The 144,179-nt window shown below is 48.0% G+C and overlaps 1 protein-coding gene across 1 annotated transcript; it reads left to right on the top strand.

The window, feature by feature from the left end:
• The first annotated feature begins 11,732 nt into the window (after positions 1 to 11,732).
• Positions 11,733 to 104,309, top strand: MB21D2 (Mab-21 domain containing 2). The gene is made up of 2 exons (XM_077827302.1): positions 11,733 to 11,937; positions 103,045 to 104,309. The coding sequence occupies exons 1-2, from the start codon at positions 11,733 to 11,735 to the stop codon at positions 104,307 to 104,309; spliced, it is 1,470 nt and encodes a 489-aa protein (XP_077683428.1).
• The last annotated feature ends 39,870 nt before the right edge of the window (positions 104,310 to 144,179 follow it).

Raw genomic sequence — 144,179 nt, forward strand, 5'->3', positions numbered from 1 at the left:
TCTGTGCCAGGGCCAAGCACTGCAGAATGATACCTGGAGACTAGGGGCCATTAACAAGCCTGGGACAGAGCCTGCCCTATGGATGTCTCCCTGATTCCATACAGAGCCCATGAGCGCCCATTTGTAGGCTCTGGCTCTTGGATAGACATTTATCATAGCCTGGGACTTGAGAGAGGATCTTGGTGGCATTTGGCCTTTGTTCCTAGATTCGCTAATATAAATTAGAAATGCTAATGACAGGTCTTCATTATGTGTCTGTACAACACCTAGCACAGCAGGGTCCCAATCCTGGACTGAGTCCTCTGTGTTACCACTATACAAATGAATAATAATATTAATAAAACTCTCCAGCTATGCATAACATGCACTGCTGTAAGAGAGCTCATACTGCTGATTGTAGACCCTCCCGTATGCTACTAGAGTTGTTTTATTATTCCGTAACATGGGTGCATACGTAAACACTGGGTCCAAAGCTCTTCTGATCTGCGGGAAGTTAGGAGATGGATCTAGGTCAGGATTCGAATTTCACGCAGACCCAGCTCTGAACCAGAAGATCAGCTCCAAAGTGCCTTCAAACCCTGGCAGAGTTCAGGTCTGGATTCAGACTTTGCAGCTTGAGTCATCACAACAGTCAAATAAACATAAAAAGGTACTCAAGTCACAGAAAAGAAACTGAGCAGCAGAAATACTTCCTGACATCATTCACTGAGGCCCTGCCCCAGCTCCCGTTGAAGTGCACAAGATTCCGGCTCACGCTGACCGCAATAAGAGTTGGATCAGGCCCTAACTACTCCTTGCAACACCCCAAAGAGGTAGGCAAGGGAGTAGTATAATTTGCACTTCCCAGATACGGAAACTGAGGCAGAGAGATTAAGTGCCTTGTCTGGGGTCATGTAGTGAGTCATGGTCAGAACTGGTCTATTGGGAAGACACCAAGCACATTTTTAAATGTGTCTGAATACCGAGGTGTGAGCGGAGGTGAATGGCTCCAGCTCGAGCCTTTGTGAGCACCAAAGGAATGGGTAACAATGGTCTAAAGGTGCATGTGCGCAGGCTAATGGAGAAGAAGAATGTTCTGGTGGCTAAGGCACTAGAGTGGGCAGTAGGCTGTGGGGAAGTCTACTCCTGACTCTGCCATGGACTTGGGCAAATCTCTTTGGCTCTTTCCCTGCGTTTCCCCTTGGATCAGGCCTTAGTCTCTCTGGCCCTGATTCTCCAAGGTCTTTAGGAGTCTAACTCCCATGGAAACCAATGAGAGTTAGGTGCCTAAAGGCCTTTGAGGATCTGGGCCTCAGTTTCCCAGGTGTAAAATGAGGATGATGGTATGTCCCTGCCTCACACACGTGCTGTGAGACTAAGCTAGCTGCTGGCTGAGGAGTGCTCAGAGAAGATGCAAACTGATGCTGTCCTTGCTTGCCAGCTCCTACATCTTCTAGCGCCCCCAGCACTGGGATGTCTGACCCCTCACAGACATAGGCAAGCTATGCTACTGAGCGTGTTACTCTGTCCCCCTCGACCTGAGTGGTGGCTAGGCCAACGCAAGCACAATGAGCTTGCTACAGCCTTGGCTAAGTGAGACAGGTCTTCTAGCTCGGACAGCAGATTAAGATCCGGAGATCCTATGGTCGAGCCCCACTGCCGACAGCCTTCCCAGGGGTGTCAGCTTCACATATATCAAAGGAACATGAGTCAATATGTGTGTCTCTCTGCTCTCTAGGGAGCGTTGTGGTGTCTCTTCAGTATGTGATGTAGGGACGTCGGGGAAGGTTGGTAGAAGCAGGGGATTTTGCCAAAGGCACTGAGGTTTGCAGGCACTCTCCTCTCTTCTCCTCCAGGTAAGGGTTCCAGTGATGGGACAGTTGCTGTGTCCTATGCATACAACTCTCATTCCTGAAGCTGACATCCTCATGGTTCCAGGGGAACACAGTGGTGCAAGAGGTCAGAATTATGCAGAATGGGCCAGTGCCAGGAAAGGGAATACCTGGACTTGGTATTCAGCAGCTCGAGACAGCAGAGTTTTGGGGTGATAGGCTGCTTTATGGGGGGAGAGGCAATGTGGTCCAATGGCCTGGGAGTCAGAGAACTGGCTTCTATTCCTAGTTCTCCTGTATGACCTTGGGCCAGTCAACTCAATTCTCTGAGTCTGTTTCATCTCCCACCTATTGTCTGTTTAGACAACAAGTTCTCTGTGGCAGGGCCGGTCCCTCACTTACATGTTTGCACAGTGCCTGACACAATGGACCCTGATTTCGGTTGCTAGGCGCTATTATAATATAAATAATAATTCGCAGGCACTGTGTTTGGAACCAACGGCAGCATTTGTGGTCAGTAGTTTAATTCCTAGGAACAGAGCATTGCAGTATCACAAATGCATTAACAAGAGGAGCTCAGTGTGAGTCCGACAGGAGGGGGTGCAGTCTGCTAGCCTGCTCCATTTGGGCTGTGGGCTGTGTTGGTGGCGAAGGGCACAGGCCCTCCATGTCAGGGTGGTGGTAAACAGGTTCTCCGAAGCATGCTCCTCTTCCCACCGGTATCACAATGGTTCCTAGATTCAGCTTCAGCCAGGCCCTGGGATAGCTGGGGATGCTGCTGCTTGTGTCTGTTGTGAAGATTAGAGCTGGCCAGGAATTAAATGCTGATTTCTCCAAAACTGAACCATTCACAGGAAAGGACCGGCTCCAAACCTGAACCGTTCACAGGCAAGGACCAGTCCCAAACCCAAACTGTTTATGGGAAAGGGCCGGGCAGGCTCCAAACCCGAACCGTACACGGGAAAGGACCGGTTCCGACAAATGTTTCGAGCACCAACCTCACCTGAACAGCCCAGCAGCCTGGCATGGGGCTGGATGGCCCTCAGGCCAGATTCACTCACGTTGGTGCCAGGAGATTCAGGTTGCAGCTTCTTCCTTGAGTTTGGCCAGCTGTGCCACAGGGAGTGGGATTCACCTGCGGGCAAGCAGGGAGCAAGAGCGCAGATCCTGGAGTTAACCTAGCCCTCTGGCTGTTGTACCCAGGCAGGGCACTGGGCCAAATGCATCCTTGGAGGGACTCCAGTTACTTCAGCTGGTACCAGTGCATTGCGCCAGGGATGAATGTGACTCAGCCTGTGTCTCTGATAATGATCTCAAGGGCTGTGCAGCACTTTCCTGGCACATCAAGGTGTGCTGAGCCAGTTCACCTCAGAGGCCCAGCAATACTTCCTCACTGTGCTCCATTCGCTGCAATCAAACAGGGCATTAGACTGTGAGGGGAGTAGGCAGGGAGCCAGAACCCCTTAGGCCAGAAGCACCTCTCGCTGCCACTAGTGTAATGCAGGAGTAACTCCATTTAAGTTAGTGGAGTGACAGTGGTAGAACACTAGAACAAGAGGACACTTAGGCTCCTGGATCATCCAGTCTGACTCCAGTATGCTGGAATTATTTATTGTTTGTAGCTGTCATCCACAGTTTCCCCATCTGCAAAATGGGGACGGGGAATTAATACTCACCTGCCACACGGGAGGTTCCAAGGTTTAGCCGATCCAAGTAAGAAAAGCACTTTGAGATCAGGTAATGCTATGTAAATACAAAGAGCTATTTTCTTTAGCATCAGTATTCTGTGGTTCATTATATTGCTAACTGCTCCAGTCTCATTTTTGTTTATTTGCTCAGATAATCCCCACTGCTTGGGTTTATGTAAGGGTTGAATTAACAGCGTATTTATTTAGAGATCTAAAATTACGCTGATGTGATGAGATAAGAATTGCAGAGGGGATTAACATATACAACGTGGTGGTGTAACTACTCCATGCCTGACAGTATGGTACACTCCATGGCCACTCGGAACTTTGAAGTGCAAGTGGAAACAGGATGCGGTTCTCTTGCAAAAGCCCAGTCTGCTACTCCTTGAGCTGAAGGAAAATCTGTGTTAGTAGTGCAGGGCGGGCATTTCTGATTGAGAAATTGTAAATGTGTAAAATGTATGAGTAGGGGGTTGGACTAGATGACCTCCTGAGGTCCCTTCTAACCCTGATATTCTATGATTCTATTGAGTCTATGAAACTAGAGATAGGCCAAAGCCAAAACTGCAAATCAAACCCGTTTGAATATTTTGGGTTTCCAATTCCTGGATCCAAACCCACCTCTGACTTTAATTCTGGTTCCAGATCAAATCCCAAAGGAAATAGAACCTGTTTCTCAGTTCTAATTAGGCTGAGACCTGAAAGGCCAGCATTGTTACAAGATCAGCTGTACTTGAGAAATGCTCCCCAATTTAGGCAGAAATCTTGCGAGAATGGCATATGGGATTTCAGTGCCACTGAACCCAAACTTGAGTCCTAGTTCTGCTTTGACCCCTAACCTAAACATAATCCATATCTAAATGCCATCTCCTACTCCTCCAACCATCGCTGGTATATATTGGGAAAATCACCTTGACTACCTTTCTAGGTTTAGCTTAGTTCCACTTTCCTGCTTTTCACTGACTCCCTCAATCATTGACTTCAATGGAGATTTCAGAGTAACAGCCGTGTTAGTCTGTATTCGCAAAAAGAAAAGGAGGACTTGGGGCACCTTAGAGACTAACCAATTTATTTGAGCATGAGCTTTCGTGAGCTACAGCTCGCTTCATCGGATGCATACCATGGAAACTGCAGAAGACATTATATACACACAGAGACCATGAAACAATACCTCCTCCCACCCCACTGTCCTGCTGGTAAAAGCTTATCTAAAGTGATCATCAAGTTGGGCCATTTCCAGCACAAATCCAGGTTTTCTCACCCTCCGCCGCCCCCCCTCCCCCCCACACACACACAAACTCACTCTCCTGCTGGTAATAGCCCATCCAAAGTGACCACTCTCTTCACAATGTGTATGATAATCAAGGTGGGCCATTTCCTGCACAAATCCAGGTTCTCTCAACCCCTCACCCCCCTCCAAAAACCACACACACAAACTTACTCTCCTGCTGGTAATAGCTTATCCAAAGTGACCACTCTCCCTACAATGTGCATGATAATCAAGGTGGGCCATTTCCAGCACAAATCCAGGTTTTCTCACCCCCCCCCACCCCCATACACACACAAACTCACTCTCCTGCTGGTAATAGCTCATCCAAAGTGACCACTCTCTCTACAATGTGCATGGTAATCAAGGTGGGCCATTTCCAGCACAAATCCAGGCTTTTGGAGGGGGGTGAGGGAGTGAGAGAACCTGGATTTGTGCAGGAAATGGCCCACCTTGATTATCATACACATTGTGAAGAGAGTGGTCACTTTGGATGGGCTATTACCAGCAGGAGAGTGAGTTTGTGTGGGGGGGGGCGAAGGGTGAGAAAACCTGGATTTGTGCTGGAAATGGCCCAACTTGATGATCACTTTAGATAAGCTATTACCAGCAGGACAGTGGGGTGGGAGGAGGTATTGTTTCATGGTCTCTGTGTGTATATAATGTCTTCTGCAGTTTCCACGGTATGCATCCGATGAAGTGAGCTGTAGCTCAAGAAAGCTCATGCTCAAATAAATTGGTTAGTCTCTAAGGTGCCACAAGTACTCCTTTTCTTTTTTCAATGGAGATGCATCTGCTCAGCCAGGGACTGAATTTGGCCCTTTGCTTTCAGTCAGTATCCTTGGTGATATAATTTATTAAGTGTTTCATGTCAGGGCTGTAAGAATAAAGATGCAGTTTAACTGAATACAATGTCATATATTTGTGAATTTCCCAGACAGGAAGCACAATCCTCCCAATGGGTGGACCAAGGTAAACAGCACAGTACGTGGCAGATGATCATACAACCCCCAGGACAGCAGACTGAGCAATACATCCTCAGGCTGAAAAATTAGGCATTAAAAATATATATTGAGAAGAGAAGCAGTTGGGTCTAGTGGACAGAGCACTGGACAGGGAGCCAGGAGGCTGGGATTTTATTCTCAGTTTGGCCACAGACCTGCTATGTGACTTAGGAACAGTCACTTCCCCTTTCTGTGTCTCTCTCCTTTCATCTTGTCCTTTCACCTGTGTCTCCCACCTTTCACCGTGTCTGTTTAGATTGTAAGCATGGCACAATGGGGCCGTGAGCTCAGTTGTCCCTCTAGGCACTATCGCAATACAAATAATCACTAATGTCCTATAGAACAGCAGTTCTCACCCAGTGGTCGGAGTCTGCGGACTATGTCTAAGGCAGCGGTGCCCACACTTTTCCTCTCCCGCCCCCCCTTACCTGTAATGGAATGTGTCTGTGTCCCCGCCCCTCCCCAGCTGGGAGTGGAGTCGTGGCTGGGCCCAGGCCAGGAGCGGAGCCACAGCCAGGGGCTGGGGCTGGAGCAGAGTTGGGGGCAGAGTGGGACTGGGTGGTGCTCCTTCTCTGCGGGGGCTGGCCCAGGCCCCACCACACCCCCAAAACATTCCTCCATAGGGAGGCATGCTCCACAGTTTGGGGACCACTGGTCTAAGGGGTCCGCAAAAAATATTAATTCTTTTCAGTCTCTCTCTATATACCGGGGTGGCCAAACTGGCTCGTGAGCCACGTGCAGCTCTTTTACAGTTAAAGTGCAGATCACGGAGCTCCTCACCCCCCACATTGTGTAATGCTGTTGCAAAAAAAGTGAACATCATTCTGGGCTTTATTAGCAGGAGTGTTGTTAGCAAGACCCGGGAGTAATTCTTCTGCTCTACTCTGTGCTGATTAGGCCTCAACTGGAGTATTGTGTCCAGTTTTGGACACCACATTTCAGGAAAGATGTGGACAAATTGTAGAGTCCAGAGAAGAGCATCAAAAATGATTAAAGGTCTAGAAAGCATAACCTGTGAGGGGAGATTGAAAAAACTGGGTTTGTTTAGTGTGGAGAAGAGAAGACTGAGAGGGGACATGATAACAGTTTTGAAGTGCATAAAAGGTTGTTACAAGGAGGAAGGGAAAAAATTGTTTTTCTTAAACTCTGAGGATAGGACGAGAAGCAATGGGCTTAAATTGCAGCAATTCCTAACTGTCAGGGTGGTTAAACACTGGAATAAATTGCCTAGGAAGGTTGTGGAATCTCAATCATTGGACATTTTTAAGAGCAGGTTAGACAAACACCTGTCAGAGCTGGTCTAGATAATACTTAGTCCTACCATGAGTGCTGGGGACTAGACTAGATGACCTCTCGAGGTCCCTTCCAGTTCTATGATTTTCCACCTACCGGACTTGGGCGGGGAGGAGCTTGGGGTTTCTGCCCTACAGTATGACAGGGTGGTAGGGCCCACAGGAGGAGCCTTGCCAGGGCTCGGGGCTTCAGCCCCACTCTCGCTGAAGCCCTGAGCTCCAGCAGCTGCCTCCCCTGAGTGTGAAGCCTTGCCCACCACCCTGCCGCAGGGCAGAAGCCCGGAGCCTGGGGTAGATGCGCCCAGCTCTGGAACTTCTGAAGATTATCTCATGCGACTCGGAGGGGCAGTACGTCTGGCCACCCCGGATACATACAGCACATAGATTTCCCAAGGGGCTGGTGCCTCCCCTGGGAATTTCCAAAGGGTCCGCAGTGAGAAGTGGGTGAGCCCCTGGCTATCGGCCCGACTAGCAGGGGGCCCAGTGGCAGGAGGGAGACCCCCTAGAGTGCTGCTCTGGCTGAGGTTTAATTACAAGCCCGAGTCCTGGGGCCCATCTCCGAGTCCCTGGCCAGGGCTGGTCCCCGGGCGGTGGTGAGCTCGGGGCTCACCCCTCTCCTTGCCAGGGTGGTGCCAGGGATTTCCCTACACCCTTCCCCCCACCTCCGAATTTCCCCAACACCCCCTCCCCCCAGTTTTGTGAACTAGTTACATGCAGTGTTGCCAATTTAGTGATCGTTCGGAAATCTGAATTGAAATTGAAACATTAATACACACTTTAAAAGCATATACAGTGTGTGATAAAATATGTGTATCTGAAAAAGTATAATAGATTTTAAAAGTATGAATACAGACTAGCTTCCTTGTACAGCTTTTGTTTTTATGACCATGTCAGGGCATTCATTTTGGTGATGTTGGCCAACCTAATAATTTCAAATGATGATTTGTAAGCAAAGTGTAAATGAGCTCTCCCTGACAGCTAGTGATGAGCTGTGGGGAAAGGCTTCAGGACCAGATTGAATTTACATCCACACCTCATCTACCCAGGTATCCAGCAAACAGAGCTGCCTTGCCCAAGTGATAGATTTTGGCTGGGGTTGGGTTACAAATCACTTGAATGCGGGGGAGGGGGGGGTAATGACATGTTGTTGTTCTTATTGTCTGAGTAAAGGGCAGTAGAACTGTCCTGAGCCTCTGCTGATTGAGGGCATCAAGAGAGAGGGTGGGGACAGGTGTTTTGCTTGATGGTCTGCGTGAGTCACAAGTATGATTTGACCTGCCCCTCTCCACTGTTTAAAGACAGAGCTGATTAGGCTCCATAGAAAGTCTTTTGTTTTAAGTGATCACTACAGCATCCGATGAAGTGAGCTGTAGCTCACGAAAGCTCATGCTCAAATAAATTTGTTAGTCTCTAACGTGCCACAAGTACTCCTTTTCTTTTTGCGAATACAGAGTAACACGGCTGCTAGTCTGAAACACTACAGCTGAAATCACTGATAATCAGGTCTAAGTGCTTAGATCGGCTGTGGGACAGTGTTTCTGTGGAAGAGACGGCCCAGTCTGCACCAGCAGCGCGGTTCCCCCACTGAGAGCTCAGCTGAAATCACTGAGAGCTGGTGGAACCTCAAGAGACCCACTCGCAGAGGTCACAGTGGCAGGTGGCAGCAGAAGGTGACGGCACAGGACCACTGGCAACAGAGCGATGGAGTGAACGGTGGCACAACGAACAACAGTGGCCAGAGCGAACCGTGAGCAGCTGGAGGAACGAGCAAGGTGCCTTCTTGCCCCCGAAGTGGGAGGTGAACTCATGTGAAAGCACCTCTGAACTCTGAGTCTCCACTGACCAAGGACAACACCGGTGAGTGTTAATGAGGCTGTTAAGAATGCTGGAGACAAAACACAGTTCATGCGAACCAACATGGCTGTGGCATCCTACTTTCTATAAAGCAAGAGATACCACACACTGCAAACTGTTGGCCAATGTTAAGTGCATTGTCACTTGTTCATCCTGAAGTTGAACACTTGTTCCAAACAAGACCAGCAAATGCTCGTTATCTTTCTGCAAGAAACTCAACTGACTGGCTAGATGCATGTGGTGCAACAGTGAAAGATTCAACAGTTGAAAAAGTGAAGACCTCTCTCACCACATTCAAAAAAATTGCATACATGGCTAATAAATGCACCGATGCAAACGGGCATCAAGTATTAAGTCATTGTGTACGTTATCTTGATGTCAGCGGTAGGCCAGTAGATGCATTTCTAGATGTTCAAATTACAGAAGACACATCGGCTGCATCTGTGACAACCCACATCTTAGAGTTAAATGCTTGTCAATTGGACCCCAAACAGATGGCTGCTTGTGCATTTGATGGAGCTGCAAACTTCTCTGGAAGACATGGTGGAGCACAAGCTTTGCTCAGAGAAAAGCGTAACCCTAGTTTCTCCTATACACACTGCAGAGGCCATCTACTCCAACTAGCGCTAGTACGAGCTGCAGACTCTTCAAAAGACATTTTAAAAGCTATAAATTTAATGTCCTCATTATATTCTTTTTTCAGCAAGAGTCCAAAAAGAATATCTTGGACAATATAGAAGATACACTGGGACTGAAGTTCAAATTAGTCCAATCTGGGAAAACCCTCTGGCTTTCTCATGAACGATCCCTGGCTGTTGTCTTAAAATTACTCCAGCCATTATTACTGACTTTGGAAAGTATCTACCAAGATGGGATGGAGCTAAGTAGTGAGGTTGGTGGATTACTTTTGCTACTACGTTCAGAGAAGACTATTGCCATTCTCTCTCTTGCAAGTCTCTTCTTGAAACCACTTGGGTCATTAAACAATGCCATCCAGGCATCTGCTACAACAGTGGTAGATCTTTGTTCAGCAATAGAAGCTACATTTGGATCAATCAGAGAGCTATCCATTGAAAAAATACTGGAAGAAGCAAAGACTTCAGTCCAGAAGTTGACTAATGAAAGCATTTATATTGAATCCTTAAGTGAAGAGGACAAGAAGTGTTTGTTAAGACAACTGAAAAAGTACACAGACTTGATTCTTAAAAATCTACAACAGCGACTTCTAGATTCTGCTCAACTGCTACGTAGCTTTTACAGATCCCTGTCCTATAAAACACCGACAGCTGAGTGGAGTGAGGCACGACCAGCAATGGGGCTGCCATGTGCTCAGGACGGAATAGAGAATTTGAACACACAGTGGACGATCATACGACAAATGAATGAAGATTTGACTTCAACCTCTTTTTTATCATCACTAGTGGCTCGACCCAATCTTTGTGCTCTGTTTCCTGGGATGAAAGAAGTGGGAATTCATCTCTTGCTCCTCCCAGTCACAACAGCTACAGTGGAGCGTTCTTTTGCCTCATTGAATAGAATTTTGTGTTCTGAAAGAAGTCGCCTTCTGCGACTAATTATGTGAATGAACTAATGAGTGTATCAGTTGAAGGAATGGAAGTACCGGACACACGAGAAGCCACCAAAGATGAACGCATTGCATTCAAGAAGTTAATTAACAGAGTTGTGCAAAATTATAACAAGAAACCAAGAAGGATGTAGATGTCGTGCTTCATAGAAGGCTTGAGTAGCCAACTTTAATTTGAAAGTAGCTATACTTGAACAAAAAAAAGGTCAGAAACAGACTTCAAAGAGAAACAGCAGAACTAAAATTCATTTGCAAATTTAACACCATTAATCTGGGCTTGAATAGGGACTGGGAGTGGCTGGCTCATTACAGAAGCAGCCTTGCCTCTCCTGGGATTGACACCTCCTCCTCTGTTATTGGGGGTGGACCACATCCACCGGGCTCCCATTGGCCCTGTCAGCACTGGTTCTCCACTTGTGAGGTAACTCCCTTCCCTTCTTCTGTCAGTATATTGATGTCTGCAGCTGTAACTTTCACTCCGTACAGCTGAAGAAGTGAGGTTTTTGAAAGCTTATGCCCAAATAAATCTGTTAGTCTTTCAGGGGCCACTGGACTCCTTGTTGTTTTTGTGGATACAGACTAACACGGCTATCCCCCCCCCCCCATATTTAATTTGTGTGAGGCTTTTAAAACGTGAGTTAAAGCTAATAAAACGGTTATGAAACATTTTTCAGTTTTTACTAGGGGTGCCATAGACCCCCCCCCTTCCCCCTCACAATCTCACCCCCCCATCAGCCCTGACCCCCCCCCCCATTTCAATTCCTGGGGAAGACACTGGGCGGTGCCCTCGGGCCGGGCCAGGTCTGGGGGCGCCCGCCCCGCTTTTCAGGCCGCACGGAGCCAGCCCGGTCCCCGCGGAGGGCGCGGCTCCGAGCGGCGCCGACCAGCGCCTCCAGCAGCCGGAGCCGGAGCCTCCCCGCGGCCGGAGGAGCCGCCCCGCATCCCGCGCCCCGCCCCGGGCTGGATTCGGAGCAGGCGCCGCCGTCCACACGGGCTCGGCTGGAATTGGCTCCGCGGCGCCGCCGGGCTCGCGTCGGCAGCGGCAGCCGCTTGTTGCTCTGCGCGCTGGTGGCTGTCACATTGTTTCCAGCTCGCCCGCTCGCGGGGGGAGGGAGGCTCGGGCTGCCGAGCTCGCCGCCGCCAGGGGAGCCCCGAGCCCGGGCCCGCCGAGAGAGGCTCGCTGCTGCTGCTCCGGCTCCAACTCCAGCTCCGGCGTCTCCTGTGCACGAAGATGGCGGCGCCGCTCGCCAGCAAGCCCGGACCCCTGGGCGCTCCCTGCAAGCCCGCCGGCCCCGAGCTCGATTTCAGGTCCGGAGCCCGCACGGAGGAATTGAACAAACTCATCCAGGAATTCACCAAGCACGACCAGCGGGAGTACGACGACCAGCGAGCCCTGGAGATCCACACGGCCAAAGACTTCATCTTCTCCATGCTCGGTGAGCGGGGGGCGTGGGGGGCTCCGGACCAGCCTGGGCTGCGGGGATGGGGGTCGGGGCTTGATTTGTTGCAGGTTGAGGTGTGTCCCCCCCCCCTTTTTTTTTTAATTAAAACTCTCTTTCCTGTCCCCAATGCGAGTGCATGACACACCTTCCTTCCTGGCGGTAGGTGTGCAACCCCCGAGCTGGTGTGGGGCTGATTGAGATGCACACTCGTGGCTTTGGGAGGGGAGGGGGTCAGGCGAGGCCACTCTGGCGCTCCCTGTTATTTATTTATTGTTCTTTTCATGTCTGGAGGCTAGTGATATATTTGCAGGTCACGGGTATAGTTGTAGCCAGATGGTTTAGTTGCTAGCACTCTCCCATGAGCTGTGTTTCTAGGCTTGGTTGCAAAACTTGCTAAGGTATAAATTATCCTGTGGAAGGGACCCTGGCTGCGCTGGAGAATTCTAGTTTGCATGTAACTTTGATTCATCACGGGTGGGGGATTGTTAAATGATACTAAAACAAATGGCAAACCACACCACTGCTTAAATCACCCATGCTGTTGAATGACAAAAGAGTTAGCACAGATGAAATGCAGAGTGACTAACGTTTTAACCGCACCTGCAGTCACTGATGAATATTTACCCTGCATTGGTTAAAAATTATTCATCTAAACAGAAACCTTTAAAATAGGAAAGGATCCTTTGTAATGGACCTTGAAATCAAGCTTTCAGGTTTACATCAGCGTCACGAGCATTTTTTCATTAAACTGACAGAAGAGTGAAACATATATTTGGCAGGTTCAAAGTTTTATCTGATATTTAAGAGTCTGGGGTCAAGCCATTGAAATAGAATGTAGGGTCAATAAATAGCTCTGTGCTTCAAGGTGTGTCTCTTTCTTTCTCTCCAGTCCATAATATATGTAACTAAATAAGTAAAGTACATATGCATGTGTGTGGCTGCACAGAATCAATTTATTAATAATTAATCTATACTGCATTTGTATATGAAAACATGCTAGCATATTCCAGAAATCGCTAACTGATCACTTCCTCTTTTGTCATAAATGTACAGTGCTTACATTAAACAAGTGACTACCTGCTGAACTCTGGTTATCTAGGATGACTAGCTAATGAGTAAACGCTTGCTTTGGGATTCAGATAGTCAATATTATCATAGGGCCTAATCACATCAGCCACGCTATGAGAGGCTCGTTTACCTGCACATTTTCCAATGTGATAGATGCCATCATGTGCCAGCAATGCCCCTCTGCCATGTACATTGGCCAAACCGGACAGTCTCTATGTAAAAGAATAAATGGACACAAATCAGACGTCAAGAATTATAACATTCAAAAACCGGTCGGAGAACACTTCAGTCTCTCTGGTCACTCGATTACAGACCTAAAAGTGGCAATTCTTCAACAAAAAAACTACAAAACAGACTCCAACAAGAGACTGTTGAATTGGAATTAATTTGCCAACTGGACACAGTTTAGGCTTGAATAAGACTGGGAGTGGATGTGTCATTATGCATCCAATAAAGTGAGCTGTAGCTCACGAAAGCTTGTGCTCAAATAAATTTGTGAGTCTCTAAGGTGCCACAAGTCCTCCTGTTCTTTTTGCGGATACAGACTAACACGGCTGCTACTCTGAAACCTACACAAAGTAAAACTATTTCCACGTGTTTATTCCCCCCCGCCCCCACTGTTCCTCAGACGTTCTTGTCAACTGCTGGAAATGGTCCACCTTGATTATCACTACAAAAGGTTCCCCCCCCCAGCCCCCGCTCTCCTGCTGGTAATAGCTCACCTTACCTGATCACTCTCCTTACAGTGTGTATGGTAACACCCATTGTTTCATGTTCTCTGTATATATAAAATCTCCCCACTGTATTTTCCACTGCATGCCTCCGATGAAGTGAGCTGTAGCCCACCAAAGCTTATGCTCTAATCAATGTGTGAGTCTCTGAGGTGCCGCAAGTCCTCATATTTTTTTTCTTTTTCATGTAAGGCTGGAGAGAATGTAACTCACTAATTTTGGCTTGAGAACAAGGGCAAAGCACTGAAATGCTGCCTGGCACGGGTTATAACCGCGGTTTGTGGGTGGGTTTTCTTTTTCCTGCTTCCTTTTTAAAAACAAACAAAAAAAAAAAACAACAACCCTCCCTGCATGGAATTCTGGCCCCAGTGAAGTCAATGGGAGTCTTGTCATTCTCGCCAGTGAGGCCAGGGTTCCACCCACTATCGTGATCTGACAAACCTCTCAGCTGGGATTGTGTGGGGAAAACATCAACAAGTAGAAATGAGTGACCGCCTCACAATAACTTGTCGGCAAAGCTCTTTGGTTTGTAAATAGCAACAGCATCTTTCAGAACTGCCAGACCATGCAGAAGAGAACACCGTAGCCTTTCTTCGCCTTTACGTCTCCCCTCCCCCAGGCAGACATTGGGTGTGAGTACAGAAACTCGCATGGCACCACACCTTCTAGTTCCTCCTAGCCATCCTGACGGCCAGCTGCTCAGGATAGATCAGAAACTCTTGGATATTTGGTGCTTACACAAATTAACAAAGCTTCACTGCCCATATAATGCCCAAGGGGGACTGCTTCAGCTGTAATTGTGGAGTCTGAAATCTAGCCGAATATACATCAATCACTTTCTGTCAGAATGCTGCGTGTACAAAACTGCAGGCTGAAGCACGCTGTTACATACTGACATGGGGTTTTCACAGAAGCTATGTTCTCTCATACGTCATGTTGGGCAGGTTTTGCTTGAGTCCCATCTTCAAAATTAAACCACTTCCAGTGGAAGGAATTTTGCCAGAGAAAGAACTCCAGGCCCAGACCCCGTGGAAGAATACCCTCTCGCATCGGTATTTAAAAGGTTGAATTTCTTGCTTCCCTGTCCCATACCCTTTTTCTCCCTAGCTATTGGACAGCTGAGCTCTGGAAGAGTTAATGAACTGCTGTTCTGCTACCTCAGACCTGGTACCGGGGTCCCAACAGCCCGTGTCCCCAAACGCTAGGGAAGATGTTCGTAGCTGCAGCCTTCTGACTCTGACCTAGATGGAGCAGGCATTTGGATTGTGGTAGCACAACTCGACGCTTTCCCAAAGAGCTCGCAGTCCTGTTAATGACGTAGCGCTGAAAGTGTGCGCGCGGGGGAGCCCCTACTGGGTAAGTTTCCCTGTTTATGCTGAGCGTCACTTGAGGATTGTTTGAAGTTTTGCTGCATGGTTGTATTTTCTGTCTGTTAAGTGACAGAGATGGGTGGGGCTTGCATAATTAGGGTCCTAAATGGGGAAAATTGGGGAGGAAGAATGGTCTTGTACTATTGGGACTTTGGAGATCAGGGTCTAACTTTTAGCTCTACCACTGACTTCTGTGAGACCTTGGACAAGACGCTTATACTCGCTCTCAGGTCTCTGTGGATAGGTTTAGGAAAGCAGTGGTTCCCGACCTCACGGTGCTGTTGTGATGATGATTTCTCAGTGCCTGACAAGTGTCCTGGATACTGTTGTGATGGCGACCACATTAGTATCTAGATAAAATAGTCCTATTAGGGTGTTCATCCAAGGCGGGACTGTTCCCTCCAGAACAGCTGGAGTTGTGGTTATCGCTGCCTCCTACGTTCGCCAGAGCGGTTCAGTTCTTCTTTTGTTTGCAGTCCTTTGCGTAGAATCTTCCTTGATCCACAGCTAATTCCTCTCTGGGGCCTGAATAAAAACGTGCCATGATGCCCAGATGTGCTGTGAACTGTTAAAACCATACGCTGAGCTCTTGGGAACAGGAGCCCTGAGTACGAAACCGAGCTCTGACGTTCCTAGGACTGCGGCTGCTGCCTCAGACTAGCCTATGGTTTCTTTCTTAGGGGTCCTGACTCTTGGATTCTTTTCTTTCTAAGGGTGCTGACAGCCTTAAGTAGATCTGTAACTGTCCCTTTGTTCCAGGTGGGCATAGGCTTGCTCATAGCCATATAGAGAAGGGGTGCGGGGTTACTCATGTTGATCCTTTAGTGAGGCCATTTTCACAAACCTTGACTGTTTTGCTTGTTGCCTAAATAGGTCTAGTCTCCACAGGAGGGAAGGGACAAAACCTCAGCTCCACACAGCTTTGGGGTGGGAGGGGGGTGTGTGTCCGTGCGTGCAAGTCCAAACGTTGCAGCCTGAGTCTACTGACAATCTCATGGGCGTTCGAAAGGGTGGTGGTTGTTCTGTCCTCTGACACTCGGCAGGTGGTCGGGCGGGTAAGATTTTCCGAAGCAGCTCATATGAGTTTGCAGGTTGAGTCCCAGTGACTTTCTGTGAGCCCTTTGACCTTGTCTACGTTTACAAGGGCTTGCTGGGATAGATGTACTGAGGGAGCTATACCAGAAAACCTCCCCAGGGGCGAGACAGCTTATCCAAGTGAAAGGACACTCCTGCTGGTGTGACTGCCGCTACACCAGGGCTTTGTTGGCATAGGTATATTGGTTAGAATGGTGTTCTTGCCACACCCTGTGGTCCCGTCCCCCCACTCGCTTCTAACAAGCACAGCTAGGCCAATAAAATTGTCTCATGTAGATCCTGCCTTAGGCTCAAAGATACTTCTGTTAAGCACTCTCGGAAATGTTACCCACTGTCTGTTGTAGGTGAGAGAGAGACTTTGATTGTGGTCCTGTACTGAGGAGCAGAAATCGCTACCAGAGTGGAATGATCTCTCTGGAGTCAAGATTTTGTTCCTCCCTCTTTTGCAAGAGAGGCCAATCACGATAGGAGCCTACCGTACTCTGAGGTCTGTATTACTAAACACCTCTTACTGATGTGCCTCTGTGCTATTGCATACATACCGCACAGCTGTTAAAAATAACCTTCTTCTGCATCACAGTATCCTTCGTCTCTGGCTTTTGCTGGATCCCTCTCCCTGCAGGCCCTGAGTGTCTGGGTTTATATTTAAGGCTGTCCCTTGGGTGCAGAAAATGGTAGCTATCTCCAATATAAAATCCTGATGGAAACAAGGCATAGGTAGCTTGTACCTCGATGTAGCTAGTTGAAGTCAACCCTATCCTTATGCTGCCCCCCCTCCCCCCCTCCGGGGAATACTGTGATGTGGGCTAGTCAAGATTTAAAAGACGTGGCTTGTCTTTTTTATCTCAATATAAAAACCCTGCACCTTTTGTGCAGTGAAGGCAGCCTGAGAAGCTTTATCCTACCTGCCTCTGAGACAGGTGAGCGAATGAGCTGGAGAAGTCACTCGGCTACTATTTTGAAACGTTAGGTGGTGGTGCAGGCGGTTTAGTTTAATAGCGAAGAACGTGTCTTCCGGGCACAAAAATTCTCAAGGCAGGATTGTCAAGAACTTGCCCAACACCCGTTCTTAAAGGCCGGGGAAATATTTGTAAAGGATTTTGGGAATTCTTGCCAAGCCCAATTATGCTTTAAAGGCAATTGATAATTATGTTCCTACAGAAGGATGGTAACTAGGATACGTGAATTGTTTTGTTTTTTTCTCTTCCACGTGACTTTGCATGAACACCTAGCGCGAACGCAGCATAAACAAGACAGATGCGATTAGCAGACTTGGAATGTTTCTAGCCTGGAAACAAGTTGTTCCGCTTGCTCTTAGCCAGCTGGTTAGTTTTATTTAGTAGATCCAAATCAAAGGGGCAGCAGAAATAAGGAACATTGACACAAGTGGTGGAGTTGCTTAGGAAGGAGGGTGGGGGGTTAAACTTTGCAATTCTAGGAAACACTTCCACTGGAAGATTTTTTCTCTAGTATGCAAAAATGTCTCTCTAGGAAAGCTATTGGTGGCAGCTCTGAAGCTTAATAGGCATTTCTGGGGGCTCTGCTCTGCAGCTTGGCCATTATTTCTCTTGTTAATCGCTGCAGAGGAGACGTTTGATTTAATTCTAGTTTTGAAGGTTTTCTTTTCACACATTCAGACCCATGCAGTGTCCCTGCTGGTCCATACAAGATCTGGCAATGTGCAGGGTTTCCTTCGGGGTCCATGGCTATAATCGCACCCCACTTCAAAAGTATTTTACAATCGGAAAACGGGGCTCTAGCCAAATTGCAGCTTGTTTGTCACAGAATCGTAGGACTGGAAGGGACTTCGAGAGGTCATCTAGTCCAGTCCCCTGCACTCGTGGCAGGACTAAGTCCTCATAGTTATCAAGTGACCACAACCAGAATTGTCTGTCCCTCCTCAGACTCTCAAGACCCCAAACACCGGGGAGACCTGGGTAGTATGGAAGGCAGATTTGAACAACACTTACTTTTGACTTTGCAGACACCAAACCTCTGCTTGTTTTGCCTATCACTAAACCCTGTATCAAGTCCACGGACAAGTGGTATCTAAGTTGTGTCTAAATCTTGCCGATTCCGTCTGCATAATGTCTCTGGGGTCTTGTCTACACTACAGAGAAAAGTTGATCTAAGCTACGCAATTTGAGTTACAGGAATAGCGTAACTCAAGTCGACATAGCTTAGATCTATTTATCGCGGGGTCCACACTACATGATACTGACGGGAGACACTCTCCCGTTGACTCCCCTTACTCTTCTTGATCCGGTGGAGTACAGGAGTCGACGGGAGAGCTATCTGCGGTCAATTTAGCGGGTCCTCACGAGCCCCGCTAAATCGACCGCTCATGCATCGATCGCTGCACGTCGATCCCCCAGTGAGTATAGACAAGCCCTAAGATACAGCCTTTACTGTCCACCCACACAGCTCAAACTCCTTGTCCAGGCTCTTGTCTCCTGTTTCAATTACCACAACATCCTTTTCTCTGGCCTTGACAAATGCAGTCTTGCCCCGCTCATCCATTCAGAGTGCAGCTGCGAAGATCGCTTACGTAGCTTATGGCTTTGAGCATGTCACCCTCTCTGCATCCCTCCACTGGCTCCCTCTTTCTCGCAGCAAACACAGATTACTTCTTTTCGCTTTCAAGGCTCTTCAAGGGCTGTCCTCACCCCACCCATCATCGCTCGTTCAGCATTGAGATGTCTACTCTTGCCTCTGATCGGCCCATGATCTCAGCCTCCGTCACTCACTTGTTAAATTTTCAAGCAAGCACCATCATGCTTTCTCCCATGTTGACCTGCAAGCTGGTGAGGAGCTCCCTGTAGGCATCCACGAAGCTACCTTGTTATCCTCCTTCAGATTCCTCCTGGAAACTCTCCGTTTCCATGATGCCTCCAAACAACACGACAGTGGCTAGGCTCTTGGTGTGCCGAGGCCACTGCGTCACATGCTGACCAATGCTGTCCCGTGTGCGCCTCCATCCATCTGTACCCATCTGTTGTCTCCTTTTACTTAGGTTATAAGCTTTGGGAGAGGGGACTGTTTTTTTTTTTTTCTTCTGTTTGGACAGTGCCTAGCACAGTGGGGTCCTGGGCCATGACGAGGGCTCCTATGTAGTAGAACAATACAAATAAACAGTGACAGCATGTCCACTTGGAACTTCATGGCAGCAGCAGCAGGGGTAGAATCCAGATCCCACTGTTTTTCAAGCACCATACCTACCCTTTGACCTAAGGAAAATTACTGTTGGCAATATAGGGCCTATGCCCCAGAGTTGAGTGATTCTGATTGTGTCCAGGAGACGGCAGCGATAGATGCTAGCCTGTTCATTGGAATACATAGCTGACATTAAAACAAATCCTGGAACTACCAAAATGAGATTAATGGTTTGGGGAGGAAAGAACCATATCCTTTACAATTCTTCAGCCCTTCTTTTCAAGCAGGAGTTCCTTCCTGAGCTAAACTCCCCTTGATCTGAATTGGGAAGGGGGCGGGGGAAGGGGAATCACGTTGCACACTTTGGAAAAAACCCACCTTAATTCTGCCCCACTCTTCACCACCAATTGCCTACCATTCATCTAGTAAGGAGATACATCTCTCTCTCTGGGCAGTGTTTTTTTAAATAGCCTCTGTTTATAAATGAAAATGTAATAATCTTCTGTTCGGTAAAGAAGTTATGTGCTACCTTAGTTGAATTATTGGGGCACTGTGCGATTTGCGGTTTGTAGGTGTTCGGGGCCGTGTGGCTGGAGTGGATTGGGAGGGACGGAGCCAGGCGGCTGCTCATTCTGAGGCAGACCTGGGGAGCTGTGATGGGCACTGTCGCACGGGGGCTATCTTGCAGCATGGATGTGCGCACACCAGAGCTTGCTTACTGAGGGAGGATGAATTGTCCCAGCTGGCTGGTGGATGGGAAATGACTCTTGGGCAGATGTATCAAACCGCCAGCCCCAGGACTCTGATCTGTGGGTCTGTATGTGCAGCGATCTTGAGTTTACCTGGCCTGATCCCTACTCTGCGTGTACTCCTTTTGGATACATCCTCTCTCATTTTCAAAGACCTGTTTCAGTGGATCTCCTCTCTGTCTTCTGCAGTAGCTTAAATTAGAAGGAACAAACCTTCCTTGAACTGATTTGTTAAACACACGCGTCAAAGGTACCCTTGATGCTAAGTAAAGTACAGTGGTCTTATTAATGTGCTGTCTTTCATCTGTCAGACAGTATGATTTAGTCTAATTTAGAGCATTAATTAAAGTACAGTTCATGCACTTTGTGCTGATTGGGCTGGTGTGGAAAGTACAATGCTCTGAATGAGGAGCGATTACTTAATGTTAAGATGCAGAAACCACGAGGCGGGGATCTGGACTAGCTTTTCTTCCCTCCTGCTCCTTTCCAGGCCTCTTTGGAGAGGAGGCTGCTAATAGTGCTGTGCTGCCTGGCTTCCGGGCATAGAACAATGGAGACTGATGACACCAACTTGAATCACTGCCTCATAGACTGTAGTTAAGGCATTGGACTGGGAATCCTCAAACCTGGGTTCGGTTCCCAGCCCTACCCTAGTTGGGCAAGTGCCTGAGTCTATTGACTTTCAATGGGATTGGGGCATTTTTGGAAACTTTACCTGTCTGTGCCTCAGTTTTCCGTCTGTAAAATAGGGATAACAATTCTTCCTCTACTTGTGCAGCCTGTTCAGCTTGGTAGTGTCGGGCTGGCTTGGTGTGTCTGTGTATGGCCTACTGCAAGGGGCTGTCATCTTGGTTGGGGTCTCTACAGGCTGTTGTAATGTCAGAAATGAGATGTAACTGCAGGAATATGACAGTTGTGGCCCAGAACTGCTAGCGACCATGTTCCAGGCAATGTTGAAAGGGAATAACATTTTGAAGACTAAGATCATGACCTTTAAGAAGAATACTTCAGTTTGCTGTACAGTTAGTCTAAAATACAGCAACTCCGTATTGCATTGCTGCAGGTCTTGAGCAGTAGGACACTGTAGGGCAGTTCTTTCTGCTAAGGCTGTGGTGAGGCCATATCTGGCTTAGGGCATGCATTACTGACCAGCCAGCTCCAGAAAGTATTCAAAGAAACACTGGAGGAAGGTACTGATGCGCCCTCCTTGTGTGCTGATCAAGTGGCTTGGCCTCAGAGAGAGGTTACAAAGTGACCTACTTATTAAGGTCTAGCAAATAATCCTAGGTCTTATGCAGTAGGTTCCCAAAGCTCCTTACAAACTGCAGTTAAAAGTACGGTCCTGGCTTCAGCTGGAGCTGGTGTGGAATGTGTGGGTCCAAGCTCACAGAGCAGCAGGGAACAGCAATCTGGGACAAAGTGGTAACTATCATATACTGTTGAAACCACGGATACCAGTGTGGGTAACCACAAGGTCCCAGGAAAGAGTGTGATCACACTGTGTGACGAACTCGCAGCCTGCGGCTGTGATTTGAGATATGAAAAGTAGAAGTGGTTGAATGTAGGGTTTTTCCTTTTCCAAGCGCATCATGCTACGTGGAATACTCCCACCTCTCGGCACAGTGGGCGCTCATTAATGAAAGTTAGCTTGTCCAGAATTGCTGAGAACGCACAGAATTACTGAGAGGTACAACCTGTGTTCCTGCCACAAAGCAGGAGAGCTTGGCCTGAGATACTAGCCCATGTACTTTCGTTCTAAAACGTCTCTCGTCTGAGGCCATCACTAGCACTCCTAGAGTGGCACAGCTGTACCGATGCAGCCGTGCCACTGTAAGCTCGCTCGCGTAGCCTCTCCATGCCGGCGGGAGAGCTCTCCCACCAACGTAGTGCTGATGATATGGCCTTAGCTTTTCCACGCATATGGTGGGACCTTTTGAGATTGTGCTAAGAACCGGCCTTGAGGGAAGGAGGTTAGTCAGTGTGCCCCTGTACAGAAAGTTTGTGACTGTAAGGATTGTGTTTCCTTACTAATCATTCCTTCGTAGTCTCAAAGGTTCAGACAAACGCAATTAACTTCTCTGCTTCTCTTCTGCCCATTAAATCAGTGCTTCTTGGGGCAGCGAGTCCTGGAACCCACAAGAGGAGAGGCAATTCTTGATTTAGTCCTATGTGGAGCACAGGATCTGGTCCAAGAGGTTAATAGAGCTGGACCGTGTGGTAATAGTGACCATAATATAATTATTTAACATCTCTGTGACGGGGAAAACACCACAGCAGCCCAACACTGTAGCATTTAATTTCAGAAAGGGGGACTACACAAAAATGAGGAAGTTAGTTTAACAAAAATTAAAAGGTACAGGGCCAAAAGTGAAATCCCTGCAAGCTGCGTGGAAACTTTTTAAAGACACCATAATAGAGACTCAACTTAAATGTATACCCCACATTAAAAAACACCATAAGAGAACCAAAAAAGTGCCACCGTGGTTAAACAACAAAGTAAAAGAAGCAGTGAGAGACAAAAAGTGCAAGTTTAAATCCTAGTGAGGAAAATAGAAAGGAGCATAAACTCTGGCAAATGAAGTGTAAAAATATAATTAGGAAGGCCAATAAAGAATTTGAGGAACAGCTCGCCAAAGACTCAAAAAAAATTAATAGCAATTTTTTTTTTACGTACATCAGAAGCAGGAAGCCTGCTAAGCAACCAGTGGGGCCACTGGACGATCGAGATGCTAAATGATCACTCAAGGACGATAAGACCATTGCAGAGAAACTCCATGAATTCTTTGCATCGCTCTTCGTGGTTGAGGATGTGAGGGAGATTCCCAAACCTGAGTCTTTTTAGGTGACAAATCTGAGGAACTGCCCCAGATTGAGGTGTCATTAGAGAAGGTTTTGGAACAAATTGACAAACTAAACAGTAATAAGTCACCAGGACCAGATGGTCTTCACCCAAGAATTCTGAAGGAACTCAAATGTGAAATTGCAGAATTACTAACTATAGTCTGTAACCTATCATTTAAATCAGCTTCTGTACCAAATGACAGATAGCTAATGTGACACCAATTTTTTAAAAAAGAAAAGGAGTACTTGTGGCACCTTAGAGACTAACCAATTTATTTGAGCATGAGCTTTCGTGAGCTACAGCTCACTTCATCAGATGCATACCGTGGAAACTGCAGCAGACTTTATATATACACAGAGAATATGAAACAATATCTCCTCCCACCCCACTGTCCTGCTGGTAATAGCTTATCTAAAGTAATCATCAGGTTAGGCCATTTCCAGCACAAATCCAGGTTTTCTCACCCTCCACCCCCCCCACACAAATTCACTCTCCTGCTGGTGATAGCCCATCCAAAGTGACAACTCTTTACACAATGTGCATGATAATCAAGTTAGGCCATTTCCTGCACAAATCCAGGTTCTCTCACTCCCTCACCCCCCTCCAAAAACCCACCCCCATACACACACAGACTCACTCTCCTGCTGGTAATAGCTCATCCAAACTGACCACTCTCCAAGTTTAAATCCAAGTTAAACCAGAACATCTGGGGGGGGAGGGGGGGGTAGGAAAAAACAAGAGGAAATAGGCTACCTTGCATAATGACTTAGCCACTCCCAGTCTCTATTTAAGCCTAAATTAATAGTATCCAATTTGCAAATGAATTCCAATTCAACAGTTTCTCGCTGGAGTCTGGATTTGAAGTTTTTTTGTTTTAAGATAGCGACCTTCATGTCTGTGATTGCGTGACCAGAGAGATTGAAGTGTTCTCCGACTGGTTTATGAATGTTATAATTCTTGACATCTGATTTGTGTCCATTTATTCTTTTACGTAGAGACTGTCCAGTTTGACCAATGTACATGGCAGAGGGGCATTGCTGGCACATGATGGCATAAATCACATTGGTGGATGTGCAGGTGAACGAGCCTCTGATAGTGTGGCTGATGTTATTAGGCCCTGTGAAGGTGTCCCCTGAATAGATATGTGGGCACAATTGGCAACGGGCTTTGTTGCAAGGATAAGTTCCTGGGTTAGTGGTTCTGTTGTGTGGTATGTGGTTGTTGGTGAGTATTTGCTTCAGGTTGCGGGGCTGTCTGTAGGCAAGGACTGGCCTGTCTCCCAAGATTTGTGAGAGTGTTGGGTCATCCTTTAGGATAGGTTGTAGATCCTTAATAATGCGTTGGAGGGGTTTTAGTTGGGGGCTGAAGGTGACGGCTAGTGGCGTTCTGTTATTTTCTTTGTTAGGCCTGTCCTGTAGTAGGTAACTTCTGGGAACTCTTCTGGCTCTATCAATCTGTTTCTTTACTTCCGCAGGTGGGTATTGTAGTTGTAAGAAAGCTTGACAGAGATCTTGTAGGTGTTTGTCTCTGTCTGAGGGGTTGGAGCAAATGCGGTTGTATCGCAGAGCTTGGCTGTAGACGATGGATCGTGTGGTGTGGTCAGGGTGAAAGCTGGAGGCATGCAGGTAGGAATAGCGGTCAGTAGGTTTCCGGTATAGGGTGGTGTTTATGTGACCATTGTTTATTAGCACTGTAGTGTCCAGGAAGTGGATCTCTTGTGTGGACTGGACCAGGCTGAGGTTGATTGTGGGATGGAAATTGTTGAAATCATGGTGGAATTCCTCAAGGGCTTCTTTTCCATGGGTCCAGATGATGAAGATGTCATCAATATAGCGCAAGTAGAGTAGGGGCTTTAGGGGACGAGAGCTGAGGAAGCGTTGTTCTAAATCAGCCATAAAAATGTTGGCATACTGTGGGGCCATGCGGGTACCCATAGCAGTGCCGCTGATCTGAAGGTATACATTGTCCCCAAATGTGAAATAGTTATGGGTAAGGACAAAGTCACAAAGTTCAGCCACCAGGTTAGCCGTGACATTATCGGGGATAGTGTTCCTGATGGCTTGTAGTCCATCTTTGTGTGGAATGTTGGTGTAGAGGGCTTCTACATCCATAGTGGCCAGGATGGTGTTATCAGGAAGATCACCGATGGATTGAAGTTTCCTCAGGAAGTCAGTGGTGTCTCGAAGGTAGCTGGGAGTGCTGGTAGCGTAGGGCCTGAGGAGGGAGTCTACATAGCCAGACAATCCTGCTGTCAGGGTGCCAATGCCTGAAATGATGGGGCGCCCAGGAGTTCCAGGTTTATGGATCTTGGGTAGTAGATAGAATATCCCAGGTCAGGGTTCCAGGGGTGTGTCTGTGCGGATTTGATCTTGTGCTTTTTCAGGAAGTTTCTTGAGCAAATGCTGTAGTTGCTTTTGGTAACTCTCAGTGGGATCATAGGGTAATGGCTTGTAGAAACTCGTGTTGAAGAGCTGCCGAGCAGCCTCTTGTTCATATTCCGACCTATTCATGATGACAACAGCACCTCCTTTGTCAGCCTTTTTGATTATGATGTCAGAGTTGTTTCTGAGGCTGTGGATGGCATTGTGTTCCGCATGGCTGAGGTTATGGGGCAAGTGATGCTGCTTTTCCACAATTTCAGCCCGTGCACGTCGGCGGAAGCACTCTATGTAGAAGTCCAGTCTGCTGTTTCGACCTTCAGGAGGAGTCCACCTAGAATCCTTCTTTCTGTAGTGTTGGTAGGGAGACCTCTGTGGATTAGTATGTTGTTCAGAGGTATTTTGGAAATATTCCTTGAGTCGGAGACGTCGAAAATAGGATTCTAGGTCACCACAGAACTGTATCATGTTCGTGGGGGTGGAGGGGCAGAAGGAGAGGCCCCGAGATAGAACAGCTGCTTCTGCTGGGCTGAGAGTATAGTTGGATAGGTTAACAATATTCCTGGGTGGGTTGAGGGAACCATTGCTGTGGCCCCTTGTGGCATGTAGTAGTTTAGAAAGTTTAGTGTCCTTTTTCTTTTGTAGAGAAGCAAAGTGTGCGTTGTAAATGGCTTGTCTAGTTTTAGTAAAATCCAGCCACGAGGACGTTTGTGTGGAAGGTTGGTTTTTTATGAGAGTATCCATTTTTGAGACCTCATTCTTAATCTTTCCCTGTTTGCTGTAGAGGATGTTGATCAGGTGATTCCGCAGTTTCTTTGAGAGCGTGTGGCACAAGCTGTCAGCATAGTCTGTGTGGTATGTAGATTGTAATGGATTTTTTACCTTCAGTCCTTTTGGTACGATGTCCATCTGTTTGCATTTGGAAAGGAAGATGATGTCTGTCTGTACCTGAAGCAAATACTCACCAACAACCACATACCACACAACAGAACCACTAACCCAGGAACTTATCCTTGCAACAAAGCCCGTTGCCAATTGTGCCCACATATCTATTCAGGGGACACCATCACAGGGCCTAATAACATCAGCCACACTATCAGAGTCTCGTTCACCTGCACATCCACCAATGTGATTTATGCCATCATGTGCCAGCAATGCCCCTCTGCCATGTACATTGGTCAAACTGGACAGTCTCTACGTAAAAGAATAAATGGACACAAATCAGATGTCAAGAATTATAACATTCATAAACCAGTCGGAGAACACTTCAATCTCTCTGGTCACGCAATCACAGACATGAAGGTCGCTATCTTAAAACAAAAAAACTTCAAATCCAGACTCCAGCGAGAAACTGCTGAATTGGAATTCATTTGCAAATTGGATACTATTAATTTAGGCTTAAATAGAGACTGGGAGTGGCTAAGTCATTATGCAAGGTAGCCTATTTCCTCTTGTTTTTTCCTACCCCCCCCCCCCCCCAGATGTTCTGGTTTAACTTGGATTTAAACTTGGAGAGTGGTCAGTTTGGATGAGCTATTACCAGCAGGAGAGTGAGTCTGTGTGTGTATGGGGGTGGGTTTTTGGAGGGGGGTGAGGGAGTGAGAGAACCTGGATTTGTGCAGGAAATGGCCTAACTTGATTATCATGCACATTGTGTAAAGAGTTGTCACTTTGGATGGGCTATCACCAGCAGGAGAGTGAATTTGTGTGGGGGGGGTGGAGGGTGAGAAAACCTGGATTTGTGCTGGAAATGGCCTAACCTGATGATTACTTTAGATAAGCTATTACCAGCAGGACAGTGGGGTGGGAGGAGGTATTGTTTCATATTCTCTGTGTATATATAAAGTCTGCTGCAGTTTCCATGGTATGCATCTGATGAAGTGAGCTGTAGCTCACGAAAGCTCATGCTCAAATAAATTGGTTAGTCTCTAAGGTGCCACAAGTACTCCTTTTCTTTTTGCGAATACAGACTAACACGGCTGTTACTCTGAAACCTGTCAATTTTTAAAAGTGCTCTAGAGGTGATCCCGGCAATTACAGGCCTGTACGCCTGACTTTAGTACTGGGCAAACTGGTTGAAACTATAGTAAAGAAGAGAATTGTCATACACCTAGATGAACATAATTAGCTGGGGAAGAGTCAACATGGTTTTTGTAAAGAGAAATCATGCCTCACCAATCTGCTAGAATTCTTTGAGGGGATCAGCAAGCATGTGGACAAGGGGGATCCAGTGGAGATAGTATACTTAGATTTTCAGAAAGTCATTGAATACGTCCCTCACCAACGGCTCTTAAGCAAAGTAAGCTGTCATGGGATAAGAGGGAAGGTCCTCTCATGAACTGGTAACTGGTTAGAAGATAGGAAACAAATGGTAGGAATAAATGGTCAGTTTTCAGAATGTAGAGAGGTAAATAGTGGTGTCGCCCAGGGGTCTGTACTAGGACCAGTCCTATTCAACATATTCATAAATGATCTGGAAAAAGGGGTAAACAGTGAAGTGGCAAAATTTTCAGATGATACAAAACTACTCAAGATAGGTAAATCCAAGGCAGACTACGAAGAGCTACAAAAGGATCTCTCAAAACTGGGTAACAAAATAGCAGGTGAAATTCAGTGTTGATAAATTTCAGAGTAACAGCCTTGTTAGTCAGTATTCGCAAAAAGAAAAGGAGTACTTGTGGCACCTTAGAGACTAACCAATTTATTTGAGCATAAGCTTTCATGAGCTACAGCTCACTTCATCGGATGCTTATTGTGGAAAGTTTAGAAGATCTTATTATATACACACAAAGCATGAAAAAATACCTCCTCCCACCCCACTCTCCTGCTGGTAATAGCTTATCTAAAGAAGAAAAGGAGTACTTGTGGCACCTTAGAGACTAACCAGTTTATTTGAGCATGAGCTTTCGTGAGCTACAGCTCACTTCATCAGATACACGAATCCAACACGAATCCAGGTTTTCTCACCCTCCCCCCCCACAAACTTACTCTCCTGCTGGTAATAGCTATTTTACAACAAAAAAACTTCAAATCCAGACTCCAGCGAGAAACTGCTGAATTGGAATTCATTTGCAAATTGGATACAATTAACTTAGGCTTGAATAGAGACTGGGAGTGGCTTAGTCATTATGCAAGGTAGCCTATTTCCCCTTGTTTTTTCCTACTCCCCTCCCCCCAGACATTCTTGTTAAACCCTGGATTTGTGCTGGAAATGGCCCACCTTGATTATCATACACATTGTAGGGAAAGTGGTCACTTTAGATAAGCTATTACAAGCAGGAGAGTGGGGTGGGAGGAGGTATTTTTTCATGCTTTATATGTATATAATAAGATCTTCTAAACTTTCCACAGTATGCATCTGATGAAGTGAGCTGTAGCTCACGAAAGCTTATGCTCAGATAAATTGGTTAGTTTGTAAGGTGCCACAAGTGTTGATAAAGTAATGCACATTGGCAAACACAACCCGAAGTATACATATAAAATGATGGGGTCTAAATTAGCTGTTACCACTCAAGAAAGAGATCTTGGAGCCATTGTGGATAGTTCTCTGAAAACAGCCGAGCTCCATCCTCTTTGGAACCCCCCTTCAGGTAGTTAAAGGCTGTAATCAAATCCCCCTCACTCTTCTCTTCTGCAGACTAAATAAACCCAGTTCCGTAAGCCTCTCCCGATAAGTCATGTGCCCCAGCCCCCGATCATTTTCACTGCCCTCTGCTGGACTCTCTCCAATTTGTCCGCATCCTTTCTGTAGTGTGAGACCCAAAACTGGACGCAATACTCCAGGTGTGGCCTCACCAGTGCCGAATAGAGGGGAATAATCACTTCCCTCGATCTGCTGGCAATGCTCCTACTACTGCAGCCCAATATGCCGTTAGCTTTCTTGGCAACAAGGGCACGCTGCTGACTCATATCCAGCTTCTCATCCATTGTAATCCCCACCTCCTTCTCTGCAGAACTGCCGCTTAGCCAGTTGGTCCCCATCCTGTAGTGGTACATAGGATTCTTCTGTCCTAAGTGCACTTGTCTGTGTTGAACTTCATCAGATTTCTTTTGGCCCGATCCTCCAATTTGTGTAGGTCACTCTGGACCCTATCCCTACCCTCCAGTGTATCTACCTCTCCCCAGAGTTTAGTGTCATCCACGAACTAACTGTGGGTGCAATCCATCCCATCATCCAGATCATTAATGAAGATGTTGAACAATGCTGGGAATCATTAAGAAAGAGATAGATAATAAGACGGAAAATATCATATTGCCTCTATATAAATCCATAGTATGCCCACATCTTGAATACTGCGTGCAGATGTCACCGTATCTCAAAAAAGATATATTGGAAAAGGTTCAGAAGAGGACAACAAAAATGATTAGGGATATGGAATAACTGCCATATGAGGAGAGATTAATAAGGCTGGGACTTTTCAGCTTGGAAAAGAGACGACTAAGGGGGGATGTGATAGAGATCTATAAAATCATGACTGGTGTGGAGAAAGTATTTAAGGAAGTGTTATGTACTCCTTCTCATAACACAAGAACTTAGGGTCATCAAATGAATTTAATAGGCAGTAGGTTTAAAACAAATGGAAGTATTTTTTCACACAACACACAGTCAGACTGTGGAACTCCTTGCCAGAGGATGTTGTGGAGGCCAGGACTATAACATGATTCCAAAAAGAACTAGAGAAGTTTGTGGAGGATAGGTCCATCAATGGCTGTTATCCAGGATGGACAGGGGTGGTGTCCCTAGCCTCTGTTTGCCAGAAGCGGGGAGTGGGCGACAGGGGATGGATCACTTGATGATTATCTGTTTTGTTCCTTCCCTCTGGGGCACATGGCACTGGCCACTGTCGGAAGACAGGACACTGGACTAGATGGACCTTTGGTCTGACCCAGTTTGGCCGTTCTTAGGTCTGTATGTAAAATCTGCATTTACAGCTGCATTTGGCTCTAATACATGAGGCCGATGTTTGGAGATGCTTCAGGTTTATTTTTTTTAGTTCCTTTAGTAAATCTGTAACTTAGCACAGATGGAGAGCTGCATTTGCAGTCATTTCATGATGTAATCATTTAATCCTTTGTGACACGTTACTGCTGAGTGTCAAAGTGGATCACTCTAATCTCCATCCTTGGCTCAGTGTGGCCGAACCTGAACTGCAGGGCATTTTTCAGGAACCTGCAAACTCTCATGTGTGCGGGGAGATTGATGTCCATAAGCTTGTTTTGCTGCTGCTGAATGAGTTTCTCTGCAACACAGTCCAGTGCATTGAAGAATCTGGAGTTTACAGCAAAGAAGAAAGAGGCAATGGAGTGCAAATTAAGGCATTTCCTGAATACAAAGTCCTACTTAATCTCCTTTTAGATGCACTTCTTTTGCCCACAGTCAGAGTTATACCGTTTCTGTGGCTCAAAGGTGTCTGAATTCATCTCTCTTCCTTTCTTACAATTCTTACAACCACCTCTACTCGACCTGCACGTTGGGATAATTGTTGTGCAGCTTCCAATTTTTCAGCTGCTGAAATATTAGAACTCCGACTCGCTCTACTGCCTGTACAGCTCATCCGTGAGTGGTGACTCACTGCCATTCAAGACTCCAGTAGTGTTTAGTAACGTCATATTGTTTGCCATGCACAACGAGGTGTTTGCGTTTCTATGGGGAGACAGGTAAGGACTGGCATTCCAACAGCTCTTCAGTCCTCTTTCCCAACTGAGCAGTAGTCTACTTCCCAAATCTTCCTTTTGCTCGCTGCACACAGTGCAGGTTTTGAAGATTGTAGGTATCCCCCAGCTCGCTGGGCCAAACCTGAAGTTGACGGGGGAGGCGCTGCCTGCAGACGTCTTCTAGCCACATGCTAAATGGCTTCTAGATTAGAGACAATAACAAGAAAGAACACAAGCCTGAGTGCAGATTGTGCAAGCTGCAGCAGCTCGGAGAACTAAACGACTGCTTTCTCTGCATGCAGAGGTCTCAGAAACTTAACGGGGCAGGACACAGAAAACAAAGGCATGAGGATTTCATAGCATTCATCTGTCGGAGGGAAGAATTTCGCTTGATTACATTTTTTTAGAAAAAAGAAAAGGAGGACTTGTGGCACCTTAGAGACTAACGAATTTATTTGAGCATAAGCTTTCGTGAGCTACAGTTCACTTCATAGATTCATAGATATTTAGGTCAGAAGGGACCATTATGATCATCTAGGCTGACCTCCTGCACAATGCAGGCCACAGAATTTCACCCACCACTCCTGCAAAAAACCTCACACCTATATCTGAGCTATTGAAGTCCTCAAATTGTAGTTTAAAGACTTCAAGGAGCAGAGAATCCTCCAGCAAGTGACCCGTGCCCCATGCTACAGAGGAAGGCGAAAAACCTCCAGGGCCTCTTCCAATCTGCCCTGGAGGAAAATTCCTTCCCGACCCCAAATATGGCGATCAGCTAAACCCTGAGCATATGGGCAAGATTCATCAGCCAGATACTACAGAAAATTCTTTCCTGGGTAACTCAGATCCCACCCCATCTAATATCCTATTACAGGCCATTGGGCCTATTTACCATGAATATTTAATTACCAAAACCATGTTATCCCATCATACCATCTCCTCCATAAACTTATCTAGTTTAATCTTAAAGCCAGATAGATCTTTTGCCCCCACTGCTTCCCTTGGAAGGCTATTCCAAAACTTCACTCCTCTGATGGTTAGAAACCCTCGTCTAATTTCAAGTATAAATTTCCTAGTGGCCAGTTTATATCCATTTGTTCTTGTGTCCACATTGGTACTGAGCCTAAATAATTCCTCTCCCTCGCCGGTATTTATCCCTCCGATATATTTATAGAGAGCAATCATATCTCCCCTCAACCTTCTTTTAGTTAGGCTAAACAAGCCAAGCTCCTTGAGTCTCCTTTCATGAGACAGGTTTTCCATTCCTCGGATCATCCTAGTAGCCCTTCTGTGTACCTGTTCCAGTTTGAATTCATCCTTCTTAAACATGGGAGACCAGAACTGCACACAGTATTCCAGGTGAGGTCTCACCACTGCCTTGTATAACGGTACTAAAACCTCCTTATCCCTACTGGAAATACCTCTCCTGATGCATCCCAAGACCGCATTAGCTTTTTTCATGGCTATATCACATTGGCGGCTCATAGTCATCCTATGATCAACCAATACTCCAAGGTCCTTCTCCTCCTCTGTTACTTCTAATTGATGCATCCCTAGCTTATAACTAAAATTCTATTAGATGCAGCTCACGAAAGCTTTGGTCAAATAAATTTCTTAGTCTCTAAGGTGCCACAAGTACTCCTTTTCTTTTTGCGAATACAGACTAACACGGCTGCTACTCTGAAACCTGTCGTTTTTTTAGAGAAACCTGATCAGAATCACTCATTAAAGTGTTCAAGTCCTTGATGCTGCATTTCTAATGCAAGTCAGATTCCCTAATGGCCCTTGTGGATATGTAAAGAATGCAAGGTTTCATAAAACCACACGTTCCCACTAAATTTATTGTTTTGGGAATGTGTACACTCTTAGGGTGTCTGCCCCCTGGACATTGCAGCATTGACAACCTGAAGGCAGCACTGCCGACCCCAAACAGTTACGAATCAGAAGTCAGCCCCCAAAATCATGGGATTTTTTTTCTTTTTTTTTTAAAGGGGGTATCTTATTTGCCTTCTGGCTTTTGAGTTTTTAGGGTATAGTTGGGTCACGTCTTCAAACTTTAGAATTAGCAAACGTGTATTAGAATTGGCTTGTTAAGAGCAGTTTTCAGCTTTAATAATCTAAGACACTTTATTATGCAGGCAAATAAACTTGCTTCTCTATGATGTATCTATTTTAAGATGACACTTCTGTATATTGAATTTTGCACAGTGAATTCACTTGATCTTTCCTATTTGATTAAACACACATATCTTGTATGACTTAAAACCAACAAAAGAAATCACTTATTCATTTGGGACCTGATCCTACTCCCACTTGACATGGAGTGGCAACCCCGGATGAGCTCCTCTGGAAAGGGATGTATTTCTTTAATTTGGTGTCTGAGTGGATGGAAGTGCAGCGTTGTTTGTCCTCGAACAGGCTCAGCCCACCCTGGAACATCAGCTCCCTTTTCCGCGGCTGCGTTTGGAGAGAAGAAAATACAGCTTGTCAAGAGACCCCCTGTTGTTCTTAATTTGCCTCTCTAAATAGCACTGCTTCTGCCCTTGCGCACCAAGACAATAATAAATAATGATCCTCAGCATTTATAAAGCACTTTGCCCATTTCAAAGCATTCTAGGTACATTAACGAATTTATCTACGATGCAAATGCTCCCTCGCTGAAGATAGTCTTCCTTCTCCCTAAGGGAATCCGCTATTCGAGCTGGGTCCAGACTCCGCCCCGCCCCCACCTTTCTTTAACTGCAGCTAAGAGGCATCAAAATTCCATTAAATTATGATTGCCACATACGCAGTCTCGTACAGCGGTCCATCAGCATATCTTCATTTTACTGCTGGGTAAAGCAACGTGCAGCAGTTGAATGTGCGTGGAGTCAAGGGCACCATTCAGAGTACAACTCAGGCATCCAACTCCCAGCCCCACAGCTCTAAGCACGGTTACGCCACTCAGTAAATCTGTAAGTGTCTGGTGGGGAGCTGCCAGGGAGAGGCATTGATGAGGGCCTCTGTTTGTTCATGCCCAACACCATCTGCCTTTGAAGCCCCGTGGAGCCGGAGGGGAAGAGTGTTGGGCACCGGTGTGGGGCCTCCAACTTGTGTCACGTGGGTCACTCGTGAACCAGGCAGCAGTGACTGTGCTCATTACCGTCTTGTGCTGTGAACAGCTCTTGTAACTCATCAGCCCACCCGGCAGCCATAGGGTCACCAGTGTTCGCAAGACCATGGCCCACTGGGCGTGGCAATGCTATGTGGAGCTCTTGAGCCTTTAGCAGTTCGGGAGTGGTACCATAATAAACCAACCCCATTTTTTTTAAAAAAAAAAGCCTGTCCCAGTAGGAGAATAAGGGATAGACTTTTTGTCCCTACTTTTGTAGCAGACAAGCCAGATCCCCAGCAGGACAGAGGTGGTTCTGCCACAGGCGAGGTGGGGTATAACTTTAGGATGCCATGGAGGAGAAAAACTTTGGTTTTTCTCCTCCATCAGGCACAGCTCAGTGGGGGCTCACTGCACCCTAGCACATGAGTGGGGCGGGGTAGGGTGCCTGGGAAGGAGACACATGGACCAGTGGGTCCATAGCTAATGTAAGCTGGTCATTTCCTCACACAGGGCTGGGGGTGGGGTGCGGTGCGCGTTAGAGCCGCAGTAGTGTCTGCTCTAAGCGTCTGCAGAGCACGGCTTGGGATTACTTCCCTTCCCAGCTTGGTGCAGAGAATAGACGTGTCCCTGAGTGCACAGAAATCCTGCATTTACATGCATGTCGGGATGGATGCTTCCGGCTCTAGCCACTTGCCTAGTTTGTCCTTTGTTCTACCACCAGCTTTTTAATAGCTTTAAATAACATTGTTAAACTAAAGTGAGGGGTTAAATGCCGACGTTCATATGAATTGTGTGCCTGCAGACCTGCACTGAAATTCCCAGGTACGCTACTGGACCCCAGCTAGCGTGCCCTCTCGTGGGCCAGTGCACTGTGCAGAGGCTACAATTAAAAACCCACAATTGCTGCATCAGCATGTTTCTAACACACAGGGAGAGGGACCAAGGAGAAAGTGGACAGACTTTCCGCAGCATTTCCCCATCTGCCAGAGGTACAGAGTGCTCCCCCGCATGGGCCAGGGGCGTAGAGACAGCCAGCTGATGGCTATGAACAGGGAAATGAGGTGGGGGAGGGAATATCTTTCTGTTAATTGGACCAGCTTCTGGTGGTGGGAGAGACAAGGTTTCCAGCCTCACAGAGCTCTTCTTCAGGCCTGGGAAAGGAACTCCCAGTGTCACTGCAAATTGCAAGGTGGAATGGATTGTAGGTAGCACATATTGTAAGGAACTATTCAAGGCAGGGAGGCCCGTTAACACGTCTGCAGTCATAAGACAAAAAGAGAAAGTTAATTAGTGGGTTACAGATTGTTGTAATGTGCCATAAATCCAGTGTCTGTTCAGTCTGTGATTTTTGGTGCCTGGAAGGGTAATGAATTTAAACTCCCAGGCTTGTCTTTTGGGGTGTTTGTGCTGGTTTCCTTTGAGGATGAGGACTGATAGGTCAGGTATAGAGTGATGGCTTTGTGAAAAGTGTTCACCCATAGGTGATAGGGTGTTTTTGTCTTTCTATCATTTTCCTGGGCGAGTTCATCCGAGAGCGCAGTGATTGTCTGGTTGTACCCACATACTTCTTGTTGGGGCATTTAGTGCACTGGATGAGGAACACCACCCATTGTTGTGATAGGCACGTGTGGGATGCCTGGATCTTGAAAGATGTGTTTTGGGGGGTGTTGATCAGTGTAGCAGTGGAGAGCTGTCTGCAGGGTTTGAGCACAAAAGGCCTTGAACAGAGAGCACCATCACAAGCCGCCTGCTCTCATCAGCCAGTGGAAGAACTTCCATCAATGTGAACAGGTCCAATCTGAGCAGCTCGAAGCCGTCCCAGAGTTAAGCAAGACAAATTGAGATTAGAGTGCTGTGGAGGGAGGGAACAGGGGGAGGATGCCAGTTTGTCTCCACCTTTCCTGCTCCTTTTTCCCCACAGACCCCTTTTACCTCCTTGGACAGAACAGCATGACCAATCCCCAGTTTAAATTACCCCTGTGATTTTTGGCATTAAAATGTTAACTGCAGCCTCTTCACTAATCCACAGTCACTGACGTCTGGAAGCTTCTAAAACGAGGGGTGCGGGGAAAGAATCTACTTTGTGCTAGGGATGGCGGAGAGGCGTCTAAACCAGGCCTTTGATGCTGGGCTCCTGCTGTTCCAATGCAACTTTCACAGGCAAATAAATCTTCCATTAAATAACGCTGTAAACAATTACAATGGGACTGGAGCACCAAGATCGCTGCCTCATTGAAGCTTTTTACATTTTTCAGTCAGAACGGAGAGACTAGAGGCAGTCCAGGCCACATTCCTCAAATACCGCCCCGGAGGAGCTGTGCTTAGAGCAGACCATTCCTGGGGCTGTGCTCAGAGCCCACGTTCCCTGGGCTGGCGGAGAGTGGGGTGTGGGTTTTTTTAACCCCCTGTTTGTGAGGTAGGACCCCACAAGATGATGGGTTAGTGTGCACATGCAGGCAAGCTACTCATTGCACAAAGCCATGAACTCCTGCTGAGCCTGATGCCACAGGGCTCGGCTCGCTCTCTGGCGCCCATAGGCTTGGTTCGCGGGCTCTAGAAGTGGGAGCCATCCTTGGTAGATTCATTTGCAGGCCTGAGTTTGAGCCTCCAGAGAGAACAGCCAGTGCAGAGGGAGATTCCCTGGCCACTTTGGCTGAGAGGCCAGCTGGTGTTTCCCGGGTGGCCCATTTCATGGACACGGAACAAGCTAGGGTTCACAAACACATTGTCCCTCACACTCAGTCTGGGTGACTTTGATGGGAACATTTTGCACAGGACAAGAGACTAACCACTTTTCCCAAGAGAACTGCTATATCAAAAAGAGCTGAAGGGCTCTGCTCCACACGGAGCTAGGTCAGCATAACTTACGGCCCTATTTTAAACTGGTTGAAAAAGGCTGCGTGGAGGTTTTTTATTTCAGTGTAAACCAGGTTTATTTCTGTTTAGCTGGAGTCAGCTAGGAACAGGTGTAAGCTAAACCAAAATAAACTGCTCTTAAACCAAAATAAACCAGTGCAGGCCCCGTGTGGAAATCTTAACTGAACGGCTGCAAATGCATGTATGTAGACAAGAATGAAATTGCATTATTTATGGGACCGTTTCCTGGCCAGTCCAGGCCTGCACATAGCCTCCCTTATCCCATACAGATAACTCTGCTTTGGCAGGGAGGGATTCGGGGAAAGAGAGGACTCAAGTGCTGAGCACCTTCACACTCACTCCCTCCCCTCCTTCCTTGCCCCCCAGGACACTCAGCGCAGCCTTAGAACATTTCTCCTTAGCACCCTCATGAAGAGCCTACCAAGCAGTGTCTCCACAGGGATGGCGTCAATACCAACTGGAGCAGAAAACTCCAAGACCACGCCTGTGCATTGTGCCGCTGAAATGTGGTCCATGCAGAATTGCATAGACCACTGCAGCACACTCATAATGGATCAGATTTGGGTTTTTCATTCTTTAAATAATTTTCTATTTATTTTTTATTTATTTTCATGTGACTGTGGCCAAGAAAAGTTTGAAAAGTGTGACCTGAGTGCATCCTAAAGGCTTGAAGAAAAGAGGAGACATAGAAGAACAATTTTTTTTTAAATCTCATAATTTTTTAAATTTTTGCTGTTGACCATATTGCTTATCTGACCTTTCAACTTTTGGGAAGAAATGAGACATGAACCAAGTGGTCAGATAAAGCTATTTGAGTTTTTGGCCCATCTCTGAAGAGGAAATAAACTAACTCCTGATACATTTCAAATCATTCTGCTCTTTGCAGTTTAAACATGAGCACAAGCGATGCAGAGGACTCCAATGTTCAAGTCAAGAAAAAAAAATTCCAAAGTTCCCAATACTCCAAGTCTTAAAAAAAAAAAAAAAAAAGTGTCTAAGAACTATTTTTGAAAAGGCATGGAATTGAAAGCTGAAACTTTTACAAAATAACTGTGATTAAGAAAGTCTCCAGCAAATTAAATCGCAGCATTGCAGTTCAAATCACTCAATTCTTTCTTTTTCTTTTTAATTCACGCTGGTCCAGTGTTTAATGGGAGCATTTTTCACTGTCTTCGCCTCCATGCTATATTTGGAAGCTAAAAATCTAATTTAAAAACCTCTTGCTCCTACAGTCGACCATCTCCATTAAATGCCACATGGCAGAAGCAAACGTTCTGTTTGGCCAAGACAAACACATGACACGCAATACATCACATGACACGCAATACATCACATGCTGAGGCAGCTCGGCAATTGTATTGTGTGATCGCCCCTAGCAATCTACACAGGAACCACAAATATACATCTGTTTAGAGGGTTAATGTCACTGTCAAAACTACTTCTTCTGCCATGTACAGCTGGACAGAGTTCAGGAAAAGCCATAACAAACAGAGTTTTGATCTGTGAAACTTGTTGCCAGGGGCTATTGTGAAGGCCAAAAGTATAATTAGGCTGAAAAAAGAATTCGCGAAGTTCATGGAGGATAGGTCCATCAACGGGGGGCTGGAACAGTTTTTACAGAGGGGGTGCTGAGAACCATTGAACCAGACTATATACCTTGTATCTAACGGAAATCACTTCAAGCCAGAGGGTGCGGCAGCACCCCTAGTCCCAGCACCTATGTCCATCAATTACTATTATCCAAGATAATCAGGGATGCAGCCCCATGATCTGGGTGTCCTAAACCTCTGACTGCCAGAAGCTGGGAGTGGATGACATGGGATGAATCACTTGATAATTGCCCTGTTCCCTCTGAGGCATCTCTCTCTGACACTGTTGGATGAGAGGATACTGGTTAGATGGACCATTGGTCCGACCCAGTATGGCTGTTCCTATGTTCTTATCAAGGCTGGTGGTTGGTGGATTGAGGCAGTTCAGCTTTATGACCTGTGTTGGGGGAAACTTAGTTATCAGACGGAGATTCAACCAACACCCCCACATGTTTGCCGATGTCTCCTCTGCTTGGGGAATGTTTGAAATCTGGATCCAAATGCTGCATCTTGGGCAAATGTCTAATTATTATTGGTATTTAGAGATCCAACTGAGATTGTAAACTCTTTAGGACAGGGCCCATCTTCTACTGTGATTTGAATCCCATTGTGCTGGGAGCTGTACAATCTAATGAGGCAGGAGAGACAAAAGTGTGTAGGGGACACAGGTGCAGAGAGGGGAAGAGACTTACCCGAGGTCGCATAGCAGGTCAGTGGTAGAGGCAGGCATAGAATCCAGGTGTTCTGAGTCGTCTTGCCGTGCCATAACCACTGCAGCACAATGCCTCCCAATGCTAAATGCTCTGCGTAGCATTCTTCAGCTTCCCAGAGGTTATTGTACAGAGCTTTTCAGTGAGTAAGTCAATATTGCTGTCCCCATTTCCTGTGTGGGGAGACGTAGGGAGAGATTAATTGATCTGCCCAGCGCTCTCAACAGTGGGGCACCTGTTGCTTGTTTCTGTGTAGCTGTTAGATGAATGGAGGTGGAGAGATAATAGAACTTTCCATGAGTGTGAGAGCACAGTGGTTAGGGTTACCATATTTGAACATTCAAAAAAGAGGACACTCCACCGGGGAGTGTGTGGGGGGTAATTTGCTAGTGCCCCCTCCCTACCTCATTGGACCCCTTCCCCAAATCCCCGCCCTGGCCCCACCTCCTCCCCTGAGCGTGCCGTATTCCCCCTCCTGCCCCGTCCCTCCGAGCCACACAAAACAGCCATTTCGTGGCGCAAGTGTTGGGAGCTAGGGGGGGAAAGTGGGCACTCTCTCGAGTGATCAACGTTCATTCTCTTTCTTGAATGATCAGTTCTTCTTTGGGGAAAAATAATAATGGCAAAATCCCGGATGTTATTAGATATTTAAAAATTCCTCCGGACAGCGATTTAAGAACCAAAGAGCCAGACATGTCCGGGAAAATACAGACATATGGTAACCCTAACAGTGGTGTTATTCCTCATAGGCATTTGACTTGCAGCTCTGCCTCCTCATCCGCCCAAAACATGGACAGGCAAGGAAACTGCATTGAAGGGTGTCGGAGAGAGAGAGAGAACTGAAGTGTAAGGGTAGGGGAGAAATGACACCACTGCATATTAAGTGTCAAAGCAAGGATTAGAACTCGGGAGTCCCCAGCTCCTACTCCTGTGCTTAAAGCACAGTTCCCTTTACTGACGCGTATGGGACAGACCCCTTGTATATTGACAGAAGAACTGGAGAAGAGCAAATGTCGTACCTGCCTTTAAAATGGGTGACACAGACGATCCCGGAGAATTATAGACCAGTCAGCCTAACTTCGATACCTGGGAAGATTGTTTAATAAATTCCACTATCAATTTGTAAGCACCTAGAGGATAATAGATAGAAGAATAGCAAGTATGAATTTGTCAAGAACAAAAATATGCCAAATCAACCTAATTTCCTTCTTTGATGAAGTTACTGACCTAATGGATGGGGGGAAGCAGTAGACGTGATATATTTTGCTGGGTTTTTTTGTTTGGTGGGTTTTTTTGGTGTTTGTCGTGCTGGTCGTGGTGTTTTGTTTTGTAGTAAGGCTTTTGACTCTATCCCATGTGACATTCAAACAAACTAGGGAAATGTGGTCTAGATAAAATTACTGTAAGGTGGGTACACAACTGGTTGAAAGACTGTACTAAAAAGTATTTATCGGCGGCTTGCTCTCAAACTGGGAGGATGTATCTAGTGGGGTCCCGCAAGGGTCAGTGCTGGGTCTGGTACAATTTATATTTTGATTTATGACTTGGGGAGTATGTTTAGAAAAATCTCAGGATGACACCAAACTTGGAGGCATTGCAAGCACTTTGCGGGGCACGATTCAAATTCAAAATAATCTTGACAAATTGGAGTACTGGTCTGAATTCAGCAAGATGAAATTGAATAAAGACAAGTGCAAAGAACTTCACTTAGGAAGGAAAAATCAAATGCACAGCTCCAAAATGGGGCATGACTGCCTAGGTGATAGAACTGCTGAAAAGGTTCTGGGGGTTGTAGTGCATCACAAACTGAACATGAGCCAACCATGTGATGCAGTTGCAAAAAGGCCTACTATTCTGGGGGGGAGGGGGCAGTAGTAACAGGACCGTCATCTGTAAGACACCAGAAGTAATTGTCCTGCTCTACTAGGTGCTGGCGAGGCCCCAGCTAGAGTACTGTCTCCAATTCTGGGCACTGCACTTTAGGTAGGATGTGGATAAATTGTAGAGAGTCCAGAAGAGAGCAAGAAAAATGGTAAGTTTTAGAAAACCTGACCTATGAGGAAAGATTAAAAAACGTGGGGATGGTTAGTCTTGAGATAAGCAGACTCTGAAGGGGACTTGATGAGCCTTCACCTATGGCAAGGGCTGTTATATCGAGGACATTCTATTGATTGTTCTCCATGTCTACTGAAGGTGGGACAAGAAGTACTCGGCAGAAAGGGAGATTGAGGTTAGACGTTAGGAAAAACTTCCTAACTCTAAGGATAGTTAAGCTCTGCAGTAGCCTTCCAAGGGACGTTGTGGAATCCCTGTCACTGGAGGTTTTTAAGAACAGGCTGGACAAACACTTGTCAGGGCTGGTCTAGGTTTACTTGGTCCTGCCTCAGCACAGGGGGCTGGACTTGAAAACCACTTGAGGTCCCTTCCAGCCCTACATTTCTATGGTTCTCTGACCGCCCCAAAAGCCCTACCTCCTTCTTTGGACTTGTCCTTAATGGACTCTTGGAGAGCTGAGTGCATCATTTCCCTCAGTCAGTCGATCTGACTTCAGTCAGCTCAGATAAGCCTAGCATCGGCATTGAGCATCCTCCTTGCTCAATGCACGACAATGGCTCCATTTTCTTAATGGTGGTCAGATAACAAAAATGCACAAGAGAATTGGGCTAAACAGCCAGGGAACCAACTGCTTGGAGAGACCCATCCAATTTTAAGTGTTTCTACTGACTCTCTGATTTTAAACTAGTATGGAGCGTCAGTGATGTTCTTGGCTCTTTCCTCTGTGTGTCTGCTAGCCCACTGCACACCTCAGCATCACTTCACTCACTACCAGGCAATGCCAGCTTTCTGGGGACTTGTCAGTTAGAGGGGGCAGGAGGGACTCCAGAGATGCTACTATGGTAACTTTTAACCCGACATAAGTTACATAATTACAGCGAAGATGCTTGCAAGTTTAAAGCTACAGGGCTCATTCTGAAATCTGTCTAGATTCCCCTGTTGCAACTAATTCCATACTGAGCACAGTAAGCTGTAGCGTAGAGCGGGTGAGAACATGTTCATGGCGGTCTTGTTGTATTAATTTAAATGGAATACGTGGGCCAAAAGTGTTAACGCGCTAACATATCACATAACAGCGATAAACAAGGTTTGGGGTTTCACATACAGAGACTTCAGCCTGCTTGGCACCATGGCAAACCCCTATTAAAAATATTTTAAACCTTTTATTAAAGATCCAGAAAAGAAGGGAGAACAGTTAAAGCATATGAAATGTGTAGTATTAAGGCTTTCATTTTAACTGGAGAGACATTTTAACTGTCCCCTTTCCTTTTAGCTGGAGAGTTTTTTAGAAGGAACCCCCCCCCCCCCCTTGTTTGACAGGCACTTAAATGCTGTCAAAGATTGTAATAATGGTGCTTTGGGGGAGAAGAGCAGTTAGCTGGGATGGGCCAGAGCTGCAGCTGTTGTTGTTAATCTGATCCCATTTCATCTCAGGCAGCGTTTGGCATTCAGCTGGAGCTGGCAGAGGTGGGGATGTCGTCTGGGTACCTCTCTTTTGCCTGTCTGGTCAGGACACCCCTGGAGATCGGGATGATGAAGGCCCAGGGACTCGGGAGATAGTGAAACGTTCTCCAATAGCCACTTTTTCTCCTCAAAGTCTTTCTTTAAGGATCCCAAAAGGGGGTGATGGGTGCAATTGCCAGTCCCCTCGTTACTTTGTTGATCAATTTGGCCTAGTTTCCAATACACAAGTTTTGGTTCATGGATTTCGGGTCCCACGCTTCTCTTGATTATCAGGCCTGATATTAACACAGCCCTTGAGTTCTATCAGGAGGCATTTTTGTTTGGACTGATTCAGTCTGTCTCGTTTTCGTACCTTTTCCCATCAACATTTATTTGTACTGCCTTTGTGACATCTTTTGAACTTTCACTCACTCTTCCCAGTTGAGCTCACAATTAAGGTAAATTTGTAGACCCAATTATTACAACAGTCCTGCCCTCCTAATGTTAATATCCCAGGGTGACCTGCTTCATCTGCTAAATCCTTAGGTAACAGGAAGAGTTGCCCATTAAAATGGCTTACAAGGTGGAGACCTAGATTTCTTAAAGCACCCAGGAGTTGTGTGCTTGAGAGCAAGGGGTTTAAACCAAGAAGGTGCAGTAGCAAAGACTGTGCAGAACACTTACTCTAGAGCCTCAACTGGGCTTGGCTTTCCCTTCAGGAAGTCCTGTGGAATTTAAGAGAAAAATAAAAACCACCTACAGAATCTTGAAGATGGGCTATAACATGAATAGAATTCTCTTTTTGAATTTATAGGCTCTAGTATATATGGCACCCTACGTAACTTCTGTAGAGTCCGCCTGCTTTCGCATTCATAGGACAATTTCATACAAAAGTCATTATCTGGCTTCAGTGCACACAAAATGTACCTCCTCTGTCAGGATCAGGCCACATACAAGGAGGTGGTAAAAGTAGCAAGAGCTAATGCCTAGAATGAGCCTTTGGAAAAGCTGCACCATGCTCCCCAATCTTTGTTTAGGAAGGAGTGGGGAGCTTAGTGTGTGTGTGAAGCTAGGCATCGCGAGATGGAAACGCTCTGTGTATCTATCTATAAGGTAACATTCTGCTCAACTGAGAGAATCTTCACACCCATGTGTTACTCTGTCGACTCCAATGGGATTGGCCTTGGAATTAATCTAGTGAAGGGAGGAGCTTTAAGGAGAAAAATTGATGGAGATCTTGATCCTACGTTAGTTGAGCTTCCTGTCTCTGACTGATGTAATCAATCTAAATAACATGCATTTTAGAAACCATTGAGTTCTGCTAATTGGCTTTATCCCTGTAAATTAAAATTCGAGAGAATCTACAAAGAAACTGGTTATTTGCCAGTAGATCTCCTGGACACACATTGGTCACTAATATCTGATGCTATTAAGGGTGTGGCTAAAATCCAAGAACTTGCAGCAAATCTTGCAGAAGAAATCTTGCAGGAACTTGCAGCAAATCACCAGGAAGAGCAGCAGGCTAGGAGCCAGGAGCTTCTGAGTTCTAAAGCTGGCTAGAACAGTGACTCAGTTTGTGACCGTCTCTCTGCCTCAGTTCCCTGTCCACAGCCTGGGCGGGTGATAGCACTTGGATTAAATTACGTCTTTAGGGCCATTTGTTCCCTAAAGTGCAGCAGGATCCTGTAAGCACCTTGTAACTCTAGGGCCCACCTGAGTCTGGAACCATAGGGTGTTTGGCACTCTGCAAACTCTTCATGAGAGATGGCGCTTTATGCCAGCAGAGGGTCGGAGAAATGAAATGCTCTTCTCCCCTCTGTACAGGCAGGGGACTAAGGCATGGGGAAAGCACAAGACTTAGTCTCTATTGGTGTAAATGAGGGATGCTACACTTTAACTCCGTGATGCTCAGCTCACGTACAGATCCCAACTTGCTGTTGCTGACAGCCACACGGGGCTTGTGGAACACCTGGGCACTGGACCTGATCACCCGAGTCCCGGTGTGGAACATCTAAACCAAAGACCACCTTCATAGAAGCCTTTGCACTGACCCTAGAATAACCTCCAGCTGCTAATAGTGTAGGTCGAGAGCTTGAGATCACCTTTTAATTCTGAACAGTTTCCCCCCGCGCTCCACCCCTCAGATGCTTTTTTTCTTCAGGGTTCTATTTGGACCCTTTTGAACGTGGAAGAGGCCCTTGAACTTCAATGGGGAGGGCAAGCTGTGATGCTAGCAGGAGAAGCCACTTCCACTAAAGAAACGTATTTGTAAAACGATTATTATCAGGTCAGGAGAAATAGAGGCTGTCGTACTTTATTGCTTATTTTCACAACCACCATCAAACAGCGGTAGTAGACAGTTCTAATAACCATATTCTATAGCTTAGTCTCTTGGTTGAGAAGGGGGACAGATGACTGTGGATACCATCTGAAGTGCATGCCTCTGTCTGTCATCTTGTCCCATCAATTAACCAGCAGCTGACATTAATATTTGAAGGTCAGCAGTTTTATAACCTAATATTACCATATATTTTTTCCCCTGGGCCTATTATCTCCTTCCAACCTGCGGCTCCATGCCATCTGGTGTGAGCACACAAGGGAGAAAGATTAGGGGGGAGTAAAGAGGCTTTGTTCGTTTCCCCTCACTGGTGCTTGGAAGGAGGAAATAGCATTCTTTTATGATACTGAATTTTATGTGGTGGGGAGGGACTGTAGCATTTTACCTGGGGAGGGGGAGTGGGGAATACAGCTAGAGGACCTATCCACAGTTATTAGTGATCTTCCAGAGAGTCTGTCAAGCCCAGTGATTAGGCAGGAGTCTGCCTGTAACCACTGAGCACAATATACAAGCTTTGTTCTGGTGGCCTACTTTACCATAACTGTGTCTCCCTTCTGTCAGTTGCTGAAGCACTTCTAATGATCAGCGCAGTGGGCTAATGATAGCCAGAGCAGACTGCAGTCCTCCTATGACATGTACCTATGGTCTTTTTAATCCACTTATACTGGACAAAATCACCCTGACTGGTTCAGTGTAAATGCATTACATTGCATAGGGATGTCAGTGTGCTCCGCCTGATGCTGATCACAGCTAGCTCAAGCTTCTAGGGCCAGACCCTGGGAGACACTGAGTGTCTCGGACAGGCTCTTTGCTTCCCAGTTTACGTATGGGTTTGGATCCAGACTCAGGTTTGGGCCTTGGCCATAGAGCCACAGCAGGTGGGGATCCTCTACATCCAAACTGGGTGGGCTTATGTAAAAACAAATGGCTGTTTCCTTATTCTAAGAATAGAGAGGGGTCAGCAGTGCTTGTCTCCCAGACATCTAGCACTAGATAAAGAAAAAAGAATATCCTCAAACTTTGAGACGCTGGGTGGCGAATCCTGTGTTTGATTGCTCTGTTAAATCAAAACATCTCTGGCCATAAATAGCTAACTTACATTTAGATACTTAGAATAGATGATTGCCACATGCATGAAGACACTGATTTGGAAGTCTATTCTGGTGTCTGCTAGAGGTAGGGGTACAAAGAGAGAACACAAGATCTGAACATCCAAGCCAGGTTTTGAGGACGTGCAGATTGGGGATCTAACTCCAGGATTTGGGGAGAGTTTGGGGTGTGTGGCAAATAACACACATTCAGACTGTCTCCATTTATCCTTCACTTCAGTATAGCTAAGAGCCATGTTGCCCGCTGTCGTGATTCTATTGTGAGTGGCAGGATATTCGTTTTACATAAATCCCCAGCTCCTAGACACAAATGCCTACATGAGAATTTCCACTTCCATTTAAAAATAATAAAGTGAGTTTGCAAGGGAAGAAAGCTTGAAAAGGTGACTCAAGTGGAAAAGATTAAAAAACCAGAAGGCAAAGAAAAAGGACTTGACACCACTTTCTTGGGGGTCACACTCCAGATTTTTCAACCTCTGGGGCTAGCAGTGCTGAGAGTTTTTCTCATGTGATCCTCGCTATTGTGCCATATGCTTAGCAGATCACAAGATGAAAAGTGTGTTACAGGGAGGAGGAAACAAGTCAATTCTGCAGCTGAAGAGAGGTACTTTTAATGTACTTAGACCGTCTCAAATATGGTGTCTTGTACATGCCCCCACCCCTCAGCAGAAAGGATCCTTGTGCATGAAGTACGGTAAGGGAATAGGCTAAACTCTTGTTCCAAACAGTCTGCGATTTTTCCATCCGATGTGAATGCTCAGCACCTTTTGCTCCCAGGTATAAATACCTGACAATGGGTTTTCATGCTTAATTACAGCCCTTAAGATGAGGTGACTTGAAAACGAAACTGGTGAATGCATACATAGCCTGCCTTTGGATTTGACTACTCTGACTTGATTGCTTTTTTTAGGTCACTGTCTAAAACTCCGCAAGCTGTGTAATACGAACCAGGATAAGAGTAGCCACATAAAGGGCAATATGCCAGTGTGTGTGTATTTTGTCTGCATAACTGTGTGTGGTTCTTCTTATGGAATAAATTATGTTAAGGAAACTTACACGGTCAGATAGGTAAGCAGTTGAGTCAGGAAATGTCAGAATTCAGGTTTCCATGTACATTGTACATTTTTGTATCCCCCTTTCTGTGTATGCTTTGATACAGCTCCATATGCTGTAATGCTTAATTATCTCCCATTAGTTCCTCTATACAACAATGTAATATACAGTGTTTTCTGAATGTTAGATAAATGTGCAGCATACCATGATTTCTGAAGATTGTTTTCTATTGAAGATACATGATAAATGAGGCAAGAACTCCTAACCTTCCTTACAAGGTTGTAGGAATAAATTGTGCTTTACCAATGGTATATGGTCACTTACTAGGACTGTCCCATAAATACAAAGGAGCTGAGTTAGGGGTACAAGTGTATGTTGAGCACTTGCATTTTGTGGATTTGATGTGCTTAATCGTGCAGCCATCGCTTTCTAGGAAAGGGAGTGTCTCTTTCTCTTTAAATGGAGAAGAGGGGTTTTGTGTGTGTGTGTGTTCATTAGATTCCAGTTCGCTGTTTTAAATCAACACGCACAAACTAGCAAGACGCATCAAAATTTTAGAAGAACTGTTTTTTAAATGGTTTTAAAAAGCAACCTTCGGTGGAATTCATTGTCAGGTCTCGCTGCCCACTGTCATCTACATCTGATAGCCCATCCTGTTGATGCTCCATGGTTCAGTCCTATTTTACATTACTAATGCAGTATGGGGGAGGGAGTGTACTTACACACAATGGAGAATGCAGGATCAGAAAACAAGACTGCTGAAATATTTGTGTGTGTGAGCATGTGAGTGTTTTAAACAAATCCTGAGAGTTATGCAGGTGTAATTCCTATGGACTGGAATAAAAGTTTTCCATGGGCAAGGACTGGAGAGAGAAAAAACAGAGTCTGGAGCTCAGGACTGGGCCCTTGGGTTGGGTTGGGTTGTAAAACACTCTCTGGTGTGTCTTCTGGTAGAACATCGCTGTATAAGAGAAGCGTTAAATGTGTCATTGTGGTTTCCGCACCTGTTTTAGCCAGCAAACCCCCTTTTAAAGAGATCCTCTTGTTTCGTAGCCCTCTCCTGTAATGAGGGTATCAGATTTTATATTGCTCCTTGCCAGGCATTGGGGAGGTTAACTAGTGCTCTTTCAGCAAAAGTGGATTCAACCCAATGACTTCAACGTGTGTCGAATATGCAGTACTTCTCCCCTCCCCGCCCCACACTTCATCTCGCTCTGTAACCGTGAGAGCTTTGCCAGGCCTTTGAAATTGCCATGAGCAGTCTCCCAGTGGCATTACTGATTTGTCTTTTACTTGGAATTCTGTTTCCGTTTAAAATGGTGGTTTGTCTTAGTGCCTAGTTCTTTGCCTCTGCTGAATTCTTGCATAGCACGTGGGTAAACTCCTAACTCTGCAACGTTCTACGTTACGATTTCTCAGCAAGGAAACGTTCCTCTTATGACGAGTGATAGGATTAATGGATTTAAATACAACATTAATATTCATCTTGTCTGACTTGTGCTGCTTATATTGTCAGTCAATCCTTTTAGCATATGGTGATTGACATGCTCTGTCTTCAGAAGCAACTGGTTTTGCCTAACTCAAGGCTGTGTTGGCTGCTTGCCATGCCTGACTTGAATAAAATGGACCAGATTGCAGTTACTCTCCACTTCAGCTGGGATGGGTCCAGTTCCAAGCCCTGGATCTGAACTGCCCCCTCAACTCCCCTCCCATCAACCCACTGTCCCAAATTCTGTAGCACTGATGCACCACTTCTAGTAAGACGTATAACTTCTGGGAGCTGGCCCCAAGCCCCAGGTTTAACAGTGGGATTAGCGTTCTTGGACTACAAGCCCCAGGGCGTATTTGTATCCAGACCATGCTTCTGTACATGCAGGCAACATAAGCCAGTGGTGAGGAATAGAGCCGGTGGCTCTCAACGCTACAATCCCAAACCTAGTGTGCCTGTACTGAACTTTGTCTCCATTGGTTACGTGGACATGCCTGGGCCAAGCCCTCTGGAGGGAGGTGAGAATGTGGATCAGGAGTCAGCAGAAGAAAAGGCGTATGGTATTGGCATGAGGGAATACAGTACCAAGTATACAACAGTCTGCTCTTGGCGATCCTGGGGCCAGGGTGGACCGTTATGATCTAGTCTGACTTCCTGCATAGCCACAGGTAGGAGAACCTCACTCTGCAGTTCCTTCGTTGAGCCCAGTAACTTATGGCTGAGCTGGAGCAGATCTTTTACAAAGGTCTCTAGTCTTGATTTTAAAGATCCTGTGTGAAAGAGAAATGTATCCCATCCCTTGGCAAGTTGTTCCAGTGGTTAATTATCCTCATTTAGTTGTGCCTTGTATTGATAATGTGAACTTTTCTGTCTTCAAATTCTAGACACTGACTCTTGTTCTGTCTTCCCTCACTAGATTAAGGATCTCTCTAGCATCAGATATCTTGCAGACCACAATCAGGTCACTGAAAGGAGTTGGCTTAGGCAATGGAGTCTCTTAGCTTTTGGTGCTGAAAGTCCCAGGTTCATTCCCTACCGATGCCCATGGCATCAGCTGATGTTTATGCAGCCATGGATTGCTTACGTTTTTAGTTGATCCTATGCATCGGGGGGGATGTTCTGTTATCTGCTGTTTCCTGTTCAGTGCTAGATAATGTTCTGGCATATGCCAGCTTCCTTTAGTGATCATCCTGCATTGTCTAAGGCTGCTTTCTGTAGAGCAATTGCAGGTTCACTCAGCTGTTTTGTGCTAAGATTAAAAACTACTCATTCTTTCTTTTCGCCTTCTTCAGTTCATAATATGCCTTTCCATCTTGAAATGGCTCTCTGGCTGTTTGGTAGTGGTCTTTCAATTGGTTTTCTCTGAGCAGACCTTCCAGACTCTGTTTCAAGGACCGCATGAGATGATTCCATGGCTGGGGTCTGTGTGGGAGAGGAGGGTCCCAAAGCTGCTCATTCATGTTTATCTTTTCGGTGTCTAGTTTTCCTCTTTTCTGCTGTTGAAAGGACTCCGTCAAGGTTGATGGGGACAAAACTTAAGCAATAGCTGTGACAAACTGAACAAACTGTATGAAATTAAGTTAAATCTTATTGAACTAGGGTTAATACCTTTGGGGTACACTGTATTAAAAATTCAGTTTGGTATGTGTTTGTGGCATTGTCTGTATCTTTTCTAGTAGGGAGGGGATGCCAATATATTTCCTCCATTATCAACCCTTTGAAACCATCTCCCTCGAGAGGTGTGGATACACTAGTTCAAACTGGATTCTCCAGGGACCAACCAGTACATAGCCTGGTTTTAAATTAGCTTGGGGCCTTCTTCCTGATTGTGCAAATGGACAGGACCCCTGGTCCGCCAAGGGCCCGCTTCCTTAGGGAGTGGTTGAAAGGATTGAGCCCTTTGAGCGCCATGAGACTTCTGACCTGAAGCGCGGTTGAACTTGGAACCACAAGAAAACCCCTTGGATGGGAATTTGAAGGACAGCTCCTGCCAGAGCCATGTTTAAAGCAGGGGTGAACTCCAGGAAGCTTATTAGCATGTGTGTAGGTTCTCTTACTGTTTTTAATACAGTTTCTCTGTCATGCTTTTTGCCTTAAGGATAAAGTGGGCTTGTGTAGGAAGTGCTGCGTGGTACCGTATAACTGTAGCAATTACACCTGTTATCTGTCTCTGACAAAAAAGCAAGCAGGTGTCCTTGGACAACCTGTCTATGGTAGGAATAACACAGTAATGGCAGGGAACTGTTCAGCTGGGAGAGTCTTTTCTGGGCAGGGAGAGAGATGCAGGTCTCCACCCAAGTGAGGTGAGGGCCAGGGTGCCCTTGCTGGACCTGTGAGGGGAAATTCAGGCACAGTTGCCCTGAACTGTGACGGTGTCCAGTTCCCATTCCAATCTCTTCTGTTTTTAATTTAGGAGTGGCTGGGAGCAGGCAACATTTCTAATTTTGTCCCCAGGCAGCCAGAAGGTTTAATCTGCCTTTGATGCGAGGGCAGTGAGGTCACTGCACTGAACGGTGTACTGCATCCCTGGCAGTGCTGATCCTCCTGAAAAGGAAGGGTTCCTGGGCCACTCTCCTCCAGGCTCCACATTGTTCTTCTGTCCGGATGGGAGGGGAATGGATGTTGACTAAGTGTGGTTCCGCCAAGACCTTCAGCCAGGGTCTGAGCCGCCTGCAGCTGGAGTCTTCATAGACTCCTATGAAGCCCCTGCCCTGCCTGAAGATACTTCTAGAGTGTTGGTAATAAAGGCGTTTTTAAAAAATGGTTTTAACCCTTGTGCCCCTCTGTGAACTCGCTTTTCACTGGTATGGAGCATTAACTCGATGGTTCCTCTTTGCCACTTGCATAAAAATCCCCACTGTTTCATCGTTCCTCTTTGCGTCTCATGTAAAACTCCACACTGTTCCTGTTTCGGGGTCTGTCCTGCTCCTTTCAGGAAGTTCTCCAGTTGTTTTTTGCTGCCTTTAGCAACCACAGTGGTGGCTTTCTGAGTTATGGGAAACAAAGTGAATTGATTTCCCCTTTTCCAACCTGGGATAGAAACTGTGATTTCCTCTGTCTGCTCTGTGCTCGAGGCTACTATCCATTTTACCTTCTCCTCCTGTGCAGCTGCTGTAGAAAAGATGCTTTCCAGATCCTGTGTGTGGAACTAATGTGGTTTGTACTATCAGATGATTTAGATAAACTGGGTGACAAAACATATTCTAGAATTCTTGAATGGCTGCCAGGTTGAGCAACACAGTAATGCGATTAAAATGCTGGCCAATGCTCGGCTCTTGATGTGTCTCTATAACCACATACCTGCCAGTCCCGTTCCCTCTTCTCTCTCCAGTCTAACGAAGATGGAAAGGAGCCGCCAGAATGAGGAACATATGCACACGTGGGCTCTTGGGTAGCTGTGGCTCACAACAAATATTGATCACTTGTTACTGCGAAGCACTCATCAATCTAACCTGTCACTTTTTCTAAGGTGCCTCCTGCTGTCAGTTCTTCAGCACTCTGCAAATGCTGGTCTCATCCTGAAAAGTGCTGAGCACCCTGAGCTCCCACTGAAATCCATTTGGCGGTAACGGAGGGTGCTCAGCTTCTTGCAGGATCAAGCCCAGTATTAATAAATTCTCATAACATCTCTGCAAAGCAGGGAAGCGTTATCCACTCTTTGTACAGCAGGAAGAAAATCAAGGTGAAGAGCTGTACTGCCTTGTCAAAAACCAGGGAGGACATCTGTGCTGGAGATGGTGCTCAGCACTTCTGGGCCTCAGTGGCTCAAATAGGGTACTCCAAATGAATGGAACTTTTCTGCCTCCATTTCCCCACCTGTGAAATGGGGATAATAGTCCAGCCTCACCACAGCCTTGGGAGGAAGCAAAATTAACGAATGTTTGAGGCCCTTGGCTGTCGCTTAGTTACAGTATTTTCTGTGTCGCATATCCGCATAATATCGATGTGTCATTACAAACCCCCTTTGACCGGACATGTGAGTAATATCCGCATAATATCGATGTGTCATTACAAACCCCCTTTGACCGGACATGTGAGTAATACATGGGAGTATGCAGGTGCACACACGCCGTGTCCAGATCCATACATTGCTTGCCCCTTCCCTCCTCAAAGCATTAATTTATCTGTAAATTAGGGGGAAACCCCAGCACCCCAAGGGTTAATCAGGGACTCTCCAGCCTGCTGCATGTCCTTCCAGCTTCTGTTCACATGGAGGAAACTGTTTTCATACATGAAAATTTGATTAGCTCACTTCTTCCTATCAAGCTGGCAGCCTCCCAGACACTAGCTGGCAGAATCGTTTCTTGGCCTGGGCACTTGAACAAGCTCCTGCCGCCGATGTGAATGTGCAGCTGTTCTGAAAGTCCAGTATTAGAGGGAAAGCGGGTGTGGTTCGGTGGTTCCTTTCAAAGCTCTCTGGAGTCTGGGGAATGAGTGGAGGTGCAAAGGTAGGAGGCTTTCTTCTTCACTTTACTGGTGCTGCTATAAATCAGGGCCGTTTTAACTTCAATCCAGGTTAAGCTTTTACACTGACCTCCAAGGCCTCCCCGTTGCTGTCTGAGGGAGTCCAGCTGAATGAACGCTGGTTGGCTGCTGGAGCCAGTTAGTGCTAAATATTAAGCTGGGATGCTCTGCTCTTGAATCAGAGCAGTTTCTACAGCACAAAGGGCACTTGTGATGGCTGTGACATTGCAGGGACTTCATTTAGCGTTTGGTTAGAGAGACACTTGCAGGTTTTTCTGTCAGAAATAGTGCTGGTGTGGAGGGTGTGTGCAAAAGGGGTGCAGAACTATTACTGATTCACCATCCGCGCAGGGAGCCAGGCCCTGTTAGTCTAGCATAGGAGCGTAACAGGGCTTGAGTATCTCTGGGATTGCGCAGGGAAATCCATAGGAACAGGCAAGCTGTGGCAAAAGTTTAGATTGAGGTTTTTACATTGTTAATAAAGGAAACCTCACGAAGGGGATAATTTTGGAGCCAGTTACACATATGAGCATGCTATGTTAGGAGCAGGGTGGGAATGCCACATGTCTACAATACACAGCCCTTTCCCTCTCTTCCCCCCCACCCCTTTTTTTTTAAAGGGATACCATTTGGTTAAAATGAGATGATTGCTCAGCATCTTGCGGGGCTGGGGCTGGAGCTGGGAGAGGTTTGGCAGTCTGTACATGCCAAGGAACTGTTTTTCTGTTGTCTGTATTGCAACTGTCTCTGGGGTGGAGCATGGTATGTTAGTGCACAGCAACAATAGCCAGGTTCCTAAGGAGTAGTGACTCTTTTCATGAAGCCAGAGAACTGTCTTGCTTTAGAAACCAGAATCATTTCCCACCCCAACCCTCCACTTTCAGCTACAGTATATGACTGAATGAGGCCAGAGGCATCCTACTCAGTAGAGTGCAGACTTTATGGCTTCCCTCCAAAGAGCCCAAGGAACAAAGAGCCTGTGGTGTGCTGGAAAGAATTACGCGGTATGCCCTCTGCTGTATTCCACTGTGGGTAGTAGTGGCAGGAATTGGCAGTGCCCCCAACTCCTGAGGCTGGCACCTGCTCTTACCCAGTCTTCATCCTGAACTTGCACGGAACAAGAGCTGTGCACTATGATGTCTCTTAGCAGGGCATGTGCTCTCTTAAGCTGGAAACTGGGACCTCTCTGCCACCTTGGCCGACTGACTTAACCTCCTTCTGCCTCTGTGCCTCAGTTTCTCCTTCTGGGAAGAATGGGAAGCATACTGTTGCACCATGTTTGTGCTAATGCCCGCCACCGTGTGGAATTAGAATTGTTCGGTCATCATAGCACCTCTGTTGCAGTAGCCATTTAAATAGTTTGTGAGCCCTCTAGCGGTGCTCACTGTGTTCTGGGTTTTAGAAGCCGCCAGGACCCAGCCAGAGTAGCTAGGACTTGCATGATTGTGTCCGTTAAACACTGTTGGTTGGGACCTAGCTGTGAACCTGTGGCTTCATTGCTTTGTTGTGTAAAGAACAGCAGGTGCAAGAACTGCTAATGGAGCCTCCGTTAGCTCAAGTGACCAGAACTGGTGGCTTGAGAACTGGTGGCTCGGTTCTATCCTTGCTGTCACTACAGTGTCAAGCTCTGTTGTGTGCAAGTGTAATGACAACAGTGAAGTCCGGGGCCCGGCCTACACTAGGAGTGAGTTCTCCAGGAGACTTCTCTCCCCATCCTACAGTCCACTTGGCTAGCCTCTTACAAAGGGGGAAGAAAGGATGTTACCCAGTAAATGATACAGGCTGACAAGTGAATGTCCTGCATTGAAGCTCTCCTCCTCTACCCCCCCCCCCCGCACCCTACCCCATCCCACAAAAAGCACAATGAAGACATCTGTTCCTTTGAACCCACTACCAGACTCACTGGTAATAAAACAGTGGAGAGGAGAGCCTGTCCTGGTTGTTCAAGTGGCTGTTAATCACAGATTGAGTGCCGAGGGGGGTGAGCCATCATCACAGTGACCCTCTCTGGGGATATTGAAAGAGGCTGGCACCCAGCTAAGATTTAAACCAGGGAAATTGGTCTCTTTTATGCCCTGTCAAAGGGAAGGTCTGGGCACAGCTCTGTTGGAGCAGGAGCACCGAATGGGCGGGCTGCTTCTCTTTGGCTGCGGTGGCTCCATCAAACTGCTCGGGCAGCGTCTGTCCCTAGTAAATGGCTGTGCTCATGCTGGAGCTGGCAGGAGGGCAGTAAACCAGCTGATGGGCTCTGCAGAGAGAAGAAGCCTCTTGTCCCCTGGATCAGACACTCGTTGCCTGCGACTTCCCCCGAGGATTTTGAAAGGCTTGTTGTCACAACCGTGGTGTGGTGCCCACCTCCCCCTCCCCTTTCTCCTCTCAGCACCCTGCATAATCTCATTTCCCTCCTTAGTCACAGGAAAGACAATTCTAATGGGTTTAAGTGCTCCCGCCCCTCCCTGGGGCTTTGTGGGTATATGGGTGCTTTGTTTGGGATGGGACGGCTGGTGTGAGTTTCGCACATTTTTGGCTTGAAAGCACCGTTGTTGTGTCAGCAGGTGTGTGATGGGTTTCCAGCTTGAGTATCACAATAACAAACCCTAGCAGTTTGGGACATGGGCTCCCCACTTGCTGTGGTGGTGATGCACTGATCTCTTAGCCGATACAATGATGTGACTCTGAACAGTCTGGTGAGTTACCTAATGGGTGCAAATGCAACAGATCTCCCAAATGGGTTTCTGGAGACCACCAGAGCAGAAACCGCTCATCGTGGTATTTATTAGTGCCAAAGATGTAGCAGAGAGAACCTGAAAACTAGACTTAAAAGATTGACTCAGCGCTCCTGGGGTAACTTTCTCTGGCATTCTGACGGTGCCACGCAGAAGACCCATTAAACAAGGGAATACTTCGGTCTCAGAAATGGATGAGAAGAGGGGGTAAAGGGAGGCCTTAAGTTCTAGGTGCTGCAATGTTTAGGAATGGGCCCCACCTTTACTGCTCTTCCAAAGAAACCAGGCCCCTGCCACGGAGAACTGAGGCTGCTTTGTGTGATTATTTAAAGGAGGAGCTGGGGGTGAGCTGGCAGAGGTTGAGCACTGAGGTTGGACAAAGACGTCGCCTCTCTAACAGACAGGAACACCTTTGTGTCACTTTCAGAGACAGGCTATGAGCAGAGGCAAATTCCAGCCACGTTCCACGGTATCAAGCTAAGCAGTTAGGCTGGTTTGAAAATGTGACTAAGGCTATGTCTACACTACAGCCCATGTGGGCAAAGCTGATGTCGCTCAGGGTGTGAATATTCCACCACCGCTTATGCCGCTCGCAGAGATGGTTTTTTTACACCGAGGGAAGAGCTCTCTCCCATCAGCATAGAGCGTCTTCACCACATAGACATGACCTTATCGGCACCAGTCCCATTGAAAGTCCCTGGGATTTGTCACGTAGACTCTTGACCTCTAACCATTAAATAATGATAGGCAAAAGGCCAAAAATGTGTCTGCACCAATGTGAGAATTTCAGAAGCAAAATGAGGTGAACTAGGTTGCCTGGCAGTAGAACAGGGCTCTTGACACAGATGTTACTGTGAATGACTAAAATCGATGTGAGTCCTGCAACACATGGCTATAAACTACACAGAAAGAACACCTTGAGTCGTAAAGGTGCGGGAGTAGCATTATAGCTAAAAAGGCTTTCTAGAATCAAATCCTTCCATAATGACAGGTTTCAGAGTAGCAGCCATGTTAGTCTGTATCTGCAAAAAGAAAAGGAGGACTTGTGGCACCTTAGAGACTAACAAATTTATTTGAGCATAAGCTTTCGTGAGCTACAGCTCACTTCATCGGATGCATGCAGTGGAAAATACGGTGGGAAGAGTTATATACACAGAGAACATGAAACAGTGGGTGTTACCATACACACTGTAACGAGAGTGATCAGGTAAGGTGAGCTATTACCAGCGGTAGTGATAATCAAGGTGGGCCATTTCCAGCAGTTGACAAGAACGTGTGAGGAACAGTGTGGGGGTAGGGGGGGAGAGATAAACATGGAGAAATAGTTTTACTTTGTGTAATGACACATCCACTCCCAGTCTTTATTCAAACCCAAAGTAGTGGTGTCCAGTTTGCAAATTAATTCCAATTCAGCAGTCTCTCCTTGGAGTCTGTTTTTGAAGGGTTTTTTTGTTGAAGAATTGCGACTTTTAGGTCTGTAATCGAGTGACCAAAGAGATTGAAGTGTTCTCCAACTGGTTTTTGAATGTTATAATTCTTGACTTCTGATTTGTGTCCATTTATTCTTTTACGTAGAGACTGTCCGGTTTGACCAATGTAAATGGGAGAGGGGCATTGCTGGCACATGATGGCATCTATCACATTGGTAGATGTGCAGGTGAACGAGCCTCTGATAGTGTGGCTGATGTGATTAGGCCCTATGATGGTGTCCTCTGAATAGATATGTGGACACAGTTGGCAACGGGCTTTGTTGCAAGGATAGGTTTCTGGGTTAGTGCTTTTGTTGTGTGGTTGCTGGTGGGTATTTGTGGTTCAGGGGCTGTCTGTAGGCAAGGACTGACCTGTCTCCCAAGATCTGTGAGAGTGATGGGTCATCCTTCCAGATAGGTTGTAGATTCTTGATGTTGTGCTGGAGAGGTTTTAGTTGGGGGCTGAAGGTGATGGCTAGTGGCGTTCTGTTGATTTCTTTGTTGGGCCTGTCCTGTAGTAGGTAGACTCTGTCTAGTGGCTACTTAGGCAAGTCATAAACCTCTCAGAAGGCAGGCCTGCCTGTGAGCAAAAGAAGCAGGAAAACAAGGTTAAAAGCCAGTGTGCCTTAAACTGCAAGGGTTGAGGTCATTTCAGATAGCAGGTACCCTCCAGAAAATGGAAATTCACAGGACACCAACACAAATAGGGCTTGTCTACGGCTGGAGGCCATCAGCAAAGAGCCAAAACAGGCAAGAAGATCTATCGTCAGCAGGAGGAGGCCTGCAAAAAAGCCGGCGGGTCCACAGGACTAACCGGGGTAAGGCAGCAGTTAAGCAGGATAAGGACGCTGCAGAGAGCCAGCGAGGTCTGATGGCAGTGTTGACCTAATTTCTGGGATGTTGGCTGTACAAACCTGTTGGTTTAGTTTAGTAGGAGGCGGGAAGGAAAAGCAACCGGGAAGGAAACCGTGGCTTGAGATAACTTCCCAACAGTAAATGCTTGTGCATTGTTCCGGGACAACGGCAGAGCCATTGGCACTGAGGATTCTGGCTTCACCATCTGCTGAGCCCGTCGGAGATTTGGATGAGTGGGGCCAAGGCCTGGGAACTGGCCCGGTGAAAACTGGCTGGATTGTAAGGAGTGTGAATGTGTGCACGCACGCGTACTCTCTGTCTTTCGCTGTCTCTGACAGTAGTTGTCGGGGGGCTGTTCAGTGAAACCAGACTGGCACAGATTCTCCCTGGATTGTCTGAAGAAACTAGGTCCTAGGTTGCCAGTTAGGTAAGATTGCCATGGGTGTTCACTGTTAGAAAACCCTTTTTCTCCAAATGTTCCTATTGACTAAAATTCAGGGATCTGGTTTAAGGCACCTGCCTGGTCACTCTACTAATCACTGGTCACAGACCCCCAAAGGGAATCATCACCAGTACCAAACCCAGTCCAGCCAGCTGGGTAGGTACAGTTGATCCCCATGGTGCCGTAGGCCAGGGCCTGTCTAAGAGTAGGAGAACTGCGTAATTCCACCCCCAGAGAGGCACAGGCAGGCGGTCTGATGCCAGAGGGGGTATGATGCGCTGAGGACTTACAGGATTCCCAAAACAGAAGCAGTTCTTCCATCCAGGGCGCTTCAGGCCCAAGGCTACTGCCCCCTTAGCAAAAAGATCAGGAGAAGAATAGCTTCTAGGGTATGGCTTTTAGTCACCTATATTGTGCTGGGTTAACGAAATGAAATCTCTTTGCAACCTGGCTTGCCCATGGCCCACTTCCAGGTGCAATATTGGTGCATGGCCCAGTAGGAGAGAGCAAAGAGAGGATCACGAGCTGCTATATAAACTCTTTTTGCGAATACAGACTCACACGGCTTTTATTCTGAAACCTATATAAGCTACTGTCTGGCTGGCTTATCATGGTGTTCTAAATAGCAGGAGTGATTCTATTAGTTAGCACTCAGCACCCTCTGAGGTGTGAACTTCGCTGTTCACACCAGTGAATGTTGTGAAGAAACCCTTCAACAGCAGTCCCTCTGGTCTGGCTGGGAGAGAATTTTTTCTTTCAGTTTTGTTTAGTCCAGATTATTCAGCGTAACAGGCAACTCTGCAAACTGAAGTGCTACTAAGGGTACGTCTACACTATAGGGTCTATGCGGGCATAGTTCTGCCGACAGAAACCCATAGTGTAGATGCAGCCTACACCGACTTCCCTCCGTGCAGGAACACCCCCTCCTTGTACAGTGGTAGCTACTTTGCAGCTACAAAGAATGATTCTGTCAACATAGTTGCATTGACACTGGGGACTAGGTCGGCTGTGTCAGTTGGGGTGGATTTTTCACACCCCTGTCTAGCGTATCTGTGTCCACGTAAATCTTCAGGGTAGACCAGGCCTTGGTAAGTAGTTCAGTGAATTCAGTGTCCTCGCGCTGGGGGAGGAAGTGCCATGGGCAAGGCTGATAAAACTGGGCCCTGGTGTCCAACTTCACATCTGTGTTTAGTTGTGTGGCTTTAGGCCGCTTTTGAAAATGGTGGTGTGCCTGCAGTTACCAATCTCATTGAACGGCTGGCTCCTGGGGTCCCTTAAGCAGAAGCAAATGGGGCTGCATGTGAGAGTTAGGCTGACCGGCTGGAGAGAGCGTTTGTGGGCAGGCTGGGTGTCTTTCTGGCTTCCTGACAGCTAGCTCCACCAGGTATGGATTTGACAGGCTCTGTCTCTGAGTCCTGCAATGGCTTAGACGGTTTTAGGGTGAAATTCTCTGCTCATGCACGCAGCAGTCCCCTCCACAGAACTCTTACTAATTGGAGCGCAATATCCGCCATGGAGAGAAGAGAACACAATGTCTGCTCTTGGAGGTGTGTGTGGGGGGTGGTGGGGATTTCACCACCCCCAAAGCTAAGTAAATCTGTGGGTAGCGAGTGGGGCAGCTCTGCAGACCTCATTCACCCCAAAGGTGGACTAACAGGTGCTCCTCCGGTGGAATCCCAGTAACTAGGTCAGTGTAACCGTAGAGCTAGTGTCCACTGCTTTGCACCACTCACTTTGGAACTGACGACAAGGTGCGGTTAGGGGATATCTTGTATTTAGCCAACTTCCACTGGTGAGAGAGACGAGTTTTGGCGCTGGGGTAGAGCTCACCTGGCAGGGCACAGGGTATACAGAGCCTGCTTGCCCAGGGATGTGATGGATTTTCTGCAGCCAGGAGGGCAGGCTCTATGCCACCCCACAAGCTTCACGGCATGAGATCAGTCCCCAGAAGTCAGGAAGAAACTTCTTCTGGTGGCCCAGTATTGTTGAAGTAGGTCACCAGGTGGTGTTACGATTCCTCCTGAAGCATTCAGGTCGCCTGGCTTTGGAGGCAAGGTAACAAGCTCAAAGGGTCATTGCTTCTCTTTTGGTGTGACGGTGCCTATATAAAGAAAAGGAGTACTTGTGGCACCTTAGAGACTAACCAATTTATTTGAGCATAAGCTTTCGTGAGCTACAGCTCACTTGGACTGGTGCATCGCCACCAGGGGGCTGACAGGCTTCCACTAATAAACCAGAGTCTCTCCCGCTTCACCCTGCCAGCGTGCTTCTAGTGTAACTTTTCTTACAAATTCCCCAAATATCAGTTTGAATTTAGCAACAAACCAACCCGAGAGGCAAAGTTTCTTTCCCCCGGAGCAGAATTGGATTATCCAGTGGTGCTGCAAGGAACGAGCATGTCACCGTCTCTCGGCGCTTCCCTCTTTCCCGTTAAGCAATGGCTTTGGCTGGATTCATAATAATGAGATAGTTTACTGGAGCCTTCGGCCTCAAGCGGTCATTGTCTGGTAGAGAAGACATAGGCGTTTTACTTTCTGGACTGGATCTTAATATAATCCTGCCTTTTCTTTTAAAGTGTGGGATGGGAAGGACTTTTCCATAAGGATCCTGCTCTATAGAACTGGAAATGGTTTAAAATGTGGAACCTTTGCCCTGTGACATTCGTTGCAGTGTTCTGGAATAGAACGTCCCTTTCTGCTGATCTGCCTCATCCCTGGAGCCCGAATCGCAACTTTCTCTCATGCCACCGCGCTCTGCCTCACGTTCAGCTCTTGCTCGGGCTCCTGTGTCACAGCAACCCCAGTTGGAGACGTCTGCGTGATGCTCCCAAATCGACATCATTAAAGTGAGCCCACAACGAGGACAGTCATTCCAGGGTGGGTTGTGTGGGGCGGGGATCTGGCAAGCAGACATGAGTATCAGGAGCAATAAGTGTGTCTAAAAACCAGTCTCCTCGCACAGGCACAGATAAGCGATCTTGCTTTTTCTCCCTGCTTTGAGCATGTCCAACATGGCCATTGCCATAGTATTTAGGAGTCTGACACTCCCCTCGTTTCTCCTATCTGGCTGTCCTTGTTACATCAATGATATCAAAATGCTTTAAAGGGATTAAGCCTCTCCGCAGCCCTCTGGAAGAGGGAAGGGTTATTACACCTTAGTTTATAAGTGCGGAAACTCAAGCCACGGAATGGTTGTGGGTTACCCAAGGTCGCCCCCAGAGATGGGTATAGAAAGCCCAGGTCTCAGAGCCCAGTGCAGTCGTAACCAACTGCCCACATGGCGTTGGCCCTATGCTAGTATCTGAGTGACTGTCTCTTGTGCAGTGGACACAATGCCTGTATTGCATCAGCTAGGGAGGCTTGCATGAAGGCCGGGGCAACAAGCTGTGCAAAAGGTTCACAGCGAAATTCAGTACTTTGCAAAGCTGGCCTGGTTCTGGGCTATGCATGAGCTTTGTGAGCCAACTTGATCAGTTCTGAGCAAACCCTATGGGGGTGGGGAGAAGAGGGGACAGGATGGACGCGTTTCTTGGTTTTTTGTTTGTTTGTTTTTCGTTAGACTTGAGATGCTGGCTTCACCAGCCCTTCACTCTGTTGCTTGGGTCTCTTTGTGGGAACAGCCCCCGTCTGGAAGGAGGATGCTCCACGTTCCATGTCTATCCAGTACCGAGCGGCTCTGAGATTGCCAGTTGTGAACGGCTTGTCGATTGCAGCTGCTAGGAACTGGACTGAATAATCTGGCTAGATTGCTTAGCAGCCACAGGAGGGCAAAGACTTGGTTACTGGAGGTATGAAATGGCACCTTAGCACTGCTAGCTAAGGGATTTCATATCCCAATATCACCGTGATGAGTCTGACATGGCATGTGATGATTGCAGCTGGATTTTTTGTTTTCAGTTGTCTCTTTATTATTTAATGCTTTTTCCCTTTGCTCTGGGCCACTGTTCACACCCTAGTCCTTTGTGCTTTCTTTGGTGCAAGAATCACTTAGAATTCAAGTAGCAGTTTAGAAAGACTACTGCGTTTATTTGGAAGGTGTTGCCCGCCTGCTCGGGCTGCAATGGCGAGCTCACAGATAGCACCGTGCTGATCTCCAGTACACATTTTTGCAAATCAGAGTCTTTTTCTGTGAGAATAAAGACCAGAAACTTTAAAGCTTTTGCTTTGAACTCCTCTTCAGATATTCCATTAAAATGCCACTCTGAGCACACAGTGAGTGTGCTCTCCAAAGCTTCCCACACCACGAGCCCTGACACGCATGACGCAAAAGGAGATGTTAGTAATTGTGCTCTCGCCCTTAGCTTGATCCCGGTCCTTTCTGTGTAATACCCAACTATGAGAGACTCATCTCTGGTCTTATTACCTCTAGATCGGGGAAAATAAATGCACTCTGTATTATTGTGTATGTAGGGTAAACCCCTCCATATATCTATTAATTAGATATAGGCTGTACACCATGTTGTCTTATGTAGTCTGATATGATTAATTTTTAGGGCCTGATTCAGTTCCCACTAAAGCCATTGGAAAAATCCTATTGACTTCAGTGGAGTTTGGATCAGTCCCCTAATCCTATAAAAGAAAGTGGCTGTATTCTTGTGATGTTCCTAGCGTGACTGCATGCTGCATACCATAATGACTGTTGCGATAATAACCCGAGTATTTTCCATCTGGGTGTGAAATCATCTTGATGTTTGAAACCATTCAGATATTTTTCTAAACCTTTGCTTATCTCAGCATGGGAGTGTTGTCCCATAATAGCCTTGGGGTGATTGAATATTGCATGCCTCACAACCATGAGAGGTTTCAGAGTAACAGCCGTGTTAGTCTGTATTCGCAAAAAGAAAAGGAGTACTTGTGGCACCTTAGAGACTAACCAATTTATTTGAGCATGAGCTTTCGTGAGCTACAGTTTCCCTCCTAATCCACTGAGTTCCTAAGGTCTTTTTGAAAACTTGGATAAGGAAAGGGGAGGAGGATTGGAACAAGACTTTAAAAAGAATCTGTAATGAACCTTCACAGACAGAGAATTAAGCACTGTAGTAGGTCTGTTAGTGTAGCTTTCATTCTACATTGACTGATGTCTTACTTTGAAGTTATTCTGTAGATTTCTATCATATTTTTAATCTTTGTAGCACTACTGAAGTGTATCTAAAAACTGTCAGGAGGCCGTCCCTATTCATAGAGCTTTAGGCCTTCATTGGTCATGTTTTAGTAATCATATTTGCATATGTTTTGTCTCATGAAGATGAAAAAACATTTTAAAAACAATTTTCATTAGGTGTGTTAATAATGACCACCTTCGATATTTTTAAAAAACCCTTTCCGTGTGACCAATCGGAGTTCTCTGCTTCATGTTGGCAGGTTTTACTCTTCGCCCTTCGCTCGTCTTGGAGAGCTAAGCACAGGCTGGCCGCTCCTGCTCCTGGTGTAGTCAGTTTCCCTTTCTGGTTTTCACACAGTGCTAGCACCAGGGTTACGAACCCTACAACTCCTTTAATGAACAGTTTCATAAAAACAAACAGGCAAATCAGAAAACTTTCTGGAAATGTATTGTTGCCCTCTTATTAAAAACGGGTTTGTTTTTAACCAAGTTTACGTCATTAAGTGGACGTACTTTGCTTAGGTGACAGTTGTTACTGACGGGCACAGCTTAATGTGTGCTTTTGTGAGGGAAAATTCCTTGCAGTATGGTTTTGATGTCATTCAATTATCCACTGTGTCTGCTACCCGTTGGCATGGAAGGGGGACCGCTAAATGCCACACGCGGAGTGAATTGCACTGGAGAGCAGTGGGCCATTTAGCAATGAAGCTGCTTCGAGAACTCTGACAGGAAAGTGGGTGTATCCGAGTTGAACTAGATTTTGGTCTTTTTCTCGCTTGCGGGACAGATCCCCCTGTCGTCTCAGTGACTGGCAGCATGACAACCAGAATCTCCCCGCACAGACGCACCATCTTGGGACCGTTATTTGTACCTGGCACTACTGAAATGCAGCAGCTGTCTGGCACCGCTTGGGCGCCTTGCTCTGCAGCGTACGTTTCCTGGTGAACTGAAGTGCAGAGAGCCGTGGTACGGAGGGGCCAAGGAGTGCCTGACCTCGTCCCGTGACTGCCCGTCCTAGGCAGGCTTGCTCGTCATGACTCCTGTATCTCCCAGCAGCCCTGAGCTCCAGAGCCGGCTCCTTTCAATGCAGCTTCCAGGGTGCTGGCAGGGACAGCTTGGGGAGGTGGCTGAGCTGAAGCCCTGCTGCACTCGTGTTGGCGCCAGATGTCGGCCTGTTTCTGATTATAGGAGCGACACCAGCTCCTGGGGAAGGGATGGGAAAGAAATAGATTTGGAGGGGAGGGGAGAGGCTGCTTGGTGGGGACATGGGTTAGATGGTAGGGGTCAGTCTAGGGCTAAGCTTTGATGCCTTGATGCAAAATCTAGACTGGCTAGCTACTGAAATGGCAGATTCTTGGAGCCCAAGTGCTGCTCTCTGCTCCCTTTCCAGTCTCTCCTCGGAGACGCATGAAAGGTTTGCTGGCTTGTCTGCAGCCCCTCAGCAGCCTCTGCGTGAGCAGAGCTGAGCCGTCCCACTGTTTTTAACCCTGGGGCATGTGACTGAGATGAAATCCATGAATGCCGAGGCTCTGCCAGGAATGCCAGCACAGTTGGTGCGAGTCAAATCCAGACCCTGGGGTCGTGCAGTGTAACCATTGGTTCCTCCCTGTCGCACCTTGGAATGGAAGCAGTTGTGGTGATGTCATCCTGCGTTCTGATTTCAAGTGGGCGTCAATTAGAGATCCACAAATGTTCCGTCTGGCACTTTAATAGGTCCCTGTAAAACTCCAGCACTCACCCTCTCATTAGTCTGTCTGCTAGGAACCCTCCTTGCTGCCCGCCACAAGCCCAAGCTCCGGCTTGCAGGAGGCATATGAAAAAGCTGGTGACCAGAGTGGCTGAGCTGGTGGCTTTTTCAGAATTAGCCGCCCAGGGTTAAAAACATCCCCTTTCTCTCTGAAACCTTAGACCCTGGAGCCGCGGCGTTGGAGTTGGGGCCGCCTGACCCCCCCTCCACCCCCTGCCCCCGTTCTATTTCATGCAGTTCTTGCTGGGTTGCTAATAATACCAATAACTTTGCCTGGACTCTCCTCGGAGATGCCCACCACGCAGCTAGTGGCCAGGGGCTTTAAGCCAGCTTCCCACTCGGCTGGTGCCAGGGAGCCCCTTCGGCCAGCACCTGGTTTGGTGAAGGAGCTGCTGCAGGGGAATCCACCAGTGGCTGGGGAAGCCAGCGTTGGGGCAGCTGTGTGCTGCCTGAATGGCCTTCGCGTAGGGACCCAGCCCCATGGGCCCCCGCTGGGCTGTCTGGACCTCTGGCTTGGCTCTGTCCGTCGCAGCTCAGGCCTGTCCCTGCTGAATCTGGGGCAAAGGTTTGGGTCTGGTCAGACACGTCAGAAGTAAAGCGGAAGCCGTCCTCTCCCCCAGAGCCCCACCATCCCAACAACTAGGCTAGATGAGAGGGGGCAGGACGGGCCTGTGGGGCTGTGGGGAAAGAGAGATGAGGGTAAGAAAGGGCCTGCTGCAGTGGTTGCGCTAAAAACCGAGATCTTTCCTGAGTGGTAACAGCTAATTCAGACCCAGTTTTTTGATATGTGTCCTTGGGATTAAGCTTTCCGATGTGCATTACTTTCCATTCAGCACCATCAAATTTCATCTGCCGTTTTGTCACGCGGTCACTTGGTTTTGCGAGATCCCTTTGTAACTCTTCACAGTCTGCTTTGGACTTTACTAGCTTGAGTCATTTTTATTGTCTGAAAACGTGGCCACCTCCTGTTATCTGTAGTGACACCGGGGACCTCTGGCTGGGTCCCCTCCTCCATGGGAACTGTCAGGGAGCCATAGGGACGCGCCTTTCTTATTGCCCTCCAGTTCCTTTTCCCCACTCATTTGGGGATTTCCTTCTGGCGAGTGTTGTTAGCAGCTTGCCCCAGGCCTGGCTCCAGCTCGGTCTCCTTTATTTCAAGAGGGCCTGGGCAGCCAGGGCTGGCAGTGGGTGCCTGGCGTTACTGGCCTGGTGCCCTCTCTCGAAGTCTGTCGAATGGGGGTCACTGAGTTGTCTGTCCTCAGTGAGGTGAGGGTGGAGTGGGGACGCACACCACTGCCCCCCGGGTGGTTGGTTGGCTTATAGACAGTAAGAGCTCGCCAGTGCTACCAGCGGCTAAGAGATTGCCCTCTCAGCCGAGAGAGAGACCCCTTTTGTTTTGGAAGCTAAAGGCTGCTCAGGGAGGTGTATTCAGTACCGGATTTGTTTACTCAAAGTACGTTTAAAATGGAGTAGGTCGGCTTTTCCCTTTGGGCTCGTAATAAAACGCAGAGAGGTCAAAGAGATATTGTGATCCTGGCTGGAGACTGTGCCGCAGTGCTCGGGCCACGTTCTCTAACCCTGAACTTGTCCTGCCGCTGTTGTTGGCGGGAGCCGCCTGGGGCCCATCTGAAGTCAGGTTAATTCCTCAAGGCCGGATTCTGTGCTCGCTTGCCCTGGTGTCAGCACAGAGCCTCTTGCACTGGACTCAGCAAAATTCCCAGCTTCCCACGACTGTAGCTGGGAGCAGAAGCTGGCTCAATCGTGACAACTCTTCCTGTGGTTTAACCTACTTGGGAAGGAGTCGTAATAGCCACGTTGTGGGGAGCAGAATGTAAAGTTGGTTTGACAAAGTCTCTCTCTTTACAAGGAACTGCTAGAAATAAAATGGCTTTAAATCGCTCTCAGCTAGTCTGCATTAGGATAGAAACGGACACTTCCTACCTTGACGGAAAGTAACCCACCTCCCCAAGCGGCATCAGCTAGGTCTATGGAAGAATTCTTCTATCTGTTTAGCCGCATCTATGCTGGGGGCCAGGTCAGTTTACCAAATGACGTAGCTACATCAGTCTAAACTCAAAATATAGACCAGGTCTCAGATGCATTCTCTGTTCAGACACAGGCCAACTGCGGCTCTTGGACTTCAGTGAGGGAGCTGCATGCAGTTAGCAGAAAAATGTAGAGTTACTCCCCATAACGTAGGTTGGTTCAGTCCAGGCCCCAAAGTCTGCAAACTTTGGCCTAAAGTACCAGTTGTAAAACTAGGGAAGAGTTTGCAAGAACCTCTTACGCAGTTCACTTGACACTGGCTTTATGGCCACAAACTCTGAATTAATTTTAAAAAACACTTGCTGAGAATTCAGATTGCAAACCTAGGAGCACACTCTGTGCTGAAGCTGGGGATCAAACCCAGATCTCCTGAGTCACCATTCAGTGACTTCACCACCAGACTGTCCTTCCTTTCAAATGTCACGCTCCATGGCTTAAAACCTCTTAACTCCATTTGTCTCACCAGCTCCGATTGATTCTTGAATTTTGCACCGCGTTTGGTATGTGCCATTGTCATAAATATAAAGGGAAGGGTAAATACCTTTAAATCCCTCCTGGCCAGAGGAAAAACCCTTTCACCTGTAAAGGGTCAAGAAGCTAGGATAACCTCGCTGGCACCTGACCAAAATGACCAATGAGGAGACAAGATACTTTCAGAGCTGGAGGGGGGGAGAAACAAAGGTTCTCTCGGTCTGTGTGTTGCTTTTGCCGGGGCCAGAGCAGGAATGCAAAGGTTTAATCCTGTAAAGGGTTAATAAGCAATCTAGTTAGATATGCGTTAGATTCTGTTTTGTTTAAATGGCTGATAAAATAAGTTGTGCTGAATGGAATGGATATTCCTGTTTTTGTGTCTTTTTGTAACTTAAGGTTTTGCCTAGAGGGATTCGCTATGTTTTGAATCTGATTACCCTGTAAGGTATTTACCATCCTGATTTTACAGAAATGATTCTTTTACTTTTTCTTCAATTAAAATTCTTCTTTTAAGAACCTGATTGCTTTTTCATTGTTCTTAAGATCCAAGGGTTTGGGTCTGTGGTCACCTATGCAAATTGGTGAGGATTTTTGTCAAGCCTTCCCCAGGAAAGGGGGTGTAGGGTGTGGGAGGATTTTGGGGGGAAAGACGTTTCCAAACGGGCTCTTTCCCTGTTAGACGCGTGGTGGTGTCAGCAATAAAGTCCAAGGGAAAAAGGTAAAATAGTTTGTACCTTGGGGAAGTTTTAACCTAAGCTGGTAAAAATAAGCTTAGGGGGTTTTTCATGCAGGTCCCCACATCTGTACCCGAGAGTTCAGAGTGGGGAAGGAACCTTGACAGCTGTGAGAGAAACTGCACCAAATAAAGCCGTGTTGTAGTAACTGCCGGTGGCTTTTGAAATGGCTCCCATGTGTGTGTGTCTCAGAACCACCTGCAATCTCAGCGAGGCTGTTCCTTCAGGTCCTCAGCCTTTGACATTCTTCTTGAGAAATGGGAGATTAGCGCTGTGCTGTCAGGTGCTGGGAATTAGAAAGAGATCAGCTGACTCCTGCTAGTTTTGCATAATTGCTTCCTTTGTTGTGGCTGCTCTGTTTCTACCTGTGCTCGGCCCGGCCCCTATCCGTGCTCTTCCTTTCTCATGCTGTTCATCTTCTGTGCCCAGGAGCCCTTCCCTGCCTGGCAATGCTCTGGGGAGGGGCTGTGTTTGTACTGTATGGGGATGCAAATGGCAAACAGAAGGTTCTGCTGTTGCTCTCCTTCACTGAATCCCGTCTCTGTGACTGGCAATGCTAGAAATGCAGAGGGAGGTAGGGAGGAACTGGAGGAGGAGGAGGAGCTATTCCTGCAGGTGAAGGATTTCTCAGGATTCTCTAGGGAAGAAACTCCGTTGCTGTACCTTGGTGAGGTGCTGTCCACTTACAGCACGGCTCTCGTAATGCACCTTCCTTCTGCTCTGTCTTGCACCGGCCAGCGTCTGCTTCCAAGCTCGGTGGACCACTGATCAATAGGACCATTCTTGCATTCTCTCCTGATGTGTGGTTCCATTGCTATTAAATTTCATCTGTCCCGGATGTGTGTGGGGACCTGAACAGACCAAGGTGAAGACACAGGCCTTTCCCCAGCTCAAAGTCTGTTTTTACTTAGAACGTTATAAGCTTATAACACACGGGAGAGTCAGGAGAGAGAGCAAAGGTCACCGTGAAGAGTAAGATTATGGGATTTTTCTGCAGATTATCTGTCTTTCCTGTTGGGAGAGGAACGGGTGTAAGTGGGGATGGCCTTGGCCAGCGAGAGGAAGCAGGGATCATAGAATCATAGAATAACAGAGTTGGAAGGGACCTCTGGAGCCCATCTAGTCCAACCCCCTACCCAGAGCAGGACCAATCCCAGCTAAATCATCCCAGCCAGGGCTTTGTCAAGCCTGACCTTAAAAACTTCTAAGGAAGGGGATTCCACCACCTCCCTAGGTAACGCGTTCCAGTGTTTCACCACCCTCCTAGTGAAAAAATTTTTCCTAATATCCAACCTAAACCTCCCCCACTGCAACTTGAGACCATTACTCCTTGTCCTGTCATCTGCTATCACTGAGAATAGTCTAGATCCATCCTCTTTGGATCCACCTTTCAGGTAGTTGAAGGCTGCTATCAAATCCCCCCTCATTCTTCTCTTCCGTAGACTAAACATCCCCAGTTCCCTCAGCCTTTCCTCATAACTCATGTGTTCCAGTCCCCTAATCATTTTTGTTCCCCTCCAATGGACGCTTTCCAATTTTTCCACATCCTTCTTGTAGTGTGGGGCCCAAAACTGGACGCAGTACTCCAGATGAGGCCTCACCAATGTCGAATAGAGGGGAACGATCACGTCCCTCGATCTGCTGGCAATGCCCGTACTTACACATCCCAAAATGCCATTGGCCTTCTTGGCAACAAGGGCACACTGTTGACTCATATCCAGCTTCTCTTCCACTGTCACCCCTAGGTCCTTCTCTGCAGAACTGCTGCCTAGCCATTCGGTCCCTAGTCTGTAGTGGTGCATTGGATTCTTCCGTCCGACTCTGCACTTGTCCTTGTTGAACCTCATCAGATTTCTTTTGGCCCAATCCTCCAATTTGTCTAGGTCACTCTGTATCCTATCCCTACCCTCCAGCGTATCTACCTCTCCTCCCAGTTTAGTGTCCTCTGCAAACTTGCTGAGGGTGCAATCCACACCATCCTCCAGATCATTAATGAAGATATTGAACAAAACCGGCCCCAGGACCGACCCTTGGGGCACTCTGCTAGATACCGGCTGCCAACTAGACATGGAGCCATTGATCACTACCCGTTGAGCCCGACAATCTAGCCAACTTTCTACCCACCTTGTAGTGCATCCATCCAGCCCATACTTTTTTAACTTGCTGACAAGAATACTGTGGGAGACCGTGTGAAAAGCTTTGCTAAAGTCGAGGAATAACACGTCCACTGCTTTCCCTTCATCCACAGAACCAGTAATCTCATCATAGAAGGCAATTAGATTAGGCAGGCATGACTTTCCCTTGGTGAATCCATGCTGACTGTTCCTGATCACTTTCCTGTCGTCTAAGTGCTTCAGAATTGATTCCTTGAGGACATGCCCCATGATTTTTCCGGGGACTGAGGTGAGGCTGACCGGCCTGTAGTTCCCAGGACCATCCTTCTTCCCTTTTTCAAAGATGGGCACTATGTTAGCCTTTTTCCAGTCTTCTGGGACTTCCCCCGATCGCCATGAGTTTTCAAAGATAATGGCCAATGGCTCTGCAATCACATCCGCCAACTCCTTTAGCACTCTCGGATGCAATGCATCCGGCCCCATGGACTTGTGTACGTCCAGTTTTTCTAAATAGTCCCGAACCACTTCTTTCTTCACAGAGGGCTGGTCACCTCCTCCCCATGCTGTGCTGCCCAGTGCAGTAGTCTGGGAGCTGATCTTGTTCGTGAAGACAGAGGCAAAAAAAGCATTGAGTACATTAGCTTTTTCCACATCCTCTGTCACTAGGTTGCCTCCCTCATTCACTAAGGGGCCCACAATTTCCTTGACTTTCTTCTTGTTGCTAACATACCTGAAGAAACCCTTCTTGTTACTCTTAACATCTCTTGCTAGCTGCAACTCCAGGTGTGATTTGGCCTTCCTGATTTCACTCCTGCATGCCCGAGCAATATTTTTATACTCATCCCTGGTCATTTGTCCAATCTTCCACTTCTTGTAAGCTTCTTTTTTGTATTTAAGATCAGCAAGGATTTCACTGTTAAGCCACGCCGGTCTCCTGCCATATTTACTATTCTTTCTACACATCGGGATGGTTTGTCCTGTAACCTCAATAAGGATTCTTTAAAATACAGCCAGCTCTCCTGGACTCCTTTCCCCCTCATGTTATTCTCCCAGGGGATTCTGCCCATCAGTTCCCTGAGGGAGTCAGTCTGCTTTCCTGAAGTCCACGGTCCGTATTCTGCTGCTCTCCTTTCTTCCTTGTGTCAGGATCCTGAACTCGACCATCTCATGGTCACTGCCTCCCAGGTTCCCATCCACTTTTGCTTTCCCTACTAATTCTTCCTGGTTTGTGAGCAGCAGGTCAAGAAAAGCTCCGCCCCTAGTTGGTTCCTCCAGTACTTGCACCAAGAGATTGTCCCCTACTCTTTCCAAAAACTTCCTGGATTGTCTGTGCACCGCTGTATTGCTCTCCCAGCAGATATCAGGATGATTGAAGTCGCCCATGAGAACCAGGGCGTGCCATCTAGTAGCTTCTGTGAGTTGCTGGAAGAAAGCCTCGTCTACCTCATCCCCCTGGTCCGGTGGTCTATAGCAGACTCCCACCACGACATCACCCTTGTTGCCCAGGCTTCTAAACTTAATCCAGAGACTCTCAGGTTTTTCTGCAGTTTCATACTTGAGCTCTGAGCAGTTATACTGCTCCCTTACATACAGTGCAACTCCCCCACCTTTTCTGCCCTGCCTGTCCTTCCTGAACAGTTGATAACCATCCATGACAGTACTCCAGTCATGCGAGTTATCCCACCAAGTCTCCGTTATTCCAATCACATCCTAATTCCCTGACTTTGCCAGGACCTCCAGTTCTCCCTGCTTGTTTCCCAGGGTGTGCGAGGGACATCTCTGAACAGGGAGGTGGGCGACAGACTGAGCGGCCGCGGTTTATGCCGAAGTGTGATGTCCGAGAAGGCATCTCTGCGGCTCTTGCCATGAACGCGGGCACTGTGTTGGTCCGGTAGGACGGTACGGGGAGCGAAGTGAAGATGTTCAGTTGTCGCAGCCAATGTGTGATGTCCCACACGTCAAGCCTGGGCCCCCTAGTGCAATTAAAACCACAGTCCACGTTCACTGAGGCTTGAGCTGAGCTGGCTCGGTCAGGCCCGGTAGTGAGACAGTGAGTCCAGCCCAGCTCAGTCCGGGCGCCGAGAGGTCTCTGACGGCTGCTCAGCCGTGTCCCGCTATGTGCAATAAGTTGGGGGTCTCCGTGCATTGCTCAGGAAGCACAGATCAGCAAAGCGAGCTCTCCTGCGGAGAGGCCTGTTGCTGACCTGGCCTGGAACCTGAGCTGCCCTGTGGCCCCTGGAGCTGCGGGAGGCAGGTTAAGTGCTGTGTGCCCTGCAGATGAAGGGGCTGAAAGTGCTGGAATGGGAGGTCCTAAACGCGCATCCCTTTCTGGCTGCTGACTAACCCCTGCCCTGGTTCAGTGCCGAGTCGGAGACGTGGAGCCCTTCCAAGTGCTGCGTCCAAGCTAACTGCTGCTCCCCCGAACGCATCTGAGCTGATGGCTTCAGAGCGGAGTCCCATCTGTGCATGTGCCGGGGAGAGTGACCGCTTGGCAGGCGCAGTCTGCTTCAGCTCTGAGCAGAAGACCCAGGAGGGGACTGTGTGTGATCTGAGCTGGTGAGCAGAAGGGAGGGAGTGCTCTGCAATTCCCAGCCCAGCTTGTCCCTGGAGTGCAGCACTCTCAGCAAATGGCTCGCTGGAGCTCTGGGTGAATTGTCCTGTGCTTTCTGTCACATGCGGACTGTGGGGCCTTCCTGTGACATCCCCACTTCATTCCCTGTGGGACTTCAGAGTAGCAGCCGTGTTGGTCTGTAGTCGCAAAAAGAACAGGAGGACTTGTGGCACCTTAGAGACTAACAAATTTATTTGAGCATGAGCTTTTGTGAGCTACAGCTCACTTCATCAGATGCATTCAGTGGAAAATACAGTGGGGAGATTTTTATATAACAGAGAACATGAAACAATGGGTGTTACCATACACACTGTAACCAGAGTGATCACTTAAGGTGAGCTATTACCAGCAGGAGAGTGGGGGTGGGGGTGGGGCGAACCTTTTGTAGTGATAATCCAGGTGGGCCGTTTCCAGCAGTTGACAAGAACATCTGAGGAACAGTGGGGGGTGGGGGGGGATAAACATGGGGAAATAGTTTTACTTTGTGTAATGCCCCATCCACTCCCAGTCTCTATTCAAGCCTAAGTTAATTGTATCCAGTTTGCAAATAGATATTGATGCATCATCAAGGATCTACAACCTATCCTGTAGGACGATCCATCACTCTCACAGATCTTGGGAGACAGGCCAGTCCTTGCTTACAGACAGCCCCCCAACCTGAAGCAAATACTCACCAGCAACCACATACCATACAACAGAACCACTAACCCAGGAACCTATCCTTGCCAAAAAGCCCGTTGCCAACTGTGTCCACATATCTGTTCAGGGGACACTATCAGAGGCTCGTTCACCTGCACATCTACCAATGTGATAGATGCCAACATGTGCCAGCAATGCCCCTCTGCCATGTGCATTAGCCAAACCGGACAGTCTCTTTGTAAAGGAATTAATGGACCCAAATCAGACGTCAATTATAACATTCGAAAATCAATCGGAGAACACTTCAATCTCTTTGGTCACTCGATTACAGACCTAAAAGTGGCAATTCTTCAACAAAAAAACTTCAGAAACAGACTCCAAGGAGAGACTGCTGAATTGGAATTAATTTGCAAACTGGATACAATTAACTTAGGCTTGAATAGAGCCTGGGAGTGGATGGGTCATTACATAAAGTAAACCTATTTCTCCATGTTTATCCCCCCACTGTTCTTCACACGTTCTTGTCAACTGCTGGAAATGGCCCATCTTGATTATTACCACAAAAGGTCCCTCCCAACCCCCCACCCCACCCCACGCTCTCCTGCTGGTAATAGCTCACCTTAAGTGATCACTCTGGTTATCAGCGGCACTGCTATGGGTACCCGCATGGCCCCACAGTATGCCAACATTTTTCTGGCTGATTTAGAACGCTTCCTCAGCTCTCGTCCCCTAAAGCCCCTACTCTACTTGCGCTATATTGATGACATCTTCATCATCTGGACCCATGGAAAAGAAGCCCTTGAGGAATTCCACCATGATTTCAACAATTTCCATCCCACCATCAACCTCAGCCTGGTCCAGTCCACACAAAAGATCCACTTCCTGGACACTACAGTGCTAATAAACAATGGTCACATAAACACCACCCTATACCGGAAACCTACTGACCGCTGTTCCTACCTGCATGCCTCCAGCTTTCACCCTGACCACACCACACGATCCATCGTCTACAGCCAAGCTCTGCGATACAACCGCATTTGCTCCAACCCCTCAGACAGAGACAAACACCTACAAGATCTCTGTCAAGCTTTCTTACAACTACAATACCCACCTGCGGAAGTAAAGAAAGAGATTGATAGAGCCAGAAGAGTTCCCAGAAGTTACCTACTACAGGACAGGCCTAACAAAGAAAATAACAGAACGCCACTAGCCGTCACCTTCAGCCCCCAACTAAAACCCCTCCAACGCATTATTAAGGATCTACAACCTATCCTAAAGGATGACCCAACACTCTCACAAATCTTGGGAGACAGGCCAGTCCTTGCCTACAGACAGCCCCGCAACCTGAAGCAAATACTCACCAACAACCACATACCACACAACAGAACCACTAACCCAGGAACTTATCCTTGCAACAAAGCCCGTTGCCAATTGTGCCCACATATCTATTCAGGGGACACCATCACAGGGCCTAATAACATCAGCCACACTATCAGAGGCTCGTTCACCTGCACATCCACCAATGTGATATATGCCATCTTGTGCCAGCAATGCCCCTCTGCCATTTACATTGGTCAAACTGGACAGTCTCTATGTAAAAGAATAAATGGACACAAATCAGATGTCAAGAATTATAACATTCATAAACCAGTCGGAGAACACTTCAATCTCTCTGGTCACGCAATCACAGACATGAAGGTCGCTATCTTAAAACAAAAAAACTTCAAATCCAGACTCCAGCGAGAAACTGCTGAATTGGAATTCATTTGCAAATTGGATACTATTAATTTAGGCTTAAATAGAGACTGGGAGTGGCTAAGTCATTATGCAAGGTAGCCTATTTCCCCTTGCTTTTTCCTACCCCCCCCCCCCCCCCCGATGTTCTGGTTTAACTTGGATTTAAACTTGGAGAGTGGTCAGTTTGGATGAGCTATTACCAGCAGGAGAGTGAGTGTGTGTGTGTATGGTGGGGGGGGGGGTGAGAAAGCCTGGATTTGTGCTGGAAATGGCCCACCTTGATTATCATGCACATTGTAGGGAGAGTGGTCACTTTGGATGAGCTATTACCAGCAGGATAGTGAGTTTGTATGTGTGGTTTTTGGGAGGGGGGTGAGAGAACCTGGATTTGTGCAGGAAATGGCCCAACTTGATTATCATGCACATTGTGTAGAGAGTTGTCACTTTGGATGGGCTATCACCAGCAGGAGAGTGAATTTGTGTGGGGGGGTGGAGGGTGAGAAAACCTGGATTTGTGCTGGAAATGGCCCAACTTGATGATCACTTTAGATAAGCTATTACCAGCAGGACAGTGGGGTGGGAGGTGGTATTGTTTCATATTCTCTGTGTGTATATAATGTCTGCTGCAGTTTCCAAGGTATGCATCCGATGAAGTGAGCTGTAGCTCACGAAAGCTCATGCTCAAATAAATTGGTTAGTCTCTAAGGTGCCACAAGTCCTCCTTTTCTTTTTGCGAATACAGACTAACACGGCTGTTACTCTGAAATCTGGTTACAGTGTGTATGGTAACACCCATTGTTTCATGTTCTTTGTGTATATAAATCTCCCCACTGTTTTTTCCACTGAATGCATCCGATGAAGTGAGCTGTAACTCATGAAAGCTTATGCTCAAATAAATTTGTTAGCCTCTAAGGTGCCACAAGTCCTCCTTTTCTTTTTGTGGGACTTCAGACTCCCTCATTCCCCCCATCCAAGGAATCGTACCTGTCTCTGTTGTGGAAAGAGACATTACAGGCCCTCGGACAAAGTAGAGCTCCCTGTTTCAACATGTGCTCAGCTATTGAATCTAATAAGAGCCTTGGGGATGTTTAAAGGAACTACAGCACATCCTGCTCCCCAAAGGGGGACAGGAAGCTCTCAATCCTAGGAGACTCCCTACCCTCCAGTGGCCGCTCCTAGACTTGCAAGCAGCCCTGGCTGCAGAGGTGATTGTGCTGCTCGTCAGGTGAGGATTGCAGTACGCCAGACTCTGAGCAGCTTCTACAAGGTGGTACCATGGACCCCGCAGCTGTGCTTACCAAGGATGGCTGCTCTGCACCCTGCTACACGCCCAGTGAGTCAGGCCTCTTGCGCACTTCGCTGGCCCACACAGTTGCCTTTACCAGATAAATCTGTGGGCATGGATGGGTGTCAGCTGTCCAGAGGGGGAGTGTCACGGGGAATTGGTTACTGGGTGCAGTGTGACTGACCCCAGGCAACCAGGAGTCCTGAGCTGGGCTCCAGAAATAAAAATACCTCCGGCGTTCTTTATTTCCTTCCTGCTCTCTGAGCTTTCAGGTCTCACTTATGTCGTGTTTTCAGCGTTTCTCTGGTGGTAGGCCTGGTAAATGGAAGCTGAAATTTGCACATCATCACCTGACTCCAGGAGCTGGGACTTTTGAGCAAAGCACCAAAGACCATGAGACTTGCGAGAGTTGGCAACAGGCTGTGTGTGTGTTAAAGGTAGTCAGTGCACGTGCTCATTGGCAAAGGCATACCGTCTCCTAGGGCCAAATCCTGCAGCCCAAGAAAAGGATGTTGCATTTCTTCTGCTCAGGGGTGCAGGAGTCTGCACTCTTCAGAGCACAGCGATGTGGATGGTGGGAGAGGGGAGAGGAAGGACAAAGGTGGCTCTCTAGTTACAGGTGTGCCTTTTGTAAGACCTGACTCAAAACCCAGCCTGGAACGCTCCCACCAAACAGCCACTGTTGTTACAGGACAAACAATGCACCTGCTGCCAGACCTGGTCACTGGGGAGCACAAAACATGGCTCCACACCAGGATCTTGAAACCCATCTCTCATTGATGTGCTTTGAGATTCTGAAGCTTGTTCTCTTTCACTCAGCAGGTTCAGATGCATGCAGATCAAAGGCGATCAAGGGTGTGTGATACCTGGGAAAGAGAGAGCTGCTTGTTTTATAAGTAGTGAATGCAGAGCCGATGCTGGTTTGACTGTACTGAAGGCAGAAGAAATTTAAACTATATATATGATCTTTAAATAAACACTTTCACTTAAAGCTATTTGAAGCCCGAATTTTTCGCATGCCCCTGGGAGCCTGGGATACAGTGGAATGTTACTTATGAAAAACTACTAAAGAGTAAAGATCAGATGGGAGAGGGAGGGTGCGATGCAGTGTAGGCTTGTCACGTGCCTAGATCTCATCCTGCAAACAGTCACACGTGATTTAACTGTCCATGTGAGATAAGTGCAGTGAGATCAGTGGGGTGCGCATGAGCACACGTCTATGGCATCAGAGTCCTACTTCAGAGACTCCTCTATCCCTGAAGTTACTGAAATGAGTTGTGCTTGCATTTGCTGCAGCAGAAAGGATTGAACCTCCAGTCTAATGCACTGGCTATGTCCTTGGTACTGTGGGGTTGTCTATGTGGACATGGTGGTGCACCGGAGGGAACTGCATGCTGGGTTTACTCAGAGGAAACTTCAGCACAGGTCTCTAGAGGTTCCAACGTGTTAGTCGTTCAGCTGGGTATGAGGCAAAAAGACGTCATCTGACACTGTTGCCATCTCTGGTAATATTGGGTATTTTCCTTAAAGTCCCAGTTCCTGGCGTCCTGGAATTATGTGAGAATCTCAGTTTTCACTTTATCAAAAAAAAGGGGGGGGGGGCAGCAAGTTTGCAGCCCTCATGGTTGCAGAGAAAAGCTTGAAAATGTGACCCAAGCGCATCCTAAGGGCTCAGAAAGCAGCAGACAAATGGCAAGAACCCAACTTTTTTTTGTTTTAATTTGGTAATTAAGCCAGTCTCGTGGTGTTCGGAGGACCCACTCCTGAGGTTTGAACGCTGCGCGTAGGTGATGCTGTTTTTGACTGGAGCCAGCTGTGGCATGCTGGTCTCTGATTGAAGATGCACAGAGTGTGTCAGGCTCTCAGCCCGGATAAGAGCACCGAGCTTGTGGTGCAACCTCTGTGGATTCAGGTCACCTTGGTCAAGCAGAAGTAGAAACAAATGCAAAGCTGACCGTTGCCTAAGCCATTAATACAGGAATGCGGTGGCTTGGGGCCTGCTAAAGCTGGGGTAACTTTAAATGCTGAGCATAGCAAGCATCCCAGGCAGGCGAAGGCCAGCTGTCTCCCAGTGTTCCTTGCTGGGCTTCCTGGTAATGTTAACTGTGTTTTCTTCCCCACTGCCCGCCTCCTCCATTTCCTGCCTCTAGTGGTTTAAGCCAGTGCTTCTCAAGCTGTCTGAAGTGGAGGACTGGCAATTTTATTTTCTAATGTGCGCGCAGACTGGCAGCTGGTGGCTCGCGGACCGGCAGCGGTCTGCGGATCACCACTTTGAGTAGCACTGGTTTAAGCAATCTGAGCTCCTTCATTTGTTTCCACTTCTGCCTCTTCGTTGTGACTTGGATCTGGATGTTACCCAAGATCTCTGATCGGTGAGCCAAACTGCTGTGTGCTGCGAAGGTCTGGATTCCTAGCCCCGTGGCCAGAGAATACGCAGCGGGCTCCTTTTCCCTTTCTGAGTGTGTTGCAGCTCCACAGTAGGAGACTGAAATGAGGAGCCTAGTCTCTAGCACGATTGTTATAGGCCTAAATCTACCTTGAGAAACCCTAAGAATCTGCTCCCGGACCTGTACGACCCCACTGGCTCACTGGCAGCTTCACCTGTGGCAGGGCTGCCAGTTTTGTCTCTGTTAACATCTGGTTTACTGTGGCCAGACGCTCTCTCCACCCTTGCAGGTTGCCCTGTGGAGCGCCTGTCTCCTGGCTCTGGGGACTTGTGCACGTACTCCAGATGCACAAAGCCAAGGCTGATGGTCCAAGCTCTGATGGCTGATCTGGACACACACGCTCCCACTCACAACATGCAGAGCATCCTGAGAACAGATCTTGCAACGGTCCCTTCGGCCCGCAGAGTACTGGCTCTGCCCCACCACAAGGTTAGGGGAGGGTTCCAGATGCCCTGCTACCTTCCTCCTTATTCTACAGGGCCACTACCATGGGGGGACAGGACGTGGGCACAGGGACCCAACCCAGTTTAGCCTTGCTGTACCCATGCCACATTGCTCACAGTTGAGAGTCTACATTTTGAGTTCCTCTGAAGTCAGATTGGCAAGATTTTAATATAAATTCTTTAACTAAAATGCTAATCCTGGTTCCCAAATGCCTCATTAAATTAGATGCACTTTTAATTAGTTTTAGTTCAGAATCTCCCAAGTAATTGAAAGCTTTATAGACTGCATTCACACATTTACACCCTATTTTACAAGGATGCTGTCAATGTCTCTTTTAGTCGTCCCCCCCACACCCTCAAATTGTAGATTATCAATTCAGTGTAGAACCAATAAATTCCAAAATCCCTGCATTTTTCCTCCGATTTATAATCCAAGCCTATGTAATAAGTGACATCTTGCAGTAATTCAACGGAAACAATGTTAAATCTCTCCTTTCTCACTCATTATTAAAGCTGTTTGTTTACTTTGTCTGAAAAGGGTGAAATGCAACCAGACTGAAGTGAAAGTGACTGGTGGGTCTATTTCACTTCCTCTGTGTTTGCTTTGCAATCACTTCTATTTTAAAATAAACAAAATCACCTGCTTCCACTAAAACTTTGAGCTATTTCTCCTCCTAGGTTTTTTGTGAATGCTTGACTTTTATTTCTTAAACAACCTATACCCTAACTTTGGATCAAGTTTCACTTGCAATTGCCCCTGTAAAAGTGATGGTTTCTTTTCATAACTTAATATGCATTAGCAATAAATTCTTAACAATGCTGCTATAAACAAAGCCTGTTCTGTTCTCTAGCTCTGATAAACCGTGCCAATTGCCTGTTCACTGCTTGGATTTTATGATGCTATAAAGAACCATAAAGTGGCTACTAAATACTAAAATAAAACCAACACAAAAAGGACCTTGCAAAGGTGGTTTGGCCAAAATACCAGCCTTCCTTGATAGTTATTCCACACAGACATTCTTCACCGTCTCTTCTCATCGCCCTATTCGCGCGCCCCCCACCCCGCCCCCACACACGGTGGTATGGCACTAGCGAAGGCATTCTCATGCTGGGAGAAAACCCATAATGGCGCTGTGAGGACCTGACCCTGTAGGTGTTTTTCGTCTCCACCTGCCATGATTTGGTGCAGCAGAACTGATTTAAAATGCTCCTTAACCCTCCAATAGGTGGGGATCTGTCCTAGCCTTGAACAGCTCCTAGAACTGTGATGCCACATCCTCCCTTGGCAAATGGCCGGTCGGTCAGTTATTCTGTTCTTGTAATTCTAATACATTGCCTTGGGGTTTCACCTGGATTTCCTTGCCATGGCTTCTACCTTCTGTTCTGGGTGATTCCTTTCTGGTGGGGGGAAGGGTGGGCGGCGAGAGAGAGAGATTTCTCCTTCCTTCCCCAGAGGTGCAATAGGAAAAACCTAAGCCCCCTTGTTTTCAGCTCTTCTCCAGCCCCCCCTCTGCTCTCTGCATCCTACAGTAAAACCAATGCGTTTGCTCCATCTGCTGATTGAAGAGGTAATTTCACAGTAAGGAAACTGCTGCCTTTTTGCTGTATCTTTCACAAGTGCTATGGGGATTGTTAGGGGTGGGCGAAGATTAAGAAAGGGCATGGATATTTTCCTTCCTTAAATCCTGGATTTTAAACTGTTTGGATAACAGGTATGAGATCAGCAACTGACTATGAAACTACATGTTTTGGATGCTTGTAAACTACCCATCAGCCTGGAATGACTTGCAAAACAATTGACAAGTTCTCACATCAGGTACTTGGATGGATAGGGAATATAGGCGGTATACACACACACGAGCTCTCTCGCTCTCTACTTTGTGATGTACCCCGAAGGCCAATATGATCCCTCTTTCGACCCATCAGTGGGAGCACGCTCCAGGGGCTTTGGACCCCACCATCTTCCCCTCGGCAGTTCCTCTGAAGTCACCCCTTCCCTTCCCCTGTGATCCTTTTGGGAGGGGAGGGGGCTAGAGAAGGGCACACTTGTGGCTGCAGAACGGGAGTGAAGCTTAGACATGGATTCTAGTCTCAGTTCTTGGCGTGTCGGTTAGGTCGCTGGGTCTCATTTCCCCATCCACGGCACTTCTCTGCTGCTCAGGGTGTTGTGATTACAGGCCCATTGAAGAGTTTTTGGTGACTAATGATTACACTGATGAGAAGCACAGAAAAGCCTGTGAATGGATAAATAAACAGGCTGCTGTGTTTTATTGTGCACTCTGGCTTTGTTCTCTCTGGTTTATGCTTTGGCCCTGCTGGTGGCGAGGCCGGCCTTGGAGAGCCGGTGCTTGCAGGGCCGTGGGTGCTGAAGGCACCTGTTCTGTTGAGAGTGTCTCTGCGTGGTGTCGGTGTGCCCCAACGCTCTCTGCGTGTGTGCAGAGCAGAAATGAAAGCCTGGGCGTGTACAGCCGCTGTCTGTCACAGCAGGATCTCTTCAGCTAGGCAGAGCGTGGCGCTCAGTACGTGTCTTGTGTTTGCTAGCTCTTATTTGCACGTCTTTTATTTGTATCCACTAAAAAGCCAGGGCTTCGTCTCTTCTCAACCCTTCCCCAAAGCAGCCATGATTGAATAAACAGGATTCTGGACACGATTTGTGCTTCCTCATTTTGATTTTTCTAATACCGTGCCCTTCTTAAGGGGCCAGTCTCCACGTTAGTGCTTCTGGCATACCCAGTTCTGTTGATTGAGATGGTGAATTGGGGGGTCTGTGGTCTTCCTCCCCATGGGGTTGAGCTGTCGGCAGGGGACAGTGAAGTTGCTATTATCTGGTGCCGTATATTCAGCAGAATGGCCTGCTGATAGTGTCCCTACTGAGGGACAGCTTCCGTGCTGGGGATGGTGAGTGCTGCAGAAACACAACCTCCGTAAGGGCACTTTCATCACAACAGCTATAAAAACTAGACCTAAAATGTTTGATTTCTTTGAGGTTCCTAATTTTGATTGTACCTGTGAAGATGATCTAGATCTATCGTGTACCTTAAGCCTTTTTCATCCGCCTTCTCCATTGTATGCTTCTTATGAGCAAAGCTTTAATTTGCATTTGTTTAGTTATTAACATAAATCTAGAAACTATTGAGGTTGAATGTCTTGGAGCAACTTATAGTGAAAAAAGATGGTCTTGTGGCTAAGACAAATTAAACTAAATCAGCCAATCTGGCAACATTTGATGCTTTTTCTTGAAGCCCCAGCTTCTGGAGTCAGTGATAGCATGAGAATCTCAACTTTCTTTTTTATAAAAAAGTTTTTTAGCCCTCATATTTGCAGAGAAAAGCCTGAAAATGTGACCTGAGTGCACATTAAAGGTTAAAAAGCCAGAATCAAATGAAAAGACACCCCCTCCCCCCAAAAAGAAACCCTCATGATGTTTAAAACAATTGTCTGACTTTTTGAGGCCTGACTCTTTTGACCATATGCTGGCTTGGCAGTTCTGCAGCCTGAAACTCGGTGAGCTTGTGAAAAATTATCCATGTCTCTCTGTGCTTTCCTGGCTTCACGTGGGAACTCTGAGGTATCCAGATTCTGTGAGAGAAGAGAGCGTGAACACAGTGTAACCAGCTGGCTCCAAACTCAAATGCACTGGCAATCTGGCAAGGCTTGCAGCTGGATTTCCTGGCTAAAGAACTTCTTAAAGAAGAATCCAAGATTGCAGAGGTTTAACAGAATCTCGTGCTTCTCTCGATGGTTGCACTGCTCTGGTCTCTTGTTTTTTGCACAATTAGTACTACCACTGGAGGGGGCAGGGCGGGTCTGGATGCAAAAGAGAATGTGGGAACCACCAGGCTAAAACAAATTCATTCCAGGAATAATTTTTCCTGTGGGTATTTTTGATCTTTCCATCAATGAAGTTACTGGTATCTCACCAGCTCATCAAGGCAGTAGGTGTTCTCTAGCATGATGGTGTGAGCTTGTGCCCATTCTAGGCTTTGTTCTGGAATAGATCCAGAACGAAGAGATTAGACCTTACAGTGTATTGCAACCAGCCTGCGGCCGCCTTGTATCTCCACTTCCTGCTATGCCACACTTAGTGGAAAATGGTTGGTTGTGGGGTGGAGAATCCCCGCGAGCCGACAGCAGCATAGGCCCTGTGCCGCGCAGCTGAGCAATTCCAGCCACATACAACCAGCCTGTTCGTTATAGCGTGGAAGGGATGTGACCAGTGGAAAACAGAGAACCTGGGAAGAGCAGAGGGTGACCAGTGCCAGGATGTTACCGTAACAGCTGGCTAAGCGACTCCTGAGACTGTCTTTATGTTGTGGAAGTATTAAGCCTCTGGCTGCTCCACCCCGCTCAGCGATATTGCCACCGTGTTGCAAGGCACCTGTCAATGAGGTGGAGGTAGCTGGAGCTGCAGCAGTTACATTCTCTGTTTTACTGACTCTCTAATTGCTCTTGCTTCTCGGTCAAAGGTTAATGCTGCAGCTGTCAGGCCTTTGTTCTCAGGGAGTTATGGACCGCTAGATGGAGCTAGTGAGCGTGATTCCCTCACTCTAGCTCCTGATAAATTGACATGGCACCTTCTGCCAAATCCTCTAACACAGGGATTCTCAGCCTTCTTCTTTCTGAGCCCCCCGAGACATGCTATAAAAACTCCACTGCCCACCTGTGCACAATAACTGGTTTTCTGCATATCAAAGCCAGGGCCAGCGTTAGGGGGTTGCAAACAGGGCAATTATCTGGGGCCCCACACAACAGGGGCACCCACAAAAATACATTGCTCAGGTCTTGGCTTCAGCTCCTTGTGTCAGGGCTCAGGGCCCAGGGCTTCAGCCCCATGCGGTGGGGCTTCAGCCTTCTGCCCTGAGCCTCAAGTGAGTCTAATGCTGGTCCAGCCTGGTGGACTTCCTGAAATCTGCTTGGGGCCCCCGGTTGAGAACCACTGCTCACCTCAAGTGATCACTCTCGTCACAGTGTGTATGGTAACACCCATTGTTTCATGGTCTGTGTGTATATAAATCTCCCCACTGTATTTTCCACTGAATGCATCCGATGAAGTGAGCTGTAGCTCACGAAAGCTTATGCTCAAATAAATTGGTTAGTCTCTAAGGTGCCACAAGTCCTCCTTTTCTTTTTGCGGATACAGACTAACACGGCTGATACTCTGAAACCTGTCACTGCTCTAACAGATGACAACGTTCATTTGCACTTAAGCTTCTAAGTGACTATAAATGCCGAGAGTGTGCCGATGGCAAAACCTATTAGATTATCCCAGCCATTGCTCTGCTCTTTAACCCGGGGAAGCAGGGCGGGTGTTCCCACAAGGTCACAGAACAGGCTTAGTTCATTGGCAGAAGTAGCAACAGCCCCACTTAGTATAACCTCAGTGCGATAAAACTGGAACAACTGCGTGTGAGGATGCATGAGACTTGCAGCCACTTCTCAGGGGCTGTCCCCAGGGTAGTAATAAGTTCAGGGTTGGGTGGGGGGAGAGGGGAATCCACTTAGATCCCCTCCAGTGGCTACATCTGTAATACTGTCTTAAGTGGAGCTGTACCATTTTCCACTAGCTGAGAGTTTGACCCATTCTTGTTTTCTTCCGTGGCTATGGAATATGCCCATATCCAATAGGGGCTCAATGCACTCGGTGTATATCAGAGCTAAGGAGGGTATTTAATAGACCTGATTCTGTAAAAATGTGGCGCTTGCCATTCTCTGCTGTGCTAAATAACCTGAGCGCCCCTATTTGCTCTGCTGGGGAAAGTTCCCCCTCTTCAGATCCTGGGGTTGCAGTCACAGTTGTGTTTATTTCTGCCTTGATGCTTTGTATAGGGGTGTGGAGCTCGCTACTGCCTTCTGACCCAGGACCCAGATCACACACACCCCCCCCCCCGCCAATCTTGGGAGGAGATTTTTATTATTAGGAAATCTCTGCCACCCCAAAAGGTGCCCCTGGGTTATCTGATCAGACAGGCCAAGGGGTCACCCGTTCACAAGGTGGATTCTAGAGGATCTGTGGGAGGCCAAGCCCATCCTCCAGGGATGCTCCATTTCCTCCTCCCCCGTTGCTCTGTCCTCTGGAGGCCTTCCCCTAGCGTAGCTCCACTGGACCCCCGTCATGCTGTCTGGAGCGTGCTCACAATGGTGAGCACCAGCATCAGGGCAGACCCCCGAGACTGACTGCATGTTCTACAATTCGATTTCACCAGCTCGGTAACCGATGTGAACACCTGAAGCAGTGTAACCGTCTTACCAGACAGTCCCCTTGGGCACTCCGGTCTGTTGTGCCACCCAGGCAAACTGGACTTGGTGATGGTTGCTGTGCACCAAAGGATCACAAAACGTTCAGGTTGCTCCCAGTCCCAAGAGACCAGTCACTTACCCCAGGTCAGTTTGTATTTCAGATCTCACACCAAAGACAACACAAATAGTCCTATAGTAAACTAAGAGTCTGTCTACACAGCAAAGAAAAACCCGTGGCTGGCCCGTGCCAGCCAACTCAGGCTTGTAGGGCTGTTTTGTTGCTCTGTAGGATTCTGGGTTCAGGCTGAAGCCCGTGCTCTAGGATCCTCCCACTTTGCAGGACTCAGGAGACCTGAGGTCTGTTCTTGGCTCTGCCACTGGCCCACTCTGTGACCTCTGTCAAGTCACTGCACCTCTGTGCCTCAGTTTCCCTATCTATAAAAGGGGGAAGAAAGACAACAAACTCATTTTACCCAGGTGTGGGTTTTTCTCTGCTGTGTAGACATGCCCTAGCTAAGGCTTTATTAACTAGGAAAAATAAATGAGTTATTTACAGGTTAAAGCAGACAAACATGTATACACAAATGAGTTACAAATGGTTCCAAAAGGTAACAGAGTTGTAGTAATCTGTTAGCTCTGAATGTCTTTTAGGGCTGTTTTGTAGCTCCAGCCCTGTGAAAGTCCAAACAGCCAAACTCTTCATGTCCGCTGTCTTTATTTCCTTCCAGAATTCAAGCTGATGGGACAAGCCCTTGCACGTAGCCTGTGGAGGGGCAAGTAGCAAAGTCTTTGTATTGTGATATTGCGCAATGGCTCATTTCATTCTGATAGCCCTTCCTGATGGGCAAGAGGTGATTCCTTTCATAGGGATTGTCAGGGTTCCCTCCCCACTCTGAACGCTAGGGTACAGACATGGGGACCCGCATGAAAGACCCCCTTAAGCTTATTTCTACCAGCTTAGGTTAAAAACTTCACCAAGGCACAAATCTCTATTTGTCCTTGGACTGCGGTATGCTGCCACCACCAAGTGATTTAACAAAGAACCAGGGAAAAGGACCACTTGGAGTTCCTCTTCCCCTAGCAATCCCCCCAAGCCCTTACACCCCCTTTCCTGGGGAGGCTTGAGAATAATATCCTAACCAATTGGTTATAAAATGATCAAAGACCCAACCTCCTGGGTCTTGGAACAATGGAAAAATCAGTCAGGTTCTTAAAAGAAAAGTAAAAAAGGTAAAAATCATCCCTGTAAAATCAGGATGGAAAATACTTTACAGGGTATTCAGATTCAAAACACAGAGGATCCCCCTCTGGGCAAAACCTTAAAGTTACAGAAAACAGGAATAAACCTCCCCTCTTAACACAGGGGAAATTCACAAGAAAGACAGTAGATAAACTAATCCGCCTTGCCTGGCTTACCTCTACTGGTTGCAGTATTGGAGACTTGGATTGGGATGGGTTGGAGAAGATGGATTTCTGTCTGGCCCTCTCTCAGTCCCACCTAAACAAAAAGCACAAACAAAAGCCTTCTCCCCCCACCCCCGCCCCCAAGATTTGAAAGTATCTTTTATCCCAAGTTCCTTTGGCCAGGTGCCAACCAGGCTATTTGAGCTTCTTAACCCCTTACAGGTAAGGAGGGATTTTAGGCTACCCTTATGGTTATGACAGGGATTTAGCATTTTAAATGAGGTTGTCTTGGTTGGTGAGTTACACTGTTCAGAGCAAACGTTTTACAGCTATAGCACAAACGCTTCAGTATTACCTTATGGCTTGGGATACCGGCATTGTAAGTAGGGTTAATACAGGCCTCAATTTACAAGCATTCCATGAAGTCTAAACACATTTCTTACGAGTCCACTAGCCATCTTAACCAGACTACCACACAGGTGAGCTGGGCTGTTTTCCAGCAGTGAATTTGTCAGTGCTTGGCTGAGGCCTAAAGCCATGGCAAGAGCTGTCACCTGGTCTGCCAGTGCTCCCCCCCTCCCGGATCTGCGGCTTCCCCTGTCCCCTGGGGGTAGATCTGTGAAGCAGCCCCAGCCTGCCGTGCCTACGTTAACTGTTCCTGTTTTCTGAGAAACTCTGTGGTGTTGAGAGAGGATATTCCAGTGTCGTCTCCTCCCCATTCCCAACACAGGCCCCTGGCCTCCCCCATGGCAGCACTCCTGGAGGGTATTCAAGTCCCCTTTGCATGCGGGAGCGATTTGTGTGTGGAGTGCCCCTCTCAGTGTGGATCTAACGGGGTTGGTGGAAGGGCGAGCTGGTCCCTGGAGGTGGCTGCATGTCGAGGACCTGTGCTGGTCTGTCGAGCACGTTCAGCTGTTTAGGGAGAACCACATTTTGGGTGGATCCTAACCCCTTGCTTCCGCCTCCTCAATGCCTGCAGGTGCCTTGTGCCTGTTTTGAACCAGTTGTCGAGCCAGTGTTCTAGCTGCATTCACTCAGTGGTGATGAGCACCATGGAAATGCCTGGAAACAATTTTAGAAACAGAATGCGTACCTAATATCAAGGTCAACACAGACTATTAAAGGGATCCTCACTGGGTCATCTTTTGAAGTAAAAGATTCTGCGTTGGGACCGTCAGAGATGTCGCAAATAGGAAGACGAGGAGGAAGAGAGATTTTTGGTGGAAGGAAATAATATGGGGGCATCTTTGTCCCTCCCACCCACGTTATAAGGAACCTGTTGCTTTCTCAAAAATGCCATTCCCGCTCTCACAGGCCTCTCCTGTCTGAGGGGGGTAATCTGGGATTCTTATCACATACAGTGGCTCTCAGATGTCCCATGGTATACAGCCCAGTAGACTTAACCGTAGGATAATGGAGGGTGTGAGAATGGTTCGGTTGCATGTGAGCTGCTGGTTTCATGCTTGAGCAGTTGTTGCAGGGTTATCAGAAACTGGACACTAAATACTGAAGGATGTGATCAGGTCCCCCTCTGTTGATTACTGGTTCCATATACAGATGGTGGTGTGGGGGAAGAGGGAGTATAGCAAGTCTTAGGGCTCGTCTACACTAGAAAGTCAGGTTGACTCAGGTACTTTGGTCAGGGATGTGAACGATCCACACGCCTGAGCGACGTAGTTGGGCCGACCCAAGCCCCAGTGTAGACCGCGCTCGGGTGATGGAAGAGTTCTTCTAGCTACCGCCTCTTGGGGAAGTGGATTTACTACCACGATTGGAAAAAACTCCTCCCCTGCTGTAGCGAGTGTCTACACTGCAGCTGAGCCGCTGTCGCGTTTCTAGTGCAGACAAAGTTATTCCTGCCAAATGGTTTATGGGAGATTTTGTGAGGGAAGGACCCAGATCCTTGTGTTGCCCAGTAGCCGGGAAGTATCGTTTTAGAACAGGAACGTATCGGTGGTGGGCATGGCAAGCCCACGTTTCTAGGAGGAGTTTACCCTGTCTGTAAGTAATTGTGATGGGTTCCCCCACCCTGGGGTGCCACCTGGAACGTGGGTACCACTGAGCCCTCTGACTCCCCAGGCTGGGCTCCCTCTCCCCCAAGCTGTAGACCGTCTCCCGGCCTACACTTCCACCAGCATTCACACAGGGAGGGACACAGCCAGCTGCAGTTACATGCAGGCTGGCCAGCCACTGCATGAATCAACAATAGAGAGGCTACAGCCAGGATAATCCCCAACCCCGCAGGCACACACCCAGAGTAAGCCCATTTGAAATACAGATCCCTAGTCAATATTTATAGCTTCACATACAAAAGTGGTACATGCATACAGCAAATCATCACTTTTCCAATGAGACCTCACAGGGCCTGCCTTGTACAAAATGCGTCACAATTATGCCACAATCGTAATAATATTACTGTGAAGAATATGGGAGGCAGTGTGTCAGTGGTCTCCATAGAGAACAGCCAGACTCGGGTACGGAAGTGAAATGTCATGGCTGGGTCACTGGAGACAAAAATTATGTGCTAGCTATCCATGTACAGGCCCAGCAGCAGCAAAACAAGGTCTAGTTCTTATATAGACATTTTCATCAGTGGATCTCGGAGTGTTGTACAGAGGGAGTCCAGTATCCGTATCCCCATTTTACAGATAGCGAAACTGAGGCACAGAGGTGAAGTGACTTGCCTGAGATCACACAGCAGGCCAATGGCAGAGCCAAGAATAGACCCCGGGTCTCCTGAGTCCCAGTTGGGGGTGCTATCTCTAAGCCCCACTGCCTCCCACATTCGGTGCACCCCTGGTTTCACACCGACTGAAAGGGGGTCGGGGGGAACACTGGGTGTGGATGTGCTTCTCTGAGCACAGCACACGTGAGCTGTCTGCAAACAGGGCTCTGTGGACTCATTTAACGATTTGTGCCTCTAGAGACTAGAAGACAAATAGCAAACTGTATGTACCAAGGGCAGTAAGCCGTCCTGGAGAAACCCCAAGTGCTGTGCGTACTCTGGTCAAAGTCCGACCTGATGGGACTGCGGGCCCCCTCTCCTTGGCGTGACTGGGAGGCTCCCGGGAGTGACTGCGAGCGGAGTTTGTTCCTTGTGTGTGTATAGAATTGCTGTGACCATCGCTGGGAGGCAGCCGGACCTGCCAGCAGAGACACCTGGCAGCGACTGGTCAGTTTTGAGCCTGCGCTGGGTTTCCGTTGCGTGAAACACTGAGGGCTTTGAAGTCCGACTTCAGTCTCGTCCCAGGTACAGCCGCGGCAGCCCTCTGTTTCAGTGTCCCGCATGATGCCACAGGAGGGCACCTCTCACCAGTAGCCCATGCTGACCCGGTGGACTTGTTGGGGAAGGCGGAGAGACTGTCCACTAGGTGGGGCTTGGTGCTTGGTAAAAGCTGCGTCCGGGGAGCAGATGAGCTGCAGACCAGGGCTGAGTTGAGGCCACAATGTCTGTCAGGCCAGATGTCTGAGGAGCTGGCCAGGGGTTGGGAACAGCAGAGATGCTGCTAGCAGTGTGGGGACTGGGAGTGTTGAATACAAGTCATAGGGGTCCAAACCTGGCAGGTGCTGCAGGGTCCCTCCTTCAAAGCACTCGGTCACCTTGCAGGACTGGGCCCCAAAAGAGTAAACGCCTTGAGTCTCTTCCAAAGCAAAAGCTCCTGGGCTGAAGCCTCCCTCTTGGTCACACCTGAGCAGCGCCCCAGGGATGTAGGTGGGGGCAGAACCGGGCTCTCTTTGCCCACCAGGGGCATGGGTGGATTCTAGTATTGCTTCTAGAGCTTATTTGGGATGCAATCGCTGCAGCACTGCTGAGAGGCTGGAAACCCCCAAAAAGATAAATGCTGTACCAGGGCACCAGTTAGGTAGTAACTTGGGGTGCAGACATCTGCAGCTTAAAGTAGTTAGTTGGCGGGCACAGTGATTTGGGGTGAATACTAATGAAATACTTTTTTTAATGAAAAGGCTGCCCAAACTATGTACTAGTGCCATCAGAGATCAATGAAATTCCACTAACTGCTCTGTGTCCTAATCCTAGAGCTGCAGCCTTATTTTGGGGAGGGCGTGTGGGTGCATTGGATGGCTGGCGTCTCCAGCTCTTGGCTCTTTCAGAGTCATCATTTCTTTTCTATTGGCTCATGCTCCTGGCGTTACATTACCCAATTTCCACAAGGTAGCAACCCCTGACTTTCAACGTGAGGTTTTAAAAATAGTTTCCCAAAATAATATTTAAAAAAACCTCTTGAGCTCTCAAAATTCTCTTGAGCTCTCCTTCAAAGGGCAGGTTCATTTAATGACACACACTTTGAAAGAAAGTGGCAGTAAAACACTTCCTAAAAAAAGAGACCGAGTGAGATTACCAGAGCCTTGTCTGCAAAAAGCCACTTTTTGACCCATCAAATTCAACAAAGATTTTGCCAGAGACTTCAGTGTTTTAGCCTAGTTTTCTTTAGCTCCTGACAGGGGAGTTCAAGGTGTGTGGGTTTTTTTTTTGTTTGTTTGTTTGTGCCAAAGCAGCTCACCTTGTTAAGACTCATGTTTCCTGCCGTGTTGGATAAAGGATCCCTTTTGAACTGGGTCACAGAGGTATCCTAAGACAGAATTGTCACCACCTTCTATTTGGTTTGTAATGACATGTGCAGGTTGTAGAAGGTGCATTTCCATCAGTGGAACAATGATGACTGAAAATATAACTTGAGTGTTTATGAGAAATCATATTCTGGTTAAATAAATGGAGGCCCAATGTCAAGGAAACAAATTTCAAGAGTAAAATATACAATGCTTTCTAATGTTAAACAGAGCACCATCAAGCTACTTGCTGATTATATCTTTTCTATCCGTTCTTCCCTCTCCCCTGCTTGACTGCTGCCCTCCAAACTCATGGTCCTTATTCAGACCATGATGTCCCTCTGTTCAATTTGTGATCCTCTTTCTGTGCTTTGCTTTCAGGGCCAGATTCTGATCTCAGCTTCCCTGGTGAAAATACAGAGTAACTCCATTGGATGAACAGCGTCGTTCCTGCACCATGAGTTGGTGATCAGAATCTGACTCCCAGAGTCTAATTTACATTTTTCCTATCACCCTTAGGCCTCAACATACAGGATATCTGCTCGCAGTAAGGATTCTGACAGAGGCATGAAGTTAAAAGAAAGAAGTGTCCCAGTTTCTTCCTGATCTTGTAAAGAAAGCATAGAGATAAAAGCTTGACTTTTAAATCAAGAGTGCTAGTTACCTGCCGTGTGTTCTGCAGCCTGCTCACAAAAGATGGCTAAAAGGAGAAAAATCTATAGGGCTCCAGCATAGCAATCCGCAAAGAATTGCTTGCTTGGCTTGCCTCCCATATTGGACTGAATTGGCATCACATGGCTTATTCTTTCCACTTTGACCCCCCCCAAGGGTGCTTCTGTCAACACTCCCCTAACATGCGCTTTGTAACTCAAGACTGCTTTAAAGAGCTCACTCTTCTGTTTGCTCAATAGAATGGGAACTTGCACTGCTCACAAATAGATTTACAATTAGCAAGAGGAATGGAAGAATCTGCGCACACCTTCACCGAGTGCACATTGCTTACATTAAAGCAGACACATCAGCCGCCTTTAATGAAGCCCTTGGAATTAGGTGTGAGTCACTCTAGGGCAGTGGTTCTCAAACTTGTTTGATCGGGCCCCACTTCTTTGTGTCTGTAGTCGTTTTCGCTGTCCCCTGCCCCACAAGTACTGCCACCCGGCTCCGAAGGCGGAGCGGAGAGCAGCGGCTGCTGGCCGGGAGCCCGGCTCCGAAGGCAGAGCGGAGAGCAGTGGCGGGCAATATGAAAAGTGTTATCTGTCAATATCGCTTTTCACAGCAGACTTAGAACCCCATTGCCACCCTTGCTTCTGTGCTGCTGACAACCAGAGTCCCGCTGCCTCCAGGTGAGGGATTGGAGCGGGGAGAGCCTGAGCCAGGGCTGCCTCCCAGTGAGGGATTGAGGATTGGAGAGGGGAGGAGAACCTGGGTGGCGGGGCTCCAGCTGTCCCCTTTATCCCCGCCTCCTGGGTGTGCACGGCCCTTCTGCACGACCCCCAGCCACCCAGGGCTGACAGTCAAGGGGTGGCGGGAAATAAGCACACAGCTCGCGCCTCCCATGACATGTTCCCACACCTCCCTTCGGGGGCCCGCCCCATCGTTTGAGAACCGCTGCTCTAGGGGAAGGTGGGAGAACACTGCAGTGGGTTTTCCTTTGCAGAATGTTCCTTCCTGCAACAGGGAGAACAGTCCCCAGGATTTGCTGTTTGTGGTAGGATTCCCAAAGAACTGCAAACCGCCGGCTCTTGCGCTTCTGTAAATGACCCTGGCCGTGCCTATGTAACGAAAGCTGTGCCCCAGCTACCCTGCCTGAGCTAGCTTGAATGCAGCTAGTGCGGGGACCAGTAGCAGTGAGGGTGGTACAGAACAGGCTTCATCGAATCACAGAATATCAGGGTTGGAAGAGACCTCAGGAGGTCACCTAGTCCCCCCCCCCCCAGCTCAAAGCAGGACCAATCCCCAACTAAATCATCCAAGCCAGGGCTTTGTCAAGCCAGGCCTTAAAAATATCTAAGGAAGGAGATTCCACCACCTCCCTAGGTAACGCATTCCAGTATTTCACCACCCTCGTAGTGAAAAAGATTTTCCTAATATCCAACCTAGACCTCCCCCACTGCAACTTGAGACCATTACTCCTTGTTCTGTCATCTGCCACCACTGAGAACAGCCGAGCTCCATCCTCTTTGTAAACCCCCTTCAGGTAGTTGAAGGCTGCTATCAAATCCCCCCTCACTCTCCTCTTCTGCAGACTAAATAAGCCCGGTTCCCTCAGCCCCTCCTTGTCAGTCATGTGCCCCAGCCCCCTGATCATTTTTGTTGCCCTCCACTGGACTCTCTCCGATTTGTCCACATCACTGCTGCAGTGGGGGGACCAAAACTGGACGCAGTACTCCAGATGTGGCCTCACCAGTGCCGAATAGAGGGGGACGATCACGTCCCTTGATCTTCTGGCAATGCTCCTACTGATATAGCCCAATATGCCGTTGGCCTTTTTGGCAACGAGGACACACTGCTGACTCATATCTAGCTTCTCGTCCACTGTAATTCAGAGCAGGTTGGCAAGCAGAGTATGTACCTAGGGTCTATGCTGAGCTGGTACCTGCCTATGCTGCCCGGTCTTCCCTGTTGTTACCTGCCCTGCTGGATTTGAGCTAGCTCAGGAAGGCTGGCCTGGACGCAGCCCTTGTTCTGTAGACAGAGCTGATGTTTTGTTGATGGAATTTCACGGCATTTCCCCCAGCAGCCGAGTGTGACAATTGCCTGGGGAAGTGAAATGGTTTTATATTAAAGATGTGGGGAGTGAGGCAAGGAGAGGCTATGTGTCGTGCTTGTGGTTACACAGCAAATCCGGCAGAACTGGCGGAGAACCCAAGAGTCTGACTGCCAGTTTCGTGCTGTAACCACTAGGCTGTGCCAGACCATGGCAGTGGGGGGCGAGGGAGGCTGCCCTCTCATCCAAGGTGCAAGAGGCAGCAGCCCAGTGCCCCTTGGTTTCCCAAGGAGCAGCAGCAGCAGGGACCCCCTCCCCGTGGGGGCAGCAAGGAAAGCTATCTGTAGGGGTCACCTCCTCCCCCAACTGCCTAAAGGGGCCGGGGTGGCAGCAGACAGTTGTCCTAGTTCATACTCCAGCGGCTGGGCTGTACCTGCTGGGTGCAGGGACTGGGCACGCTGCACTTTTCCCCACCTACCACACGCAGCCTCTGCTGGGGTAGGGTTGGCAGGACACCTGCGTGGCCCTGGGCCTGGGTGTTAACACCCCATTGAGAAGCACGAGGCAGTCCCATCTTTTCCCAGTCTGTTCCAGGCTCCGTGCAGACTCAGGCAGGCACCTCTGCCTCTTCCACATCTGGGTGCCATGGCCAAGCTTTTCTTTCCAACAACGTGGGCTAGAAATGGGCATTTCTGTTTTAAACGGAAGCTGAGCTGTTGCTTTGTGTGACTTCACGAGCAGTGGCTGTTGGCGTGGGCCCGCAGTGCCTTAGCGCTGTCTCCTGGATGGTTCTGGGAGTGTCCCAGGGTCAGTGAGTCTCCATAGAACACACCCAAATCCTAGGCCAAACCTGGGCAGCCAGCGGGAGTGGTGCTCTGTGCACGTGCCGGGGGGGCTATTTTTTCCAAGCTACACAAGGGCTGAGGGGCAGAAGCTGGGCGCTTGTCGCGTGGTGCAGCTATTTTTAACAGCTGATGCTGTGTGGCTCTGTGCTTCGCCTCCGGTCCGATTTGATGGCGAAGTCAAGAGGTGACGGGAGAAAATGCAGTAGCAAGGCATAATGGCTGGTTAGCACAGCTTTCTTGTTGAACTCCAGTGCACGGCTGCCCGCAGGCTGCAGGCTCTCCCTTCCCATAAGCTCTCATTCGTTTTCTTCTAGCAAGTCTCCAAGCTCTTCCCTCAGGACCAGCCCCTGCCCTCCCTGCAGTCCTGGGTTCGCTGCTGCTGCTTTCACAGCAATCCTTTACCAGCTCTGGGCCATATGCTCTGTAGCAACTCGGGCTGGCTGGTTTTCAGAGGCTGCAGAGTTCAGTGGACTAGTGCTTGCCCTGTATCCTAGTAGGATATAAAACAGGTAGGGGTGGGGGAAACAATCTGATACGGGACTATGTTAACACCTGGTTTGAGACAGAGCGTGGGGCCCAGCGTGCGGGAAGATATGGCAGCTCAAGTTGCATGCTGCCTGGAGGAGATAGTCCAGGCTGAGCAGTGGGTGACACTGGGCTGGGGGGAGCCTGGCCGGGGTACGCATTTGCTTGGTATATCCCTTCTGCTGCTTCCACCAGCAGGCCACTAACGATCTGCAAAGCAACTGTCCCTGTCGCCAACCTGGTGGAGATGGAAACATGGCAGATCTAGCCCCTGGAGCTCCAGCTTGTCCCAGAGAAGCAGTGCATATTCTGATGCTTATCCAGAGCACATAAGAGACTGGGCTGTATGCTTTCTGGGAGGTCTTCCTCTTCCCCATGCAGCAGAAAGATGGCTTTTCTGCTGCATTCCGGGTACTCGGGCTGCACTGGAGGTCACAAGGTTTAACCTGATGAGACCAGGTTGGTCTTATTAGCATAGCCTATCTCCCTTTTTTCAGGCTGGTGCTTGCTTTCCTTATTCTCTAGCTATAGCTGCTTAAGTAAGACATCAAGGCTAGATGAAAGATCAGGAAATGAATGGATGTCTGAGAAGACGGTGGTGTTTCATTTCATGGTCAGTTTCTCTGTAGAGGGGACTGTAAATCTGCTTATTTGCATGAAGTATCTCCTTGGGTGGAAGCAGAGCCCTGCATGCACAGCGGCTGCTGTGAAATCAATTCACATTGAAATACCGTAATGGGCTGAGAGCTTCTCTGCATTACTTAATGTACAGGATACGTTGTGTCTTGTGCCTTGAAGCATCCCAGTTCATTCGAGGATATATCCCAAAAGGAAAAGTTAGGTAAAGCTCGCCCCTCCTCCTCCTTTTGTAATGCTCTGCCCTCCTTTCCCTTGCAGGATGTGGGAATAAAAATAGATCACGTTTCCTGTTATTAAAAGGACAGTGATTTATTTTAACAAAAATAATCTCTCTCGCACACACAGTGTAGCCTAGTGGAATGTGCGCTAAATGACAAGCTCTGTGACTGTGGGCTCTGGTCCCAGAGCTTCCACTGACTGCTGGTTTTAATACTTTTATGTTTAACAATCCTTAAGAAGAGCCAAGATTTCATACCTTGGGGCAGTACTCGCTAATTTCATAGGTAAGAAAACAGAGTTTCTGTGATCTCACCTCAGAGAGAACTGGGGAAAGAATCCAGGTCTCTGAAGCCAAGTAGCTACTTGCCAAACAAGCTTTCAGAGGGAACATGCCAAAACGAAGTACTTCTGTAATCCACTCTGACAACGTATGGCTCTGTGTTACCCTCTAGCAGCAAGGCCATAGGTAGAGGTCTATGACTCCTCTCCTGCCTTAATGTTGAGAGATCAGATCTTTGATCCCAGGTGGTAGAGGCTCATGCTTTTGCATCCACAGGTCCTGGGTTCAGTCCCTAAAGACGATTCAAACAGGGACCTGTCATATTTCAGTGTCTGTAACCTCTAAACCACAATCTGCTTCCAGAACCAAGAGGAGAAAACAAGAGTCCTGATGCCTGGCCTTCCACAGTTGTTTCTCAAATATTAGGACTTTAGTTCACTTGGACCATATCCTGCCTCTTTAATATTCCCAGCCTTGCTAGACTAGATCGGCCTGAGTCAGCTGGGTATACATGGGGATACAGGTATTTGGCCCAATCAATTGTGAGGCTTGATGCCAAAATAGGATGCTCAGTTTACTGTTCTCATGTGATATTCCTTTATATATTTTCAAATACTCAATAGAATTGTAAATAAGAGGGCTGGTTTGAGTGCTTAGCAAAGTCCATAGGCCTCCTAAACACCTCACTGAATCTTGTACGTGACCAGCTCAGCTCTTCACAGAGCCTTTCATTTATGGCTTGTGCACATCTTAAATGGAGGAGACCCTGTTTCAAACCCCTACTTTGTGGTCTTCAAATGTAGCAGCATTGCTGGTCCTAACCACTCACAGAGATTCCTTCTCTGGCTGCATGCTGGAGCTCCTGCTATTTTTGATCAGCGGGTGCTCATGCTGCAGTGTCTGGAGGGGAAAGGATGCAAGCTTCAGATGGGCTTGGATTTAAAATCTGCAGCTCTCCAGGCAGAGAGATTTTGACAGACCAATGGTTCATCTCCTGTAGCCATTGTGTGGACATTAATGCTTTGCAGTTCCCGATGGGCTGGTAGATCCATATGTCTGCAAGGAAAAGAGTGGCTGGTGATTTATTACACTTTCTCCTTTCAAATTTCTGAGAACTTGCAGACTAGCCTGGTAGTGGAGCTCACACACAGGCTGTTATCTCTAGAAGAGTTGCAGACTGCTTATCAAAAGCATTCTCTGACTGCTGGCATTTCGGATGGCTTTACAATGGGAAACGAACACTTCCAGTTTTGTTTTACCATAGGGGAGCAGAGGGGCCTTGTCAGCTGGGGTGCAAGACGGTCAGGGGTCCTCTAGCTGTACCCAGGGGGCTTCAGCCCTATAAAAGCTGCAACTTCTTACAATCGCACCGCAGCCTGGGCTCAGAAGAAGCTTCTCCCCAGCTGAACCCAATCGCTGCTGCTGCGAGCCCTGCCACATTTGGCTCACAGATGGGTCCATCTTCCCCTGTCCCAGCTGTTGCCCCTACTGAGCCCCATGGGTTTGAAGGTTGGTTGTTTGGGTTCATCCACCACCTTCCTCTAACATGAGACAAGACAAATGACAGCTTGTAAAGGTTCACAAAGTGTGTGTGTGTGTCTCTGTCTCTCTCTCTCTTACACACACACACTTTAATTCTGGAAGTGCTGAATATTGGTGGGTTTAACCCTCAGATGGGGCTGGTGCTGTATGTTTTGCTTTTAAAATATTTTTCTGTCTTTGCAGCCAGTTTTCTGTGTTTTTCCTCAGAGAAATCGCCAACCCCATTTACATTTATATAGAACTTTCCAAGTGAGTCTGGCTGGTGGCTGTACATCACATGCAATTAGTGATGCGGAAAGTGCCAAATACGTGTTCCATGCTAACATTCTTAACTGGGCAGAAGTCTTGAAGGTAGATTTAAACAGTGAAAGAGTCGTTATGTTTGGAATATTAGATGGAGTGCTATTCTGCCCAGACCAGGGCTGTAACAGCCAGGGACTCTGTGCTCCACAGGACTAAGTTGTAATGCTGTGATCTCTCTTGTACTGTACGTAGGTTTTGGGGGCCATCCTATAGAATTTAATAGATTATTTTTATCCCTCCTGTAGCACACCACAAAAAGTATTTAGGAAATATATATTTGTCAACTTCTACAAGTTTTAAGAGTAATTTCCGTAGAATTCTCTTACATCCTGGCCCTGAGAATATCTGAAAATTTACCCATGGGGGCGGGGTGGGGGGGTACGTTGTGGTCCTATGTTAGAGGGAGTGTTTGTACCAGCCTACAGGCAGGACTGGTACCTAGCAACTTGTCCTGCATAAGGGGCAGTGTGTAGGGCAGCACAGGTCAGAAGGAACAGAGCAGGGATCCCATTAACTATGCCAGAGTCACAGTTCTGGCCCTGCTCGCTGGGGGGAGTAAGCTTTCCCAAGCTTACACCAGCACAGGTTGCTTCTCCCTCTGCCCTGGCTAGGCGCTGCTGGCGGGCGTGTCGTGGGAGCGAAGGAGGAGAGGGTGCATTGGCTGGTGTGTTGGAAGGGGGGGACTCCCAGCCTGGTGGTGGCTGCCCCCCCTCCTCTCATCATGACCCCAGGGTGTGAGTAGCCCGGGCAGGCGAGTCAGAGGGAGCCTCGTCCCCTTTCCCCCCTGCATGGCTGCGTAGGCTGGCTGACGACTCCGCCCTAAAAAGCAAGTGTTTGGGGGCAGAGTGTCAGGGCAGCGTCTGGCAGAGAGGGCAGCAGGACTCTGCATCGGGTGCACTTTTTTGGACACTAGGTAGGAGTGAGCGACGCTACCTGGTCCAGGGAGACAGGCCTGGTCCCCAATTCCACCCATCAGGCTAATACAGCCCACCATGTAACTAAGCCCCCTCAAACCACCTTTGGGGGTGACAGCAGGGGCCACGTATGGGGAGATCACAGAGCAGGGCTGGCGTGAGGGAGGCCAGACTCTCCCGCTCTTCCGGAGCCATTTCTCTCCCTGAGGCCAGGACTGTGTGGAGGGAAGAGAACCCCAGCCGTGGCTCTCAGCTGGCAGGAAGGTGACCCCGACTTGGGGCAGGGAGGGTGAAGGGCACTTGCAGGGAGCAACTTCAGTTCTTCAGGAAGAAATTGAAAGCTGAATGGAGATGGAGAAGGATGTGGATAAATTGGAGAGAGTCCAGCGAAGGGCAACAAAAATGATTAGGGGTCTAGAACACATGACTTATGAGGAGAGGCTGAGGGATTGTTTAGCCTGCAGAAGAGAAGAATGAGGGGGGATTTGATAGCTGCTTTCAACTACCTGAAAGGGGGTTCCAAAGAGGATGGCTCTAGACTGTTCTCAATGGTAGCAGATGACAGAACGAGGAGTAATGGTCTCAAGTTGCAGTGGGGGAGGTTTAGGTTGGATATTAGGAAAAACTTTTTCACTAAGAGGGTGGTGAAACACTGGAATGCGTTACCTAGGGAGGTGGTTGAATCTCCTTCCTTAGAAGTTTTTAAGGTCAGGCTTGACAAAGCCCTGGCTGGGATGATTTAACTGGGAATTGGTCCTGCTTCGAGCAGGGGGTTGGACTAGATGACCTTCAGGGGTCCCTTCCAACCCTGATATTCTATGATTCTATGGAGGCGAAACGATAAATGAGGGGGAGAATTGTCGGGAATCTGTGTTAAGACCCAGAGCCAGCTCTCTGTCCAGAGGGTGATTAGAGTCTGTCTTCACCGCAGAGAGAGACCAGAATCTTACTTGGGGTTGTCCCAACCCCTTTCCGATCCACACACAAAACCCTCTCACCCAGGTGTTGTGGTGCTTTCACCCGGGATAAACCTTGCAGTGAAGTGTCCCTTTGTAGTTTCTGGCACCATATTGCATGGCCTTTAGTTAAAGACCAACTGCTTTTCCTCTCTCCACTCCCCCTCCTTGCCAACTTGCTCTCCTTTGTGTTCCCATTTAAGCCTGGTAGTGGAAGGGTTCAATCCGGCATCAGTAATGTAGATGGAAAGAAGCGGGGCACGAGGCTACTTTATAAAATGTGTGCCAAGAAATAAATCACTCCCAGAGTGACACCTCAAAATGTGTAGTATGTACTGGTTGTCCGGGGGGATAATGCAACTGTCCAGTATCTTATAACTGCAGATCTCAAAGCAAACTAAAACCATTGACAAAGTGGGTGAGTATCCTGATCCTCCGCTCACAAATGGGAAACTGAGGCACGGTCCTGCTAACTGAATTGCCTGAAGTTATACAGGGAGCCTGAGGAAAGCGTAACTCCCAGTCCTGAACCTTTAACAACAAGACCAACTCAAATAGTGATAATGGCTTTCAAACAGTCAAGTGGTCAAAAGGGAGCTAATTTTTAAGCCTAAAATTTTAAGTTGACTTAGAAATCGAGTGCAATGTGGTGTTTTGTTTTGAATGTTGCAGTGGTTAAGCCTCTCCTGTTGTTCTTAATTAAAAAGTTTTAAAAACTCAACAAAAATGAAAAATTTTAACTTCTGCACTGTATAGGGGGCAAAAAAGTGGTGTGGTTTGTTTAGCAATGACAGTAGAAGTCCAGTATTCACATTCACGTGGGAGTTAGGGCAAGTCATTAAGGGAATGCCACCTTCCTTGCAACCTGAAGGATTAGTTTCCAAATTAAGTCAATCAGGATGTTCGAGTGGAGTTACTCTGTGAAATTCCCTCCCATAAAGATGGGGAAACAACCACAGACCTCACTGAATTCAGAACTAAATGCAAAGTCCATTTCTCTGGCTTAGCTTTCCCTGTAAGTTCCACAGAGACACTCAAACACAAACCAAAAAACCTACCTGCTAATCCAGCTCTGCCCTTCCCCTGCGGAAACAAGAGAGGTATGGACGGAGAGAGAGGCGGTGTTAACGTTTGTATTTTGAAATTAGTGGGAGGCGGTTGGCTACTCAACGGTGGGAGCCCTACTAGCTAGACAGCTAAACCTGGTTTTGGCAGGGCTTAACGGGAGTTAAATTTAGGTCTAGAAATAGCCTGACAATTTTTTCCAAAGCCCTTTGCTCTTTCCATCCAGTACTGCTAAGTATGATATTCAGAATCAGCCTGTTTTAACTAGACAACATATCCCTGCATTGAAAAGGGGCCCTGCTGTTGACTTCTGTGGGAGCAGGGACTGGCTTTATCCTTGGCAGAGGCTCACTGTCCAAGGGCTGTCAGGATGGAGCGTTAGTGTGTGGCAAGTGGGCCTGTCAATGTACAGCGCAGTAGTCTGGCACACACTGAGCATCCATGTGGACCTTGCTATCTTGCACTAAAAGTTCACTAGCTTGCATTGACCTGCTGCTGTCCAAGCATGCTGGGGAACTTTTAGTGTGCAGTAGCAGTGTCCACAGGGCCAGTTAGCGTGTGGCACACCCGTGCGCTATAAATTTCCACCCCAGCTTGCTACGCTAACTCTTCTAGACAAGACCTCAGACTCGTGTCTCCTGTAGCCTATATGAGCAGTGCTGGATTTCCATGGTGGTTGTATGTCATCTTTGACACACAGTAGCTTTTAATGTGAATTAAACATGCAATCCAAAAATCCGTCCCGCTTTCTGACTCTGGCTTCTCTTGCAGGGATGGTGCAGAAGCTGGACCAAAAGCTCCCAGTAGCCAACGAGTACCTGCTCCTTTCAGGCGGGGTCCGGGAAGGTGTGGTGGATCTCGATCTCGACGAATTAAATGTTTACGCTCGAGGAACGGACTATGACATGGACTTCACCCTTCTGGTGCCAGCGCTGAAACTGCACGACCGAAACCAGCCAGTCACGCTGGACATGCGCCACTCAGCTCTGTGTCACTCGTGGCTGAGCCTTCGGCTGTTCGACGAAGGTACTATAAGTAAATGGAAAGACTGCTGCACAATTGTGGACCATATCAATGGGGCCACCAATTATTTCTTCTCTCCTACGAAAGTGGCGGACTGGTTCTATGACTCCATTAGCATCGTCTTGTCTGAGATCCAGAAGAAGCCGCAGCGAGGGATGCCCAAAGTAGAAAAGGTGGAAAAGAACGGAACTATAATATCCACCATCTTGGGAGTGGGCAGCAGCCGCATGCTGTATGATATTGTCCCCGTAGTGTCTTTCAAAGGGTGGCCAGCGGTGGCCCAGAGCTGGCTGATGGAGAACCACTTCTGGGATGGGAAGATCACGGAGGAGGAAGTCATTAGTGGGTTTTACCTAGTGCCTGCCTGTTCCTACAAAGGCAAGAAGGACAATGAGTGGAGGCTGTCGTTCGCCAGAAGCGAAGTGCAGCTGAAGAAGTGCATCTCCAGCAGCCTCATGCAAGCCTACCAGGCCTGCAAAGCGATCATCATCAAACTCCTCTCCCGCCCCAAAGCCATTAGTCCATATCACTTGCGGAGCATGATGCTGTGGGCGTGCGACCGGCTCCCAGCCAACTACTTGGCTCAAGAGGATTATGCTGCCCACTTCTTACTGGGGCTCATTGACGACCTGCAACATTGCTTGGTCAATAAGATGTGCCCCAATTACTTCATCCCCCAGTGCAACATGTTGGAGCACCTGTCCGAAGAGACAGTCATGCTGCATGCCCGGAAGCTGTCCTCGGTCCGCTCGGATCCTGCAGAGCACCTCCGAACTGCCATTGAGCACGTCAAAGCTGCTAACCGGCTAACCCTGGAGCTCCAAAGGCGAGGCAGCACCAGCAGCATCCCCTCCCCGCAGTCAGACGGAGGGGACCCCAGCCAGCCTGATGACCGATTAGCCAAAAAACTGCAACAGCTGGTGACTGAGAACCCAGGGAAATCCATCTCCGTCTTCATCAACCCAGACGACGTCACGAGGCCCCACTTCCGAATCGACGACAAGTTTTTCTGAGCTTTCGCCAATGCTTGTTTTTATTTTTTTTTAAAGACTTTACAAGGTGTAGGTTGTTTTTTGGTGACACGGTCCCTTGTTTTTTACATATCCAGTGTAGATTGGATTTGTCAGGAACAAAACAAACACATGATAATTCCTGGTTCTGCTGGACAGTGCAGACTTTGAACCCGTTTATTACTATTTCATATGCTGCTTTGATTCTCATCCCCCCCCCCCATTGTTTTTGTGTGTGGTTTTTTAAAAGGAGAACTTGAGCCATAAACACACATGCCCACATCATTTCTTTTCAAGCTTCCATAATTATGCACAACTTGTTTGGGTGGGGAGGAGAGAATTCACCTTCCTCTGTGTAGAAACATTCAGTTGTTCTTTTCAGGAGCTTCCATCACCATAAAGAACTTGGGTGAGATTCCAGACTGGGAAGCGCTACTTGGCATTTTTTGCTGGCCAAACCCCCACCTCCCACCATGGTGAATGTACTGTGTATCTGCTCTTCACATGTTCCTCACACTGAGGGAGCAAGGAGACTTGAAAGAGCCGATGATGCAACAAACAATTAATTGTTTGTTTTTTTCGGAAGCCACCTCTTCTTGAATGTAATTGTTCGTAATTGGACCTTGTAGGGCAGGGAGGGTTTTCTGCCGCTTTTCCATGTGGAATAAGGTTATGGAATGTTAGTTTTAGTGTGTGTAATTATTCAAAGCCTTATTTAAATTCTCTATTAAAGAACATACCATTATAAATGTTAATTGCACTAATGAAATCTTTTGCCATTACCTCAGCACCACTGTTTGTGTTTCTTTTATGATTAGCAGCGATTCTTAAGGCCTTATTCTGCAAGGTGCTGAGCACCCTCAACTCCCATTGTCTCCAGCGGCACTCCTACGATTCGGCCTTTCGAGAGGGCTCTGGCTTGTCATTAGTCCTGTTACACTCAAGAACACAAGCAGGGGCGGGCAAACTTTTTGGCCTGAGGGCCGCATCAGGTTTTGGAAATTGTATGGAGGGCTGGTTAGGGGAGGCTATGCCGCCCCAAGCAGTCAGGCGTGGCCCGGCCCCCGCCCCTTATCCCCACCCTGCTCCCTGTCCCCTGACCGCCCCTGGACCCCCCACCCCCGACTGCCCCCCGCTGCCCCATCCAACCCCTCCTCTCCTTCCTGACTGCCCCGCCGGGACCCCTTCCTCCATTCAACCCCCCCGTTCCCTGCCCTCTGACCGCCATGACCCCTATCCACACCCCTGCCCCCAACGACCCTCCCCACAACTCCCCTGCCCTCTATCCAACTCCCGCACTCCCTGCCCCCTTACCGCGCTGCCTGGAGCACCGGTGGCTTGCGGTGCTGTACCCGTGCCGCCCGGCTGGAGCCAGCCACCCACCCACCGCGCAGCACAGAGACCGGGTCCGGCCAGGCTCTGCAGCTGCCCTGCCCCAGGAGCTCGCAGCCCCCCCGCCCAGAGCATCACGCCAGTAGCGCAGTGAGCAGAGGCTGTGGGGGCTGGGGGACAGTGGGGGAGGGGCCGGGGGCGAGCCTCCCGGGCCAGGAGCTCAGGGGCTGGGCAGGAGGGTCCCACGGGCCGTTGTGTTCAGAGGTGGGCAAACAAGCCTCCTGCATTGGTGTGGTTCTCCTTTAAATACCGTGTGTCACGAGTCACTTGCGTTTGCTGTCACTGTTAAATATATGATGGAATGGTGTCCTATGCAAAGTGAATCATCCAGACGGGGGAGAAGAGAAGAGTGTCTTACACCCTGCGTGCAGCTAAGATAAAACACACCCTGGGCCTGGTTCTCCTCTCGCCTGTTTCTGCTCCATTTTGACTTCAGTGGTGCCACTCCTGATCTGAACTCGGGCTGGGAGCTCAGAGTTGGACCCGCTGTGCACCAGGGTTACTTACATTCTATCCCACTGCAGCCTTACATATGTAACACAGCCATGATGCTCTGCAAAAGAAACCTTGTTCCCTTTTTAGAAAGTAGGTTAAGATATACGGGAATGATGACTGATCTGAACTGAAAATGTGTCCAGTCCGTCCTCGTGCAGCCGGCTTTAGGTTTTCTATCCGGCCAGACCATAACCTGGACCATGATTTTGATCAGCAAATTCAGTTTGCTGATCAGACCAGAACAACTCCTCCAGGATCAATTTTGTGCGCTTTTTAAAATATGATGATTAGAGCTGGGATTGAGAAGTTTTGAAAACATTTCACAAAAATAGAACACGCTTTTGTGAAAATGTTTGCAAAAAAACATGTCCCTCTTTTTGACCCCCTCTCGTGAATGAGTGACTGGTTTCCTGGCACAGCAGATATCTGCTTTACAAATTGCCTTTTGTCCGTTAGACGAGAAGGGTAAGATTTTTTTCAAAAGTGCTTTAGCGCTTAAGAGCCCAAGTCACTTTTAAAATGGATTTAGGCTCCCAAGTCACTTAGGTTTTTTTTGAAGATTTTTACCCTATACCTGCATCAGGTAAAATAAACAAAAACCTTCTGAAACCTGCATTAGATAATTACCTGATGGGAGCAGTTAGCCCTTGCAGGCTCGATATCAGTGTTTAGTTTCAAAGGTGCCAGGTTGATAGGATTAAAAATGAACGTTAGTAGATCCCAGCACTATGATCCCCAGTGCTCATCGCTAGGGAGCCCCCTCCCGTCCCCCTCCCCCAGGTTCAAGAACGCAGGGATGCGTGAGTGCTCAGAGTGCAGATCCCCATAGCACACCTAGATCCTGGGTGGAGACGCGCCCCCGCATTCCCCAACCTCGGGAAGTTGGGACCCTAACTTTGGGGGGGCTGGGGGGGGGGCGTGTCAAAATCTGGATTAGATTTTGCTACTTGGGCCAATCTCGGTTTGACCCAGACTGACATAAGCAGAGATCAGTACAAGCTGGAGCCTCTGTAAAGATCAGCTGGTCGTTGCAGACCTCTTCTCTCTCCCTTCCCCCTGGCATGGCTACACTGGGCCAGTTTCTCTGAAGTATTTAAGCACCAAGTGGAGTTTTCCAAAGCACCTAAGCAGGTGATGTGCCCAACTCCCCTTGGTATCTCCCCACACTCCATTGATTTCCATGGGAATTGGGCACCTTGTCTTTTGGTGTTTTTTGAAACCTCCGCTAAGCACTTAGAGGCCTAAAGAACTTGGGAGATTTGGCTCCTCGAGGTGTAAAGGAGTGACTCGGCCTTTGCTGAATATCAGGAGAGAGTTTGTTTGACGTGGGCACTATTTCACCCCATGTGCTGACTTTTGGGACCTGATCCTGAGCGTTGCTGAGTTCCGTTGGAGGGAGCCAACCAAAGATGCTCGGCACCCTTCTGGATTGACTACGCTAAGGTGCTGGACTGGACGGGATGGGCTCCCTCCTCCTCGGACACCGGCTCCTCCCTGCCCACTTCCACTTGGCTCCATTCTTGGCTTCAGTGGGACTGAGGTGATGAGTCTGGGACCAGATGCCAGCTGGAGAGGGGGCTGGAGGGTGGTGCTGAGAGCAGGGTTCTCAGCCTCTGCATCGTCACTGCCGTGCCCTTCCCGTCGTGCTACCGGGGCCCTGGTATGGAACAGATGGAGAGCCACTGGTGGAACAGAAGCCCCCTGTGGTTTCTGCTCGTTGGGTGCTGAGTGGGTCTGTCCCGGCCCTCCGGCCGCGCTCTCTGCCTTCCTGTGCCGACCCGTTGCTCCTCCGGGCCTTTGGCCCATGGCAGCGGGAGGAGCTGCTGCTTTGTCCTTCCATCCCTCACATTTGCCGAGGCATCTCCTTCTGCCCCTGGGAAAACTGGTGCTGCGCCAGGAGGGCTGGCCAGTCGATGGAAATCGTAGAGGGGCATGTTTCCCTCCCTCTTACTTTGGAGCGGCCTCTGGTGCCTTGAGTTAGGAACAGAGCCCAGTGCGCAGAGGCAGCCCGGCGAAAGGCTGCAGCCTTGCAGCTCTCTCATGCTTGAGGTGCGTGAGGCTTAAGGCTGGCTTGGCTGACCGTGGCGAATGGGTTTCTCTGTCTTGCCCCAGCGTCTGTGCCACCTGCAGCTAACGAGCCTCTCTGTCTCCTTCAAGAGCTCAAGCAAATGCTGGCAAAATACATGTGGAGGTGTTAACCCTTTCAGTGACTGCAGACTAATGCCCTTCCCAAAGGCAATTAAAACAGCAGGTTTTTTTCATAAAGAGAAATAAAAGCAGCGTCTCCAACTCAGCCTCGTCTCCGCGTTTGAAATCTCGCTTTGTCCAAGGTGCCAGCCCAGCAGTTTCTGACCGTCGCTTGCCTCCACCGGGTCATCGCCGTGCTGTGGCGGGGCAGGGTCGCTCAGCCTTCCTGCCCTCTCCTGCTCTCCCTCCTTGAGCTCCCTCTGGAGACTTCCACCAAGTGGGCTCTGCTGTCGTGGTGGTTTGCGGTGTAGACGTCTGCCCGCTAGGAAGTGGACAGAAACCAGTGGCTCACGTGGGCCATTAAACAGCTTTGGGATGGTAACAGCAGTCAGTTCTGGCCGGATGTGGACCTGAGGCATTGCCCTGGAGGGCAGAGGCTGTATCTGCTATGGCTGATTTTTCTGAGGCTGGAAGTCTGCCCCGGCTGTCAGTGGCCTGAGTTAATGGACCGCAGGAAATCATCCAAAAACTCCATTCTCTGAACGGTGTGTATTGAAATAATTGCAGACCACCTGGTTTTCCAGTCACGGAGTCAGCTTACAAAAACTAGAGGCCTTTAATCTGCTGGTTCAGTTGCCAGTAAGGTGGAAATGGAGATAAAAACAAGTATTAAAAATGCCTTAGAATGATACCGATTCTCAAGGCTCCTCTCCTCCTGTTCTCCAGTGTGCCAAATGGCTGCCTCCACCCCAACACTCCCAGCTGCATTCTACAAAAACACTTGGTTATCCTCAGTACGCCCTCTGGCGTGTCCTGAGCCCAACGCCGGTCGGAGGTCACTCGCGGTGCCCATGAAGCATTTGGAGGGGTGGGGCGGTTAGTGAGGCTCCACTTTCCAGGCCCCAGTTAAAGCCTCTTGGAGTTTACTGGGACTTGAACACATGCTTGAAACTAAGTGAGTGCTTTGCTGAATCGAGGCCACAGTGGGAGCTGATGTTTGGCATGTGGGAATGAACACCTGGGGCACTTGTGCTGGCGGAGATCTGGACCGACGCACAGTGGGTTGGACAGGGGACCTCACCACCTGAAAGCACACACTGCTACAGCTTGCGCTAACGAGCCACAGCTCTGCAGCTGCGGGCTGTACCAGCTCCCACCCTCGGTGGGTCTGCACCGAGCGGGCCCTGTCACACGCACACGCTCCCCAGTGGGTTGCACACTGAGCTGCGTAAAGCCGCAAGTGCTTTGTAGAACAGCAACTGCAGCAGTGGGGAGGGGGAGGCGCTCAACAATCACTTTGCAGGCGCATTTTTGTACTAGCATAATAAATACTGGGAACGAGTGAAGAATATTCCCTGTGCACCCGGAACACTCAGCACCAAATGTTTTGTCAAGGGGCTTTGTGTTATTTTTGAGCGGTTGACAGGCCATCAGCGGGCTGAGTGCAATAGAGGTTTAGATTCTCTTGGTGCCATTCAGTGACTAGAAATCTTCAACGTGCAAAAGGCTCGCGGTCAGGCTGCTTGGAGTGCATCGCGTCTTTCTCCCGCCAGCCTTGTTTAGGGGAACCTAATGAAAACCAGAACGTTTTCATGCAGCTTACAAACTTAACCGCTGTAGGAGAAGCTACCTAGAAATGAAATTAAGCATGGTGGAGCACAGATTAAAAAGGAAAAACAACTCAGTCCTTGAGAAGCTGCTCTGCCAAGGTCCTCTTGCTGGCACCTTTCATCGCTGGGAATTCAGCTTTATCCAGAGCACACTACGGCTTAGGAGAACTGGACGTCACATGGAGCCTGATTATTCCTTTTGAATGCATTTAGCGATGGTGATAAAGTGCCCTTCCATCCCTCCCCCACCCTTCTCATTTGTAATCTATTATTTAGAGCTGCTCTGAGGAACTATTGTGTGTGTTTTATGGTCACTGTTCCTGGCTTGGCATCACGCTGCTGCTTCAGAGAACTGAAGCTGCGTTTGGGCTTTTTTGATCCTTTTATCTTTCTGAACTTCTGGTTGCAGTGATGTGTTTCCATTCACGCTGCAGACACGGATGGATTCGTGCTGGGGAGAGGGAGCTGAAATCCAGCTCCGCTTACAGTGACTTTCCCTTTTATACCTCTTCCTCTCTGTTCCCCAAAGCCTCAGCTTGAGTCCAGGCTCGTCACACGGCTTCCCTTGTTTGGCACACAGCAAAGCTACATGGGAGTTGCTCGGACTCGAGCGTAGGGGGTGGGCATCGGGCGTACCACACCTCCAGAGTTACCCAGCGGGCCTCTTCCTTTATCTACACATACACGTTACATGCCATTTCCCGCACATGGCATCACACACTTGGGGACCTGCTCAGGCACTTGGTAGGCACCAATCCCCTGTGCTGCCCATGCACGGTTCGTGCACGGATGCTGGAACAATTTATATAGAGTGTGTGGGGTGGGGGCATAGGCGCTGACTCCGTGGGTGCTCCGGGGTTGGCGCCTATGCCTCAGGGGTTGGAGCACCCACGGGGAAAAATTGGTGGGTGCTGAGCACCCACCGGCACCTCCCCGCCCCACCCAAGCTCACCTCCGCCTCCTCCCCTGAGCGCGCCGTGTCCCGCTTCTCCCCCTAGCTCCCAGCCCTTGCCACCGCGAAACAGCTGGGAGGGGTCCAGCAGGGGCAGGGACTTTGGGAGAGGGGTTGGAATGGGGGCAGGGCAGGGCAGGGCCGGGCCGGGGCGCGAGCACCCACCGGTGCCGGGAAAAGTTGGTATCTGTGGGGAGGGGATGTGGGTGCTGAGAGCCGTTTACCCAAACGGTAAACCCTGTACATGATGAAAACCACTTCCAGCCAGCACGGCTAGTTCCAGCACCTATGGGTCCGTGCACAGCTTACGCATCTTTCCTTCCAGCCTTATCTTATCCATTGTTCTCTTGGCCCTGGGTCCCTGGGTATGCCCCCTTCTAGCTAGCCCAGACGGTCTCTTTCCAGCCCGCGGATGCGTTTTGCTCCCTGTTCCTGTCTCCCAAGAAATGAGGCCTCGTCCATGATCAATGACTCCTGTCAAGCCAGGCCAGCAGCGTTTCTGGGGAACGTGACTAGATGAGCCGGGGGTCCTGTCCAGCCATAAGCTTTGTGACTGAGGCCTCCTCTCTGGGTCTGGAGAAGCTGTGGGCCGAGGTGAGACTTGGTTTGCAAGTCTTGGGTCCTAGTACGACCTGAAACCTCTGTTTAATAGGTGGAGGCTGGGCCGAACTGTCTGCTTCACTGCCTGTCGAACCCCTCGCTGCAGCTTTCATTCGCTGAGCCGCTGGCCTGGCGCTGGCCGCCTGAGGGGTGCCCGCAGGGCTCCCTGTGGCACTACGAATGGCCTCCCCTCCCCTCGTGAGAGCCGGGTGCCCTGCGGATTTGAACGGCGGACAGACCCACGCCGGACCAGAACATGGAAGAACAGCGGGGCCGTGATGCTGGATCCTTTTGCTGCTTCCCCATGTCAAGGCTCGTACACAGCCGCCCTGAGGGTACCCTGGGGATGGGCCTGGCATAATGGCTCGGTAGAAGAGAAGGCAAAGCTCAAGACCCTGTAGTTCAGGCTGCTTGGCCTGGTCCCCTCTCAGCTCTTGTGGAAGGCAGTGCCCCAGGGACTGAACGCACCCCTGGGTGTGGGTGAAGCTGGCTGGGTGCCGACTGTCACAGTGGCTGGCAGGGCGGGAGGCTGCCTGCCATGCCCCCGCAGCTAATGTAAAGGTAATTCAGCTCCTCTAATGTGAACCTGCCCGGAGAAGAGGGGATAATCCTAGTGCCAGGAGTTCCCCCCAGAAACCCTGCCCCACTCTCCAGCGGCAGTGGGCAGGAGAAGGTCTCTCTGGCTGCTGGCACCCTGGGGAGTGGCCCTTTCCTGGGTGTCTGACACCCAGCTGACAGTGTCCTGAGGTGATGTGCATGACTCTCCCTCCTGCCCCCAAAGGGGCTCAGGGGTCTCCTCACTCCCTCCCTGCCTGAGGAGGGTTCTCCGTGGGGCTAGCCCCGAGGAGAGGGCTGATGGGTAGGGACACGCTGTACACGTGCTGACCCCAGGAAGATCCCACAGGCAGGCAAGGCCCTGGGGTGAGTGGTTCTTTCCCGCTGGAGCCTTTCCATGTGGGGTTTCGTGTCCCTGTTCAGAGGTTCCAGGGCAACCATAGCTGAGGGAATGCCTCGTCCTCACAGCGACAAAGATAATACCCCCCCCCCGCCCCATGAAGCATGCAGATGGGCAGAGGGCCTGATCCTCCCCAGCCGGGCACCCTGTGTCACTGTTTACATCGGTGCACAGCCCGGGTAAAACATCACCATGCTGATCTGGTAGCAGCTGACACTCGCTTTGCACTGGGTAAATGACTGCAGAAGGGGGCAAGAGGTGGAGAATCAGGAGCAGGAATTATAGCTTTCAGAGATGTGAATTCACCCCTTCGTCCCCTAATGCTACGGCTTTCCGCTCCAAGTGCCTTTTCATCCAAGGAGTTCCAAATCTTGCTCAAACAGGAACTAATTCCCTCCAAAGCTGGTAGCATGGGATCCATCCATCTGCCAAAAGGCTGTAACTAAACTGGGGTACTGATTAGGGGGTGTACCCAATGTGACACTAGATATTTCTGCTTAAATTCGTAGTTCCATCACAGACTGCAACACTGAGAGCTCTAGTGTAGAGAAGGCTCCGGCGGCCCCTGGTGGGGTTAACCCGCGTTCTCTAGATCTGCTGTGAGCAGGGTGTGGATGAGACAGCAGACGCTGTCTGTGCTAACACTGGCAGAGTTGAACTGGAAGTAACAACAGTGGAACTGTTTTCGTTTTTTGACGGCCAGCACAGACACGAGCCACGCTGACTTAAGGGAAGGGGCAGAAACAGAACCCAAGTGTCCTGAATCCCATTCACTCTTGTCTGACCACTGGACTGGACGGCCTGTCAGTGACTTACATTACCAGGTCAGTAGTACAGAGTCAGTCTAATATCCTCCGTCGTTCATCCTCTGGCCCATGGCAGGGCTCTCCGCATCACAATGCTGGGTCCTGCAAACTGTTACTCCACTGGACCAGCCCTGTGCCATACGGCAGCAACGATGGGAACAAAAGCACAGTAAATAAGCGCTGTGAATGTGCTCCCCTCCACAGTACTAACCCTACTGCAAATGAATTGCTGCTGCAAGGGTCTGGATAAATGTCCTGTCACATTTCATTAAAATCATGGAGAGCCACTTAATTGTCGGTGTCGTCTGCATCTCTGCTTTGTTTGCAGCGATACGAGCATCACAGTGACTGCAAAAAAAGAGAAAAGAAATACAAGTTCCTTCTAGAATAAATAGTTCAGAGGCACTGCTGGAGTGCAATGGTCCAGCCAGATGCAGAATGTCCCATTTCTTTACTAAATTATCCAGCAGTCTGCCAGGATTTTAATTTTCCTCTGGACTTGGGCTGCAGGAAGGTAGTGGCAGTCTGGATGCACCTGGTCCCCTGCGGATGAGGGCAGTGTAGATGCCTAGCTAGTTGCATCCGATGAAGTGAGCTGTAGCTCATGAAAGCTTATGCTTCAGATAAATTTGTTTATCTCTAAGGTGCCACAAGTCCTCCTTTTCATTTAGCTAGGTGATGTGTTCTTTCTGGAGATTTTTGGTATGGTGGTGAAGTGTCTCTCTGTCCATCTTTGCACACAGGTATTTGGTGTTCTATTGGTCTGTATAAGCATGGGGGCGATTGATCGGTTTAGGCGTTGGATTTGAAAACAGATTGAGTACTAGCATGTGAAATGAAGTGCCAGAAAGATCTCCAGGGCGCTTTCTGGAAGCCAGACGATGTGATCAAAAAAGGGCTTCCATCTTTTTTTATTATTATTATTTTCGCCTTTTAAGGCTTACTGCTCTGGAGTGCTGAGACAAATCCACACCCTCTTCTCCCAATACCACATGGAGCAGGACAAGGCCAGGGGATACCCCATTTGGTGGAGTGTGAGACATGGCAGAGAGCTTTCTGAGCTAAATGGAATATAAGTGGAGACTTCTCAGAATGAACTAAAGCTACAGGTGCATTTCTCAGGCAAGAATTGCCCCCCGCCCCATGCCCCGGGGGAAAGGAATGGACTGGGCTTGGAGGCAGGCAGGAGCCCCTACCCACTAGCCTAAAGTGGCACCTGAGTGCAGCCCCCGATCAGCCTTTTGCCCCATTGAAACCGTTCCATGATTCCCTCCCCTGTCTCCCACCACTGCTGCCCAGCAAGGAGAACTTGACTTAGAGGCAGTGTTAGCATCCCAGTTCTGCCAGAGGTCCTGGGACGTGGGATCCCTGCTGTGAGCATGAGAAGGCTGTAACAGCGCGAGGTGGCAAGCACCCGAGCGTCGTCCCTAGCAGTGTGAGGTGAGCCACTGGGCTTGCTTTCCTTTACTAGACGCAGCTGCGTGGCGAGCAAGGCTTGAGTGCAGAACAGCACCAATTACCGTGCAGAGAAGGTGAAGAACTCTTGGTACCTAGGACCATCCAGCGCCCCCCACGCTCCCCGGGACAGCACAGTGCTCCGACCAGCCCCCTCTGATATAAACCCAGAGCTGCGCGGACCTTCACAACCCCAACAAAAACAGCCCATGAAAGAAACCACTGTACCGTACACAATCCTCCCTCTAGGGAGGAGATGAGAGAGTGAAGGAACCACATCTGACAGATGTTAGTCATGTTGCTTAATGAGGATCTCTAGCTCTTAGATAAGGCTTTTCATCAGCTGATCGCCAAGGGCTTTACAAAGCAGGTCAGTATCATTATTTCTATTTTACAGATGCGGAAACTGAGGTACAGTGAGGTGAAGTGACTTGCCCAAGCAGCCAGCAGGTCCATGGCAGGGCTGGGAATAGATCCCAGGTCTCCAGAGTGCCAGTCAGTGCCCCTACCCATTCACACAACAGTAAGGGGCTCGGATACTGCAGAGACGAGGGCAGGGTCAGAACCTATATATAGAATAAAATAGCAAAGGGTAGATCTGGTGTCCAGCTACTCATCTGTGAAGAACTCCATCCCATTTCATTCAGGCTGGCTAGCGCATGTCTGGAGGCTCTGATCAGAGAAGGGCTTTGTCCAGGTGGGAACACTGTTCCACAGTTCCAGTCCAATTCAGCGGGCAGCTGGTGTGTATGCCAGCTTATGTCAGACATTTTAGCTGGATATTTTTCCAGCTGGCTGTGCAGATGGTGTGTTAATATTTTATGTTTTATATAACATCTTTCCCTTCGAAAGGTGCTAAAGTTCTTTAAAAAGTAAATGCATTCAGTAGTAGTCTTCCTTGCTGACCCCAGCCCCCCACACACACACACAAAATCCAGCCACTGCAGGGGTGAGAGGATCATACAGCCCCATGCCTAGTGGTGTGGGGACAGGGAATCTTAGCCAGGTACATCAAGCAACTCCTACGAAATATGCCATGGGATCGTTATGGTCTGTGTAGAGCAGAGAGGAGGGGACTTGGGGTTTTAGGGTCTCATCCAAAAGACCCACTACCATTCCATTCACAGTTGGTGCTTGTCTACCCTTGAACTCAGCTGAACTCCCCTTGAACTCAGCTGAAATTGCAGGTCCCTGGCCCTGCTGGAAGCCACGCTCCTTGTGTGTGACATGCGCAAGGCAAATAGCCATTCCGTTAGTGCTGAGCACAGGGCGGATGCATGGAGAAAGGATGGTGGTGTGGGGAAGGCACCAGACTGGGGCCCTTGAGCTGGAGTTGATTCCTGATGCTGATGCGGGTTTCCTGAGCAGCTTTGGACAAATCACTCCATGCCTCAGTTACCCACCTGTAAAATGGGGATTAATGATGGTCCCCAGGAATTATGAGGTTGCTTGGTACCATGGTGATGGAGGCCATGTAGGTACCTAGGACACCAGAGAAAGTAGCTGTCAACACTACAGACGTTGGAAAGATCAAATGTGCTGCTGTCCATCTCTTTGCTATGGGAGGAACCTCATGTTAAAAAAAAAAAAAAAGTTCATCACATGGCATGCGTGGAATTTGACTCTGTCTGAATTACCATGCAGGCTGCCATGCCAGGAGTCAGATCCTACATGAGCCTGGCTGGGTTCTTTTGCTTTGGTTTTGGAGGTAAACAACCTCAGGAATATTAGAGTGGAGCTTGGTGTTTTGAACAGGAGACCTGGCTATTTGAAATTGATGCTACTATGGTGATAACACTGGCTCAAAACCAGAAACAATTGTGCACAATAATCAGCTGGGAAAAGGGATGTGATTTGAATGCAAAGAGGGGACATATATGAGAAATGCCAGGGCACAGCACAGTGCATCATTCATGATCGAGATCCAAGCATCAGCAGATGTTTAGTGTCTCTCACAAAGCATTGTCCTTGTGACCTGTCTCATTGGGGAAGACAAGGAGATTCCTTGGTTTGTTCTGTGGGAAGCAACCAATAAGCGCTCAGAGACTGAGTGAGAGTGAAAAGAGCAGGCAGCTGATGCTCCATACTCAGGTCAACCTACTGCAAACAGGTTTATTGTGGCAATTAGAGTTGAAACCATGTTGCTAGTTTGAAAATGGGGAAGGATCCAGGGGGAGACAGCAGAGAGAAGTGAGGACCCCAAACAAACAATCCCGGTATTTCTGTTATTCCATTGTCCTCCCAGCTCAGTCCAAACTCTCCCCTCACCGAGCTAACAACTGAACCCAGATCTCCTGGTTCAGGACCAGATCTCTAACCACAAGACTGACCATCTTCCGTAGGGACCAGAAGTCACTTCAGTCTTGGACCTCCCTGCTGGTGACTAATCACAACAAGGTCTAACAGTGTCAGTGCTACGGGCTTCTCTGCACCAGGAAGTGCAGAGACATGGCCAGCCTAGAAGGCCCCTTCCAGAGTCCCCCCAGCCCTGATTTCTCATGTCACACGTGTAATGTTTCTTGTTTCCTGGTGTGTTCTTCTGAACACTGACTAGAGAAGGGCTCTTTTCATAGGTGTTTCCAGGCAGCCTCCTCACTCCTTGGACATTTCTGGCTCTAAGAGAAGATGACTCAAGGTCAAATATAACTTCATTTCCCCCCCTCCCACTTGGTCGGGCACGATTCAGCCTCTGGGCAAGCTGGCAAGGACAATGAGGAGGGAAGCCTTCCAGGGGTCTGAGCCTCATTAAGGCCCATTCTAGGTCTCAGTGAAGCCAATGGAAAATCTACTTCTTCCTCTGCGTGTCTGGTTCGTCTGTCATTACGTTTAGGGCGACTGGATGATGAGGACCATCATCCTTCCTTAGGAGTTTTTAAGGTCAGGTTTGACAAAGCCCTGGCTGGGATGATTTAATTGGGGATGGGTCCTGCTTTTGAGCAGGGGGTGGGACTAGATGACCTCCTGAGGTCCCTTCCAACCCGGATATTCTAGGGTTCTATGACCAAATTCTGCCCTTAGTTCTGCTGCTGAAAGGCTACTGCAGTCGGGGACGCTTGCCCGGTGCTGTGTTCGTGCTGGTTAGCAGATTACAAGCATTGCTGGCTGCTTTGGTTAAACCTGATCACCGCTAGAGCCAATGCGTAATTCCTCCTCCTCTTGCTCCCCACCCCGCTCACAGCCTCAGAAACGACTCACCTGCCTCCTAGCAGTGCTGTTGCGCTTCAGGAAGGATCTCCGTGGAGTTGCAGCTGTGTAAACTGAGGTTAGGTTTGGCCCTGAGTCAGCCTCTAACATACACTAGCATAGCCGCTTCTCAAAGACGTGCCCCGTCACTTGGCTTAGCAAGTTCCCGGGCTGCAGCCAGAGCTCTGCTCGCTGTCAGGTCACCGAATGGCAGTTTGCCCTTGAGCAACAGATCTTGGTAGCCTCGTGGCGTGTCTGAGCCCCGTGGGGCAGGGCGCTGTTGTGGGTGTTACACCTTTCTGACTGAGCCGGGCCAGAGACAGCTTCCATTCCCAGCTCTCTGAAAGGTCGTTCCCTGCAATGACAGGCTTAAAAGACTGTGTCTGTGTGTGTGTGAGAGAGTGAGCGAGTGAGAGAGCGCAAGCGTGCACTGGATCTGTTGTGGAGCTGGGCATGAAGAGGAACATGGGATCAGAAATACCACTTCTTTTCCCCCTCAGTCCCGCCGGACTCCAGAAGCAGTTGGGCCCAGACGTGAACTCCTCGGTATAGCTGTGACAGGTATTGCAGCCGCATGCAGTATCTTTGGGGGAACATATTTGTGTTAAGTGTGTGTATCGCTGTGGGCCAGGGATACTATGTATGATCGTGGTGTTCTACATCCGGGAGAGTTAACACAACTCCTCCGGGGATTAAAACAGTGGGGTGAATCACTCAGGCTGCAAACCCCTTCCCCCCCCCCCAAGAGGTAACTCCCCTGGGCTGGTTTGCATAGATTGGTTCATACTGGGTTTTCCAGAGACCAAGAGACAAAGGAAGGACTTTTGGCAGAACAAGGCTGAGTTGAAACTGATTCAGAGCCTTCTGTCTGACTCAGCAAACAGGCAGGACCCCCTGTCCATGGGCCCCAGTCCTTGTGGAAGAGTTGGAAAGACTTTGGCCTACGATGGCACCATCAGGCGGAGGGATGACCGCTGGTAAGCTGTTAGCATGCGCACAGGAACTTTTACAGCTTTTTACATGTTTTCCCTGTACTGCTTTTACTAAAGAATAAAGGTGCTTTCTTAGGCTGAGCTGAGTGGTCCCTTGTAACTGCAGACAAGGCACTGTTCGTAACCTGCAGCGAGAAAGCAAAGCACAGGCACTGAGCATTAGACAGCCTGGCTTTCTGGAGACGCCCCACTGTAAGGCAGGGAGCTCTGCAGCCTTAAAACTCTGTTCGGGGGGGAGAGAGGTGTGGCTCTCCACCCAGTGATGGCTGGGAGCTGGAAACCTCAAATGGCTACCCTTGAGGGACCACAGAGGGGAAATACAGGAGCCGTTGCTCTGACAATGGGCTGAACCAAAACTCTACATCGAATCTCTCGAGAGTCAAATTTGGGCCCCTATTCAGCAAAGCACTTGCTGTTAGCTTTTGTCATGATAATGTAACAAATTGTAACTATTCTGTATATGCATATATCTTGCACTCATGGATATTGAATAGACGTGGAGGTATGGGTATGGAGGTATAGACATAGACTGATTATTGTTTTGCAACAGTGTCTATGGGCCCCGGCCAGGGATCAGAGCCCCCTTGTGCTGGGCACGCGCTCTCTCTCTGTCTCTCTCTGTAACCCTGCTTAATTATTAGATCTCATTCATGTGATGATTTCACAGTCTAATCGATGGATGTTGACCAGAGTGTGTGATAGGAAGAATGTACCTGCTGACTCACTCGATTATTACAATTGAAAGAACCTTTTAAATGAATTTCCTTTTCACCTCTACTGCTGCTGCTATTTTTGTTTTCTACAACTTGCCTTTCATTCACGCTGGACACAGAAAGCAGAATGGTTTGGTTTGTTTCACTTTATAGATTTCTTGCAGTAACGTATTGGTGCAGTGTTTGTGTTTCCAGCGGTGGTCTGCGTGGAGATGTATGTGTTGGGAAGGACTATTGTTTAATGTTAAATTATGAAATCCCGTAACTTTAAGGGTTTGCATTAGGTTTCCCACTTATTGAAGGCTTGGTAAATCTTTGTTTCATACGTCAACATTGCTTTTAACCTATCTGGCAATGTCCCTTTAAAATTTCTTTTCTGAAAAGCTCCATTGTGGCCTAAGCAAATTCCAGCCTGGTGTAATATTGTTCCAGCAGTTCCCTGCTTTCCCTGAGCACACAGCCGGAGGATGACTTCAGCAAGTATATGTTATGCTATTTTCCAGACATGGCCCATAGCAACTGCTGCCTGTCTCATTTCTTAAAGCAGAGCCTGCCTGGAAGCTGCTTTGAAGATGATACACCCAAGGGCTCAATATCAAATGGCAGCTTCTGTAAGGATGTGTGATTATTCAAGACAAAAGAAACAAGAAAACCCAACCAACTCACCCAGCCTGCTGAGCACCAGGGAGGACACTTTGGTTATGCCTGAAATAGGATTTTTAAGCGAATCTACAAGTGACGCTGGGTGTATGCATTTTTCATTGCTTTTCATGCAGACTGATTAGCACATCAATGGAGGTGGGCAGAAACCAGAGTTCTCTCCTTAAGTTTGCACAATAGAGAGTGTTAAAAGAAAAGCTACCTGCTTATTCTCTCCCTGGATTCCTAGCAAAGCCCTGTTGATCTTTCCAGGGTACATTTCCAGCACTTGTCATGGGCCCCCATCTTACCACCAGCTTTATATTAACAGGCAGGAGAGCATCACCTTAGACTGGTTTTGGTTCCAAGCTAATCACCGAGAATCATACTGGTTGCAAAAGTTTTGCTTGGTAAACTGTTTGTGAACTGCTCCTGCTGTGCTTTGGGTGTCATTATTAATAAATATTTGCTAAATAGTTTCCACAAGTAATTGTCAGGGTCACTCGTGGCCGATTTGCTTCAGGGATGAGTTACAAACAGGGTTTGTGTCGTCTGACTGGTCCCCTGAGTTGCAAGGAATGTTTCTGCTCCCTCTCCCCCAGTGCTGAGATTCGTTGGATGGAGGCTGTGGATTTCCCACAGCAGGTTGGCTAAGTGTGACATCATCATGTCTCTGTTATTCTGGAATCACTTTCCGCAACAGTCCCGCACTTTGCATGAAATGAAGCAGGGTGGGGTGGGCTTTGGTTACTTCTGAAGTATCCAGTGGTGGTTCCTTACTGGTGGTGGCAGATACGAGACTAGATGGTCTGAGCTCTGTTTCAAAGGATGGTATCGCAAGGGTGAAAAGAAAAGGAGTACTTGTGGCACCTTAGAGACTAACCAAAAACATGCAGAGAGAGAGCAAGAGCTCTCTCTCTGCATGTTTCTGAACTGCCTCACTGCACTGCGGGCACCGACTGATAAGCGATGGGTAGAGCAACATATTTTCATCTGTTCTGTGCTCAAGACTTCTTTCCTAGTCCTCTTTTCCCCCATTGTCCCTGGCATTTGAGAGAGAAGCTGGAGTCTGATAGCTATGCAATGTCAAAAATATCACCTAGCCATCTGGTGAGCCGGAAACCTGGTTCGCAGAGCTCGAACCCCTGCAGCCCTTCCTCTGCACTTTGCGTGGAAAGCTCTGAGCTGTGGCTATTGATAGATGTGTGTTTCAGGGACGCCCGGAGGTGTCTGAAGTTCTTCAAAAGAGCACACGATGCCTGGCTTCTCTCAGGGACCTGACCTCCCTCTGTGCTCAAACAGACATCAAGCCCTTTCGAAGGAGGCAGCTGGGGGAGGGAAGGTGGTGATAAAAGTTCTTGTCGATGACTCATTTTCTAAGCAGAACAAGAGGTCACCATGCAGGGCTTCAACAGAGGCTTTGTAGGCCTCTGTCACGCTGTCTGTGAACAAAGGAGTCTTCTGGGGAAGGCAGGTGAATTTTCTGCCTTCATGTCCCATCCAGGTCAGTTTATTCTCTAACAAGCCCCATTGGTGCATCTCCCTTCATTGTGTAATCGCAATGGCATAGCAGGTTCCCCGATAGGCTCTTCCGTCTGCATCGCATCGTGCAGAGTTTTAGCCGTCAGCCTCCCTCCCTGACAAAAGAATTGCAAAAGCTTCCCTGAGCTACCTCCTAATTAACGTGAGGCAGCAACTGGTGCCAATATACTTGTGGGGCATTCATTTCAACAGGAGGCACTCAGCCGATCAGGGGAACTCGCCCACTCCCTGTTGAAACCTTTGCCACCTGTCCCTAGCATGGGGGAGGCTGTTCTGGTGCAAACACACTGGGCAGAGGATCCTTCGCTCCAGACCCCATTACCCAGGGGCAGGAGTTTTCCGTCAGGATGCATCACGTCCCCACACAAGCACAAATGTTGGGCGGCTAATCCTTCCTAGACTGAAGCCAGGGAAGCTCAAAGGGAGGGCACCTAAATCTATATTTAGGCAGCCAGCTAAATTGTTGGATTGTCAGAGATGCTGAGCACCCACAAATCATCACAGATAGACTGAGCTCTGTGGGTGCTCTCCGCCTCCAAGAACTAGGCCACGTTTGAAGAGGTGCCTAGCTGGGGATTCAGGAGCCTAACTTTAGGCCCCACATCTCAGAATGTTTCCCTCAATCTAGCCCTGGCTCCAAACTTTTAGGGGTCTGACTCCCTGAAGTACTGGATGCTAGAGGTAATTCTCTGGGGTGCACGGACTTGGTACCCATCAAATCCTGTGTTGCAAGGCCCATTAATACTGATTTATCCAGATTAAACACTGCACCTGATTATCTTGCTGATCATCCCTCTCGGTAATTTAATCAGGAGTGGAGTTGTGAGGCCAGGATAATATTGAAATAATAATCTAAACCCTGTCTCCCCCTTGCGCATCCACAGGGTTTAGAATTCCTGTTTATGGCAATGACTGTAATGCCTCCAATAGATAGATATGCAATGTGGCAGCACTACGGATGCTACAGGGAACCACAATTTGGGATTTCCTGGGTTTTTTTGCATATGAAATTTCAATTATTTTGGGTTATTGAGGGGTTTGGGGGGATCTTTGTATTTAACTTTTTTGATTTCTAGCAAAAAAGCCTGTGTGTGTAGGGACAGAAACGTGCAGCCAATCAAACAAACGTACCCAGGAGAGGGGCATCCAGCCCAGTATGAGGAGCCTTATTGCAGAGGCAGTGAGCTCTGGTAGGGAGGTCTCTTAGTTTAGTGGTTAGAGAAAGTGCTGGGTGAAGAAGACACAAGTTCTAATCTCATCTCTAGCAATGATGCTCTGCGTGGACTGGGACCGGCTCCCTTAGACCCATATTTTCAAAAGTGTCTACTGACTGGGCAGTCTTAGCTTTCTGGGTTCCCAGCGTGAAATGTTTTAGCCCCGATTGTCAGACACCATGGCCTCAACTAGAGCTAGGAGTGCTCTGTGCCTCTGAAATTCAGACCCAAAGGCCCAGATCCTCAAAGACTTGAGAAAGGGAGAGTGTTTGGGGGGCAGCTCTCTGCCTTGCTTTGGCTGTATTTTCAGTCCTTTATCTTAGCCAGTAATGGCTACAGATTTTGGTAGCCCTCAAGCCCTTTGCGGGGCAAGTGGGAATGGCCTCCGGGTCAGAGCAAAGGGAACTTTAATTAATCTTTGTGTACTGTCCTCTGACTTACCCAGGAATCTGCCCCATTTGGTCGTATTCATCTCCAATGTAACTCTGCAGATTCCCACTCTGGCTTCCAAGATGCCTGGGATGAGAAGTGGGCCGGTGGGTAGTCTGAGTACACATTTAAATACAACCTTGCCGTCGTGAGGATCCTAGACTGGTCCCATTGTAAGAAATACACCAGGAGTATGAATACTGGATGCCATGGTAGTCCCCACGCTGCATGTGCTCTGGCCGCAAGGATGGGGACAGGCACCAGGGACAGAACCGGCCAGCTGAGCATCTCTTATTCCATCCAGTGGAGGGCAGACATGCACATCTGCTGGAGCCAGAGAAGGATATTAATTAGTTCAAAATCACTAACGAAGCATGGCACATTTACACAGCACTTCACTACAACAGAGCAATGCATAGTCCTGGCCTCGAGGACCTGGCAACTGAGGGGAGCAGAAAGAGAGCAGGAGAATGTTGTATGAGAACAGGGAGCTCATTGCAGGTGCAGGGAGAAAACAGCCTGAAGGTGGGAGCAAGAGGAGATGCAGGGAGAAGGACAGCAGGAGGCAGTGAGGAGAGGGAGAGGGGGATGGGGCAGAATTATATAGGGGCCTCCCGCGGGATCAGCCATGTTGTGTAGGTGTGCTAATGTCGTATTTTTAGCATTTCCTGTGCGTGCCGGGCTTGGAATCTAGAGTGGGGGGGTGACGTGTCCCTGCTTTGGAATGAGTCAGCTCCCAGGAAGGCTTGGATACTTTCCCTTCTTCCCTCCTCTCACTCTCCTGAAGTCCCACCATCCCCTGCAGGTCTCCCAAGCCAATCCCTTGGCCAGGCTTTCAGTGCCCTGCTTTACTGAGCAGACGCTGCCCTTCCCAGGCACTCAGGAGAGCGGTAGGTAACTAAACTAGAAACGTTTCCAGCAAATGCTCTGACTGTGTTCTTGGCTCATTTGCCAAGTGGTGCTGTCTCCATTCTCTGGGCTGGCTGGAACGGGATCATTTGTATTTACATGGGAAAACAAAGGAGTCACTTTCCCCAGCAGCTCCTGCCCTTCCAAAGCGAAGGCATGAACTCTGGCAACCCAGGCTAAGAGGGGACTTTTTGGATGATCCCTTTGAGATAGTGGCCGCGTGTTCCTAGATTCCAAGGCCATATGAGACCATTATGATTGTCTAATCGGACCTTCTGTGTAACACAGGCCAGAGACCTGCCCCCAACATAATTCCTGAGCAGACCTTTTAGGAAAAAAATCCAATCTTGGTTTAAAAATGGCCGTTCGCTTACATGTATACCAATGAAATGTGCTCAGCTGTACATCCTCGTCCCGGTATCTTTCTGGAGCAAGGGAGATGCCTCGCTTTGGCGCTTGCAAGCAAGAAAACTTCTGTCCTTCTGGTTGCCCTGAGAGAGGAAGGAGGGTGTGCTAGTGGAACCCCTGCAAAGAAATCCAGCGGCAATTTTAGTGCTGCTCCTTGCAGCCCATGTGAACTGCTCAAAGCAACTGCTCCAGCATCCGCCCGTTCAGAAGAACTCGGGGACTTTTGGTCCCCAGGTGGGAAAGGGCACCGCGCTGACCGGCAAAGCACATGCCCGGGAAAGGGGAGGTGGCTGGGGAAATCATCTGGCTGCCTGGGGCAGAGAATATAGAAGGAGAACCCTGTGCTTAGTCCGAAGGGTGGACGTCAGAGTGGATGCAGAGGCAAGGTCGGTGCTGCACAGTAGAGACTGGAAGCAGGGAATCACCCCAGCAGCTGTCCTGGCTGGGGCTAGCCAGTTGTGGAGAGCTCGCCAGGAATCAGCTGGTTCCTGGGGCAGGGAGGCTCCCTAGGAGGAGAGAGAAGCAAGGTTTAAGAGGACATGCTGCGGCTGCTGCTGCAGGCTGGAGTGGAGGGAAGGAGCAGGCTTACCGGTAGCTTGGTCGTGATGCTTTGAGGGTCCCATGCCCCTGCCGGGGACAAGGCTGAACGGATGGTGGAGCCCGAGCTGCAATTAGCACCCTGTCCCGTGGGGACCAGCAATTAGCACCAAGCGCCTGGCCGCTGAGTCTGTTTGAAAGTGTATTCGCGTTGCTTGTATTACGGTAGCACCTTGGGGCCCCAGCAGCGGTCGGGGCCATAAGAGATTAAGCGACTTCTCCGAGCTGAGCTGGGAATTGAATGCTGGGCCAATGCCATCACCGGGACACCTTGCTTTGCCTGCCAGGGGCAGGAGGCTTAGACACTTGAACTTAGATATTCTGCTCCCTGGTCGAGATCCCTGGACTGGCCTGCCACCTGAATACTGCACAGGATATATATTTCAGCACGGGAGAGTGGGGATCGTATCTCTCAGTGCACCCTAGGAGAGATTCTGCACCCAACTGTCAGTTATGCCCAGTGTTTATATGTGATTCCTCGGCCAGCAAGCCAATACGTACTTCTGACCTGATGCATTTTATTAGCCTTGAGCTTTCTTGATAATTTATGCATGTGTGCTGTGAAATCAATAGAACCCTTGAAAAGGGAGGGTGGGTTTGTACATTGTATGGAGCATTGAAAGGAGACTCAAGGAGCTTGGCTTGTTTAGCCTAACTGAAAGACGGTTGAGGGGAGATATGATTGCTCTCTATAAATATATCAGAGGGATAAATACCGGAGAGGTAGAGGAATTATTTAAGCTCAGTACCAATGTGGACACAAGAACAAATGGATATAAACTGGCCACCAGGAAGTTTAGACTTGAAATTAGATGAAGGTTTCTAACCATCAGAGGAGTGAAGTTTTGGAATAGCCTTCCAAGGGAAGCAGTGGGGGCAAAAGATCTATCTGGCTTTAAGATTAAACTCGATAAGTTTATGGAGGAGATGGTATGATGGGATAACATGGTGTTGGTAGTTAAATATTCATGGTAAATAGGCCCAATGGCCTGTGATAGGATATTAGATGGGATGGGATCTGAGTTACCCAGGAAAGAATTTTCTGTAGTATCTGGCTGGTGAATCTTGCCCATATGCTCAGGGTTCAGCTGATCGCCATATTTGGGGTCGGGAAGGAATTTTCCTCCAGGGCTCATTGGAAGAGGCCCTGGAGGTTTTTCGCCTTCCTCTGTAGCATGGGGCATGGGTCACTTGCTGGAGGATTCTTTGCTCCTTGAAGTCTTTAAACCACGATTTGAGGACTTCAATAGCTCAGACATAGGTGAGAGGTTTATCACAGGAGTGGATGGGTGAGATTCTGTGGCCTGCGTTGTGCAGGAGGTCAGACTAGATGATCATAATGGTCCCTTCTGACCTAAATATCTATGAATTATAACCCACCCGTGTCCACCTGGGGCTTCCTGGTCGTCGCTGTGCTGCATGCAATGGCTATGTGGAACTTCATGGCAGCAAGGAAAGAATCCAGGTGGTCCTACTTCGAAAGCACCAGCTTCCTGCCCTTTGAGTTAAAAGAGAATCTCCATTAGCTGTTAGCAGTATAGGTGCTGTGACACACAAATGTTCTGATTCCATCTCAGGGAGGGCAGTGATAGCCATACTAGCCAGTTCTTTACAACACTATATATACATTGGCCATGGAAAAATTAAGTCCTAGCATAAAGATGACTTGGTTAGTGCCAAAGCAGGATTCAAAACATCCCTCGGAGAGTTCCTGGTACATTTTCTGGCACATCCTATTTTGTTTTAGGTGTTTATGATGCCACTGCAGGAAAAATCAGACGTGGGAAGTCCCTTTCTAATACTTTGTTTTAAAGTGTATTTGTAACTGTAAGTTCAAGCTAGGTTCCCATTAGTGATCTGACCCCATCTCTAGTTACACGCATTCTGTTAGGGATTTAGGATCAGAAACAGATTTCTTTTTCCCAAAAGCTGTGCAGGTCACCTCTAGTGTTTATCTCTTAGAGCAAAGCCCCTGGTTGCTGCAGCAGGCACAGGGAGGGCTAAAGAGCATGAATGAGGAGCCAGTGTCCTCCTCTGCCACAGGCAGAGAAGAAACAGGCCCTCTTAACGCCCTGTTACTAGAGAGGAGAGTGGAGGTTCTAATCTCATGCCTCGGAGCAGAAGCTGAGAAACTTTGGGTAGCTGAATGAGTCTGGACATTGAGTTACCAATTCTAGTGTTTCCAAGAGAGTTTTCAAAGGTACCTGCCAGACACAGTTATGGGACTATTTATAAGTGAATCGTCATTCTGTGAAGCTGAGATTTCCTGATGCTGCCTCTGGGTGAGGAAAGAAAAGTGCCTGGAAAGGAGAAGGGGGGACAAACTCCAGGTGCCACAGGAAAACAAGAATCTGGGTCTGGGCTTCTGTGAGAGGGGGAGAATGGCAACATACTGGCCATGTGCGCTGCTGGGGTAAGTGGGACCCCGCCCCACTGACTGTCCTGGTTACTCCCTGGATGCTCACAGTGAGTTTGCCCCAAAGACTTTGAGGGGGATGTGCCTGGTGGGCCCAGCCAGATCCTCACGGCGGAGACAAGCCGCACAGCTGGCATGTGTGTTGGCAGCCAGAGCAGAGCATGACACAGATGCTGAGAGTCAGGGAGGCACCGTGGTGCTCCTGCCTCTAGCATGCACCTGGGTAGCCTTGTGCTCGCTGCAGTATGCTGGGGCAGCCACGCTGCCAGAGATGCCGCTAACGTCACCGGGGGGGATCTCCACACCACCTCCTCGTCCTCCACTAACGGGACTGCGAAAAGCCCAGAGGGAGGAGCCCGCTGTCTGGCTAACAGGATTTAAATGACTTGCAGCTGGCCAGGTCACCTGTTCCCATCTAATCCCAGGCTGAAAAAAATATCTCCTCTCCGAATCCCCCCAATCTGTTTATTTGTTCCTGTGCTTATATTTAACTGTCCCTGAAAAGGGGCCACGTAAGTGTTTAGAAAAGGCTACAGCCGGATGCTAGGTATAATTAAACTGTGACAATGGGGAGGGATGCGGTCGGAAGGGAACGTATATACCCAGCTAGTCTTTAAACTGCTGATTCTTCTCTTACGCCTCCAAGACCTTGGCCCACAGGTTAGAGGTGGGCCACTATATGGGTGGGGGAAGACATGGTTCAGAGTGCAGTGATGAGCGAACTGCAGAACGGACCCACTGCCCGGGTACGTCTTGGGAATCCGATGTCGGCACCTTTTAAATCAATATGAGGTGTCAGGCAAGGCTGCGTCTTAGCCCCCGCGCTCTTTCGTCGGGCAATGGATCTCATAATGCAGCATTCCGTCAGGTCCACAGGCATTAAGATTGGTCATCTCTGCCTCACACCTTGACTAGGTGGATGATGATGATCTTCTAGTACAGAGCTCTGACAGGTTTTGCGAGGCACTCCAGCAAATGGAAGAGGAGTTGGCTACCATCAGCCACCATGTTTCGTGGTCAAAAGACAAAGCCACAAAATCTAGGACTGGGTCTACCCACAACTCCAGTCTCATCTCCAGCTTTTGCTATTTGGGTTCTGTACTCATCAGTTCCTCCAACTCTCACCCGGAGGTTCTCCATTGGATTGGCATCACAGTATTTGCCATGGGTCATTTACAACGAATGTGGAATCAGCATCATCTCAGCACAACAACCAGTTCAGGATCTGTTCAAGCTCTATGCTCCCGTACTGTTGTACAGCTGTGAAACATGGACTCTGTGCCGCTCAGACTGGGCAAAGCTGGACGCTTTCCACACAAAAGGCCAATGTCGTATATTGGACAATAAGTGGAATAACTTCATCTGTAATGCAGATGTTCATGGTTGCTCCGGTCTAAAGACTACTGGGGCCATTGTCCGTAGATGGCATCTTATGCTTTTCGGATGTGTCACAAGAATGACACAAGACATTCCAGCGAATGCTATTCTCCAGTATAGTATTTATGCTGTTAACTAACCTATTTTCATGCCTTGCAAAGGGCACACAGGCTAAATCAGGGTCTGGTGAAAAGTTGACCCACTGGGTCAACCTGCCCTAAAGACTACTGACCTACTCTGGGTGAATGGGAGAATGGGATACAAGGCTGGGGAAGATCAGTGCCTCAAATGTGTTGAGATCCTCAGCTGGCAGGAGTTATGGAAGTGCAAACCAATGTGAAGTGCCCACTTTTGAAGTATCCCATTCTTTCCAGTACAGTTTTGTTTTGCTTTTAGTTAGGGACGCACGCTCCTCCATTAGAGCAACAGATAATCACTGATCATTTGCATGGTTTCTTAAGAGGTTTCCTCTCTCAACATTGAAGCATCTGTATGTAAAAGGCCATCAAAGTTAACCAAAGGCTGTGATGACAATAAGAAGGTGCTTATGGCGAAGACAATGGGCAAGCAATGTGACACAGAACCAGAGTTTGGCAGGAAATCATTTTCCCATCCTGGGATAATTCTGAGATTTTTGAAAAATTTTCGTGTCCTGAGTTGAGACAAAAAAATCAGTCTTGAATGTTGTTGTGAAGATGGTGAAAATCAGAAAGAAAAAAAAAAGGGGGGGGGGGGGGGACAATTGAAACATTTAGTTTTCACATGTTTGAAACTTTTTGTTTTTTTTGACCTTTAAAATTTTTTTACTGTATTTAGCTTAAATTTCAAAATAGTCATTTCAAACAAAAAAAAAACTTTTTTTGTTTTGAAAATGTCTAAACATCCAAGTTTATACAATTTTTCAAAACTTTTTTTCAAAAATATTTCCCAAACAAATTAATCAAAACCAGCCCACTCCTGCGACCTGTTACAATTTTGCTGAATCGGCATTTTCTGATTTGAAGAAAACTTTTAATTAAAAAAATTCCTGACCAGTGCCCCACAGAACCTTTCAAAGCCAGGGACCCAAATCTCCTTACATCACAGAGCTCCGACAACCTGCCTGGAATCTAATGTCCACAGCCAATTTGAACATTAATTTTCATAATTCTGCCTTCTCATCTAATCCTGCCACTCGTCTGGTGACTTGATGGCAGCTGAAGTGTAATATGTTGAAAACCGAACTCCCAAATCTTTATTCTATAGCCCTCTATCCTCCTCTTTTCCCCACTTCTTATTACTGCTGATAGCACCACCAGGATCCCCGGCACTCGGGCCCACAACCTAACCAGCCAAGAACCACCATTGTGTTGCCAGTCATTGCATGACACTGATATGTTCAGGCACCCCCTTGAATGCTTTACTGGTGAGCTGCTCCCTTTCATCATCCCTTTGTCTGCACCTCCATAGTCATAAGCTTTTCAGGACAGCAACCATGCCTCCTTTGTTGTTTGTCCAGCACCTCGCACACCCTGAGCGTTGCCGGAAACCAATGCTAAATAACAGTAAGAAACACACAATGCTGCATTGTGGCTGCAGAAGCCACAACTCTGCTGCTATAATGGTTTTGTGGAGCAACTTGCTGGGGGCAGGTCTCTGAAGGTAGGGGTGATGCAATGAGGAAGGAAGCATTAACCTTAGCACTCCCCCAGGCAGTGCAGAAGGGTGTGTGGTGATGGCCCTACCCCATGTGGTTATCTAAGGCTGAGATTCTGGGACAATGCACTTTGATCCAGTGGGTTCCCTGTCTCCATGGAGAGGGAGCTCCAGTCTGGCCCAGTATCTGCCCAGTCCTCAGCTAACACCAGAACTCCTGCTTTATAGCCGGAAAGGGAGCTCATTTGCTCTCTGCCCATAAATCTCATTCCTGTGGGCCAGGCATAGTCTGGTCAGCTGGCCTTCAAGGAATTGTTTTATAAATCAGTGAAGATGGCGTCTCGCTTTGCTCTTTGCAGCGACCACTAGCTATGTAAGTGTTGATGTAGGGGGCTGGAAGACACGACTTATGAGGAGAGGTTGAGGGAACTGGGATTATTTAGTCTGCAGAAGAGAAGAATGAGGGGGGATTTGGTAGCTGCTTTCAACTACCTGAAAGGGGGTTCCAAAGAGGATGGATCTAGACTGTTCTCAGTGGTAGCAGATGACAGAACAAGGAGTAATGGTCTCAAGTTGCAGTGGGGGAGGTTTAGGTTGGATATTAGGAAAAACTTTTTCACTAGGAGGGTGGTGAAGCACTGGAATGGGTTGTCTAGGGGGGTGGTGTAATCTCCTTCCTTAGAAGTTTTTAAGATCAGGCTTGACAAAACCCTGGCTAGGATGATTTAGTTGGGGATTAGTCCTGCTTTGAGTAGGGGGTTGAACTAGATGACCTCCTGAGGTCCCTTCCAACCCTGATATTCTATGATTCTAAAAGCCCAGCTTGTGTACAGAGAGACTCTGGTCCAAGAAAACCAGTTTCCTAAATCACTGTGGGTTGCCTTGGGGGTTCTGCTTGGGTCCCGGGCTGCAACAGCAGCACACACTGGCCCTAAAATCAGCATAGCCAGCCAGAGGCCAATCCCCCCCAGCTTAGCAGCTTCCTCCAGGGCTACTGTAGAGGTTCCTACGCATCACCCTCAATGTGCTCAGGGTATCCCGACAGCTGCCATGTCATCCCTTTGGGTTGCTGGGAACTGCCACAAGATGCACGGCACATGGTCAGTCCAGAAGGACCCTGATTCCTGGGTCGCGCTGTGAACTTCTTAGCCTCAGCCGAGGAGCTGTGTGTCTGCCTCTGCCAGTAACCTTAGCAAGACTTGAGTCCCAAGTCTACAGCCACAGCTTTTCGTATCTGGGATGGATAAACTGCCTGGAGCCTGAGGATTTCCTGCTGTCACAGGCTCCCTGCTGGGTGTGCAAAGCTAGCCTGAGTTCACAGCCCGAGCTTCCTTCCCCCTGTAACTTTCAGCCCATGTGTTCTCCACTGGGACTCAGTCCCTCACTGAGCCAAGCTCATGCTGAACTAGAAATATGTGAGTAAAGCTGTGGATGTCAGTGGAGCTACTCGTATGCTTAGAGTTAGGTTTGTGTTTAAACGAGTTTCAGGACCAGGGCCTAACTTAACAAAGGAAGGGCAAATGTCTCACTCATTCAAGGGAACCCACTGCTATTTAACAGGGATAGACGGATAATCCCCATCAGTCAGGCTGGCCCAAGTGTGTGCCCTAGGTACAGCCAGCACACTGCGTTAATTTGATTAGGCTATTTCTTTTCTCCTTTTCTTCACTCCTGGTGGTTCTTCATTCTGCCCTTGTATTTCCTGCTCCATGTCTCACCTTGTTTTCAATGGATTTTTCTTCTGTTCTGCAGCCTCGTTTCATAATTTCTCCTAAGTGAAACATGAGCCCAATAACATTCAAGTCAAGTCGGTGTCTCAGTGGGGTTTGAAATTTAGGCAGAAGGTGGTCACCCATCCCTGTTTGGTGGGCAAATCTCAACAGATTTGGAGGTTCCGCTTGCAATAGCTCCAGATCCTCACCTGAACCCAATTCACTGGGTATGGGAGAGCCAAACTCTTATTAAGAACAACTGGCTCTACTTGTGGGCTTTGTTGCATTTGTTAATTTCTCACATGTAACATTTTAGAAAGTTCTGCATTAATCACTCAGTTTAGAGACACAGCCGTGTGGAGAAGAGTGCAGCAGGCTCTGGAGATGGGACAAAGAACCTTTCACTCCCATGTCCTCATCTGTAATTTACTCTTGATCAGCCGTGACGCAGAGCTTGTACCAGCTGATGGCTTTGTGAAATTGGCATTCTGAATGGCTGTCTCACTGAAAAGTAAGGCTTCCTCTGGCCACCCTCGAAATCTGAGCTCCCCTTTCTCCTCTCGGAATGGCCCCTCCAGGTTAGGATTAAGGTACGCATCGGGGTGGAGACGCTTGCCTCTGATGACTTTGGCCGGGATGTGAATCTGCCACCTTTCCCCTGCACTAAAAGCAGAAGCAGCTTGTATTATTAAGCCCCGAGGACTGAACTAATGATGAACTAATAGCTCCTTATCACAGGAAGGAGAAGAAGGTAATCAGTTTTTTAAGAATTGGCTGTCCAGTTACATGGCCTTTGATTGGGATGATCTGTTGCCATAGGTGATCCATGTCATTTGCTAGCTGAATTTCCTTGCCGTCTCTCTCCTGCCATATTCCTTTTTATTCTGTTTTTGGAAGAGGAAGTTGATTTGCTGTGCTGAAGTAATTAACTTTGTTTTCTTTATCAAGTCAAAAGGGGTTTCTCTGAAATAGATCTGTCCACTGGCTTATATCCAGATTGCATCTCTTCTGCATAAAAGCATCTGACTTCTGCTTGCCAGGATGCTTCTGACCACTCATATCTCTGACAAAGAGCACTCAATAGAATCACAGCAAAATAGTTGGCATAAAGTTACGCATTAAATTGTGATTAGGTACAAATGTACGATGGATCCCAAAGGACCCAGGGGCTGACCCTGCAAGGAACTGAGCACTCCGATTCCCACTAACTTCAATGGGAGATGAGGGTGCTCAGCACCTTGAAGGATCTATCCAAAACTTTGCAGGACTGGGCCTTATGGGTCAGATCCAACTGCCATTAACAGTGATGGAACACATTCTCATGGATTTCAATGGGAATTGGTTCAAGCCCTAAGTGACTACCTAATGCACTCCTTTTGTTCCAGCCTAGCGAGCATTAACAATCGTGAGTAGAGGGGTGGAGTTTCTGACTATTCTGGGAAACCACTTGCTAAGGCCCCCTGGTTGATGCTGGAGCTCCATCCAGCATTGTGGAGTTTGGAGTTATATGGCCAAGTTCCGCTTCCACCGATGGTGAAAGCCAGAGCCAGATAAATTCTGGTGAGCGTTTTTTTGTGATCCAGTCAGTGAATTACATACCTTCTCTCTTCATGAAGCCATTATTAGTTTGATTCACAAAAACATTCATGCAAACAGATTTGTCTTTGTACATATGTTCACAAATAAAATGAATTATAGGAATTGCCTGAAGTTTGCTTGAGTCCCAGTTCTGGCACATGCATTCACTGAACAGTACCTTACTCCAGGAGTCAATCCGGTGATAGTTTCCTCCCTTCCCAGTCTTCCTCCTTCAATTTTTGTTGAATTATGGTCAACAAATATTTTTTGTTCAGTGATGACTCCACAGTTAGTATTTTTCCCATTTAAGAATATTTTCGGAATAACCTTGATGCCATTTCATTGCGAAGTGTGCTTTAATGGAGTTGATTATGTCCTTGGTTCAAAGGTTGTGGTGCTCTTTGGTCTTTGTAAAACATTTTGGCTCTGAACAGTGATTGCTCTCCTTCTAGATGTTATTCGTGTGAGGTCAGGGCATGACATCGGCGGGCTGTGAGATTTTTGGTATTTTGATTTTGCCATTTATTTCCTCTTCCTGATCTGAAGCTTCTGTGTAAGTGAGGTTTTCCCTCCTTAAGCTATTGAATATTTTTGGCTCTGAAGAGCATGTTTGGTATCCAAACCTTAGCCGTATACTGTATATGTTAAGTACTCGTTCTATTCTCTGTCCACTTACTGCTTCCTAGTTGTTTAACCATGTTGGAGCTCTTCCCTTTCCCTGCTGGACTGCCATAGCCTGTTCCTTGTAACTTCTTGCTCTGGCTACTGCTCATGCCTGAGTGTTGCTCATGCTGTTGGGTACCATCCACAAAGACCTGTGTGGTGCAGGAGCCAAGTTTTGCTTTTCTCTGCCTCCGAGAAGTCTGTTGGGTTGGCTGCCACCACTAGGTTGTTCTTACTCTTAATTCCCAAAGAACAGATGCTCTGGAGCTCAGGGGTAGAACTTTCCAAAGCCCTTTGCGCTGGCCTACCTCTGCTCCCAATGGGAGTTTTGGCTTTGGTGGGAGCTGAGTTAGCCCAGTGCTGAGCTCCCTTGAACTCCCCTCTGCAGATGTCTACCATCTGCTCCGCATCAGTCAGACAGAACGCAAGCTTGCTGACCTACAGAGCACATTGTCAGAGGCAGCTACGGTCGCTCAAGCTTTCGATTGACCTCGAGACCAATTCAGGATTCTCCTGTATTTGTGACTAGCCACTAGTTCCAGTCAGGAGCTGAACTTCCCCAAAGATTTGGATGTGTTCAGATCTGCGGGGTTGGTTAGGCAATTTCTGTGTAGATAGGGGGCCAGCTGAGATGTCAGAGTTAGGGTTACAAATACAAACTCCCATAATATCTGGGGTGGGGGATAAAGGGGTTGGATCTGGTTTGGGCCCATGTATGCTTTCGGCCTACAGTTATTTAATAGTTTTAAAAAATGAACCCAGGTACCCAGGTGCTGAGATGATGGACACCCGTTATACATCAATAAATAAATGTCACAAGTTTTGAGCTCATCTGCCTGTTCAAACACAGGCCCGTGTGGGAACAGCGGGTTGCAGATGCTCTGGCTGGTTCTTAAATATCTTTCCTACCAGATGTGCAAGGAGACCAAGCCCTCTCCCCACCCCACTCCGACTCCAAGTTAGGACTCTACGCAGGAAACAGGTCAATTGCAAGATGTGGACTTCTCTAGAGACTAAACATGATTCAGGGACCCAGGTTTCTCCTGTGACTTGCCCACTAAGTCAAGTTCTAAGCGCTGGCTGCATCTCAGCCCTGCAGAGGGAACAATATCTCAGAGCAAGTCGAGAGTTCTCCCTCCTCCCGTGTGCTTCCCCACAGAATATGGCCAGACTGATGGGTACTAATAGCTTCCTGGTGTTTCAATCTGTAGTACCATAAATGGCTTAGGATATGAGAGAGAGAGTGTGAGTGAGTGTGTGTGTGTGTGTCAGAGGTCCTGAAGTTAACAGCACCCTTGTTTGAAAGGGAGGGCAGGACATATTGTGCCCAGGTGCCCTCTCTGCACCTTTTTGCCTGCCATGTAGGACTGTGCCTGGCCTGACTTGTGCAGTCTCTCCTCACATTCAGGGTTGAACACAATTGCCTGGTGCTCTTGCTGTGTCCTGCTCGAGGACTTGCAAGTACAATGCCTCGCTGTGTCGGTTTAGCTATCATGAAAGAACAGAGGATGCCCCTTCTGCGCTCTGGTTCTGCTTGTTTCTCATGCAGACTCATACATAGCCATTGCTCAGCTGCGAGCATCCTGCCACTGAGCAGTCTGGTTCCAACATCTGCACCAGCTGCTCAGTGGAGCTCTTTCCTGTCATTTGAACTTGTCCCTCCAACAATATAGTCTGCTGTGGCCGCCCCTGGCAGCTGCACCTTTAGAGCCTGACGAGCACTGTAGCCTTGCCAGAGCTGGATAGCTCTGCAGCGTGTTTCTCTGGCAGGGTCAGGCTCCGGCAAACCGACCACCTTCCTTTTCAGCAGTGTCAAGGGACTTTTCTGTGCATGTAAAGTGTCAAATGGTGAGGTTAGGAGGCACCAGGTTTTGCTGCGGCCACAGAGGAATGGGCATCCTGCAGAAGAAATAGCACTTGCATTGTTATACAGACTACCCCTCTGAGCTTGGCTGGCACCTATGCCCTAGGGAATCTGGCATACCTCCTGCTAAGCCGGTGCAGTGCCACTTTAACAGGTGGGCAGGAGTTTGTCAGCTAAGAGACCACGGACAAGCATCAGATCTGCTTTTTGTGGCCAGCTGTCTCCACCCACCATGTCCAAATGACTGCCTGTCTATGGCACGCCCACCGCAGCTGGGAGAGCTGAGCCATCACCACCACCTTCGACCTGAACTCCAAACATTAGCTTTGCATGGGATTAGAGGGGCCGGGGGCCTCCACCTCGCAGCCCCAGGCCATAGCGCCCAGCATTGGCTGCCAGCAGCATGGTCTAGTGGATAAGCACTAGTCAGGGAATCTGGAGACCTGGGCTGTATTCCCAGTTCTGCCACTGACCTGCTGGGGCTGCCTGGGCAAGTCACTTCCCCTCTGTGTGTCTGTTTCCCATCCTTGTCCTGTCTGGTTTGTTTAGGCTGCCAGCTCTTCAGGGCAGGGACTCTCTCTCCCTGGAGCTGTACATGCCTAGCACAGGAGGGTGCTGCTCTTGGCTAGGGACCTCTAGACACTACTGTAATCCAAATAGAATCATAGAATCATAGAATATCAGGGTTGGAAGGGACCCCTGAAGGTCATCTAGTCCAACCCCCTGCTCGAAGCAGGACCAATTCCCAGTTAAATCATCCCAGCCAGGGCTTTGTCAAGCCTGACCTTAAAAACTTCCAAGGAAGGAGATTCCACCACCTCCCTAGGCAACGCATTCCAGTGTTTCACCACCCTCTTAGTGAAAAAGTTTTTCCTAATATCCAATCTAAACCTCCCCCACTGCAACTTGAGGCCATTACTCCTCGTTCTGTCATCTGCTACCATTGAGAACAGTCTAGAGCCATCCTCTTTGGAATCCCCTTTCAGGTAGTTGAAAGCAGCTATCAAATCCCCCCTCATTCTTCTCTTCTGCAGGCTAAACAATCCCAGCTCCCTCAGCCTCTCCTCATAAGTCATGTGTTCTAGACCCCTAATCATTTTTGTTGCCCTTCGCTGGACTCTCTCCAATTTATCCACATCCTTCTTGTAGTGTGGGGCCCAAAACTGGACACAGTACTCCAGATGAGGCCTCACCAATGTCGAATAGAGGGGGACGATCACGTCCCTCGATCTGCTCGCTATGCCCCTACTTATACATCCCAAAATGCCATTGGCCTTCTTGGCAACAAGGGCACACTGCTGACTCATATCCAGCTTCTCGTCCACTGTCACCCCTAGGTCCTTTTCCGCAGAACTGCTGCCTAGCCATTCGGTCCCTAGTCTGTAGCGGTGCATTGGATTCTTCCGTCCTAAGTGCAGGACCCTGCACTTATCCTTATTGAACCTCATCAGATTTCTTTTGGCCCAATCCTCCAATTTGTCTAGGTCCTTCTGTATCCTATCCCTCCCCTCCAGCGTATCTACCACTCCTCCCAGTTTAGTATCGTCCGCAAATTTGCTGAGAGTGCAATCCACACCATCCTCCAGATCATTTATGAAGATATTGAACAAAACCGGCCCCAGGACAGACCCCTGGGGCACTCCACTTGACACCGGCTGCCAACTAGACATGGAGCCATTGATCACTACCCGTTGAGCCCGACAATCTAGCCAGCTTTCTACCCACCCTATAGTGCATTCATCCAGCCCATACTTCCTTAACTTGCTGACAAGAATACTGTGGGAGACCATGTCAAAAGCTTTGCTAAAGTCAAGAAACAATACATCCACTGCTTTCCCTTCATCCACAGAACCAGTAATCTCATCATAAAAGGCGATTAGATTAGTCAGGCATGACCTTCCCTTGGTGAATCCATGCTGGCTGTTCCTGATCACTTTCCTCTCATGCAAGTACTTCAAGATTGATTCTTTGAGGACCTGCTCCATGATTTTTCCAGGGACTGAGGTGAGGCTGACTGGCCTGTAGTTCCCAGGATCCTCCTTCTTCCCTTTTTTAAAGATTGGCACTACATTAGCCTTTTTCCAGTCATCCGGGACTTCCCCGGTTCGCCATGAGTTTTCAAAGATAATGGCCAATGGCTCTGCAATCACAGCCGCCAATTCCTTCAGCACTCTCGGATGCAACTCGTCCGGCCCCATGGACTTGTGCACGTCCAGCTTTTCTAAATAGTCCCTAACCACCTCTTTCTTCCCAGAGGGCTGGCCATCTCTTCCCCATTTTGTGATGCCCAGCGTAGCAGTCTGGGAGCTGACCTTGTTAGTGAAAACAGAGGCAAAAAAAGCATTGAGTACATTAGCTTTTTCCACATCCTCTGTCACTAGGTTGCCTCCCTCATTCAGTAAGGGGCCCACACTTTCCTTGGCTTTCTTCTTGTTGCCAACATACCTGATACTAAAGTACTAAAGGCAAATCTTCTGATGGCTGATCTATGAAATGAGGTTAGTGGGGCTCAGGCAAGGTCCTACTGGACAAGTGCACGCCTTGCAAAACCACCACAACTGGCCCGTCCTAGGCAATCTGGACAGAGAGGCCCAGGGTTCAACTATCCTGACTCTGCAAGTCCGGAGATGAGGGCACATTAGTGAGACACTAGAGATGATTTTGAACTACTGCCGAGCACGTGACACCCGTTTTCTGGATCCCCTTCTCCAGCACTGGCAATCCGGCACCTTTCACAAGAACTAAATTCATCCCCATCCAGCAAACTATGGAAGCGCAGGGGTGGGGAAAGGGTTTCCCTTCTGGGAATGCAGTGTAGTTGTAGCAGTGTTTGGTCCCAGGATTTTAGAGACCAGCATATTAGCCAGACCTGAAGAAGAACTCTTTGTAGCTCAAAAGCTCGTATCTCTCACTGACAGAACTTGGTCCAATAAAAGATATTCCCTCCCCGTCCTGTCTCCCTTTTGGGAATTCGCGGAGAAGTAGCCCGGTGGGACAGCCATTCTGCTGAATCTGTGGGAATACTGCAGCATTCTGTCCTTTGGTGGTTTGAACAGCTTTGTACTGTAAAGATACATACAAATGTATGTATCTTTTTATTTAGACTCTTGCTGACTCAGGAAGCTGCACGGGATACACATCTGACTTTCGCGAGGGGCTGGAGATGCAAGGCAGCATAATATTTTAATGCAGGATGCTGGTCTAAAATCAGGCAGTAACAGTTTCAGATTATTTTATGCTGATAAGGACCTTGAAAGGTGACCTGCAAATGAAAAAAATAAAACAATGGATCTGTTCCCTTGTACTTGCCTCTTTGTATATATGAAGAAGGTGGGTGTGTTTTGCAGAAGGAGGAGGCTTTTATGTTTTGGTTTTTTTTATTTACATTAAAAATGTAGGTCTTATCTATTCTGGTTGCGGGAAGTTATTGTGGTTGACTGAAGAACTAAGAGTAGGAATGTGACATGAGAGATGCCAAGCAAGAGAAACGCGGTTGTTGGAGACTGAAAAATGAGTGTTTTTTTAATTGACTGTTTAGAACTCATAATTCTTGTAAACAACAATTTAACCCAGATGAAAGAAATACTCAGTAGTTAAAGATTCAGGTCTCTCTTCCCTTCAGTTAAGGGCTGAGAGAACTCCCAATCCACATCTCTAGGTCCTCCAAGTCGATCTCCAGCAAAACTGAAGACGAGGCTTGATATTCTAGATATCTGTAAGGTAAAAAACAAGCAGGAAAAATCCTTGAGGCCTTCCTTAAGCTTCATCAAGAAGCCAGGTAAGACACAATCCAGCTTTATCCTTTTCAGGTCACCTGAAAATGAGAGACTCAAAATTTCTTATAAAACCAAGCAATGCAGATGCCTATTGCAGTGGAAGAGCCAAGGTGAGAGATAATATCTTTTAATGGACCAACTTCTGTTGGTGAAAGGGACAAGCTTTCAACACACCTGGTTTCAGCAGCTTTGGGCTATATCCACCAAACTCTCCCATTGTGTTTAATTATCCATGATACTTTGCTTTTCAGTGAGCATATGAGAGCAGTGATTGTAACTGTATATTTAAAGTGTGCTTAGTGCTAAAGAGAGGTGCTCCTTCTTATGAATGTATCTATAAATCAAACTAAATAAATAACCATAGAATAAAATATTGTAAGAAAATACCATTTTTGTCTTTGTGTGCTTTGTTTGCACCAACTTTAACTTTATTTTTTGGTTCTGGACTTTTGTGAATAATCTGGAGTTTTTCTTCTCCTTTCTGCAGTTCTCATGCTTCTGGTTCTGTACAGGCTTATGAATCTGCTTAGCTTTATGCACTGTGGGTCATCCCATTGATGTTGACTGAATGGGACTATTTACAGTGCTTAAATTGAAGCCTATTTGTAAGTCTGTGCAGGACTGGGGCCTAAATTGTGCAACAGAATGATGGAGTGGGAAATGATTGAAGTTTACCATTTAAAAATAAATCCAAGTGCCTATATACACAAATTAAAAATATTTGGAAACACACATGAAAGCCAACAGCTAGGAATGCCTGAAGTTTCCCCCTTTAAAATATACGGGAAGGACAGTGAGAAGAAGAATAAACATGAAATATAAGTAAGACAAAACATGGAACCTTAAAATGTTACTGCAGAAGAAAGTAGCCAACCCCTATTGTGAATGACTGACTGAATTTTGCAAATGAGAAAGAAAGTGAACGAAGATAATAACAATAAAAAGATGGTTAATACAGTGTGATGGGCAGGGGCCAGATTCTCAGATGGTGTCAAAGGTCCTAGCTCCATGACAATGTACGCCACCTGAGCATCTGTGCCCAGATGTTTACTCCCTCGCAGAGTTCTATTATAGTCATTCGGGCTCCAGAGGGGCCCTTCCCACATGGGTCACATTTCAGGACAAAATCTGTATTTAGTTCATTTAAGCCCAGTTCAGGAAAACACTTAAGCAGATGCTTAAATTTAAGTCAATGAGACTTAAGCATGTGCTCAAATGCTTTCCTGAACTGAGCCTTTATTCTTCAAGTGCAGGTTAATGTTCACTTATTATCAATATGTACTATTATGACAGTGTAACATACCCATTTATCTATTTGCCTCGGTACATATATGACGCCCATTACCATAGCATCGGAGTACTAAGCATTATTGCTAAAAGCATGCACGTAAAGATAGCTAGGGAAAGTGATAAACAGCTACTCCTACAATTAAACATTTTTAAATCTGCAGGACTGAATAACTTGAACCCAAGAGTTTTAAAAGAATTGACTGAAGTGTAGAACTGGTCAGGAATTTTTGACCTGAAAATAAGGGATTAAAAAATGAGGGGTCTTTTTTTTTGGCCCCCCAAATGCTGGTTTGTTGAAGTGGGTTCAGTTTCAACAAATCTCATGACTCAGAAAATTATTGGGAAGACAAATATAGAAATTGCCAAAAACATCCCATTTCAACATTTTCAAAATAAATTTTTTGGGGGTTTTGAGTCCAAACAACTTTTTATTCAAAGGTTTTAGAACATGTAGACTGAAAATAAGGCTAATAAAAAGAAAAAAGATCAAGACTTAAACACCGTGTTTTGTAATTACTGAAATGAAACATTCTGATTGACTTGAAGTTGAACAGAAAATGTTTTGGATTTTCAGTTAATGAAAACTTTTGAGATTTTAACGGTCAGTATTTGGGACAGGAAATTTTTTCAATAGCTAGCTGTACTGAGGAGCTCTCAGAGCCTTTGATGTAATTTTTTTTTTTTTTTTTTAACAAATCTTAGAACCATAGGAAAGGTCCAGAGAGGACTTGAAAAAGAAGCGACTGTTGTGTCAATATTTCAAAGGTAAACAGGATGACCCAGGAAACTATAGGCAGGTTAGCCTGACATTGATCCTGGGCAAACTCATGGAAAAGGTGATCTGGGTTCAATGAGTAAACAATTAAAGGAAACCAAATTGATATCACTTTTTGGTGAAATCACAAACTTGGCTGATAAAAGTAGCAGTGTTGACATAATCTACTTAAGACTCCTGGAGGGCATTTGGCTAGCACCACACCACAATTTAATTTAAAAATTAGCACTATACAAAATCAAGGTAGAACATATTAAATGGATTAAAAACTAGCTAACTGGTAGATCTGAAAAAGGAATTTTAAATGGGTCAGCCCCATCCAATGGGCTCTGTTCTTGGCCCAATAGAACATAATTGCTGGTAAAGTTTGCAGGTGACACAAAAATTGGTGGAGTGGTTAACATTGATAAGGACAAGGTCAATTCTAAAGAGTGATCTGGATCCCATGGCAAGCTGGGTTCACTTGAACACAATCCATTTTAATAGCCAAATACAAGGTTAGACATCTAGGGAAAACAAATGTAGGTCCCACTTATAAGATGGGGGACTGTTTCCTGGAAAGCGGTGACTCTGTAAAGGACTTAGAGGTCATGACCGATAACCAGCTGAACATGTGCACCCAGTGCAATGCTGGAGCTGAAAGGGCAAACATGACCCTTGGATGAATGTCCAGGATAAGCAGGGGCTATCCACTAGGAGTAAGGAGGTGCTGTTGCTTCTGTATACAGCATGAGTGAGATCATTTCTAGACTATTCTGTCCAGTTCCAATGGCCATGCGCCCCCCCCCCCAAAAAAAAAAAAAAAAGTTTAAACATTGGAAAGGGTTCAGCAAAAAGTTACAAGACTGAGTCAATGCCTGGAAAATCATTCTCCTAGAGAAATGGATGGATCGTATTCTATTCAGTTTATCCAAGAGAAGGCTGAAGTGATATGATACAGTCTACAAGGATTTCCACTGGGAGAATGCTTCTGCCAGTAGTAGAGGGCTCCTTCATTTAGCAGACAAAGATGGAGCATGATCCAATGGTTGGATGCTGAAGTTAGATACATTCAGAGTAGAAATAAGGTATCAATTTTTAACAGTGATGGTAATTAACCATCGGAAGAGCTTCTCTGGAGCTGTGGTGGGTTCTCCACCACTTGGAGTTTTCAAATGAAGGTTGGATGTCTTTCTGCGAGATCTGCTCCAGCTCAACTAGAAGCCATAGGCTAGATCCAGGAATTACTTGGTGAAATACTCTGGTCTGTGCCATGCAGAGGGCCAGATTAGTTGATCATAATGGCCCCTTCTGGGCTGAACCTCAGTGAATGTTCTACTTGTGGCACCTTAGAGACTAACAAAATTTATTTGAGCATAAGCTTTCATGAGCTACAGCTCACTTCAACGGATGCATACTGTGGAAAGTGTAGAAGATCTTTTTATACACACAAGTACTCCTTTTTCTTTTTGCAAATACAGACTAACAATGCTGTTACTCTGAAACCAGTGAATGTTCTGGTCCAGTTTTTTTTTAAAATCCATGTACAGAATTGCACATGCATACAACCTATATGTTGAAAGAAGGTCATGCATAAGCCAGGGTTTTGCATATTCTTACATTTACATCCACAGAGCCCTATCTTGCACATGTACATCAGATTTTTTTGTATATATATATATATATTTTTGCATGCAACTCTTAAACTTTTGTGTGCAGGGACTCATTCA

Source organism: Eretmochelys imbricata, chromosome 9 (assembly GCF_965152235.1).
Source record: "Eretmochelys imbricata isolate rEreImb1 chromosome 9, rEreImb1.hap1, whole genome shotgun sequence".
NCBI classification, from domain to species: domain Eukaryota; kingdom Metazoa; phylum Chordata; order Testudines; family Cheloniidae; genus Eretmochelys; species Eretmochelys imbricata.

Bases quoted from the DNA above. Each gene is read 5' to 3' on its own strand.
- MB21D2 (XM_077827302.1), top strand. From the start codon at position 11,733: ATGGCGGCGCCGCTCGCCAGCAAGCCCGGACCCCTGGGCGCTCCCTGC. The intron at 11,938-103,044 runs GTGAGCGGGGGG...CTTCTCTTGCAG, and splicing joins CTTCATCTTCTCCATGCTCG to GGATGGTGCAGAAGCTGGAC.